This window comes from Apium graveolens, chromosome 9 (genome assembly GCF_009905375.1).
Source record: "Apium graveolens cultivar Ventura chromosome 9, ASM990537v1, whole genome shotgun sequence".
In the NCBI taxonomy this organism is placed as follows: domain Eukaryota; kingdom Viridiplantae; phylum Streptophyta; class Magnoliopsida; order Apiales; family Apiaceae; genus Apium; species Apium graveolens.
Window position 1 is genome coordinate 96,950,655 of NC_133655.1, and position 144,179 is coordinate 97,094,833.

Here is a 144,179-nt window from a genome sequence, read left to right on the forward strand (position 1 = left end):
CGTCCCGCGTCTTCCTGATGATGTTGTAGCTGCTATAGCTGCAGAGGTAGATCTATTGTAGTTCAGACCATCTACTTTTGAGAATCAAATTATGTATAATTATAACTTGTGGCAGATAATGGCAATTAACTGTAAATTTATCAAGTAATCATTTTGGGTTGTAATAACTTTTAAATGGTGGATTCAAAGACTTGTACTTATTTCAATTTCATCTCTGAGACTATAACGGGTTGTGGTGTGTGTTAGTGTGGGGTCACAGTATAAGGTTATTATTATTAATTAAGTGAAGTGATATTGTGGAAAGAAAGACCGTGACGACCCGGATCCCCGACCCCGGATCTGGGGGTGTTACAGAAATGGTATCAGAGCTAAGCGTTATAAACCTCAGAGATGATGCGATGATATAATAATAAACTCACAAAGATAATAAGAACTCTTGCCAAGTTCATGGTCGGACTACTTAAAGTAGTACTGACAGTTAAAACCCTTACGGGAACCCTTATAAGTATCATGATAGTAACTTAGCTCGTTTAATGTGTAGGCGCTTGAGATAGGGGACCCTGAGATGTTCGAGCGCGAGCATGATGAGGCACTTCTAGATGTTGAGGATCAGGAGGAGCCTGAGATGGAGGAGGATGAGGAGGACCCCTCAGAGGAGTCAGAGACGGAGGTCATTGCTATTTCAGATGAGGAGGACCCCTCAGAGGAGTCAGAGACAGAGGTTATTGCTATTCCAGATGAGGAGGACCCGGATGAGGTCCCAGTAGCTGAGGAGCGTGTTGGACCTATGGTAGTGTATGCTGGTATTCCTTTACCCACACTCCCGGTGGTCAGAGCTCCTACCCCTCCACCACTATCCTGGATTCCCGATGATGACAGCTCAGAGACCCATACTTCCGAGCCTAGGCAGACCGAGGAGGCACCCTCAGCGGCTCCGGATTCACCACCTCTTGACCCTGCCCACAGGCAGTCTTCGTTAGCTCATGGATATGTTCAGGATGTATTGAGGACCCGAGTGGCTGTTGCCGAGGGCCAACTGGATGAGGCCAGGAGGGAGTTGGATGCAGAGAGGGCGGGTAGGCGTACCCGAGCTTATGAGACTAGGGCTTCTATACCCCGATCCTTGAGGAGGGAGCTTACGGGGATAGAGCTCACATCCCGAGCGAGGCTCAGATCGCTCCAGGGGGACAGGCATGGTAGGATCTCCAGGCGGCAGGCCGACTATATCTTCCGTCGTGCGATGGAAAGGGTATGGGAGCTGACCCGCTCCGGTGTGTGATTCAGGATTGATGATGGAATAGTCTAGTTGTCTAGTTAGCCGAGGCCTTAGTAAGAGCCAATTTTCCGGGATAGTTGACTTGTATATAGCATCCCTTTTTCTTACTAGACAGGTAGACTCTTGTGTATCACTTTTGGGACAGATGACTGTAGCACTGTTGTACTTTTGACCAGATTAAACTATGTATTTCTCGCATTATGTATATATTTGTTTCCTTTCAGTTTAGTTCCATAGTGACGGGATCACTGTTTTTATCATTATTATTACTGCACTTCGTATTAGAACTTTCTTAAAATAATAGAATTGCGATATACGTTCTCCCCATTATAAGTGCTGTGCAAGGCACAATGTTGTATATGATTGTGACCTAACGTTGAATTTTCCCAAAAAAAAAAAAAAAAAATTATTATCAGAATCATGCCGCCAAGAAAGATTGGAACTAGGGCGAACCCTGGATCTGAGGACCAGGGAAGCCATAACCAGGATGATAGGAACCAGGAGCACAATGAAGAGGAAGATGAGGATTATGTGGAACAGGATGACTCCCTGTATGAAGAGGAAGAGGAAACATATGATGTTGAGGGATTTGAGATAGAGGCTGAAGAAGGAGAAACCGAGGTTGAGCAACCAGTACCAAACCCAGGCATGGATCCCATGGGCCAGTTCATGCAACTCCTAAGGCAGAATTTGGAACGTCAACCCAACCCACCCCCTCAAGGAAGTAACAATGTTGTGGCAAACTCTTTCAGGGCTTTTAAGTCCCTTAAGCCCCCTGAGTTCCACGGATCACCGACCCAGTTGAGGCAAGGGCATGGTTAAAGGAAATGGAGAAATCTTTTGAGATTTTGAGTACCGAGGAGGCACAAAAGACTGTATTTGCTACCTACCTTCTGAAAGGAGAAGCTAACTACTGGTGGGAGGCCAAGAAAAATATGGAGACAGACGCTATTATAACCTGGGAGAGATTTAGTCAGTTGTTTCTGGGGAAGTATTTCCCGAGGTTTATGGAAAACCAGATGGAGCTCAAGTTCTTGGAGCTAAAGCAGAATAACTTGTCTATAGCAGAGTACGAAGCGAAATTTACTGAGTTATCAAGGTTTGTGCCAGAGTTTGTGAGCACCGAGGAAAAGAAAGCTAGGAGGTTTCAGCAGGGACTGAAACCGTGGATTCAGAATAGGGTGGCAATCCTTGAGCTTACGGACTATGCCACTCTGGTACAAAAGGCAACGATTGTAGAAGTTGGAAGTGAACAGATGCAGAAGGAAAGAGAGAAGAAAGGAATAAAGAGGAAAAGTATGAGCATGGGTGGAGGTTCCGCAGGAAGGAGCTTCCCAACTAGATTTAATCGAGGAGCAGTGTCCCTACCGGGAAAGAACACTGGGTTTAAGCGGCCAATGAGTGTGAGTGTGAGCCAGGGCGGCCAGAAGTCAAGAATGTCCTATTCCAACCAGTCTCGACCCCATTGCCAGCCTGTAACATATGTGGAAGGAATCACACTGGAGAGTGTAAAGGAAAGCCAGTAACCTGTTTTAAGTGCGGTCAGGAAGGCCACTACTCAAATAAATGCCCTTCATCAGCCCCTGCCGTCATTCCAACCACCAATTGTCATCTGTGTGGACGCCCGGGTCATTGGAAGAGGGAATGCCCAATGAACAAACCAGCAGCTTCGGGAGCAAGCAGGGCTGCTTCTAATAAGCCACCTACTGCGAGGACTTTCAACATGACAGTCCAGGATGCTATGAAAGATTCAGATGTGATAGCAGGTACCCTTTCTCTAAATTAGTCAGTGCAAATGTTTTATTTGATTCGGGAGCAACTAAATCTTTTATATCAAAGGACCTTGCGCGTAAGTTAAGACTTAAGGCTGAACCCTTGATAGAACCCTTACAAGTAGAAATAGCCAATCATGAAATTATTCTTGTTAACCAGATTCACCCCGCCTGTGAGATAGGCATAGGGGAGCAATCTTTCAGTGTTGATCTGATTCCTTTTAAATTAGGGGAGTTTGATGTGATTTTGGGAATGGACTGGCTATCTAGCAATGATGCTCAGATAGACTGTAAAGGGAAGAAAGTTAAGTTAAATATCCTCAGGAAGAAAGAAGTTATATTTAGAGGAAAGAGGCAGGCGCAGAAATTTTTGACCATGGCCCAGGCCAAAAGGATGCTACGAAAAGGAAGTGAGGCTTACCTAGCCTATGTGGTGGACACACAGAAGGAGGTGCCCAACTTACAATATATTCCAGTAGTCAACGAATTTGAAGATGTATTCCCACAAGACCTTCCGGGATTACCACCCGATAGAGTGATTGAATTTGCTATTGAGTTGGCCCCAGGGACGGCGCCAGTTTCAAAAGCACCTTACCGGTTAGCCCCGTTAGAAATGAAGGAATTAGCTATCCAATTGCAGGAACTCTTGGATAAGGGTATGATAAGACCCAGTGTGTCTCCGTGGGGAGCACCAGTTTTATTTGTTAAGAAGAAAGATGGGAGCATGAGGTTGTGCATCGACTATCGAGAGTTGAACAAGCTAACCATAAAGAACAGGTACCCATTGCCTAGAATAGACGATCTGTTTGACCAGCTAAAGGATGCTGTTTATTTTTCCAAAATCGACCTGAGAACTGGATATCACCAACTAAAGATTAAACCCGAAGATATTTCCAAGATAGCGTTCCGTACCAGGTATGGGCATTATGAGTTCTTGGTAATGTCATTTGGATTAACCAACGCCCTAGCGGCTTTCATGGATTTAATGAATAGAGTATTTAAGAAGTACTTGGACAAGTGTGTGATAGTTTTTATCGATGATATTTTGATCTACTCAAGGACTGAGGCAGAACATGCAGAGCATTTGAGGATAGCTCTAGGAATACTCAGAGAGGAGCAGTTATATGCTAAATTCTCGAAGTGTGAATTCTGGTGGAATGAAGTACAGTTTTTAGGACATGTGATCAATAAAGAAGGAGTATTGGTTGACCCCTCCAAGATAGAGGCGGTCTCAAATTGGGAAAGGCCAACCACACCCACAGAGGTAAGGAGTTTCATAGGATTGGCCGGCTACTATCGTAGATTTGTTCAGGACTTTGCGAAGATCGCAACCCCTTTGACACGACTTACTCGTAAGACAGAGAAGTTTGAATGGACGGAGAAATGCGAGAACAGTTTTCAGGAATTAAAGAAAAGGTTGATAATGGCTCCGGTATTGGCATTGTCGGACGGAAAAGGAGATTTTGTGATATATAGTGACGCGTCGCACAAAGGATTAGGATGTGTGCTTATGCAGCACGGTAAAGTTATTGCGTATGCGTCGAGACAACTGAAGGAATACGAGGTTAGATATCCTACTCATGATCTTGAGCTCGCGGCAATAGTATTTGCTTTAAAAATTTGGAGGCACTACTTGTATGGAGAGAAGTGCGAGATTTTCACAGACCATAAGAGCCTCAAGTACATATTTACGCAGAAAGAGCTCAACATGCGCCAAAGGAGATTGTTAGAACTAATCAAGGACTATGATTGTGAGATTCTCTATCATCCAGGGAAAGCCAATGTGGTGGCTGATGCCCTTAGTAGAAAGGAAAGACTCAGAATGATAACGACTTCGGAAGAGTTGATAAGGGATTTTGGGAGAATGGAAATAGAAGTAAAGGTAACCGGAACCGGAACTGAAAAGCTTTTTGAGATCTCAATGCAGCCAGAGTTATTGGAAAAGATCAGATTATGCCAGGAGAAAATAATGAATGAAGGCAGAGAGTCAATGACTGGAGAGGAGATCCATACCGAGAAAGATGATAAAGGGATAATGAGGTACTCCTACCGAATTTGGGTTCCGAATGTTCAAGAACTTAAAGATGAGATTTTGGATGAAAGCCATAGTTCAAGGTATTCCATTCACCCGGGAAGTACCAAGATGTATAGGGATTTGAAGGAATATTACTGGTGGCTCAACATGAAGAGGGATGTAGCAGAATGGGTAAACAAGTGTTTGACTTGCCAAAGAGTAAAGGCAGAGCACCAGAGACCCAGTGGACTTTTGCGACCCCTGGAGATTCCCGAATGGAAATGGGAACAGATAGCGATGGATTTTGTTGTAGGCTTGCCAAGGAAGAAAGCCAATCACGACGCCATTTGGGTAATTATAGACCGACTGACAAAGTCAGCTCATTTTATTCCTATCAATGAGAGATACACAGTCGATAGACTGGTGGACATTTACCTTAAGGAAATAGTGACGCGACATGGAGTCCCAGCGTCCATTGTCTCAGACCGAGACCCCAGGTTCAACTCCAGATTTTGGAGGAGCTTTCAGGAATGTGCGGGGACCAAGTTAAATATGAGTACCGCGTACCATCCCCAGACGGATGGACAGAGTGAAAGGACCATCCAAACACTAGAGGATATGTTGAGAGTCTGTGCAATAGACCTTAAAGGAAGTTGGGATGATCACTTGCCGTTGATCGAGTTTTCTTATAACAATAGCTTTCATGCTAGCATCGGAATGCCGCCTTATGAGGCCCTGTACGGAAGAAGGTGTTGATCTCCCTTATACTGGGATGAAGTAGGAGAGCGGAAGATGCTCGGACCCGAAGTGGTCCAAAGGACCAAAGATATAGTGGATCTTATCAGAGGGCGACTTGTAGCAGCCCAAGACAGACAGAAGAAATATGCAGACCTAGCCCGAAAGGACAAGGAATATGAAGTAGGGGACTTAGTACTGTTGAAAGTATCCCCTTGGAAGGGATTAATGAGGTTCGGAAAGAAAGGAAAACTAAGCCGAAGATACATTGGACCTTTTGAGATATTAAGACGGATTGGAAAGTTAGCTTACGAGCTAGCCCTACCCCCTAATTTGCAACAAGTTCATAATGTGTTCCATGTGTCAATGCTAAGGAGGTATCATCGGGATGCCAGACACATAGTGGAGTACGAGCAGGTGGATATGCAGCCAGATCTAACTTACGTGGAGAAGCCAGTAAAGATTATGGATAAGGAGCAGGTGCTTCGGAACAAAGTGATCAAGCTAGTCAGAGTACTATGGCAGAATCATAACGTGGAAGAATCAACTTGGGAACTAGAGAGCACAATGCTAGAAAAGTACCCCCATTTGTTTTCTGTTTGATTCCGGGACGGAATCCTTTTAAGGAGGGGAGACTGTAATAACCCCAAAATTTTCAACTTTTTGTAACCCTTGTGAATAGTGTTTTAGCTGAATGAGAAAACTTTTCACGCCACACTATGTAGGGGTTCTGTTATGGATATTCTGGGATATTATTAGTACTCTATGTAGTATATAAGTGTATGTAAAGATCGTCAGAATCCAATTCCGAACACTTTGGTTTTTCCCGGAAATCCACTAGATACGGAGAGAATTGAGTATAAGGTAACAGGATAAAAAGGATTTAAATTAAAGGATTATAATAGAGGATCATAAAAAGGAATATAATGTATTGAGAAAGGTTAAGGGAACCTAAGTAATAAGATCCCGGGTATGATCCTTCAAACGATAAACGAGAACGAAAGTTAAGCGAACCGTATAACAGATCAGCGGTCATTAGGCAAACGATTAGGAAGTTAATCAAAGGGATTAGTGGGAATGATGTCATTCAACCAATAGAAAGGGGACAAGGAGGGAAAGATGACATCACCACATGACACAAGCATGACATGGGAAGGAAGGAGGTGTGGTGGCTTTGTAACCACACAAATTCAAGGGCAAGAAGGTAATTGACTAAATCAAACACAAAAACAAATCAACCAAGCCAAGAAAATTCATTCTTGATCAAAATCAAAAAGAAACCAAGGCCTTGTTCATCTTTGCTCTCGGCTTTTCACTATTCAAAAGGCAAGAAAAATTCAAAAATCAAAGATCCAAGCTTCCTAAATTGGTGAGTAAATTCCTTAATCATCTTCATGCTTAGTTAGGGCTATATCATGAGTTTAAGCTATTAATTCCTTCTCAATCTTCTTCATTTAATCAAAGAATAAGACTATGAATAGTGTTTTCAAGTTTTTAACTTGAAGTTTTTCTTGTTTTCCTTGAAGATCCAAGCATTCCTAAGACTTCTCAAAGCTTCTTAAGGCTTCCTAGCTCCTCCCACCACTTCAAGGAAGGTATACCATCTCCAAACCCTAGATTCATATATATTATAAGATGATTTTGATTAGTAGGGTGCTATTGTAGCTTGTTGTTGTGATTTAGAGTTTGGGATTTGAAATGGTAGTGAAATGGAATGGTAAATGTTGTGGTTTTGATTAAAAGAACTTAAGTATGATTAAAGTTAAGCTTAGGCATAAGTATGAATGATTAAATTGAATTGGTTGGGGTTGTTATGATGTGATAAGGATGGCTGTTGGTTGTATGTTAGATTTGAGGTTGATTTGGGATGGTTTTGAATGGTTTAAAATATTGGAAATCGCGTAAACATAGCCGTCGTAACGTTCGATTTTCTTTAGACTGTTTTTGTGCATAACATTAGGACCCGAGAACCCCCTTCTAGATTATGACCATTTTCATGTCTAGATAGCTCATGTTACGAGCTTCGTTTTGATATGTAGTTCGTTCGATTCCGATGCACGGTTTAGGAGAAACGACCGTTTCAAGTAACGGCGTTTCGCGAACGAAACTTTTCCCCTCGCCTTACTTTGAAACATAGGTTAAAGACCAAAAAGGGTTAATTAATGTATGAAACATTTATGGTAACTGTGTTAGGCAGTTGGTAAGACACTCGCGAAGGAATCGCTTTAAAACTCGTTATGGATATATATATATATATATATATATTTATATATATATATATGGTTATAGTTTTCCAAACTATTAATCGAATAAGGTTTATTCGATAACTTTAACTTTATTTTATTATTGAATATTATTTCGAATATTCATCCGAGGACTTATGACTCCTTTATTTTATGAATATTACTTATAATATTCATTCGAGGTATTATGACTCCGCTTATTACTGAAATATATTCTTTATTTTATTAAAGAATAAGGTGTCAATAATCAAACTTATTTTCGATTATTCAAATAAAGATAATACTTTCATATAAGTGTATCTTTGGTTATTTAATACTCGTTTCAAGTATAAGTTTTAATACTTCTACTTCAATTATTTTTATAAAGATAATTCTTTGTGGGAATATTATTTAAATAATAATATTCAGATATTTTCTAATATATCGGGACTGATTTATTTCATTAAATCAGTTTTACTCCAAACACTCTTTAAAGTGTTTTCGAGTCTTCAAAATGATTTTTAAAAGTTAGAGCGGATCCCAAAACTCATTTTTATATTTAAGATCTTCCTTTTAAGGGGATCTAAATACTCGCTCAAAACCTGAGGGATCCGGCTCTATGGTGTATTTTATATTCGCAACAAGGTTGCTGTTTTGATAAATGAATTGATTACTTGCCCAATGTTCGGGAAGTAAGCCCATCTAATTGAGTCGGCATAAGCGACAGGCCGGGGTACGGTCTATCAAAGTGTAAGTGGCTGGGTGGCAGTCCATCAACGCGTAAGAGGCCGGGTGGCGGTCCAGCACAAGGTCCTTATGTGGCCAGGGTGATGACCGGTGGGGGATTCATCCATCTACTAGTAGAAAAGGTTACTTATTGGTATCTTTGCCTGATCAGCAAGATATCTGGTTTATGCCAAAATTCTTTTCCTTTCTAAAATTCATTGGATGCTTCAAACTCTGTCATACTTTACATAACAGAGGTTCCAGGAAATGTTTAAGAGATATATATGTAGATATATATATCGGGACTAAATAAAGTATCTCGTAACTTTATTTCATTCAATAATATTTCAAAGATTGAATCTATTCAAGTCTTAACTTGTGGTCTCATCTATGGGATGTTTTTTTTAAAAAACTTATAATACTTTGAACGGTGGTAGTTCAAGTAGCTTTATAAATGATATAAGTGTAGTGAAGTATTGGTAACTTCATTCCGTGTTTTTACTTATATCTAGTAAGTAATTATCTTACTCAAGATAAAGATTCTAGTAAGTATCCATTTAGATACTTATATTATTGTTATCACTATATATTATCTTGCGAGCTGTAAGGCTCACTCTTGCTTTATTTCTTCATCACACAACAACAGTTAGGAGAGATGGCCAGACTCCAGCAGACCTAGCGCAAGCGCGTGGGAAGCGTCCCGCGTCTTCCCGATGATGTTGTAGCTGCTATAGCTGCAGAGGTAGATCTATTGTAGTTCAGACCATCTACTTTTGATAATCAAATTATGTATAATTATAACTTGTGGCAGATAATGGCAATTAACTGTAAATTTATCAAGTAATCATTTTGGGTTGTAATAACTTTTAAATGGTGGATTCAAAGACTTGTACTTATTTCAATTTCATCTCTGAGACTATAACGGGTTGTGGTGTGTGTTAGTGTGGGGTCACAGCATAAGGTTATTATTATTAATTAAGTGAAGTGATATTGTGGAAAGAAAGACCGTGACGACCCGGATCCCCGACCCCGGATCTGGCGGTGTTACAAATAATGACTGTGGAATTAGCAAATCAAGAACGTATATCTGTTAATCAAGTTTGTAGGGATTGTGAGATTGAGATCTCTGGTAGTAAATTTTGTGTAGATTTGATACCAGTTAAGTTAGGAGAATTTGACGTTATATTAGGGATGGATTGGTTATCTAAGCATGATGCCCAGATAGATTGTCGAAATAAGAAGGTAATGGTGAAGACGCCAAATGAAAGGATAGTAACGTTCAAGGGACAGAAGCAAGTAAAGAAGTTCTTAACAATGATTCAAGCTAAGAAGTTATTATGGCAATGATGCGAGCATTTTGTAGCATATGTGATTGACTTAACTCAGGAACCAGTAAAACTTGAAGACATTCCAGTAGTGAATGAATTTCCAGATGTGTTTCCCGACGAATTGCCAGGACTTCCTCCAGATAGAGAAATTGAATTTGTGATCGACTTAGCACCTGGAACAGAACCAGTATCCAAGGCCCCGTATAGAATGGCGCCCGTTGAGATGAAAGAGTTAGCAAAGTAATTGCAAGAGCTGTTAGAGAAAGGAGTAATCAGACCCAGTGTGTCCCCGTGGGGAGCACCGGTATTATTTGTCAAGAAGAAAGATGGAAGCATGAGACTGTGCATTGACTATAGGGAGCTCAATAAGCTTACAATCAAGAACAAGTATCCATTACCTAGAATCGACGATTTGTTTGACCAATTGAAGGGAGCCAAGTATTTCTCCAAAATTGATTTAAGATCGGGATATCATCAATTGAAGATCAAGCCAGAAGATATACCAAAGACAGCTTTCCGAACAAGGTACGGACATTATGAATTTTTAGTAATGTCTTTTGGATTGACCAATGCCCCGACAACATTTATGGAGCTGATGAACAAAATTTTCAAGGAATATTTGGGCAAGTTCGTTATTGTATTTATAGATGATATTTTGATCTATTCAAAGACGGAAGAGGATCATGCGGAACATTTAAGGATAGCTTTGGAGATTTTAAGGAAAAAGAAGTTTTATGCTAAATTCTCGAAGTGTGAGTTTTGGCTACATGAAGTTCAGTTCTTAAGACACATAGTTAGTAATGAAGGGATCAAAGTGGACCCGGCAAATATCGAGGCAATTACGAATTGGGAGAGACCGAGAACACCCACCGAGGTAAGAAGTTTCTTGGGATTGGCAGGATATTATCGACGATTCGTCCAGAATTTCTCAAGAATTGCAACACCATTGACAAAGCTTACACGGAAGAATGAAAAGTTTATATGGAACGACAAGTGCGAAGAAAGTTTTCAGGAGTTGAAGCGACGATTAATCACGGCACCTGTTTTGTCACTTCCAGACGATCAAGGGAATTTCGTAATTTATAGCGATGCTTCTCACAAAGGATTAGGATGTGTTCTAATGCAGCACGATAAGGTGATTGCGTATGCGTCAAGGCAATTGAAACCACACGAACAGAAGTATCCTACTCATGATTTGGAGCTAGCAGCCATAGTGTTTGCTTTGAAGATCTTGAGACATTACCTTTATGGAGAAAAGTGTGAGATTTATATGGATCACAAAAGTTTGAAGTATATATTCACCCAGAAGGAACTTAAAATGAGGCAAAGGAGATGGTTAGAATTGATCAAAGATTATGATTGCTCGATTAATTATCATCCCGGTAAAGCGAACGTTGTAGCCGACGCATTAAATCGGAAGGAAAGATTAAATAAGTTATCAGTATCTGAAGAGATATATAAGGAATTTCAGAAATTGGAATTGGAGATTAGAATTTGTAAGCTTGAGGAAGCGAAAGTGTATAGTATGACTTTCCAGCCGGAGTTATTGGAGAAAATAAAAAAATGCCAGGAAGATGTAATGGACCAAGATATAAATCGTTTGGTAGGTGAAGAGTTATGCACGCAAAAGGATGATCAAGGTATTTTGAGGTTTTCATCTAGAATTTGGATTCCACCAGTGACGGAGCTGAAAAATGAAATTTTACAAGAGGCACATAGTTCAAGATATTCCATCCATCCACGGAGTACCAAAATGTACAGAGATTTAAAGAAGAATTATTGGTGGCCAGACATGAAGAGGGAAATTTCGGAATGGGTTAGCAAATGTTATACCTGTCAGAGAGTTAAAGCAGAGCATCAGAGACCAAGTAGATTGTTACAGCCATTGGAGATTCCAGAGTGGAAGTGGGAACATATTGCCATGGATTTTATAGTTGGATTACCAAGGACAAGGGCTAATCATGATGCCATTTGGGTTATAGTGGATAGACTTACCAAGTCAGCTCATTTTCTGCCTATAAATGAAAGATTTTCGCTCGACAAGTTAGTCCATATGTACCTGAAGGAGATCGTAGTTCGTCATGGAGATCTTGTGTCTATCGTATCTGATCGAGATCCAAGATTTAACTCGAGATTTTGGTAGAGTTTTTAAGAATGTTTTGGAACAAGACTGAATATGAGTACGACCTATCACCCCCTAACGGACGACCAAAGTGAAAGAACGATCCAGACAATCGAGGACATGTTACGCGTTTGTGCTATTGATTTCAAAGGAAATTGGGACAAGAATTTACCCCTGGTAGAGTTTGCTTATACCAACAGTTATCACGCCAGTATTGGTATGCCACCCTATGAAGCCCTTTATGGACGCAAATGCAGATCTCCAGTATATTGGGATGAAGTAAGAGAACGCAAGATACTTGGACCTGAACTGGTACAGCAGACAAAGGAAGTTGCTGAAATTATCCAGAAGAGATTGATAGCCGCACAAGATCGTCAGAGCAAATACGCAGACCAGTCAAGGAAAGACATGGAATTTGAAGAAGGAAGCTTGGTATTACTAAAAGTATCACCGTGGAAAGGACTAACAAGATTTAGGAAGAAAGGGAAGTTAAGTCCAAGATATGTCGGACCTTTTGAGATCCTAAAGCGTGTTAGCAAAGTAGCTTACGAGTTGGCGTTACCTCCGCACATGGAGCACATTCATAATGTTTTTCACATATCAATGCTTAAGAAGTACAATCCAGACTCCAGGCATGTAATAGAATATGAGCCAATAGAGCTTCAGGCGGATTTGTCATATGTAGAAAGTCCGATATAGATTCTAGAGGAGAGAGAAAAAGTATTAAGAAATAAAGTGGTAAAGTTAGTAAGAGTTTTGTGGAGAAACCCAAAGGTTGAAGAGTCAACCTGGGAGTTAGAAAGTGATATGAGAGAAAAGTACCCTCATTTATTTTCTTAAGAGATTCTGAGGACAGAAGCCTTTTAAGGGGGGAAGGATGTAATATCCCGGATATATCGTGTAATTATTTTGCTATTAAATAATTATTATATGTGTCCAGTATCTATTCTATGAATTAATTGTTAAGTGTTATCTGTATTTGGATATTCAAAAATAATATTAATTAGGTATTTTAATTTTTATATGTCCAAAATAAAATATAGATAATTGTCATATCTACCTAATTATTTTTATGTTGATTTATGAATTTATAAGAATCATATGAAATTTATAAAATCTTTTTCCAAGTATTTAAAATCTATTTTATAAAAACGGGAACCAACCGACGTCACCCGTTGTTACGTTTTTGGAACCCGAAACTCTTCCGAGAACTCCTTCCTAACCTAATTGTAATATTCTGAGCATTTTCCATGTTTTGACTTTTTCGATCCGGCGTACGGTTTGTCCTGCGCGGGTCCCTGCGCAACATTTTCGATACAATATTCATTTCGGTAAATCAATAAAACTCGTATTTTCGATAAACGGGAGCTTTTTATTAAACTATCACAATTATCACTTCGTAATACGTGTAACCAGGCGCTGAGACCAAGACCGCAGTACAAATTGTACTGATTTGGATAATTATCCCGAAAACCGATACCGTTTGGATCAGTTTTTATAAATAAACATACCGTTTTATATCCGAAATGATCCAACGGGATACTAATTTTCCGTAAATATAAATAGCCTTTACCCGTATTTTATTTCGTATCAAAATCATTCGAGACAGATAATTATATAATTTTCAGAGAAAAACCCTAATTTCATAAACTGTTCTAAGAATCAAACAAGCTTTTGAAGGTGTTATTGAATTCCGTTTGGAAGGCTCGAGTACCCAATCTGAATGTCTTGAAGAGCTCTACCAGATTCTGTAATCTATACACCTGCAGAAATCAAGGTTATTTTTCTAAAATTTTATTTATTTTCGAATTATTTTGATTAAAAATATGAATTTTTGTTCGGATGATTGTTTGTATGATTTGATGATTGCATGTTATAGAGCATGTTTTCCTGATGATTTTGATATATTATACGTCTGATTTGGAGTTCAATAACATGTTCAAATTTGAGTTCGATTTTCGAATTTTAAAATTAGGGTTTATAACCCGTATGAATGTTCTTAATTGAAATTTGGGAGTTTCTTATTCTGGAATAGATTGATGTTGTGATATAGTGGGTTGTGTTCTCTGTGAAATTTGAAATCCAGTCGTATAAGTTTCATGAATCAACGAGGTCTGTAGAGAAGGGAGTTGTGTTTTGAATATTTCCGAAGTTCGCCGGAAACTGGCAAACTTCACGGCCAAATTCCGGCCAACTCAGGGATGATTAGAACGATTTGTTGGCATGGTTGTGTTCCTGGTAAAGTATAGATGTGATCTGGAGGTGTTGGTGGGGCGAGGACGCCGGGAACGTGTTCTCTGGCCACCCCTGCATTTTCCGGCGACGGGGATGTAAAAATTGTAGTTTGGTCCCTGTACTTTTGGGGACGATACAGTTAGGTCCCTGAAGTTTCCAGACTTTGCAAATTTAGGATTCCTGTTTTAAAAATATTTAAAAATCATATTTCCTATTTATTTTTATTATAAAAATTCATTTTTAATTTCTGAAAATTCTAAAAATTATTATTTTAATCCCAAAAATTATTTTTAATTCAAAAATAAATCTGAATTAATTAGTAAATTAATTTCAGTTAATTTTTAATTGATTAATTGGTTAATTAATTCGGAAATTAATTGATTTAATTAATTATTAATTGATTTTAATCAATAATTTAATTAGATTTAATTATTTAAAAATTCCGAAAAATAGTTTCGAGCTCTAAAATATTATTCTAAATTATTTCCAAGGCTCGATAATTATTATAAAATTGTTTCGAGACCAGAATTGGCTAACCGAACCCTGTTTATTAACCCGAAATTGATCCAACGACCCGTTTTTATTCCGAAAAATATTTTAAAAAAATCATTTTAAATACCAGAAAGCCTATTTATGACACGAAACTTCTTTATAAATGATATGTCATTGATTATGTGACGTATTATGTGTTATATGTGATTTGTTGGTTGACTGTCGGTCTCTATATTCGATGTGTACTTGTTTATTGCATAACTTTCAATCCGTTAATCGGATTTGGGTGAAATGAAGGGTAGATAGAAGTATGTGTTGAATAGAATCGTATGAGTTGATTATTGATAGATGCTTATGATATGTGAGCAGAAGAGGCAAAACGTAGGAAACGGAAACAGGTAGTTGAAGAGTAAGGCGGTCGATATTGGAAGCGAGTACAGTGTAGTAAGCTAACACCAGGCAAGTGTTCTGAACTTTCTCGAGATATTGTAGTGATTGATAGTCCTATTCTAAATTGCCAGTGCTTTGAAGCACTAAAACCCAAACTCTGATTCCAGTTATTGCTCTTGAGCCGTAAACCCTATTCTTTCTAAGCCATTGATTATTGCATACCCAAATACGAACCTCCAGTATATGATATTACTCCACAAATACCTACAAACTAAATACCGAACACTGAATCGAATTACCCACACACTTAAACCATTGTATCCTATGCTTTGAAAGACAAAATCCTTGAAACCTTGAAACACTGATTCCTTTGTTATCCAATTCTTTCATTACCCAACAGCTAAGCTTTGAAAATGCCATATTGATCCTCATGAACACTGAAACCATTTCATTATGAAACATCCAATGTTGTTAATGATCCTGTTTATTGTTTATTATTGCTTATTCTATTATTATGTTAGAATTGGATTGTTTTTATAAAATTGTGGACCAGATTCGTGGTCAGACCATATAATGGTCAAGTTAGGCCAATGTGTGCCTTGGATCCAGTAGTTAGAGCAGTGCTGTATGCTTTGCTCGGGGTTAGTGCGTGACTGATCAGCAGCCTAACCTTGGTTTTTAAAATAAAAGTATAAGGTCCAATTCTAAATCATAATTCATTGTTCACTTGATATCTTAACCATTTTTGTAACGACTGGGAACTTTACGTTTATATTATATCATGATTATAATAAAATATGTGAATTAATGTGTCATTTATGTGTGATTATCTGATAAACCATAACTGTTACGTGATACGTGTATTCCATGTCATTTCTGTATTTTAAGGTATTTTTCAGATATTTTATTATGCATTTATAGGTTTTATTTCAAACGTTTTATGACCCGAGGGTTATTCTGTGATGTTATTGCCAGAATTAGATTGCCAGAACGATTTGGAATTGAAACCCTGTGAAAAACGAACCAAACGGTTCCGTTTTTGGCCTGAAAATGACTCGCCGGAATCTTAGCCGGTGCCAGATTCTGGGAAAAATCCGGTGGTGTTCTTGGCAACCCGGATTGTGACCCGTTTGACACGTTCAGATTACCCGGTTTTGATCTGTTTTTGTCAGAAACCAATTTCTGACAACTGTTTCTGAAATTTTGATTTTTATTTTATTTTTATTAATTTTAAAAATCAGTTTTATTTATTTTGTAAATTGATTAATTAATTAATTATTTAATTAATTAATTTATATTATAAATAATTCTGAATTATTTTCTAAAAATCAGATTGAATTATTTTCTTAATTATTTATTATTTATTTATTACTTATTAATTATTTAAAAGTGATTAATTATTTTGATAATTAATCAAATAATTTTCAGTAAATCATAATAAATTCATTTTTAATTTCAAAAATTATAGAAAAATTATTTTTAATTCTGATATTCTTAAATAATGATTTAAAAATTATTTTTGGGTTTTAGAAATTAGTAATAATTATTTATAATGATTAATAAATGGAATTTTCAGTATTTAATTAATAATAATTCAACCGTTAGTCCGTTTTGCGTGAAACGAAAGCCTGTTAACTCAGAAAAATGAATCCTTTTCATTAAAAATAATATCAAAGCTTAATTTCTTTTAGAAGTTAGTTGATTTTGTGACTTGTTTGATTATCTGTCAAGTTACGTGCCGAGACGAGTCCGAAAAATTCCGGAAAAATGGGAAACGAGTCAGATAACGATCAGTTAAGCGATCAGCGAGTCGATTTTCATTTTAAAAATTATTTTAACCATAAAAATGATTATGTGCTTATGTGCTTCTGTGTATTACGTGATTAATCGAGTCTTACTTGCTTATATGTAATATATGAGTCAGTCATAAGCGCATGGATAGATGTTAGGATCAGTTTGAAGTTGATTCAAGATGCAAATGAAGTACGACGTGACTTAACCAGTCTGTTTTGCCAACAGAAGCTAAGCCAGCCAGACCAGCTGAGTCGGTAATAGTCCAAGGTGATAGACATAAGTGATTCAATTGCAGTAAGTCGCGCAGAAGGCAAGTTTTTCCTTTATTCTACTTTCAGAATAGTGATATTGATTCAAATATTTATCACATTTACATTCTCTTGATTATTGTTCTTGATCACTAATATACAATCCCTATTCCTTTGTTTATATTTCATTTCAATTCTTTATTTCTCCGTTTCTTTGGATTCTTGATTCATAATCTGTTGGTAACACATGGAGATCGATATATTCTAGTGTTTGGAATATATCAAAGCATACCGATTATCCCGGTTGCTAAGCGATGGACTGGATAATGATATTTTGGGATTGAGTGTGTCTTAATCCTGAGGACCGGGATGACTGGTGCATCGACGTGGGCCGTAGTGCCTGGGTACCCGACTGGATCTATATACTGGGATATGGATCTGCATTATATTCTGACTGATCAGCAGAATATATATGCGAACTTGTGTCCAGTTTAGTTTATTTGTACTCGCCAGTAATGGCCTTCTTTCTATTCTCGTGAGGTTATATCTTGGCAGATATACCTGGGATGGCGGATTCATTTAAAATGCTTTAACACTGTTTATATGTTGTGGACTTGTTGAGCAACTTTTGGCTCACCCCTTTTGTTGTTATTCACCTTATTATTTTCAGTTAAGAAGGAATATGAAACCAATCAGGACTCGAGTGGTAAAGAAGCGAGTCAAGCCTCGGGATCCTCTTATACCCAAGGTGTTGATCCCAATCCAGGAAGAAAGCTTTGAGTTACCCGAGCAGGTGGAGTGTTGATAGATAGTAGGTGTGTGTGTTTGAATAAAAGTTGAACTTAGCTTAAAATGAATTAGACAATGGTTTATAATAAAGAGAGTTTGTGAGACTTTGAATGTTGGTTTGTAATAAAAGTAGTTAGTGGTTTTTGTTTTCATACTTTAACCTAAAAAGATCCTGGTTAGTGTTAAAGGGGTTTAATTTCATTTCTTTATTAATTGTTAATCAAATTGTACAAGTTTGGTGATTAGCTAGTAACCCCCAGACTTATACCCAGGGTCTGGAGGGCGTTACAGGTTTGGCATCAGAGCTGTAGGTTTGGTCCCTGAAAACAAGAACATTAGGATTAAGATAGGATAAGGAGATCACATAAGATAGGGATAGTCAAATTAGGATGAATAGTGTTAGGATTTAGGTCAGCTTAGAATAGGGAAATAATCTTAGGATTGTTAATGACCTTTTCTTTTCTTTGGTATATTATCAGATGGCATCTTCTGGTTATTCTGCATCTTCCGAGAGGACAGTCACTGGGCCAGTAGCACCAGCCATACCTCCAGTATCTGAGCATATGTTTCCTCCTCTACCACCTCCACCACCATTGCCACAGGAGCCGGTTCCACCAGTACAGGGGATAATGCATGATCCCATAGAGATGTTTGATCCATTTGAGTTCTTTGAGCCGATGGTTCCTTTACCTATTGAGCACCGGTTTATACTAGGTATTGAGCAGGAGTTACCACCACCACCATTGTTACCTCCTATACCAGTGCATGCCCCAGAGCCGGACATAGTTCAGATGATTCCAGTAGAGGGGATGGGAGAGCATGATGTGGATCTACAGTTAGGTTTACCCCAGTAGGGTGCAGGCATTCCGAGGGTTCCTTCTCAGCAGTTAGTAGGTCAGGTTGCTCAGCCGCATATGGTACCATACCATGAGTATAGAGTTATGAGGGATGATGTGGAGTATTGGCGGGCACAGTGTCGGGAGATTATGCATCTGTTTGATCAGAGGGACAGAGGACCGTTAGCGGCCCTACAGCCGGATTATTATATGAGACAGCGATTACAGTCAGTATTGATGAGTGCTACTTGGGAGCTGGATGATTTGACTCATGATGGACCTCCTTCTTTTGCAGAGTTCTACAGGGTTTTTCGCTTGGCACAGACTTTGGTCCAGGCACTTAGAGAGGAGCTTAGGCGTATTCTGCCTGGGTTCTGATAGGGTTTGAGACGGTGACTCCAGAGTGCATGTGTATATAGAGGTAGCATAGTATAACCTAGTGAGTAGTGAGTATGTGTGTATCAGTAGTTTAACTTGTAGTAGTAGTTTAACTTGTAGCGATAGTGTGACTTGTAGCCGTAGTGATGACCAGTAGCCCGAGACTTTTTGTATCAAGCATTTACACCTGAAGCTGGTGTCACATATATATAAGATGAACTTTTTCAAATTTTTTTTTATTTAAATTTCAGTCTTTACAGTTTTATAGCATTTACTTTCACTTTACAGTTTTTCATATTAAAAAAAATATATTTTATTTAACTGTTCACATTTCCAGTCTGTACACTCAGCAACTGTTTTCTTTAAATAAACCATGTTATGAATACATGATAAATTGTTTTCCATACATATTGTCGATTGTTTATTAAACTGTTAAATAAATATCACCTGTTTTATTATCAGAAGAAGATGGCACCAAAAAGAAAGACTAGGGTTGAGACCTCTAACAGCAATTCTGAAAATCAGACTAATGAGACCATGAACCAAATGTTCCATATGATGCAACAACAGATGGTAATGATGCAGCAGCAGATGCAGCAGCAGCAGATGCAGCATCAGCAACAGCAGATACAACAACAAATGTTATAACAGCCACCTCGTCCTGAGCTTCAATTACCACCAGTATTACCTGTTGTTACTTTTAAGCAGTTTCAGTCAGTTAAACCTCCAGAGTTTGAAGGGACTACTGATCCTATTAAAGCTACTACCTGGTTAAAAGAAGTAGAGAAAGCGTTCGCACTAGTGAAGGTAGGTGAGGACCAGAAGACTGATTTTGCTAGTTACTTGTTGAAAGGAGAGGCGAATTATTGGTGGGAATCTAAAAAGGCCTTAGAGGGTGAAGAAGTTATTGCATGGGATAGGTTTAAAGAGTTGTTTTTAGAAAAGCATTTTCCTCGCTATGTGAAGAATCAAATGCAGATTAAGTTTCTAGAACTGAAGCAGGGAAATATGTCCGTGGCAGAATATGAAGCCAAATTTACTGAGTTGGCTAGGTTTGTTCCAGAACAGGTTGACACTGAAGAAAAACTAGTTCAAAGGTTTCAAGAAGGATTACGACCATGGATTCGTGGCCAAGTTGCAGTTTTCAAATTAACGACGTATACCGCCGTAGCTCAGAAAGCTTTGATTATAGAAGGGGAAAGTGAAAGATCTCAGCAAGACAAGGGACAGGGAAGTTTCCTAGATCGCTCCAGCAGAAAGCCGGGATTCCAAGCCCGGGCAAATTTGAATTTTAAAAGGATAGGACAAGGTTCACAGAAGGCAGGTAATCGTTTCCAAACCTCCAATCAGCAGGGAATGGTCAGAGTTCCAGTGCCGTACTGCAAGACATGTAATCGAAAGCATACTGGTGTATGTATCAAAAGGGATGTAATGTGTTATCGGTGTAAGCAGAAAGGGCATTATTCTAACGAATGTCCGACAGGTAGAACAGCAGAGATGACTTGTTTCCAGTGTGGAAAGAAAGGGCATATCGCCAGAAATTGCAAAGGATCAGCTATGGCAGCCAGTGTTCCGAGAATGTTAGCATTACCTCCGCCGCCGCCTAATCAACCCAAAGCAAGAACTTTTAACATGACCATGAAAGAAGCGGTGCAGAGTCCGAGTGTTATTTCAGGTACACTTTTGGTGAATTCTGTAATTTCAAAAGTATTAATTGATTCTGGAGCTACTCGTTTATTTGTTTCTGAAGAATTTCTTGGTAAGTTACATTGTGAAATCGAATGGTTGGGCGAAACGTTAATTATAAAATTAGCGAATGACGACCAAGTTCCGGTAGATCGAGTATGTACTGCGTGTGATATAGAAATAGTCGGACATCATTTTTCGGTAGATTAAATTCCTTTTAAGCTAGGAGAATTCGATATTATCTTGGGAATGGATTGGTTAGCATGTCATAACGCTCAGATAGATTGCGCGAATAAGAGAGTCAAATTGCGAACTGCGGAGAATGCAACAGTAATATTCAAAGGCAAAAAACAGCAGAAGAAATTTCTTACTGTGATGCAGACTAAACGATTGCTTCAACAAGGATGTGAGGCATACATAGCTTACGTGTTAGATACTGAAAGAGGAAGTCCTAGAATAGAAGACATTCCAATTGTGTGCGAGTTTCCAGATGTCTTTCCAGACGAGCTTCCAGGGTTACCACCAGATCGAGAAATTGAGTTCACAATTGATCTAGCACCAGGTACAGAACCAGTTTCGAAAGCTCCATATCGGATGGCTCCAGTCGAAATGAAGGAATTGTCAATGTAACTGCAAGATCTTCTAGACCGAGGCATCATACGACCTAGTGTATCCCCATGGGGTATACCAGTGTTATTTGTGAAGAAGAAGGAAGGCAGCATGCGATTATGCATTGACTATAGGGAATTGAATAAACTCACTATCAAGAACAAGTATCCCTTACCGAGAATCGACGATTTGTTCGATCAGCTAAAAGGAGCAGCATGGTTTTAAAAGATAGATTTGCGATCAGGCTATCATCAATTGAAGATTAAAGCTGAAGATATTCCAAAGACTGCGTTTCGTACAAGATATGGGCATTACGAGTTTTTGGTAATGGCATTCGGTCTGACAAACACGCCAGCAACATTCATGGATTTGATGAACAGAGTATTCAAGAAATATTTGGATAAATTCGTGATTGTATTCATTGATGACATCTTGATTTACTCCAAGTCAGAAGAAGAGCATGCAGAACACTTGAGAATAACTTTGGAAATTCTGAGGAAAGAGCAACTATACGCAAAATTTTCGAAATGTGAATTCTGGTTAAGAGAAGTACAATTTCTAGGGCATATTATCAGTAGAGAAGGCATCCAAGTCGATCCAGCGAAGATTGAAGCTGTGTTAAATTGGGAATGACCAAGGACGCCGACAGAAGTTCGAAGTTTCTTGGGATTGGCAGGATATTATCGAAGGTTTGTCAAAGATTTTGCGAAAATAGCAACGCCGCTGACCAAGTTAACTCGAAAAAGTGAAAAGTTTGAATGGAGTGATAAGTGTGAAGAAAGTTTTCAAGAGCTGAAAAATCGGTTAGTAACCGCACCAGTACTTGTATTGCCAGACGAGCTAGGAAATTTCGTCATTTTCAGTGACGCTTCGTATCGCGGGTTAGGATGTGTACTGATGCAGCACGGTAACGTCATTGCATATGCTTCGAGACAACTTAAACCTCATGAACAAAAATATCCCACTCATGATCTGGAATTGGCAGCGATCGTATTTGCGTTAAAGCTTTGGAGACATTATCTCTACGGTGAAAAATGTGAAATTTACACAGATCATAAAAGTCTAAAGTATATCTTTACGCAAAAGGAGCTGAACATGCGACAACGTCGATGGCTGGAATTGATAAAGGATTACGAAGTCACGATTAGTTATCATCCAGGAAAAGCAAATGTGGAAGCAGATGCGCTGAGCAGGAAAGAAAGATTGAATCGGTTAACTTCGCGTGAAGACTTAATCAAGGAATTCAACAAATTGGAAATTGAGATTCGTATTCCCAATGAATCTGCAGAAGCTATCTACACTATGACTTTCCAACCGGAATTGTTAGAAAAGATTCGCTGTTGTCAAAATGAAGTGATGAGTCAAGATGATGACCTGACGGGAGAAGAAATCACAACTCAGAAAGATAATGAAGGAATTTTACGCTTTGCGTCGAGAATCTGGATCCCTAACGTAGTAGAATTAAAAGAAGAAATAATGCGAAATGCGCACAATTCGAAGTATTCCATTCATCCAGGAAGTACAAAAATATATCGTGATCTGAAAGAAAACTTCTGGTGGCCGAACATGAAGAAGGAAATAGTTGAATGGATAAGTAAGTGCTACACATGCCAGCGAGTTAAAGCGGAACATCAATGTCCGAGTGGATTATTGCAACCATTAGACATTCCAGAATGGAAATGGGAACATCTAGCGATGGATTTTGTGGTAGGACTACCAAGGACAAAGGCAAATCATGATGCGATATGGGTAATCATTGACAGACTTACGAAGTCGGCACATTTTCTACCAATCAATGAAAGATTTTCACTCGACAAGCTAGTGCACATATATCTCAAAGAAATTGTGATGCGACATGGAGTTCCAGTATCTATCGTGTCTGATCGAGATCCTCGTTTCAACTCAAGATTTTGGAGACAATTTCAAGAATGTCTTGGAACTAAATTGAACATGAGTACCGCTTATCATCCGCAAACCGACGGGCAAAGTGAAAGAACTATCCAAACGATTGAAGACATGCTACGAGTTTGTGCGATCGATTTTGAAGGCAGTTGGGATGAACATCTACCCCTAGTGGAATTTTCTTATAATAACAGTTATCACGCCAGCATTGGAATGCCACCGTATGAAGCATTGTACGGGAGAAAATGCAGATCACCAGTATATTGGGATGAAGTTGGAGAACGCAAAATTTTGGGTCCAGAACTAATTCAACAGATGAAAGAAAAGATTGAACTCATTCGAAAACGACTCGATGCAGCGCAAAACAGGCAACGCAAATATGCAGATCAAGCCAGGAAAGATATAGACTATCAGGAAGGAGAAAACGTACTACTCAAAATATCGCCATGGAAAGGATTAACCAGATTTAGCAATAAGGGTAAATTGAAACCACGTTACGTTGGACCGTTTGAAATTTTGAAGAAGGTGGGAAAAGTTGCATACGAATTAGCTTTACCGCCTCATATGCAGCATATTCACAATGTGTTTCACGTGTCCATGCTTAAGCGATATAATCCTGATTCTAGGCATGTAATCGAGTATGAGCCGATAGAAATCCAACCTGATTTGTCTTTTATAGAACAGCCGGTAAGAATTTTAGATCGGCGAGAGAAAGTGTTGAGAAATAAGTATGTATATTTAGTGCGAGTGTTGTGGAGAAATCCTATGGTTGAAGAATCAACCTGGGAACTCGAAAGTGAAATATTAGAAAAATACCCTCATTTGTTTTCATAAAGGTTCTGAGGACAGAATCCTTTTAAGGGGGGGAAGATGTAACGACTGGGAACTTTACGTTTATATTATATCATGATTATAATAAAATATGTGAATTAATGTGTCATTTATGTGTGATTATCTGATAAACCATAACTGTTATGTGATACGTGTATTCCATGTCATTTCTGTATTTTAAGGTATTTTTGAGATATTTTATTATGCATTTATAGGTTTTATTTCAAACGTTTTATGACCTGAGGGTTATTCTGTGATGTTATTGCCAGAATTAGATTGCCAGAACGATTTGGAATTGAAACCCTGTGAAAAACGAACCAAACGGTTCCGTTTTTGGCCTGAAAATGACTCGCCGGAATCTTGGCCGGTGCCGGATTCTGGGAAAAATCTGGTGGTGTTCTTGGCAACCCGGATTGTGACCCGTTTGACCCGTTCAGATTACCCGTTCAGATTACCCGGTTTTGATCTGTTTTTATCAGAAACCAATTTCTGACAACTGTTTCTGAAATTTTGGTTTTTATTTTATTTTTATTAATTTTAAAAATCAGTTTTATTTATTTTGTAAATTGATTAATTAATTATTTAATTAATTAATTTATATTATAAATAATTCTGAATTATTTTCTAAAAATCAGATTGAATTATTTTCTTAATTATTTATTATTTATTTATTACTTATTAATTATTTAAAAGTGATTAATTATGTTGATAATTAATCAAATAATTTTCAGTAAATCATAATAAATTCATTTTTAATTTCAAAAATTATAAAAAAATTATTTTTAATTCTGATTTTCTTAAATAATGATTTAAAAATTATTTTTGGGTTTTAAAAATTAGTAATAATTATTTATAATGATTAATAAATGGAATTTTCAGTATTTAATTAATAATAATTCAACCGTTAGTCCGTTTTGCGTGAAACGAAAGCCTGTTAACTCTGAAAAATGAATCCTTTTCATTAAAAATAATATCAAAGCTTAATTTCTTTTAGAAGTTAGTTGATTTTGTGACTTCTTTGATTATCAGTCAAGTTACGTGCCGAGACGAGTCCGAAAAATTCCGGAAAAATGGGAAACGAGTCAGATAACGATCAGTTGAGCGATCAGCGAGTCGATTTTGGTTTTAAAAATTATTTTAACCATAAAAATGATTATGTGCTTATGTGCTTATGTGTATTACGTGATTAATCGAGTCTTACTTGTTTATATGTAATACATGAGTCAGTCATAAGCGCATGGATAGATGTTAGGATCAGTTTAAGTCGATTCAAGATGCAAATGAAGTACGATGTGACTTAACTAGTCTATTTTGCCAACAGAAGCTAAGCCAGCCAGGCCAGTTGAGTCGGTAATAGTCCAAGGTGATAGACATAAGTGATTCAATTGCAGTAAGTCGCGCAGAAGGCAAGTTTTTCCTCTATTCTACTTTCAGAATAGTGATATTGATTCAAATATTTATCACATTTACATTCTCTTGATTATTGTTCTTGATCACTAATATATAATCCCTATTCCTTTGTTCATATTTCATTTCAATTCTTGATTTCTCCGTTTTTTTGGATTCTTGATTCATAATCTGTTGGTAACACATGGAGATTGATAAATTCTAGTGTTTGGAATATATCAAAGCATACCGATTGTCCCGGTTGCTAAGCGATGGAGTGGATAATGATATTTTGGGATTGAGTGTGTCTTAATCCTGAGGACCGGGATGACTGGTGCCTCGACGTGGGCCGTAGTGCCTGGGTACCCGACTGGATCTATATACTGAGATATGGATCTGCATTATATTATGACTGATCAGCAGAATATAGATGCGAACTTGTGTCCAGTTTAGTTTATTTGTACTCGCCAGTAATGGCCTTCTTTCTATTCTCGTGAGGTTATATCTTGGCAGATATACCTGGGATGGCGGATTCATTTAAAATGCTTTAATACTGTTTATATGTTGTGGACTTGTTGAGCAACTTTTGGCTCACCCCTTTTGTTGTTATTCACCTTATTGTTTTCAGTTAAGAAGGAATATGAAACCAATCAGGACTCGAGTGGTAAAGAAGCGAGTCAAGCCTCGGGATCCTCTTATACCCAAGGTGTTGATCCCAATCCAGGAAGAAAGCTTTGAGTTGCCCGAGCAGGTGGAGTGTTGATAGATAGTAGGTGTGTGTGTTTGAATAAAAGTTGAACTTAGCTTAAAATAAATTAGACAATGGTTTGTAATAAAGAGAGTTTGTGAGACTTTGAATGTTGGTTTGTAATAAAAGTAGTTAGTGGTTTTTGTTTTCATACTTTAACCTAAAAAGATCCTGGTTAGTGTTAAAGGGGTTTAATTTCATTTCTTTATTAATTGTTAATCAAATTGTACTAGTTTGGTGATTAGCTAGTAACCCCCAGACTTATACCCCGGGTCTGGAGGGCGTTACAATTTTCACCTGATGATCATTATTCTCAGTTTTGTCATTGTGACTTGCTGAGCTAGTTAGCTCATTTGTGCAATGTTGTTTACGTTCTTTTCCAGTTAAGAAGGAACAGGTTGGTAACGAGGATCCCCAGTCCAGCGCGAGAGCTAGGGGTTCAGGTTGATCGAGCTGAGCTAGTAGACTTCTTTTGGGATAATATAAGTTTGTAATAATGTTTAATACTCAGTTCTGAGTTTGGATAGTTGGGGTTTGAACAGTTTGTAATATAAGTGTGTGTTCGGCTTGTATGCATACTTTAACTTGTTGCGATCCATGGTAGTTGTTAAGTAGGGTCACTGCATATTATTATTATCTTTATTATTGTTATAAGGAGGTTATAATTAAGGTGTGTGTGTGGACCCCAAACTTCTGACCCGGGTTTGGAGGGCGCCACAGGTTGGGTTTTCCCACTTAATTAAATGAGTTATGGAAAATTTGATGCTCATAACCGAACCGGTGAAGGAAGTTCAGTATGAAAAATCATAAGTGGAGATGAAGGTATGGTGGTTTAACTGCAACAATTTTTAAGAAATGATGCTTTAAAACCAAAGGAATTCTTTTACAAGATAATGAGAGTGTTGGTTGAGACCATGTGTGGGTTATCAGAAATTGAACAAGTTAACTAATAAGAACAAGTGAATATTGTCAAGGATAGATGAATTTTTTTTAATGAGAGAGCTTGAATTGAAACATGAACTAGAAGAATTTTAGATTAATTTGTAATTGTACTCAGTAGTGATATTCTGTTATAATCAGAAGATATGAGAAAAGGTATGGTATAATAAGAATTGTTCGCCATAATCTTAAGTTGAACTAAAAATATGGGTTTACTGGTTAGTATTATATGTGATGGTGAAATGGTGAGTTAGAAGGTGGCAGTTGATTGGTACACTTGTGGATTGATTGTTGGTTATTTGATTGATGGTTGATGTCGGCTTGAGTCCGAAAGTTAATCAATAATATAAAGGAGATGCTGCCTAAATTTTCAAAAATTACCCTACTCTTAAAGATAGAAACTATACTTCCGTGTGTTATTAATATTCCTGTTGATACTCCAAATAATTATGATCACAGTTCTTGAAAGAGGTTGTTACAACCAATCCGACTATATAGAATTAGACTTTTGGACTTTGATTTCATTTAGCTAGTCTTCACTTGGTGTAATTGATCAATTAAGTGAGTTAATTGGTTAATTTTACCAATTAATGGTCAGTTAGATGGAAATCGATTCCAATTAGATTAAGTCAAATTTTGATGTGACTTTTATTCCGAAATCAAAGCAATGAGGAATTTGGAGAAGGTAAGGACACCACTAGAATTCAGAAATTGCTGCAAGTGTGTGAGGCTTTACTTGGATAATTATGCCCTTTATAATGGACAAGAGAAATAAAAAGTTATTTGTATGGACAAGTAAGAAGAATGTTTTCAAGAACTAAAGATTTAAGATAGAGCAAAGAGAAGGAAGGTGGAATAAAGAAGAGATTAATAACTACGCCAATATGGGTTTTATTAGACAATCAAAGAGATTTTATCATCTGCAATAAAGTTTTATTAAGGGACGTCTTGTTTCCAAATTATTTTGATAATCATATAATAAATGATTTATCAAGTATTTCTGTTTTGGATAAAATGTGAGATGCAGTTTTAGTTCAGTTTCTGATTGGTATTGATACTTAGGTTGTTGTTAGATATCAAAAATGGAATTAATATAGATGATTGATGTTTACTTCAGTATGGGATGTTGTGAGCATCAAAGTTCGTATTGATATCTAATTTGATATGACATCAAACTGAGTACTAATATCAAGAGTTCGGTTTTGAATGAGCTATGAGAATGAAGAACGGAAATAAGAAAGGAAGTGGAATCAAAAAGATGATAAAGAAACTTTATAAGATGTCAGGATATAGGTAAAATATGGATATTATGTGGGATAAAAGTAAGGTAAAAAATTTAGGAAACATTTGTAAATTGAGATAGGGAATGCATCCCAGGAGTACGATTAAGTACCGAAGGCTAAAAGAAAATATCTAGTGACCAGACATAAAGAGAAAATGGGGGGAAACATGTAAATAAATTTTATACCTACCCAAGAATTAAGGAGGGACATTAAAGACTAGATGGATACATTTCTCCAGAAAATCTCGTAGTGAAGTCACCTGAGAACCAAAGGTAAGGAAAGCGTTAATTGCATCGTTATTGATGGGTTATCCAAACCTAATCATTCTCTTTTATTAATAAACAGATTGTCCAATAAGTGGGTTAGTTGCTGCTTGAAGAAATGGTGGTACGTCATCAGATCTAGAAATTGATTGTAAATGATCGATATTATTTGATTTGAGATTTGACAGGAGTATACAGAATACGATGAATATGTTGAACCAGAATAGTATATACCACTCCTAGATGAACGGGCATTAAGTAAGGTGGAACTAAAAGATAGGAATTTGGCTAAATATCGATTACTTCAGAGATTCAAATGTGATACAAGACATAGATGTCAAAGAAAACTTTCTAATAATATGACATAAAGAAAGAATAAGTATTATATATGACTAGACGTCAAGAAAGAGCATTGGAGTCAGTTCGTATGAGAACTCCCTAAATCTAAAATAAATGATAATATGGGTCAGAATATGCAGGTGATGCCTCCAGATTAGTATATTTTCTTCTAAGCAGTAAGAGAATTTCACTCGGCAAATCTACTCGATTGCGATTCAAGGAAATTAAGGTATGATGATACGGTTGTGCGCCAATCGTATCCAGTCGAGAATTTCTCGTTAACTCTTAATTCTAAAGTAATTTTGAGAATGTTAAAAATCGAATACGCCCTGGTTTCAATATATCATTCACAGATGGACAAGAAGATTAAGGGGGTGATTAAAGAGCCTCGAATGTGATTGGGAGTGATTACGAACTAGGTTAATCTAATAGAGAAACATGTGGGAATGAGGTTCAATAACCAGTAACTATTGAAAACGTTCATGAGCACGAATTACTAGAATTAGAAAGAAAAGAGAATTAATAGGCATTATGCTGGTCCTTTTGAAACAGCAAAATAGGCAAGATAAGTGTAAGTGAGTTGGCTTCACTGCCACACGTATAGCTGGTTCATAGGGTGTTTATATGTGTATATTCAGGAAAAGTAATTAAGCTCCATTATATATAAAATGGAGACTTGAGTTGAGTTATAAGAGCAACTAATAGAATATGATGTCAGCAAGAGGCTGTTAAGTAATGAGTGATGCTGCGAGTAAAAGTTTATGAAAAGTTGTAAGGTTGAGGGATCAACCTGAGAAAAATAGAAGTGAGATACTGGAATATATCATTATCTGATCCTTAGTGTGATTCTGAGGACAGAAACCTTTAAGGGGGGAAGGATGTAATATACGGGACATAGCGTGTATATATTTCTATTGATAAATGATTATTATGTGATTATTATGTGATTTTTGGTGAATTATTTGATGATTGGTGTTGATATGTGGATATTTATATATGGTAAAGTCTAGGTATGTTAATTTAATTATGTCCAGAATAAAATATAGATAATTAAGGTATTTTTCTGGTAATTTTTGGAGTATTATATGATTTTATATTGATTTATGAATTTATTAATTATTTTCTGAATAATTACAAAATTATTTTACAAAGCCGGGAATCGTCCAACCTCAACCGTTTTTATGTTTTTACAACTCGAAACTCTTCCGAAAACTCCTTCCTAACCTAATCTGGTAATTTCGGACATTTTCCATGTTTTGACTTTTTCGATCCGGATTATGGTTTGACCCGTGCGCGGCCCGACACAATATTTTCGATACAACAACCTCTTCGATAACATTATCTTCGTACAAATCGTTTTATAAAAGTCCGGTTTTGATAATTATCCAAAATAGGATAATGCTTATCCAAAACAGGATAATGCTTATCCAAAATAGGATAATATTTATCCAAAATAGGAGAATGTTTATCCAAAACGTTATACGATCAGATTGTTTTTATAGTTACTTAGCGGCTAAGAAACGTATTTATCGATCCAAAACGTACTAATATTCCGTAAATATAAATAGCCCTTTTCTTATTTCATTTCACTCGTACAATCATAATCAAACAGTACAAACCAGTAAAACACAGAGAAAATCCTAATAAAGTACCGCGTTCCTGAAAATCAATCGCATAAACGAAGGCGTTATCGAACTCCGATTCAGGCGTGCAATATATCAAATCGAAGCTCTCGAAAAACTCTTTCTGAATCAACCATCCATTCTAGTGCAGAAATCAAGGTATTTTTCTTATTTAATTATTTTATTTCGAATTATTTATGGATTAAATTAGGAATTTTTGTTCTTGATGTTTTTGATATGATTTGATGGCATAATCATGTAGATCTTTTCTTCCTGGTCATTTTGGTATAATATATGTCAAATTTGGAGTTCAATAACATGTCCAAATTGTTGTTTGATTCTCGGATTCATAAATTACAGTTTATGTTGTTGAATAATTTCAATTGAAATTTGGGACTTTTAAATCCGTTGATTCTGGGTTGAAACAAGTTATATCAATGTTTAGATCATGGAAAAAGGAACTCGTTGGTATCACTGGTTTGAACATATGTGTCCTGTAAGGCCTTGATCGGAAAATCGAAGTTCGCCGGCGGCGAGACTTCGATTGGATTTTCCGATCAACACAACTGATGTTTACTGATTCTGATAACACAGAAACGTTCCTGGCATCAGGTAGAGTAGAAGCTATAACCTGGGCTTGTTCTGGGTCATTTTATGAGTTGCCGGAAAGCTTGAAAGATGGCGGAGGTCGTCGTTCATTGCTTCCCTACCGTCGTCGTTCATGGCTTCCCTACAGTTTAGTCCTCAATCTTTTCCCTTTTTTCAAAATAGTCCCCGTATTTTCAAAATCTTAAAAAAATAAGATTTATGTTTTATATATTTTCAAAATTAATATTTTTGTTTATTTAATTTTCAAAAATTAGTTTTTAATTGATTTTAAATTCGAAATTAAATCTTATTTATTTAATTAATTAATTTTAAGTGATAGTTAATTATTTACAAATCAATTAATTTAATTATTAATTGATTTAATTAGTTATTAATTAATTTTAATTGATTAATTAATTCTTTTGATTTAAAAGTACTGAAAAAGTTTCGAGTTTTAAAATATTATTTAAAATTATTTTCAAGGCTCGATAATTATTATAAAATTATTTTAAAGTCAAATTCAGGTGTTCGAATCTTATTATTTAATTATAAAATGATTCGGAGTCTCGTTTTAATTCCGAAAAATGTTCAAAAATTTGTATTAAATACCTGGAAAATCATTTTGACCCCGAATCTTTTTTGAAAAATTATTTTGATCGAAGATCTTGTGTGCTAAGTCCTACGTGCTATCTGATTGATGTGTTATATGCCTATGTGCTTATTGTTTGACTGTTTTAGTCATAACTTTCAATCCGTAAATCGGATTTGGGTAAAACGAAGGGTAGATAACAGCTTAGGACATCTATGTGACAATTAGAATGATATGAGATTGAGTATTGATAGATACTTGTGATGACTAGCAGAGTAAATGAGGCATAGAAAAAGAAAGTCAGTGATCCGTAAATAGAATTAAAGCATAGAAAGAGATGGCGAGTGATTGATGAATAGAAGCAAGGCATGGAAAAAAGAAGGAAAGTGATGGAAAAGTAAAACTGTTCGAAGAGTACAAGTAAAGATGGAAATCATCTGTGATAAGGCAAGTACTTTTGAATTTTTCTTCGAGATATATTACAAATATTCCTGAACTTCTCATAACATGTTGCTAGTATTCAAATAAATCTTTTTTATATTGCAAGCACTTTAAACTATTCAACCTTAAACCCTGATCATATCATTGAACTTGATCTGTGAGCTTTATTTCTTGTAAACTACCAACGGTTGATTTCCCAGATATTAAACCATACAAATACAATACTACTCAACAAATACATACACACCATAAACTAAGTATTTCAACAGAATTTCTTGAGCATACAGAAACTGATACACCCTGGAATACCCTGTCACATCAAAGATCAATACCCTGTATTATCATTTGATAGGGATAAATAAGTCCTGATTTTATAATTAATGGGCTGCTAGGCCCAATAATAAGATGTATAATATTCAGACCAGAAAGGTTAAGCCTGATGGACCAGATCAGGCCTAGTGGAATAAAAAAGGCCCAAAAGCCCTGATTATTAATTAATTACGAAATTAATTAATAAGGGAAAAATCAGCTATTGAGAAGAGTCCCGATAAGGATATAAATCCTTATAGATTAGCCTCAAGGGGACCTAAAAGGATAAGGAATCAGCTTCCTACTTCCTAGGACTCCTAAGTCTATCCTAATTCAGAGGCTTGTCCACCAAGTCTCCTATACCAAGTCCAATTCAAGGACTCCCATATCTATATAAGGGGCCTCACCCCACAAACAAGAACTACGTTTTTTGACTTGATCCTTGGCAATCAGCAAGGTACGTAGGCATCTTGTTAAGGCAGATTGAGTCACGAAACACAAGAGCAGTCAAATCGAGCCTTGGAGCTCACGTTCCTTAGTATTAAATACAGCAATTATATATAGTAGTTTTAATCCATAACATTTGGCGCCGTCTGTGGGAAAAACGCAACAACAACCATGGCGAGAACACGGAGAACAACCAGCACTCTGGAGGAGGGAACACCATCAGGGACAACCCAGGTGATTTCATCAACCGTGGAGGTTCCTCCCCATTCAACTTATGCATCTACTCAGGGGGAAGCCCAGACAGGGGCAACTCATCCTCAGCCACAAGGGACAACTCCCCCGATTATTCAAGGTACGAATCCTCAAGTTCAACAAATACATATACCTGTGAATTCTCGACCCGTCGGGTATGAATATTCAACTATTGTTACTACTAACCCCCCTTATGGGATGCCCCTTCACCCTGAGGTTGGAGGAAGTGGATATGCTGGGCGAAGCGAAGCACGAGGGCGGTCGCCCCCCTATATACGAGGTTTGGATCCTATCCCTGAGGATCGGGAATTTTCTGGTCCATACACTGAGAGAGACTCTGAATCTTCGGATGATGAAGTGGCCCCGAGAAGGAGGCGTCCTGGAAAAGAGCCAATGGCCGATGGAAGGCAACGCCCCCAAAGCACCCCAGGGGCGAATCCCCAAGAAGTGCAGGAAAAGATCAGGGCTCATGAGGCTGAAATCCAAAGGCTGAGACGTGATTTGGAGGCTCACCAAGCCACCAGATCCCACATACCTCCTAGGGGGAGAAATCCTCCTCCTATCATAGACCTGGATGGTCCGGTAAGAAGAAGGGCTGCTGTCCCAAGAACTGATCCAAGCAATCTCCTTCCCCTTGGAGATCCTGATGATCCAACTCCACCCTTCACAGAAGAGATAATGAATGCCCATATCTCGAGAAAATTCAAGATGCCCACTATCAAAGCCTATGATGGCACGGGAGACCCCGCTAATCATGTTAGGACATTCTCTAATGCACTGCTGCTGCAACCCGTGAATGATGCTATAAAATGTCGGGCCTTCCCTCAAACCCTGTCGGGTATGGCTCAAAGATGGTACAGTCGCCTACCCCCAAATTCTATTGGATCATTCAGAGAACTAAGTCAGGCTTTTATTAAGCAATTCATCAGTGGAACAGTCCATGAGAAAAGTTCAGCATCTCTTATGAGTCTTGTGCAAGGAGCTAAGGAATCCTTAAGAGATTACCTGAATCGTTTTACAAAGGAGGCTTTAAAAGTCCCAGATCTTGATGATAAGGTAGCCATGATAGCATTGCAACAAGGAACTAGGGATGAGTTTTTTAAGATGTCTTTGGCCAAACGACCCCCTGAGAGCATGTTGCAGCTCCAAGAGAGGGCAGGGAAGTATATCAAGGTTGAAGAAAGTATGAGGAAGACCGTAGTAAGTAATGAGCCCACTGGAGGCAAGAAACGAAAAACTGATTTGGAGTATATCGCTAAGGACAAATATCCTAGAACCGAACAAAACCCTGATTCAACCCCCAAGAAGGGAGGACCTGGGCAAAAGTTCACTGAATACGCTAAGCTGAATGCTCCCAGAAGTCAGATTTTGATGGAGATTGAGAAAGACAGAGATATTCGCTGGCCTAAGCCCTTGAAGGCTGATCCCGCCAAGCTAGATAGGGGCAAGTATTGCAGGTTTCACAAAGATGTTGGCCATGACACCGATGAGTGTAGGCAATTGAAAGATGAAATTGAGTTTTTGATTCGAAAAGGAAGATTGAATAAGTATACTGGAGATGGAGGGGACAGAAATAATAATGGAAGGAAGAACTTTGAAGATCGTAGGAGGGACCAAGATGATCAGGGGCGGAATCCCCAACCTAGAGGACCAGTTATAAACACCATTTATGGAGGGCCGAGACCTCAAGGGCCTGTGATAAACACGATCTTTGGAGGTCCAACTGCTGCTGGATTGTCCAAAAATTCCAGAAAGGCATATACTAGAGAGGTTATGCATATTGTTGGAGAAGCCCCGAAGAGGGCCAGGACAGAAGTAACATTGGCTTTTGATGATTCCGACCTAGAGGGTGTGAAGTTTCCCCATGACGACCCGCTGGTCATAACACCAATAATAGGAAATAGCCCGGTTAAGAGGGTCCTTGTGGATAATGGTGCTTCTGTGGATATCTTGCTCCACGACACCTTTCTAAGGATGGGGTATAACGACTCCCAGTTAACACCAACCGACATGCCGATATATGGATTTGCTGGAGTAGAATGTCCTGTGGAAGGGATAATCAAGTTGCCAACCACCATAGGTACGGAGCCAAGGCAAGCAACGCAGATGCTGGATTTCGTAGTGGTAAAGGCTAGTTCAACTTATAATGCTATCATGGGGAGAACAGGGATACATGCCTTCAAAGCAGTCCCCTCTTCCTACCATTCAGTCATGAAGTTTCCCACCCGAAACGGGATTGGAGAAGAGAGAGGAGATCAAAAAATGGCTAGAAGCTGTTATGTGGCCTCTTTGAGGGCAGATGGAGTCGGGGGGCAGGTTCTCCCTATTGAAGATATGGATGTTCGAGAAAATGATGAGAATAGAGGAAGGCCAGCAGAAGAATTGGTTTCGGTTCCTTTAGATCCCAAGAATCCTGAGAGGATGACTTTCATTGGAGCCACATTAGAGGAGCCCCTTAGAGGGAAGTTAGTGAAATTTTTGCAAGAAAATAGTGATGTGTTTGCATGGTCAGCAGCTGATATGCCAGGCATAGACCCGGAGTTAATTACTCACAAGCTAAACGTGGATCCAAGTCGGAAGACAGTGAAACAAAAGAAAAGAAATTTTGCCCCGGAAAGACAAGAGGCTATAAAGCAGGAAGTGGAAAAGCTCTTAGAGGCTGGTTTCATTGAGGAGATTCAATTTCCGGAGTGGTTAGCAAACCCTGTAATGGTGAAGAAGGCTAATGGAAAGTGGAGGATGTGTATAGACTTCACCGATCTGAATGATGCATGCCCCATAGACTGTTTTCCGCTGCCTAGAATTGATACTTTGATTGATGCCACCGCTGGACATGAGATGCTGAGTTTCATGGATGGGTTTAGCGGATACAACCAGATCAAAATGCATAAGGATGACATTCCAAAGGTATCATTTATCACTGACTTTGGTGTTTATTGTTATCTTGTTATGGCGTTTGGTCTCAAGAATGCAGGAGCCACCTATCAAAGGTTGGTGAATAAAATTTTTAAGGATCTTATTGGGAAGACTATGGAAGTCTATGTTGATGACATGCTAGTCAAGATCTAGTAAAGACTGATCATATAACCCATTTGAGGGAAGCTTTTGAGGTCCTGAGGTACCACAAGATGATGTTGAATCCCACGAAGTGTGCTTTCGGAGTAGGATCTGGAAAATTCTTGGGATTGATGGTCTCAAAGAGGGGAATTGAGGCTAACCCCGATAAAATAAAGGCAATCCTGGACATGGAACCCCCAAAAACTGTCAAGGATGTTCAGAAACTCACAGGAAGGGTTGCTGCGCTAGGACGATTCATCTCCAAGTCAGGAGACAAGTGCTTGTCATTCTTCAAGTCATTAAAGAACATTAAAGACTTTGTATGGAGTGAGGAAAATCAGAAGGCATTTGAAGAATTAAAGAAGTATATGGGCCAGGCCCCGTTGTTGGCCAAGCCAGTTCTGGGTGAAGTTTTATTCTTGTACTTGGCTGTTTCAGAAAGCGCCTTGAGCGCGGTGTTGGTTAAGGAGGAACTAAAAGTCCAGAAACCCGTATACTATGTCAGCAAAATTTTGCATGGTGCTGAGTTGAATTATTCAGCCATTGAGAAATTCGCTTTAGCCTTGGTAATGGCTTCAAGAAAGCTGCGTCCTTATTTTCAAGCTCACCAAATTGAAGTGCTAACAAATCAGCCACTGAGAAATATCATTCACAGTCCCAAGGCAAGTGGGAGACTGATTAAGTGGGCAATAGAATTGGGAGAGTTCGATCTCAAGTATAAGCCACGTATGGCCATAAAAGCCCAGGCACTAGCTGACTTCGTGGTGGAATGTACCATACCCAACCAAGAAGTCGGGGGGTAGGAAGATACCACACCTCAAGACAAGGGAGTCGACAATGGGGACAAGGAGAAAGAATATTGGGTTCTCTATTTTGATGGAGCATCAAAAACAAATTCCAGTGGAGCAGGGTTGGTTTTGCAAAGCCCTGATGGATTCTTAATTGAGTATGCCATGAAGCTAGACTTCCCAACCACAAACAATGAGGCAGAGTATGAAGCCCTGATTGCTGGCCTTGGTCTAGCTGGGACACTTAGAGTCAAAAACTTAAAGGTCCGTGGAGACTCGAAGTTGATCATATCCCAGGTAAAGGGAGAATTTGAAGCAAGGGATGATACGATGGCAAAGTATGTTCGCCTAGTAAGGGCTGTGATGACCCAATTTAATGAATGCCATGTTGAACACATTCCAAGGGAAGAAAATGCTAAAGCAGATGCGCTATCAAAGTTTGCTTCATCTGAGATTGAAGAAAGTTCAGGAAGTGTGTACTTCCGTGTTTTGAAGACACGAAGCATAGATATTAAGCTTGTGGCTCCCGTAGGCTTGGGGACATCATGGATTGATCCCATCAAGGCTTACATTCAGACCGGTTGGTTGCCAAGCGATACAAATGAGGCACGGAAGTTAACTGTTCGAGCACTAAGGTACTCTTTGATAGATGGGATTCTATATAAAAGATCTTTCGTGGTTCCTTACTTGAGGTGTCTCAGGCCCGATGAGGCACGCTTGGCTCTTGAAGAAGTGCATGAAGGTATTTGTGGACAACACTTGGGGGCAGGGCCTTGGCTCATAAGATAACTCGTTTAGGCTTTTATTGGCCAGAAATGATGGCTGATGCCAAAGAATATGTAAAGAAGTGTGACCGCTGTCAGAAGCATGCACCAATTGTTAGACAACCCCCTGAGATGCTGACCTCTATCAACTCGCCTATTCCCTTTGCCATGTGGGGGATGGATATTCTAGGGCTTTTTCCTATGGCCACAGCACAAAGGAAGTTTCTGATTGTAGCCATTGATTATTTCACCAAGTGGATCGAAGCCAAACCTTTGGCCAAAATCACAACTAAGCAGGTTGCACAATTCCTGTGGGAAAACATTATGTGCCGATATGGAATTCCCCGTATCCTCGTCACTGACAATGGAACGCAATTCAACAATGAGGAATTCAAGAAGTATTGTGAAGAAAATGAAATTGAGTTACGATTCACCTCTGTGGCTCACCCGCAAGCCAATGGGCAAGCGGAAGTAGCAAATCGGATAATCCTGGATGGACTAAAGAAGAGGATCGAAAAGTCGAGAAATAATTGGGTAGATGAGATACTTCCCATATTATGGGCTTATAGGACTACCTGTAGAGTCACGACAGATGCAACTCCTTTCATGTTGGCATATGGGGCGGAAGCAGTAGTTCCTGTGGAGATATCACATTCCTCTCCAAGGATTCAGGCTTTCGATGAGAAAGAAAATGAGGAAGGGCAGAGATTAGCCCTGGATTTAATTGATGAAGTGCGAGATAAAGCACATGCAAAGATAGTAGAATATCAGAAAAAAGCTTCATTCTACTACAACTTAAGGGTTAAAGAAAGGTTTTTTAAACAAGGCGATCTAGTCTTGAGGAAGATAGAAGCATCTGGTGTAGGACAAAAAGGGAAGCTTGCCCCAAATTGGGAAGGGCCGTACAGAGTCAAGAGTGTTCAAGGTAGAGGAACCTACAAGCTCGAGACTATGGATGGTTTTGAAGTCCCGAGGACCTGGCACGCACAAAACCTGAAGGTTTACTACGTGTAAGATAGGCGAAGTACGATTCTCACTTGTCATTGTGACAAGTAGGCTTAAAAGCACCTGGAAGCTTTGCTTGCATAGGATTTTATATTCCAGTAGAATTTACATTGTCTAGTTATTATTGATTAGGGTCGAACCCATGCTATGTAAGGTTTTGAAAAACCAGACTTCAAACTGAAGAAATCGAAATTATTTCAACCTATGGATGTTTGAGTTGTGATAACACTGGTGTGGCCAATTAGTTCAAGCTTGAATGCATATTAAAGTATCAGAAAGATAAAGGAGAAAAATGCGAATAAGGAAAGAAGCATATAAAATAACCCCGGAGGGTAATAAGATCTGATACAAACAAAAGTCCAGACATAAATTAAGGATCAAATTACAGAATAGAAAAACTACTCCTCCATGTGGGAGCCTTCATTCTCTTTCTCCTTATCAGCGCCTTCAGCGTCCTTCGCAGGAGAAGCGTGAGGAGAAGCAGTGTTAGGATCCAAGATGCGATCATCTGGCTGAGGGGAGTTAAAGAGGGCATCTATGCTGTCCTCCGACTCAGCCTGCTCAGGACTTATAAAGTCCTTAGGGTCGACTAAGCCCGGGTACTTCTCAGAAACCGCCTTCACGGCCGCGTCCCATCCCTGAGTAAACTGTAGGGAATAAAGACCCTCATCATGAATCTCCATGAGATTCTTAAACTTGTCAGAATCCATGTAGTCATCGATGAGCTTATCCTTATCGCTCCTAAGTTTCACCAGCTCGGAATGAGCCTGAGCCAGCTCCTCTTTCTTCGTGTCCAGCTTCTTCTCCAGGACCTTGGCTCTCTCCTCCCATTTCTTCATCTCTTTCTCAAACCCATCTGAGTTACCCTTCCAGGACCTAGCCTGATGGAGGGCCGCCTGGAAGTAGGTATTACTCTGCAAAGAAATATGTATGAGTTAGCACAAGTTCATTGGAATACAAGAAAGTTGGGATTCAAAGAAGGAGAGAAAGAAAATTACCGCAGCTTGGGCTTGAGAACCCAGAAGCTCAATAGTCTCAATATCACTCCCCGTAACAATGTCAGTAAAGTCATGGGGAGTGACGGAGTGATAAGACCAATCTTTAGCGTGTTTGGTGGATCCAACCACCGTATCGCTCCTCCTGAAGCCCCAGTTAGGCCTGAAGGAATGTGCCTTAAGTGGAGGATCCACATCATCCCCCAGCTCGACCACCGGGACGTGGGGCTTAAGAAAAGAAGGACCGTCAGGTTTGCTCCTAGGGTCCCTGTTTAGCTTGGCCCTTTTCTGACGGCCTGACTCCCCCTCCTTAGGCCTGTTAACATTATTGATGGCCTCGCAAGCTGAAAGGAAAAGTAGAAGGAACATTAAAATCCAAAAAAAAAAGAAAAAAAGAAAAAGTGCGATTAAAGAGAAGGAAAAATAATTACGCAGGTATAAATTTACCCTTATCACTGGCCTGGGAGAGACCAACTTTCTTCAAGGAAAACTCCTCTAAAAGGGTCCAGGTATCCGTTTTCCCATCATCTGAAATTAAGGCCTGGTAGGCCACCTCCTCCTCATCAGTCAATCTGATACTACCAGGACTACCATCTGATACCTTGCAAAATGGCCTACGGAAGAGTGTGGCCCAATCACCCCCAGCCCAGGTCAGCCTCACAAACTCATCCCTCCATTTAGGGTTGTTCTCGACTATAGAGTTACTATCAAAGATATGGGGAACTTTGGGTCGTTGGCGAATTAAAACCCATCTCGGTTGACTCATGGAGCTATTATAGAATTGGAAAACTTTCCTAAAGACAGCTACGGAAAGAGGGAAGTTATTCCTGAGACAAAGGACCATAAAACAGATAATATTCCTCCAGGCGTTGGGAGGGAGTTGATAAGGGTTGATTTGTACATCGGCTAATAAACGAGGAATAAATTCGTGGAATGGGAACCTAAGACCTGCGGTCAGGGCTCCTCGATAAATGAACAGGGTATCCCCCTCCCAATTACAAGTCCTATCCCCAGGGGCGGCTGGAGTGATCCTAAGGTGGGGTGGAAGTCTGTACAGGGTGTTCATAGACTCTATTCTACCATCTAACTCATGAAAAGTGTTACCATGATTATACGAATCTAACTCAGATAGAGAAGGATATTCATCACCTCTCGAGTTAATCATGTCAATGAGAGAAGTATATGGAGATTGAATTTGAATGTTTGTACCTCTCTTAGAGACATTCATCTTCTGCAAACGAGCCAAGTCGCGGTCCGCCATTGATATACTTCGTTTAAAAGCTTGAAACCCAGAAATACTTGAGAATGGTGGAGCTACGGTGGCTGTGTGCTCGCCGGAAATCGCCTACTCAAAGGGAGAACTCTAGAGAAGTTTGTAGAAGAAAATGAGAAATGAGAAGTGAAGTGAGGATTCTCACTTCACACTACACTTATATAGGCGAAAAGCTCGGAATACGAGGCGTTTCTAGGCCCATTTAGCCAGGCCCAACCTAAAAGCCCGTCTACTAGAAATATCAGGAATAATCTAGAAGCTCATATGGAAAATGAATGGTCAAAAATCGACCAGAGTTTTAAACTGGATCGATCGGAGTCCTGATCGATACAAAAGAGAATCCTGGTCGATATATTATTCGAACAGAAGGGAAGAAATCCCCTAAGATCGATCAGAGTCCTGATCGATACAAAAGAGAATCCTGGTCGATATATTATTCGAACAGAAGGGAAGAAATCCCCTAAGATCGATCAGAGTCCTGATCGATACAAAAGAGAATCCTGGTCGATATATTATTCGAACAGAAGGGAAGAAATCTCCTAAGATCGATCAGAGTCCTGATCGATACGAAAGAGAATCCTGGTTGATATATTATTCGAACAGAAGGGAAGAAATCCCCTAAGATCGATCAGAGTCCTGATCGATACCAAAGAGAATCCTGGTCGATATATTATTCGAACAGGAGGGAAGAAATCCCCTAAGATCGATCAGAGTCCTGATCGACACAGAAGAAAATCCTGATCGATATTCCATTTGATCAGAATGATAGAAAATCACTTAATTCGATCAGAGTCCTGATCGAAATCGATCAGGAATCCTGATCGATTAAGCACGTGTAACAGTCGACTAGGGTGTCACTTTGAAGATCAATTTGATCAGAGCCCTGATCGAAATCGATCAGGAATCCTGTCGACCAGAGTGTAAGATCCTGAGTTAATTCGATCAGGATCCTGATCGGAATCGAGCAGGAATTCTGATCGATTTGGCTGAATCCTGATCAATTTCTTCTGCATCCTAATCAATTTTGTATGCATTTTAAACCAGAAAAATTAGGATAAATCCCAGAAATTAAGGGAAAAATCCAGAAAATTAGGATAAATCCCAGAAATTAAGGGAAAAATCCAGAAAATTAGGATAAATCCCAGAAATTAAGGGAAAAATCCAGAAAAATTAGGATAAATCCCAGAAATTAAGGGAAAAATCCAGAAAATTAGGATAAATCCCAGAAATTAAGGGAAAAATCCAGAAAATTAGGATAAATCCCAGAAATTAAGGGAAAAATCCAGAAAAATTAGGATAAATCCCAAAAATTAGGGAAAATTCCAGAAAATTAGGGAAAAATTCCTGGAAATTAAGATAATTTCTGAATAAAAGGAAGATTCGTTGTAAATGTGTAGGTCGCTCCACACTTTACGCAAAAACGAAACCCTGTAAGGGAACGAATAGATTTAACTTCTGCGAAACCTAATCAATGTTTCCCAAAAGTTGGGGGGCAAATGATAGGGATAAATAAGTCCTGATTTTATAATTAATGGGCTGCTAGGCCCAATAATAAGATGTATAATATTCAGACCAGAAAGGTTAAGCCTGATGGACCAGATCAGGCCTAGTGGAATAAAAAAGGCCCAAAAGCCCTGATTATTAATTAATTACGAAATTAATTAATAAGGGAAAAATCAGCTATTGAGAAGAGTCCCGATAAGGATATAAATCCTTATAGATTAGCCTCAAGGGGACCTAAAAGGATAAGGAATCAGCTTCCTACTTCCTAGGACTCCTAAGTCTATCCTAATTCAGAGGCTTGTCCACCAAGTCTCCTATACCAAGTCCAATTCAAGGACTCCCATATCTATATAAGGGGCCTCACCCCACAAACAAGAACTACGTTTTTTGACTTGATCCTTGGCAATCAGCAAGGTACGTAGGCATCTTGTTAAGGCAGATTGAGTCACGAAACACAAGAGCAGTCAAATCGAGCCTTGGAGCTCACGTTCCTTAGTATTAAATACAGCAATTATATATAGTAGTTTTAATCCATAACATCATTGAACCGTTGTTCTTCAGATACTTGATTCTTCATCAGGCTTGAAGTCGTTCTTCATATTTACACCTTGATACACCCTGGTGATACCTGTGAAATGTTTTATGCTCTGAGATAAATGATTTATCAATGTTAATCATGATTCTTTTTTTATTGAATTGCAATGGTTATCATATTGAATTATTTTAGATTTGGATGGTTTTATAAAATGGACTGGATTCGTGGTCAGATCAGATTCGTGGTCATATTAGGCCAATGCGTGCCTTGAATCCAGTATATAGAGCAAAGCCGGGAGCCTTGCTCGGGGCTAATGCGTGACTGATCAGCAGCCTAACCTTGGTTTTTAAAAATGAAAAGAGAATATATGATTCTATTCATTGCTTATCCAAAAGCTTGATTATTCTGAATCATTTCAACTGATCATTGTTGCACCTCAGTTATTGCTATTATGACTTGCTGAGCTAATTATCTCACTCTTGCAAATATGTTTATGTTATTTTACAATTAAAAAAGAAAATTGTTGGTAACGAGGGTTCCCAGTCTAGTGTGCAAGCTAGGATTCCAGGATACGATGGAACAAGTTAGCAGGAGCTTTATAATGTAGATGAGTTATGTAAGATTGTAAGAATGATATCATTATCAGTTGTAAGCAGAACTAGTTGGGATTTGGTACGATGTAATATAAGTTAAGGTTGTGGCTTGTTTTCATACTTTAACCTGTTGCAATCCATGGTTATGGTAAGTAGGGTCTTTACATATATTACTTTTATAAGCAGATATATATTGAGTGTGTGTGTGTGTTGTGAATCCCAAACTTATGACCCGGGTTTGGAGGGCGTCACAATAGATGCTCAGCTTAAAGCTTTAACGATGATGGTGGATTCTTTGGCTAATTATGGAGTTAATCAGATCAGTAGTGGTTTTGAGCTTTGTGCTGGTGCGTATGAGACAGAGCAGTGTGCTATTTCTAGTGAATCAGTGTTGGGAACCACGGACTTAGGGTGTTACTATGTTTTACGATAAAGATTACGAAAAGAGGATTACCTTGTTAATGGTTGATTCCACGCTCTTCTATTGTATTCCCAAATTCCCTTGAGTGAAGTGTGGCCTCCGTCTTCTCAAGTTATCCTCTCTTCTTGCTCCTTGGTGGCTACAATATGTTTTCACACAATCTCAAGCAAGAAGAGAATAAAAATATATATAGGCTACAATAGGGACCATGGATAATTAGGTTGGGCCTTCTAATTACAACTTGAGCCTAGCCCAATGTAATTAAATATTAATTCAATCCACTAAAGAATTAATATTTGCACTACCTTTCCTAATATCGTAATTTAATTAATTCGGTTCCAATATTATTTGCTTATTAAATTCCCCATGTTTAAAATATCATATGTCCATTAATTAAATAAATTACTGATAATTTATTTAATTAATATCTTTTATCCTTGATCATCCACTCAACCTTTATTTAATTATGCCAGAATAAATTTCACCTGCAGGGTTTCACATAATTAAATCTTTTTGAGCTTTTAAGGGGATATCATTAACCCGAATATTATCAGGACATGGATTCCTTCAATAAATAATATCCACCATGTATATAATTCCATCACCCAAAATATAATGATATAATTCAAAAGAATTATTTCATATATAAATCAAAGCATGTAAATAATATACACGTGTCAATTACTATTTCCGGATTAACAACCTAAGCATTAATAATAACATAGAATATTAGTTCTCCTTCTTAATCAGTATTAAGGGAACAATTCTAAATTTGATCCTGTTCAATATACACAAAGTATACTAGTATTATTTATTAGTCAATATAAACTAATCTAATAATACTACAACCATACCAGTGGATTGTCCAACACCACCTATGCTGTGAACCTTATTATATTATATAACCGTATTTAACAATCTAATATTCTGTATCCCATTTGATACTAGATTGTTCACAATATATAATATTAGACAACATGTAAACATTCAAATGATTCTCAAATAAACTGGCCAAAAATAAATGTACATACTTCAAATAAATATTTTCAGTATACACTATCAATCTCCCACTTATACTCAAAATATTCTATGTGTACATCAGTGTTTATTTAATCCACTATTACATAAAAATCTATGTGTCTATACATCTAGACTCCTATCGCTTCCACATGCTTGTCAAAAACCTTGGTTGGCAAGCTCTTCTTGAAAGGATCTGCTCGGTTGTCTTCTGATGATATGTAAGCCACAACTATATCCCCTCACTTTACGATTCCTCGTATGAGATGATACTTACGTTCAATATGTTTAGCTGCTTTGTGGTCTTGCGGTTCCTTTGAATTTGCCACAGCACCAGTGTTATCACAATACACCGTCAAGCTCCTAGGCAAATTAGGTACCACATCTAAGTCCAAAAGGAAGTTCCTGAACCATACAGCCTCCTTGGCAGCCTCAGAGGCCGCCACGTACTCGGCCTCCATGGTGGAGTCTGCAATGCATTTCTGCTTTACACTCCTCCATATAACGGCTCCACCTCCCAAAGTAAAAACATATCCCGAGGTTGATTTCCTCTTATCCCTATCTGATTGTAAATCTGAATCAGTATATCCCAAAGGAAATAGATCTGAGGCCTTGTAAATTAACATATACTCCTTAGTCCTTCTCAGGTACTTGAGTATAGTTTTTACTGCACTCCAATGTTCCTGACCTGGGTTCGACTGATATCTACTAACCATGCCTACAGCAAAGCAGATGTCAGGCCTCGTACATAACATAGCATACATTAAGCTTCCACATGCTGAAGCATAAGGAACTGCTTCCATGCTCTCTATATCCTTAGGTGTCGAAGGACACTGCTTCTTAGATAGAGCAACTCCATGCTTAAAAGGTAGAAAACCTTTCTTGGAGTTCTGCAGGTTAAAACGAGCTAATACTTCATCAATGTAGGGCTCTTGAGATAAAGCCAACATCCTTTTCTTGCGATCCCTTATAACTTTGATCCCAAGGATGTATGCCGCTTCACCTAAGTCCTTCATGTCAAATTGTTTGAACAACCATGCCTTTACTGATGACAACATCTCAACATTGTTTCCAATGAGTAAAATATCATCTACATATAGTACTAGAAAAACCACCGCATTACCTTCACTTCTCTTATACATGCACGATTCGCTTGGACTTTGATCAAATCCATATGACTGGACTGCCTGATCAAAACGAATATTCCAGTCTCTAGAAGCTTGTTTAAGTCCATAAATAGACCTCTTAAGCTTACATACCAGATGCTCTTGGCCTTCCTTAATGAATCCTTTTGGTTGCTGCATATAGATGGTTTCTTCAAGACTTCCATTAAGAAAAGCTGTCTTGACATCCATTTGCCAAATCTCATAATCGAGATGAGCTGCTATAGATAAAAGAATACGGATTGACTTAAGCATGACTACCGGTGAAAAGGTTTCCTCATAATCGATACCTTCTTTCTGAGTATACCCTTTCGCAACAAGTCTTGCTTTCCAGACTTTCACCTTTTTATCTAATCCCCTCTTTTTCTTGTAGATCCACTTACATCCAATAGGTTTTATACCTTTGGGTGGTTCCACGAGCTCCTAGACCTGATTAGAATACATTGATTGTATCTCAAATTCCATCGCCTTTTGCCAAAGATCTGCATCTTTGTCTTGTGCTACCTCTTCGTATGTACGGGGATCATCATCATGTTCACCAGAGACCAAGTCTGAAGACTCACCTAAAAACATGAATCTATCAGGCTGTTGAACAACCCTCCCACTACGACGAGGTATTGGTGCGGTATTAGTGACAGGTTGTACATTATGTTGTGGTTGTTCAACTTGTACTACAACTTCATGGGTATTATTTGTCCCTCCCACTAGTTCCTCTAAAACGACACTACTCATGGGTTTGTGATTCATTATATATTCCTCCTCTAAGAATCTTGCATTGGTGCTAACAATGACATCCCGATTCTTCGGACTATAAAATAAATATCCTTTCGTTCCCATGGGGTAGCCTATAAACAACCTTACTTCTGTACGAGATTCTAACTTAGTTGCGTTCTTGTTCAGCACATGTGCTGGACAACCCCATATTCGAATATGTCTTAGACTCGGTTTATCCCCGGTCCACAATTCTAAGGGGGTTTTAGGAACCGACTTCGAAGATACTAAGTTCAGAAGATAAGCTGTTGTCTCTAAGGCATGTCCCCAAAACGACTTGGGTAAATCCGAATAACTCATCATCGATCTAACACTCTCTAAAAGAGTCCGGTTCCTTCTCTCTGCTACACCGTTCTGCTGGGGTGTGCCTGGTGCAGTTAACTGGAATTCTATCCCATTTTCTGATAAATATTCCCTAAATTCTCCAAGCAAGTATTTGCCTCCACGATCTGATCGTAGTGACTTGATACTTTTATTAAGTCGCTTCTCCGTTTTAGCTTTGTACTCTTTGAACTTATCAAAGCACTCAGACTTACGGTGCAACAAATAAATGTACCCATATCTAGAATAATCATCAATAAAAGTGATGAAATATTCATAACCACCTCTTGCTTGGATATTCATGGGTCCACATAAATCAGAGTGAACCAATTCTAACAGTTGTTTGGCTCTATTCCCTTTTGCCTTGAAAGGCCTATTAGTCATTTTACCTTCCAAGCAGGATTCACAAACTGGAAATGGCTCCACTGCCAATGAGCTTAAAGGCCCGTCTACTACCAGTCTTTGAATCCTCCTCAAGTTAATATGACCTAATCTCAAGTGCCAAAGATATGTTTGGTTCAAACTAGAAGGTTCATTTCTTTTAGTAGAGTTAGAAGATGTGTTGTTCAATTCCCTAAATTGCAGTTGCAGTGCAGGTTGACTAGGATTAATTATATACAAATTGTCTTGTAATGTACCAGAACATATAATTCGTTTATTCATCATAATAGAAACATTACGATCCAAACAAACATTATAACCATCCAAAGCAAGTTTTGAAACCGAAATTAAATTCCTTCTAAAAGAAGGTACATAAGGACAATTGTTCAAAACCAAAATCCTATCAGAACCAAAAGATAAATGAATAACTCCTACTGCAACTACTGCTACTTTCGTAGCATCTCCCATGAACACATATATCTCACCATCTCTAAGCATTCTGGATAGTTGGAACCCCTGCATAGAATTACAAACATGATCTGTGGCTCCTGTATCTACACACCAAGTGCTCGTAGATATAGCCGCTATAAATGTTTCTGTAACTAGAGAAAGAGACATACCAGTATTGTTTGTCTTCTTAGGAAGAGGACAATCCTGTTTCCAGTGACCTGACTGTTTGCATCTAAAGCACTTTCCCTTAGGCTTTTTCACACCACCCTGAACTCCCACTGCCTTCACAGCTTTCTGTGTCTGAGCCTTTTTCTTCTTCTTAATACCTTTCGGCTTAGAGGAAGAACCTTTCTCAGCCACATTCACTTGAACACTCTGCCGAAATAATCCTTCAGGTGCCTGAAGTTCTGTCAGCAGTTCCGCGAGACTATACTGCCTCTTGTTCATGTTGTAATTCAAGCGGAACTGCTCAAAACTCTTGGACAAGCTCATAAGGATAATGTCAATCTGGGTCTCCCCGTCAAGTTCAGCACCAAGGATCTCTATCTCATTCAGATACGACATCATCTTGAGAACATGATCCCTTATAGGTGTGCCTTCAGCCATCTGAGTGTTCATTAAAGCCTTCATGGCTACTTGCCTAGCAGCCCTATTCTGATCTCCAAAAAGTTCCTTGAGATTAAAGAGCATATCCGAAGCAGTGGCCATAGACTGATGCTGATGCTGCAAAACACCCGACATTGCTGCCAGAATGTAACATCGCGACATCTCATCAGCCTTAATCCACCGTTTATAATACTCTTTCTCATCTTCAGGAGCATCAGCAGTAGGCTGTTCAGGTTTGGGTTCATAAGTGCAAAATTTGTACTCCTCAGCAGTCAACACAATGTCCAAATTTCGTTTCCATTCAATATAGTTAGGTCCGGTTAGTTTGTTATCCTTAGGTATGGTGAATAGTGGATTAAAGCCCATTTTATCCTGACAATCATGCATAAAAACATCACATAAATAAGGGTGCATTAATTATTAAGATCTAAATTATTAAAATTTAATGCACTAACATCTAAACACCATAAGCTTCTGGTACGCCATGATGTGTGACATGTATACCACCTAATTTTGTTTAAATGTTACTTCGGTCCTATTACTAAACAATATGCCACGTTGGGGTGGACTATATTATTTTTCATAGCTAAGTGTATACCATCATCAAATCTTAAATTATTCGAAATCTATGGAACTTGGTACGCCACGATGGGTGGCGTGTATACCTTCCAATATTCGTAATTTTGCCTTGAATAGAATACTTCAATTCAATATTCATCAATGGTTTAATTTCCAGGTAGTGGAGGAGTCACATCGGTCTCGCTTAAAACCCACAGCCTTACAAGTTCGATGAATCCGTTTTTGACAAAATCGCCCCAAATCAGAAATAAAGAAAATCCGTATTTATTCCTTTCAAAATTTATTAATTTAAGAAGTTTGTTCTAGTAATTTCTATAACATTCTAGACATCACAAATTACATGCCACGATGGGTGACGTATATATAATTTAATATTCGTCTTTATGTTAAATTACCTATAACCAATAATGGAGACCATGAGATTTAATTTCATATTAATTCCCTCTCCCACTTAGAATTTTTTTTTATTAAAATTGAGGAATTTTAAAATTAAATGGGGCACTATGTTGTTATAATTATGTCTAATCATGCATTCAAAATACACACATAATTTTAGCAACATATAACATTTAATTAAAGCAATAAATAAATTTTATGTCCATATCGTCCTAATTAAGTTAAACATGCAATTTTAAAAGAATTACACACATAATTAACGACACACATAATCAATAAATTAAAGCAATAATTAAAATTTAATGGAAAAAATTAAAATAAATTTTCCACTATTATGGCCCTTGAAAAAAAAAATCCAGCTCTCAAGAAAAATCTGCCCCAAGCGCGCCCCGACGCCCCCAGCAGCCCCAGCAGGCCCAGCTGCCGCAGCAGCCCCAGCAGCCCCAGCAGTCCCAGCAGTCCCCGCTGCCGCAGCGGCCGTAGCGCGCGCCTGTTGCTTTTCTGTGAGTTTTGTTTTGATTTTGTTCGATCCAAACATCAACAGCAGCCCCTTGTAATCGCACATCGGAACAAAAAACTACCGGAATTGATTTCCGATCGCACATAACTATTATAAAATACCCGGAACAATTACAAAAAAAAATAGATCTAATACAAAACTAATTTTGTAAAATCTATTCTAACACGATCAACCCTTGTGTATATTACAACCACGATTAAACCACGTGGAAACCAAAACAAAAATTAACCACGATTAAACCACGTGGGATCCAAACACATAATTAAAATATACATGGCCATAATAGTGGATTAACAACCTGCATCAAAACCAATACAAGAAAAATACTATATACACACATATATAATTACGACATGGACATTATATCATAAAACGTAGAACCCATTACCAGGCTTTGATACCAATTGTTGGGAACCACGGACTTAGGGTGTTACTACGTTTTACGATAAAGATTACGAAAAGAGGATTACCTTGTTAATGGTTGATTCCACGATCTTCTATTGTATTCCCAAATTCCCTTGAGCGAAGTGTGGCCTCCGTCTTCTCAAGTTATCCTCTCTTCTTGCTCCTTGGTGGCTACAATATGTTTTCACACAATCCCAAGCAGGAAGAGAATAAGAATATATATAGGCTACAATAGGGACCATGGATAATTAGGTTGGGCCTTCTAATTACATCTTGAGCCTAGCCCAATGTAATTAAATATTAATTCAATCCACTAAAGAATTAATATTTGCACTACCTTTCCTAATACCGTAATTTAATTAATTCGGTTCCAATATTATTTGCTTATTAAATTCCCCATGTTTAAAATATCATATGACCATTAATTAAATAAATTACTGATAATTTATTTAATTAATATATTTTATCCTTGATCATCCACTCAACCTTTATTTAATTATGCCAGAATAAATTCCACCTGCAGGGTTTCACATAATTAAATCTTTTTGAGCTTTCAAGGGGACATCATTAACCCGAATATTATCAGGACATGGATTCCTTCAATAAATAATATCCACCATGTATATAATTCCATCACCCAAAATATAATAATATAATTCAAAAGAATTATTTCATATATAAATCAAAGCATGTAAATAATATACACGTGTCAATTACTATTTCCGGATTAACAACCTAAGCATTAATAATAACATAGAATCTTAGTTCTCCTTCTTAATCAGTATTAAGGGAACAATTCTAAATTTGATCCTATTCAATATACACAAAGTATACTACTATTATTTATTAGTCAATATAAACTAATCTAAATAATACTACAGCCATACCAGTGGATTGTCCAACACACCTGTGCTGTGAACCTTATTATATTATATAACCGTATTTAACAATCTAATATTCTGTATCCCATTTGATACTAGATTGTTCACAATATATAATATTAGACAACATGTAAACATTCAAATGATTCTCAAATAAACTGGCCAGAAATAAATGTACATACTTCAAATAAATATTTTCAGTATACACTAACAATCAGCACAGTTCATGAGCAACTTTCAGAGGTCGCAACAACCAGATCCAGCCACCTATCATCCCAACAACCGCAATCATCCTAACTTCAGCTGGTGTAACACTCATAATGTGGTGCAGTAGCCTTATCAGCGGTATGCAGCAAAGTAATTCAACCCTCCTGTTTTTTAACAACCATAATATGCACCAATACAACAACTCCAACTTCAACAATCTAATGAAAAGTCTGAATTGGAGGAGTTGAGGCTCATGTTCAAGAGCCAAGCGGTTTTATTAAGACCTTGGAGAATTAAATTGGACAGATTGCCAATGCCTTGTTGAATCGACAACCTGGAACACTCCCTAGTGACACAGAAGTTCCAGGAAAGAAGGAAGCAAAAGAACATGTAAAGGCAATTATATTGAGGTCTAGGAAGGTTGTAAGCCCCGAAAAATCTCAATTTCCAGAATCTAAAGTTGTGGCTAAAGAAGATGTGCAGAAGGAAGCAAAAGTGGAATCAAGGAAGAAAATTGTGGAACACACTCCTCTTGAGGGTAATACAGGGGAGAAATAGGCCTATCCTCCACCTTCTTTCCTAAGAGGCTGTAGACACAAAAGTTGGATAAGCAGTTTGCTAATATTTTGGAGGTGTTCAAGAAACTTCATATTAACATACCTTTCGCTGAAGCTCTTAAATAGATGCCTAGCTATGCAAAGTTTATGAAAGGTATTCTCTCTTGGAAAGTGAAGCTCGATGACTTAGAGACTGCTACTTTCATGAGGAATACAGTGTTGTACTGCAATAGACGTTGCCTCCATAGCTTAAAGATCTTGGAAGCTTCACTATTCCTTGCACCATCGAAAACTTGTCGTTCGACAAGTGTTTATATGATTTGGGAGCTAGCATCAATATGATGCCTTTGTCTGTCTTCAAGAAGTTGGATTTACCTGATCCAAAGCCTACATATATGTCCTTGTAGTTGGCCGATCGTTCTATTATATATCCACGAGGCATTGTGGATGATGTCCTGGTCAAGGTGGACAAACTCATCTTTCCTGCTGACTTTGTAATTCTTGATTTTGAGGAGGATAAAATGATTCCCATAATTTTGGGAAGACCATCCTTGGCTACTGGCCGAACCTTAATTGATGTGGAGAAGGGTGAGCTCACTATGCGAGTACTGGATCAGGATGTGACTTTTAATGTGTTCAATGGCATGAAATTCCTTACTGATAATGAGGAGTGCTTAAAAGTGGAATTGGTCGATTCTATGGTTACTTCAAAACTTGATCAAATACTAAGGTCTGATGCATTAGAGAAGGCCTTGATGGGGAATTAAGATAGTGAAGATAATGATGGTGATGAGCAGTTGTAGTATTTGAATGCTTCTCCTTAGAAGCGAAGGCTGGATATGCCTTTTGAATCTCTTGGAATGTCAGAGCTCAAAAATGCTGAGGGGCGTCTCAAGCCATCTATTGAGGAAACTCCTACACTCGATCTTAAACATTTGCCTGAACACTTAAGGTAAGCTTTTTTAGGTGATGCATCTATTTTTCCTGTTATTATTGCATCTGACCATTCAGGTAGTGATGAGGAAAAGCTCTTGAGAATTCTGAGAGAGTTCAAACGGGCAATTGGATGGACTATAGCAGATATCAAGGGAATCAATCCTTCTTATTGCATGCATAAAATTCTGTTAGAGGAAGGAAGCAAGACAACTGTTGAGCAATAGAGAAGGCTAAATCCGATCATGAAGGAGGTCGTAAAGAAGGAAATTCTCAAATGGCTAGATGCATGGATCATCTATCCTATTTCTGATAGTTCTTGGGTGAGCCCAGTTCAGTGTGTGCCGAAGAAAGGCGACATCACCTTGGTCGCTAATGAAAAGAATGAGTTTATTCCTACTCGAACAGTCACGGGGTGGAGAGTTTGCATGGATTACAGGAAGCTGAACAAGGCCACGAGGAAGGATCACTTCCCTCTTCCTTTTATTGATCAGATGCTTGACAGGTTGGCTGGGCATGAATACTATAGTCTTCTGGATGGTTATTCAGGTTATAATCAGATTTGCATCGCTCCAGAAGATCAGGAAAAGACTACCTTCACGTGTCTGTTTGGTACTTTTGCACTTGCCACATTTCAGAGATGCATTATGGCTATCTTCTCTGACATGATTGGTAAGAACGTGGAGGTGTTCATGGATGTTTTTTCTGTGTTCGGGGATTCTTTTGTCGAGTGCTTGCAAAATTTTGGCGCAGTTCTTAAAAGGTGTGTTGAGACCAATCTGGTTCTCAACTGGGAGAAATGTCACATTATGGTGCAACAGGGCATCATTATTGGGCACAAGGTCTCTAGTAAATGTCTTGAGGTGGACAAAGCCAAGGTGGGGTCATTGAAAACCTTGCTCCACCAATTTTTGCCAAGGTGTAAGAACCCAAATTTTTGAAATTGGTAAAAGACCTTTATGAATAGTAACCTTGCGGTTTAATAAAAACTTTTTGCGATCATACCATATACAAGTTTTTAATTTAAAATTCCGAGTTGATATTGTGATTGTACATACCAAATAAGTGTATGTAAATGCTATTAGTTTCAAAGAAAAACGAACTTTGAAAAATGACCGTATCTATAAACCATCAAGGATTACGAGAATCACAATATAATTACAAATTTAAAATCCAACAAATTCAAATCCAAGTACGATACTTCAAAATATAAAGAACGTATAAGAAAGGATTTACACTGCGAACCGTTTACGAGAATTTATTACGAAAACAAATAAGCGACTGAGTAAACGCGTAAATGAATAAATAAGCGTATCAAACCAAGCAAACTATACAAGCTAACTAGAGTAATAAACTAACCATGGTCAAGTAACCAAATAGTAACCTAGCTAGATAGGAAATGATAAACTAAAGGCTAGTAATAGTAAACCTAAAGTCTAAACTAAGTAGAATATCTTGCAAACCTAGGATGCTAGCCAAGTATTCATGGATTTAGTAGTACTAGGATATATACTAAATCATATCTCACAAATATTCCAAGAGATGCATTTCCAAGAAGCAACAAAAATCTTTCTCTCTCTCTTCAAAATACAATGCTGATTTCAAGAACACCATGGAAAGAAAAATTCATATCTCATGTTCTACTCATTCAAAAATCATAAAATTTTACCTAAAGCTTCCTTATATCATGTACAAGGGACGCTCAAAATTTCATGTCCATTAGATAAGTATAGCATAGTCAAATCCTTGCTCAAAATTGGTGGTGAATAGGAACTCCGAAAATCTCTTTTTATTTTCTTGATTTTCATGGCATGATTTAGGATCCTTATGCATAAACAATACCTCCCAAGGTTAAACTATAAAGAATAGGACCTCCCAAGCTACTAAGAAAGGTATAAATCTTCATCCAAACTTTGTTTAAGTTTTAAGTTTTAAGAAATGTAAGGATCTTGGATATGAGTATGGTTTTGATGATTGATTTGATATTATCTTGATGTTTAGTTAATTAGTTTTAAGGTTTATGATTGTTGCCTCAAGAACATGATGTTCTTGAGAGGAGTTGGTGTTGAGATGATGATTTGATGGTTGTTGATGGGGGTATAATGATTTAAGATGTAAACGAAACTCGGATCGTAATCATAACCTCATTAAAATGAACAAAATTCAACTTACATTTCTACAGAAGTTCCTGAATGTATAAACTGTAGTTTCTTGAAAAGTGAGAATTATTATTATATACAATTTTATGAGGATCGTTTAGTCTCTTGAATCGCTTGATTTCAATTTACGGATCAAAAGTTATGACCGTATTAGTAAAAGTGATTTACTCGACAAAAACTCCCACAAATTACGAACTTTGTAAATATAAATGTTTGAATTAAAAATATTTAAAAATTATGAAATTTTAAAAGAGAGTAATAAATAGAGTTTATTAACTTCCATAAAAATTTCAAGTAAAAATATTGATTTTTTCAATTTTATAAAAATATCGGAGCCGAGGTCGCGCGGAGTACGAACCTCAAAATTAACCCCCTGTTAGAAAACTGCCACTTCGGGATTTTTACCCCTGTTACCAGAAAAAATTTCAAATTTTGTGTTCTAAATGTCTAGATTGTGCACGCGAAAACGGTGCGTCAATTAAGTTAACGGTTTGAGAGATATCGACGTGTTAGTGAAAACGGTTTGAATAGTAAAACCCCGTAGTTGACCGAACTTTTGAAATGCTTTTCACCTAATTAAATTCATTTTATCAAAATGAAACTTTTATGATAAATATTAAAAGCACTCAAGAAGCTCCTCGAGGTGGTTTCGTATTGAAATATTAATTTTACGATTTAATAAAAATGTTAGAGTGCGAGTAACGTAATAGTAACATTCGGTAAAGTCAACTCTAGAAGACTACTTTGACCGTCCGTTTCGACCAAGGATTGATACTTATTTCGAGTCGGTCGAATATTGAAAGATATGAATTATTATACTTATTAGAAATATAATTCGGTGATGGGATTAGGATTACTGATTAAGATTATGATATTTGATGATTACAAAACCCGGAACGAGAGGAAGTCTAGAAAACGTATCATGGACAAACCCTACCTCTTTAAAACTGTTGTGTTGTGTTTGTTTTTCAAATAATTGTGATATATACATGATGCTTTATTGATATTTTACTAATTTTGATATATTATATCATACGATATATTAATGATTTTGGTATATGAAGATTACCGAATTTCAATCGATAACGCTAGAGAGTAGTGTTGTATATATGAAGAGTATATTTTAGACCGAGGATCGGTCAGTATAATTTGATGAAAACTCAGAAGTATTCCGGAGATGTTTTATTTAAAATTGTTAACGCTATAGTAGAGCGTAATGTATAAGTTGGAAGACCGAGAGTTGGTCAGTTTATATAAAGTATAAACCCGGGAATCATCCTGGAGACATTTTGGACGACTAAAAGTCCGCATTTGTTTTATTCCAAGTGACTCGATTTCCACTTGCGAAGTATTATAGACCTCGAATTTTTTTAAAATGATTTCCAAAGATCGTATTCCCTCAACTATATTTAACTACTCGAATAACGAATATTATTTCAGATATTCATTTATATAGGAGAATTATTCTCTAATAATTATTTATTTCAAATTCGATTAATTATATTATTAAAGATTACTTTAATTATTTAAACATAAAATAGTTGGGGAATATTATTTCAAATGTTTCTTTAAAAATAATCATTTGAGGTCTAATTATTTAATAATTATTATTTATTTATTAATTTATTTATTAAATGATTTAGTATGATTTAAAAAACATAAAACCTACTCAAAAATACTCCTGGATTTCAGAAAATCATTTGAATACTTTCAGATCGTCGATTAATTTATCTCGACTTATTTTAAACATTTCAACATAGTTTCAAAAGAAACTCCCCCTTATGTATTTATCTGTTGACAACTGTCAACTCATATTATCTTGGTACTTCCTCCAAAAATTCTCGGAAGTACATATATACATACAAATCAAAGTGTACCAATCAACAAGCAATGTGCTTGGGGAACAATATAAGTTACAGATATATGATGGGATTCTTACAAGGACAAGGAGAGGTAGACTCTAGTACTTCGTGGACTGGGGAGACAACCAATTTACTACCATATGAGAAGGTATCTTATATACCGATGAACATGTGGAGTATGCGTACCTGAGAGGGATGAACGCAAAATCGTGTCTTTAGAGGGATAGTCATGAAGTGTGTACCTGAGAGGGATGAACACAGAAAAGGCCCGAATGAGGCCAGGGTGATAACCGCTAAAAAAGGGAATTGTCCTTCTATTAATATAAAAGGTTACTATTTCCATAGTACGACTGATCATCGTATGCGGTGGCTCCAACGAATGTCCTAAATTCTTCCAATTGGAATTGAGATGCAATACCGTAACCCAAGCCTAGGCGCTGGGTTTACCATTAAGGTATTTACAGACTAATAAGTCAGTCAAAAACATTATTTTAAAAAGAGGTGTACAACACCAAGAGATTGATTCTCCTAAGAACATAATACTATCGAGAGCTTTTAAAAGATATTTTGATGTATATATAAAATATCTGATTTGATTTAAAGAGAAAAAGGTGTATATCACCAAGTTTCCAAATCATCCTATTATACTATGGAGTATTATTTTAACAGTTATTTTCCAACTGTTTTGTATATTATTGCTGAGCATTATTTCTCACTCTTGCTTTCTTTTAAATGTCACAACACAACATATTACTAGTATGCCGGCGTGGGACTTAGTCACTTGAAATCATGGGGAGAATCCCTTACAGCTTTATCTCAGGTGGACCAGAGTATTCAGATAGGTATAAGATGTTAGTATTAATTATTGTAACTTCATGTAAAGGTTATAAATAATTGTTTAAGATCCTGTAAAGTATATTTGAGTTATAATAAAAGAAGATTACATTTTGTACATCGTTTCTAAGGCTATAACTTGTGTGTGTGTGCGTGATATTGGGGTTTGTTGGATTATTAAATTAATAAAGGTTACACATGAGTGAAGGATTGCATGACGATCCAGATTCCTGACCCCAGATTTTGGGGCGTTACACAAGGGGATTCGCAGTTTTCTTGGTCATGCGGGTTTTTATCGCCGGTTCATCAAAGACTTCTCTAAAATCTCTAAACCATTGTGCAATTTATTAGAGAAAAATGTCCCTTTCAAGTTTGATAATGAGTGTCAAGCTTCTTTTGAGTGCTTAAAGAAGAGCTTTATCACGACACCTGTCATAACTGCACCATATTAGAATGAGCCTTTTGAAATGATGTGCGATACAAGTGACTATGCAGTTGGAGCAGTTCTTGGGGAAAGGAAGAACAATATATTTCATGTGGTCTACTATGCTAGTAAAACCCTCAATGGTGCTCAACTGAACTATACTACTACTGAAAAAGAGCTATTGGCTATTGTCTAAGATTTTGAGAAGTTTCGTTCTTATTTGCTTGGGACGAAGGTGACAGTGTTCACTGATCACACTGTTATTCGCTCTCTTGTCTTAAAGAAGGACTTGAAGCCTAGACTAATTGTAACACCCCCAGATCCAGGGTCAGGGATCCGGGTCGTCACGGTCTTTCTTTCCACAATATCACTTCATTTAATTAATAATAATTAACCTCATGCTATGACCCCACACTAACACACACCACAACCCGTTATAGTCTCAGAGATGAAATTAAAATAAGTACAAGTCCTTGAATCCACAATTTAAAAGTTATTACAACCCAAAATGATTACTTGATAAGTTTACAGTTAATTTCCATTATCTGCCACAAGTTATAATTATACAATATTTGGTTCCCAAAAGTAGAAGGTTTGATCTACAGATAGATCTACCTCTGCAGCTATAGCAGCTATGTTCTCAACGGGAAGGCGCGGGGCGCTTCCCACACTCTTGCGCTGGGTCTGCTTGAGTCTGGCCATCTTGCCTAACTATTGTTGTGTGATGAAGAAATAAAGCAAGAGTGAGCATTACAGCTCGCAAGATAATATATAGTGTAAACAATAATGCAAGTATCTAAATGGATAACTTACTAGAATCCTTTATCAAGTGTAAGATAATTACTTACTGGATATAAGCAAAAACAAGGGATGAAGTTACCAAATACTTCACTATACTTATATCATTTATAAAGCTACTTGAACTACCACTGTTCAAAGTATAATGAGCTTTCAACAGTTCATCACATAGATGAGACTACGAGACAAGATTTGAATAGATTAAATCTTTGCAGTATTATTGAAGGAAATGAAGCTATGATATACTTCATTAAGTTCCGATATATATATCCACATATATACCTTCTTTATACAGTTCCTGGAAACCTCTGTCATGTAAGGTATGAACAGAGTTTGTAACATCCAATAAATTTTTGGAAGGAAAAAGAATTGTGGCATAAACCCGATATCTTGTTGATCAGGCAAAGATACCAATAAGTAACCTTTTCTACTAGTAGATGGATGAATTCCCCACTGGTCATCACCCTGGTCGCAATAGGACCTTATGCTGGACTGCCACTCAGCCACTTACGCATTTGATGGACTCCCACTGAGCCACTTTCACTATCATGGACGCCCACTGAGCCCATGTTGCTTATGCCGACTCGATAGATGGACTTACTTCCCGAACGTTGGGTAAGTAATCAATTCATTTACCAAAACCGCAACCTTGTTGCGAATATAAAATACACCATAGAGCCGGATCCCTCCGGTTTTGAGCGAGTATTTAAATCCCCTTTAAAAAGGAAGATCTTAAATATATAAAAATGAGTTTTGGGATCCGCTCTAACTTTTAAAAATCATTTTAAGGACTCGAAAACACTTTAAAGAGTGTTTGGAGTAATGTTGATTTAATAAAGTAAATCAGTCCCAATATATTAGAAAATATCTGAATATTAATATTTAAATAATATTCCCATAAAGAATAATCTTTATACAAATCATTGAGGTAGAAGTTGTAAAACTTATACTTGAAATGAGTATTAAATAACCAAAGATATACTTATACGAAAGTAATATCTTTATTTGAATAATCAAAGATAAGTTTGATTATCGACACCTTATTCTTTAATAAAATAAAGAATATATCTCAGAAAATAATCGGAGTCATAGGTCCTCATATGAATATTCAAATAATATTCAATTAAATAATATAAGCGGAGTCATCTGTCCTCGAATGAATATTCAAGTAATATTCATTAAATAATATAAAGTGAGTCATAAGTCCTCATATGAATATTCAAATTATATTCAATAAATAATATAAAGTGAGTCATAAGTCCTCGAATTAATATTCAAGTAATATTCATTAAATAATATAAAGTTATCGAATAAACCTTATTTGATTAATAGTTTTTAAAAAAAACCATATCAATATATATATATATATATAAATATATATATCATATACTCGGGAACATCTACTCCCGGTTTTAGAAAAGGGTTCACCTTTGGGTCCCCTATACTCAGGGTATACGCAACTACTGCTTATCTCTAGCATAGGTATTATGCAACTAATAAGCATTTGAACCAACATATATATAAATCAAGAATACGAAACAGGCATGCATATATACCATATCACATGCTACAATATATCGCAAGAATTTGCTAATAACAAATATGCATTTATCACAAGATCATGCATATACACATATACATCACAACAACAGTTATACGGGTTGAAAACTTGCCTGAGCGACTGGGGGTTACAAATGGCTCGGGATGAGTCTGGTAACCTATAAACAACATGTAAGTTGGAATTAAACCAAATTCACTTGTAAATCTATACTTTAACCAAATTAGACTCTAACGCTCGCTTCGCGCTTACTGATTCTCTTAAGTCGCTCGAGTACCCTCGGCTCCACCATTTTTAATAAATTAACCATTATGAGTTTTAAGGTTATTCTTTCGCGAGTACCTTACCAACTGCCTAATCCACTTAACATAATTGTTTCATACTCCAATTAGTCCTTTAAGGTCTTTAACCTATGTTTCAAAGTAAGGCGAGGGGTAATGGTTCGTTCGTGAAATGTCGTTACTTAAAACAGCCGTTTCTCCTAAACCGTACATCGGAATCAAACGAACCACATATCAAAACGAAGCTCGTAACATGAACTATCTAAAAATAGCAATGGTCAAAACCTAGCAGGGAGTTCTCGGGTGCTAATGTTATGAACAAAAGCAGTCTAAAGTAAATCGGACATTACGACGGCTATGTTTACGCGATTTCCCAAATTTATACCATTCCAAATCAACCACCAATCAACCCCAATTCACAACCCAATCAAAACTCCATCCATACTACATCATAACAGCCCCAACAACTCAATATTAACAATTTTTACTTATTCATAAACTTGAATTTAAAACTATACTAAGTCCTTTACTAATCAACAAGATTCAACATTCAATTCACTACAACTCCAACCCAAACTCTAAACCTACAAGAATCAAGCTACTCTTTTACCATAATAATCAAAATCATCCTAATATACAATGTAAAGCTAGGGTTTGGAGATGTTATACCTTCCTTGAAGTGATTGGAGTAGCTAGGAAGCCTTAAGAAGCCTTGAGATGTCTTAGGGATGCTTGGATCTTAAAGGAAAAACAGGAAAAATCAAGTTAAAAATCTTGAAATCACTATTCATTATCTTCTTCATTGATTTCTTGGAGAAGATTGTGAATGATTTGGAGGCTTAAATTTATAGGATAGCTATAGCTATGCATAAGGAGTACTAGATAATTATCTTACCAATTAAGGAAGCTTGGAACTTGATTTTTGAAATTCTTCTTCTTGAAATGAAGAAAAGCCGAGAGCTCCTTGGTTGAAGAAAGAAATGATTTTGTGTTTTGCTTTGATTTGTTTTGGTTGGTTGATTTTTTGATTTGTTTTGTTTTGATTTCTTACCTTTTTACCATGGTAATTATTGTGTGGTTCACAATCATCCAACAATTCCTTCCCTTATGTCATGCTTATGTCATCATGTGATGTCACCCTCCCTCCTTTGTCCTCTTCTCATTGGTTGGATGATATCATCCCCTCTAATCTCTTTGATTAGCTTCTAATTACTTGGCTAATGACCACTGATCTGTTATACGGTTCGCTTAACTTTCGTTTTCGTTTATCGTTTGAGGGATCATACCCGGGATCTTGTTACTTAGGTTCCCTTAACCTTTCCCAATACATTATATTCCTTTTTATGATCCTATATTAAAATCCTTGAATTTAAATCCTTTTTATCCTGTTACCTTATACTCAATTCTTTCGATATCTGGTGGATTTTCGGGAAAAATCAAAAGGTTCAAATTTGGATTCTGACGATCTTTACATACACTTATATATCATATAGAGTACCAATAAAATCTCAGAATATCCATAAAAGAAACCCTACATAGTGTGGCATGAAAATTTTTCTTGTTCAGAAATATCAGCAAAAACACTATTCATAAGGGTTACAAAAAGTTCAAAATTTTGGGGTTATTACAGTCTCCCCTCCTTAAAAGGATTCCGTCCCGGAATCAAATAGAAAACAAATGGGGGTACTTTTCTAGCATTGCGCTCTCTAGTTCCCAAGTTGATTCTTCCACATTATGATTCTGCCATAGCACTCTGACTAGCTTGATCACTTTGTTCCGAAGCACCTGCTCCTTCTTATCTATAATACTTACTGGTTTCTCCACGTAAGTCAGATCTGGTTGCCTATCTACATGCTCGTACTCCACTATGTGTTTGGCATCCCGATGATACTTCCTTAGCATTGACACATGGAACACATTATGAACTTGTTGTAGGTTCGGGGGTAAGGCTAGCTCGTAAGCCAACTTCCCAATCCGTCTTAGTATCTCGAAAGGTCCAATGTATATTGGGCTTAGTTTTCCTTTCTTTTCGAATCTCATTAACCCCTTCCAAGGGGATACTTTTAGTAGTACTAAGTCCCCTACTCCATACTCCTTGTCCTCTCGGGCTAGGTCTGCATATTTCTTCTGTCTGTCTTGGGCTGCTACCAGCCGCCCTTCGATAAGATCCACTATGTCTTTGGTCCTTTGGACCACTTCGGGTCCGAGCATCTTCCGTTCCCCTACTTCATCCCAGTATAAGGGAGATCGACACCTTCTTCCGTACAGGGCCTCATAAGGCGGCATTCCGATGCTAGCATGAAAGCTATTGTTATAAGAAAACTCGATCAACGGCACGTGATCATCTCAACTTCCTTTAAAGTCTATTGCACAAACTCTCAACATATCCTCTAGTGTCTGGATGGTCCTTTCACTCTGCCCATCCGTTTGGGGATGGTACGCGGTACTCATATTTAACTTGGTCCCCGCACATTCTTGAAAGCTCCTCCAAAATCTGGAGTTGAACCTGGGGTCTCGGTCTGGGACAATGGACGCTGGGACTCCATGTCGCGCCACTATTTCCTTAAGGTAAATGTCCACAGTCTATCGACTGTGTATCTCTCATTGATAGGAATGAAATGAGCTGACTTTGTCAGTCGGTCTGTGATCACCCATATGGCATCATGGTTGGCTTTTGTCCTTGGTAAACCGACAACAAAATCCATGGCTATCTGTTCCCATTTCCATTCAGGAATCTCCAGGGGTCGTAAAAGTCTACTGGGTCTCTGCCTTTACTCTTTGGCAAGTCAAACATTTGCTTACCCATTCTGCCACGTCCCTCTTCATGTTGGGCCACCAGTAATATTCCTTCAAATCCCTATACATCTTGGTGCTTCCCGGGTGAATGGAATACCTTGAACTATGGCTTTCATCCAAAATCTCATCTTTAAGCTCTTGAACGTTCGGAACCCAAATCCGGTAGGAGTACCTCATTATCCCTTTATCATCTTTCTCAGTATGGATCTCTTCTCCAGTCATTGACTCTCTGCCTTCATTCATTATTTTCTCTTGGCACAATCTGATCTTTTCCAATAACTCTGGCTGCATTGAGATCTCAAAAAGCTTTTCAGTTCCGGTTCCGGTTACCTTTACATCTATTTCCATTCTTTCAAAATCCCTGATTAATTCCTCCGAAGTCATTATCATTCCGAGCCTTTCCTTCCTACTGAGGGCGTCAGCCACCACATTGGCTTTCCCCAGATGATAGAGAATCTCACAATCATAGTCCTTGATTAGCTCTAACCATCTCCTCTGGTGCATGTTGAGCTCTTTCTGCGTGAATATGTACTTGAGGCTCTTATGGTCTGTGAAAATCTCGCACTTCTCTCCATACAAGTAGTGCCTCCAAATTTTTAGGGCAAAAACTATTGCCGCGAGCTCAAGGTCACGAGTAGGATATCTAATCTCGTATTCCTTTAGTTGTCTCGACGCATACACAATCACTTTACCGTGCTGCATAAGCACACACCCTAATCCTTTGTGCGACGCGTCACTGTATATCACAAAATCTCCTTTTCCGTCTGGCAATGCCAACACCGGGGCCGTTACCAACCTTTTCTTTAATTCCTGAAAATTGTTCTCGCATTTCTCCGTCCATTCAAACTTCTCTGTCTTACGAGTAAGTCGTGTCAAAGTGGCTGCGATCTTCGCAAAGTCCTGTACAAATCTACGATAGTAGCCGGCCAATCCTATGAAACTCCTTACCTCTGTGGGTGTGGTTGGCCTTTCCAAATTTGAGACCGCCTCTATCTTGGAGGGGTCAACCAATACTCCTTCTTTATTGATCACATGTCCTAAAAACTGTACTTCATTCCGCCAGAATTCACACTTCGAGAATTTGGCATATAACTGCTCCTCTCTGAGTATTCCTAGAGCTATCCTCAAATGCTCTGCATGATCTGCCTCAGTCCTTGAGTAGATTAAAATATCATCGATAAAAACTATCACACACTTGTACAAGTACTTCTTAAATACTCTGTTCATTAAATCCATGAAAGCTGCTGGGGCGTTGGTTAATCCAAAGGACATTACCAAGAACTCATAGTGCCCATACCTGGTACGGAACGCGGTCTTGGAAATATCTTCGGGTTTAATCTTTAGTTGGTGATATCCAGTTCTCAGGTCAATCTTGGAAAAATAAACAGCATCCTTTAGCTGGTCGAACAGATCTTCTATTCTAGGTAGCGTGTACCTGTTCTTTATGGTTAGCTTGTTCAACTCTCGATAGTCGATGCACAGCCTCATGCTCCCATCCTTTTTCTTAACAAATAACACCGGTGCTCCCCACGGAGACACATTGGGTCTGATCATACCCTTATCCAAGAGTTCCTGCAATTGGGTAGCTAATTCCTTCATTTCTAATGGGGCTAACCGGTAAGGTGCCTTTGAAACTGGCACCGTCCCTGGAGCCAACTCAATAGCAAATTCAATCACTCTATCGGGTGGTAATCCCGGAAGGTCTTGTGGGAATACGTCTTCAAATTCGTTGACTACCGGAATATCTTGTAAGTTGGGCACCTCCTTCTGTGTGTCCACCACAGAGGCTAGGTAAGCCTCATTTCCTTTTCGTAGCATCCTTCTGGCCTGGGCCATAGTCAAAAATTTCCGCGTCTGCCTCTTTCCTCTAAATATAACTTCTTTCTTTCCTGGGATATTTAACTTAACCTTCTTCCCCTTACAGTCTATTTGAGCATCATTGCTAGATAGCCAGTCCATTCCCAAAATTACATCAAACTTCCCTAATTTAAAAGGAATCAGATGAACACTAAAAGATTGCTCCCCTATGCCTAACTCACAGGCGGGGTGAATCTGGTTAACAGGAATAATTTCATGATTGGCTATTTCTACTTGCAAGGGTTCTACCAAGGGTTCAGCCTTAAGTCTTAACTTACGCGTAAGGTCCTTTGATATAAAAGATTTAGTTGCTCCCGAATCAAATAAAATGTTTGTACTGACTGAATTTAGAGAAAGGGTACCTGCTATCACATCTGAGTCTTTCATAGCATCCTGAACTGTCATGTTGAAAGTCCTCGCAGTAGGTGGCTTATTGGAGGCAGCCCTGCTGGCTCCTGAAGCTGCTGGTTTGTTCATTGGGCATTCCCTCTTCCAATGACCCGGGCGGCCACACTGATGACAAGTGGTGGTTGGAATGACGGCAGGGGTTAATGAAGGGCACTTAGTTGAATAGTGACCTTCTCGACCGCACTTAAAGCAGGTTACTGGCTTTCCTTTACACTCCCCAGTGTGCATCCTTCCACAAGTGTTACAGGCTGGCAATGGGGGTCGAGACTGGTTGGAATAGGACATTCTTGACTTCTGGCCGCTCTGGCTCACATTCACGCTCATTGGCCGCTTAAACCCAGTGTTCTTTCCCGGTAGGGACACTGCTCCTCGATTAAATCTAGTTGGGAAGCTCCTTCCTGCGGAACCCCCACCCATGCTCATACTTTTCCTCTTTATTCCCTTTTTCTCTCTTTCCTTCTGCATCTGTTCACTTCCGGCTTCTACAATTGTTGCCTTTTGCACCAGAGTGGCATAATCCGTAAGCTCAAGGATTGCCACCCTATTTTGAATCCACGGTTTCAGTCCCTGCTGAAACCTCCTAGCTTTCTTTTCCTCGGTGCTTACAAATTTCGGCACAAACCTTGATAACTCAGTAAATTTCGCTTCGTACTCTGCTACAGATAAGTTATTCTGCTTTAGCTCCAAGAACTTGAGCTCCATCTGGTTTTCCATAAACCTCGGGAAAAATTTTCCCAGAAACAACTGACTGAACCTCTCCCAGGTTATGATAGCATTTGTCTCCATGTTTTTCTTGGCCTCTCACCAGTAGTTGGCCTCTCCTTTCAGAAGGTAGGTAGCAAATACAGTCTTCTGTGCCTCATCGTTACTCAAAATATCAAAGGATTTCTCCATTTCCTTTAACCATGACCTTGCCTTAACTGGGTCGGCTGATCCGTGGAACTCAGGGGGCTTAAGGGACTTAAAAGCCCTGAAAGAGTTTGCCACAGCATTGTTATTTCCTTGAGAGGGTGGGTTGGGTTGATGTTCCAAGTTCTGCCTTAGTAGTTGCATGAACTGGCCCATGGGATCCATGCCTGGGTTTGGTATTGGTTGCTCAACCTCAGTTTCTCCTTCCTCAGCCTCTATCTCAAATCCCTCAACATCATATGTTTCCTCTTCCTCTTCATACAGGGAGTCATCCTGTTCCACATAATCCTCATCTTCCTCTTCACTGTGTTCCTGGTTCCTATCGTCCTGGTTATGGCTTCCCTGGTCCTCAGATCCAGGGTCCGCCCTAGTTCCAATCTTTCTTAGCGGCATGATACTGATAAAAAAAATATTTATTGGGAAATTCAATGTTAGGTCACAATCATACACAACATTGTGCCTTGCATAGCTCTATAATGGGGAGAATGTATCTCGCAATTCTATTATATTATGACAGTTCTAATAAGAAGTGCAGTAATAATAATGATAAAAACAGTGATCTCGTCACTAAGTGTAATAACCCCAATTTTTGAGAAATTTTGAAACCCTTATGAATAGTGTTTTTGCTGAACGAGAAAACTTTTCATGCCACACTATGTAGGGGTTCTGATATGGATATTCTGAGATTTTATTAGTACTTTATATGGGATATAAGTGTATGTAAAGATCGTCAGAATCCAATCCCGAACACTTTGATTTTTCCCGGAAATCCACTAGATACGGAGAGAATTGAGTATAAGGTAACAGGATAAAAAGGATTTAAATTAAAGGATTATAAGAGAGGATCATAAAAGGAATACAATGTATTGAGAAAGGTTAAGGGAACCTAAGTAATAAGATCCCGGGTATGATCCTTCAAACGATAAATGAAAACGAAAGTTAAGTGAACCGTATAACAGATCAGCGGTCATTAGGCAAAAAATTAGGAAGTTAAGCAAAGGGATTAGAGGAAGTGATGTCACCCAACCAATGAGAAGAGGACAAGGAAGGGAGGATGACATAGCAATGTGATGTAAGCATGACATAGGGAAGGAGGAGATGTGGTGGAATATTAACCACACAAAACCAAGGGCAACTAGGTAATTCACTAAAGCAAACAACAAAAATCAACCAACCAAGCAAATCATTTCATTTTCATCAAACAAAACACAAAATTCTCTCTTCTTCTTCCTCATGCTCTCGGGTGGTTTCTTAAGAAATGGGAAGTCCAAGCTCCTCCACTTGTTATTTTCCAAGGTAATTATCCTAGCTCCTCCTAGTTAAGTTACATACTTCCTATAAGTTTAAGCTTCTAATTCCAAGCCAATCGTTTTCTATAAATCATCAAAGAAGATGGTGAATAGTGTTTTCAAGAACTAAAATTTGTGTTCTTGAAGTTTTGTTTAGATTAAGCTTGGTTAAGGGCTTTAAAGGTGATTCCAAGCCATCCTCTTGATTCTCCACTCTCCAAGGAAGGTATAAACTACAAACCCTAGCTTTAGTTTTGAGTATTTAGGAATGGTTATGAGTAGTATAGTATATGTGAAGCATGAAACTTGTTTGTTTAAGAGTTTGGGTCGGAATGGAGGTGATTGATTTGTTGAAATCTTAAGATTTGGTTAAAGAATGTAGTATAGTTTAAATTCAAGTTTTAGGAGTAAGTAAATGGATTATAATGAGTTGGTTTGGGGCTGTTGTAATGTATTGTGGATGGAGTTTGGATTGGGTTATGAATTGGGGTTGGATTGTGGTTGTTTTGAGTTGGTTTAAATTTGGGAAATCGCGTAAACATAGCCGTCGTAATGTCCGATTTACCGTAGACTGTTTTTGTTCTTAACATCAGAACCCTTGAACTCACTGCTAGATTATTACCACTGCCATGTTTAGATAGCTCATGTTACGAGCTTCGTTTTGATATGTAGTTCGTTCAATTCCGATGCACGGTTTAGGAGAAACGACCGTTTCAAGTAACGGCGTTTCGCGAACGAAAACTTTTTCCCTCGCCTTACTTTGAAACATAGATTAAAGACCAAAAAGGGTTAATTAATGTATGAAACATTTATGGTAAGTGTGTTAGGCAGTTGGTAAGACACTCGCGAAGGAATCGCTTTAAAACTCGTAAAGGTTAAATTATTAAAAATGGTGGAGCCGAGGGTACCCGAGTGACTTAAGCAAATCAGTGAGCGCAAAACAAGCGTTAGAGTCTAAGTTAGTTAAAGTATAGATTTACAAGTGATTTTGGTTTAATTCCAACTTACTTGTTGTTATAGGTTATCAGACTCGTCCCGAGCCTTTCTCACCCCCAAGTCGCTCAGGCAAGTATTCTATCCGTTATACTGTTGTTGTGATGAATATAGGTATATGCATTATCTTGCGATAGATGCATGTTGGTTAATTAGCAAATGTTGCGATATATTGAAGCATGCTGATATGGTATATATATGCATGCCTGTTTCGTATTCTTGATTTATATATCTGTTGGTTCAAATGCTTATTCGTTGCATAATACCCATGCTAGAGATAAGCGGTATTTGCGTATACCCTTAGTATAGGGACCCAAAGGTGAAAACATTTTCTAAAACCGGGAGTCGAGGATCCCGAGTAGATTTTATATATATATATATATATATATATATTTATATATATATATGGTTATAGTTTTCAAAACTATTAATCGAATAAGGTTTATTCGATAACTTTATTTTATTAATGAATATTATCTTGAATATTCATTCGAGGGCTTATGACTCCTTTTATTTTATTAATTGAATATTATTTGAATATTCATTTGAGGATGTATGACTCCTTTATTTTATTTAGTGAATATTATTTATAATATTCATTCGAGGTATTATGACTCCGATTATTGCTGAAATATATTCTTTATTTTATTAAAGAATAAGGTGTTAATAATCAAACTTATTTTCGATTATTCAAATAAAGATAATACTTTCATATAAGTATATCTTTGGTTATTTAATACTCGTTTCAAGTATAAATTTTAATACTTCTACTTCAATTATTTTTATAATGACTATTCTTCATGGGAATATTATTTAATTAATAATATTCAGATATTTTCTAATATTCTGGGGACTGATTTACTTCATTAAATCAGCCTTACTCCAAACACTCTTTAAAGTGTTTTCGAGTCTTCAAAATGGTTTTTAAAAGTCAGAGCGGATCCCAAAACTCATTTTTATATTTAAGATCTTCCTTTTTAAAGGGGATTTAAATACCCGCTCAAAACCTGGGAAATCCGGCTCTGTGGTGTATTTTATATTCGCAACAAGGTTGCAGATTTGGTAAATGAATTGATTACTTGCCCAAAGTTCGGGAAGTAAGCCCCTCTCATTGAGTCGGCATAAGCGACAGGCCGAGGTACGGTCTATTATTGTGTAAGTGGCTCAGTGGGAGTCCATCAAATGCATAGGTGGCTGAGTGGCAGTCCAGCATAGGTCTTAATTATGACCAGGGTGATGACCAGTGGGGAATTCGTCCATCTACTAGTAGAAAAGGTTACTTATTGGTATCTTTGCCTGATCAGCGAGATATCGGGTTTATGCCAAAATTCGTTTCCTTTCCAAAATACATTGGATGTTTCAAACTCTGTTCATACTTTACATAACAGAGGTTCCAGGAAATGTTTAAGAGATATATATATGTGGATATATATATATCGGGACTAAATAAAGTATCTCGTAACTTTATTTCATTCAATAATATTTCAAAGATTGAATCTATTTAAATCTTGTCTTGTAGTCTCATCTATGTGATGAACTTTTGAAACTGATTATAACTTGAACGGTGGTAGTTCAAGTAGTATTTGGAAAAGATATAAGTATATTGGAGTACCTTATAACTTCATCTTTTAAACTTATATCTAGTTAATAATTGTCTTATGAATGACAAAGATTTTAGAAAAACGTTGAGACAAGGTTAGATATATGAGATCACCTTGCAACGATATTTTTTTATACAGTTATACACTGGAACTTTGTGTATATTATGCATGGAAGAGGACTTCCAATATTTTGAAAAGTATATATGTATATATACTGAATATTTTGCGACTTCATCGCATTAAGATATCAACTTGGTTCATTTCTTTTGACCAAGACTTTCATGAGTACTATGAGAAGGCTCATATATTGTAAATTATTATACATATTATTTTGGTGGGCTTGCTGCTCACCCTTGCTTTATCTCTTCATCACACAACAACAGTTAGGAAAGATGGCCAGACTCCAGCAGACCCAGCGCAAGCGCGTGGGAAGCGTCCCGCGTCTTCCCGATGATGTTGTAGCTGCTATAGCTGCAGAGGTAGATCCATGGTAGATCAGACCATCTACTTTTGAGAATCAAATTATGTATAATTATAACTTGTGGCAGATAATGGCAATTAACTGTAAATTTATCAAGTAATCATCTTGGGTTGTAATAACTGTTAAATGGTGGATTCAAAGACTTGTATTTATTTTAATTTCATCTCTGAGACTATAACGGGTTGTGGTGTGTGTTAGTATGGGGTCACAGCATGAGGTTATTTATTATTAATTAAGTGAAGTGATATTGTGGAAAGAAAGACCGTGACAACCCGGATCCCCGACCCCGGATCTGGGGGTGTTACAGAAATGGTATCAGAGCTAAGCGTTATAAACCTCAGAGATGATGGGACGTTAAGATAATAAGTTAACTAAGATAATAAGAACTCTTGCCAAGTTCATAGTCGGGCTACCTAACGTAGCACTGACAGTTAAAACCCTTATGGGAACCCTTATAAATATCGTGATAGAAGCGTAGTTCGTTATCGTAGATGGTAGCGGGACTCCGAACCCTGAGGTTGAGGAGCAACAGCGCGATGATGTTTTATTACTAACCGGAGATCAGATTGTGGATCCAATAGAGCGTCCTAATGCAGGACCAGATGATGCTGATATTGAAGATGTAGCGGTTGAGGAGGTTGTCCTAGAAGGGATAGTTGTTGAGGAGGATCCCAAGGAGGATCCTGACAGGATTGGATAAAGGACCACTGATGAATTGATGACCATGGTTTGGTCGACTACCAGAGGAAGGATTGGCCGGTCACTACCGGAGGTTCGTTCAAGTTGTAAAGATAGTAGCCCCTTTAACGCGGCTTACTCGTAAGACTGAGAAGTTCGAATGGACAGAGAAATGCGAGAACAGCTTTCAAGAACTGAAGCAGCGGTTGGTGATGGCCCTTATGCTGGCATTGCCGGATGGAAAAGGAGATTTTGTGAAGTGTAGTGACGCTTCGTACAAGGGCTTAGGGTGCATGCTTATGCAGCACGGTAAGGTAATCGCGTACATGTCAAGACAATTAAGGTAATATGAAATTCGATATCCCCGCTCATGAGCTTAGGCTCATGGCAATAGTTTTACCCTAAAGATTGGAGGCACTACTTGTATGGAGAGAAGTGCGAGAATTACCTAAGCCATAAGTGCTCTAGTACATTTTCACGTAGAAAGAGCTCAACATATGCCAGAGGAGGCAGTTAGAGATAATCAAGAATAATGATTGGGAGATTCTTTATCATTAGAGGAAAGCCAATATGGTGGCTGATGCCCTTAGTAAAAAAGGAGAGACTCAAGATGATAATGACTTTGGGAGGGTTGATAAGAGATTTTGAAAAAAAAAATGGAAATAGATATGAAGGTAACCGGAGCCGGTACCGAAAAGTTGTTTGAGATTGCAATACAGCCCGAATTATTGGAAAGGAACAGATTGTGCCAGAAAAAGTGATGAATGAAGGCAGAGAGCCAACAAATAGATATGAGATTAATACCGAGAGAGATGATAAGGGAATAATGAGGTATTCCTATAGAATTTGGGTTCCAAATGTTTAAGAGCTTAAAGATGAAATCTTAGATGAAAGCTAGTTTGAGGAATAAGAGTTAGAGCAAACCCTGAATGTGATAGTCAGGGAGGACGCCATCAAGATAGAAGGAACCCATAACATAATGAAGTGGAAAATGAGGATTTTAACGTACAAGATAACCCCAAGTATGGGAGAAGGATGAAACATTCCATACTAAGGAAATGGAAAGTCGAGTAAGGAAAGGAGACCCGAGACGGTACTCCAATATGGCAATTCATGGACCTGTCTAAAGAGAACTTAGACTATTATCCCCAACCACCACCCTGAGGGGACAATGCGGCAGGAAATTCTTTCATGACCTTTAAAGCGTTAAGCTCTCAGAGTTCCAAGGAACAAGTTGACCTAGTCGAGGCAAGAGCCTGGCTAAAGGAAATATAGGAATCATTTGAGATTCTAAATGATTGACGAACCACAAAGGACTGTTTTTGTCACTTACCCTCCTAAGAGAGAGGCCACCCGCTGGTGAAAGACCAAGAAAGGTACGGAGCCAGAGGTTATGATAAACTGATTAAAGTTCAGCCAATTGTTTTCGGGAAAGTAATTCCCAAGGTTATGGAGAGAGTGTAAAAGCTTTAGAGCCAGAACAAAGGCAGACGAGTATGATGAATTGTGAATTTAAGTTGTAAAAGTTGTCAAGATTCGTTCTAAGGACACGAATCCGGAATGACGGGATGTTTGAAATCAATGCTTATGTTGTGTTGGTTCATGAAATAAGGATAAGAGAAAGGGAAATAAAAAGGGACTGAAGTGGAAAGGGATATAAAGGCAAAAGAGTTTGAGGTATGATAAGGGAGTCGGGTATGAGGAAACCCTAAAGACTCATAGCAATAGAAATAGAAAAGTATGTAATCGTCAGGATGAGGGTGATATACCATGAGTTAAATTGATGGTTGAAGGTATAAGAGATACATATATTGTACCCCCTTTAAGTTGGGAGGGTTCGAGGAAACTTTGAGATAGTTCGAAGGATAAATAATGAGACGCGGATAGACTGAGGAGACAAGAAAGTAAGAAATTAAGAAAATTGGATGAAGGAAGTGACCTTCAAGAATGTGAAGTGTAAGACCGGTGGCTTGATACCCAGGAAGGGAGACGCCAGGTATGAAAGATATCCCAACATTGAGGTGACTGTTGAGATAAACAACAAAAGTAAATAAGGAATTATTAAGAAGAAGTTCACGTTGAACACGACCAATATCTTCCAGAACATCCTTGTTATCGTTACCAAATTAGGCAAGACAAGCGGATAACCGTTGTTATCTTTTGGAGGCCATATGGATTGACCTCAATTTGAATAAGGATGCTAAAGTTAGGTATAGACTATCGAGGTGGAAATGATTGAACAAGATACCCTTATCAGGGATATATGACTTTATTTATCCATGGAAGGATGCTTGTACCTTTTTAAAGGTGTAATTAAGGAAAGAACATTGGTAACTTAAAATGAATCCTAGGGGAATGCATACAGGTTAGCATTTCATCCTTAATAGGGATAGTATGAGTTTTGACAGTATGAATTGGAAAGGATTAAGGTAATAATAACCTTTAAGAATCAGTGGAGAAATTTTTCAGAGGCATATAGACAATGGTTCTAGTAATAGTAAATGGTATTTTAATATGCCCTGTATCTAGGGAATACAGGAGGAACGATTGAAGGATAACCTTAGAGGTTTTACAAGGAGAAAGGTAATATTCAAAATTCTCAAGAATAAAAATGTTGATAAAGGAAATATGACGTAATTATATTGATGCCAAGTGAGGCACGTGTTAAACCACGAGAAGGTATGGATCGAACCAGTAATGGTCGAAATTGTTCAGGGCAATTAGGACTTAAGATAGAAGATGCTCTAAGTATAATTGAGAGTCAGTCATGACAGTGATTAACCTCTAAAGACTGAGGCAATAACTTATGGAAAAATGGTGATTTTTTTTTTACTCATCAGATTTTAAGGAAAACATCTTCACATAAGCTGTGATTGAAATGAGGTAGAAAATTATTTGGAGGTGGTTAAAATGACATTGACTATAAGGAAATTGTACTATCAGGAAAGGCCAAAGAGGTGGCCGACACTTTAAAGGTAAGTGGATAATTATAGGCGCGTGTGCCAAAAGAATACAGTGATGATGGTTAAAAAAAAAATGTGTGAAGGTTGAATTATGGTTTGGAAGATTGACATTCCTTCTGATGACTGTGCAATACCCAACCGTAATAGTAGTTGGTAAAGGTTTAATTCGTGTAATCGCCATGAACGGGCTATCTATCTTAGAAGGTCCTATCTTGAGATAAGCCAGGACCATGTTTCAAAAAGGACTAGACGAACCTTTGAGTAAGTCTTCTATTTAAGGCATATGATTTAGAATGGTATTAACCTGCTATCGTTGCTTTGAGCGAAACTCTTCTGCAATTTTATCTGCTTCATGTCATGTATGTATGTCAGAATCAGGAGTGTACTCCATGAATCAAGAATGGTGGTTATGTTAACTCCTTAGAAGAATTAGATACGACATATATGGACTCCGTATGGTTAGATATTAAGATTTCATGGAAAATGAATGACTACAGTAGGTCAGTGGTGGACCATAGTAAGGCAGCAATGATTCTGCGAGTAATGAGCTGGTTACAACCGTGAGAGTTGTATTGGAATGGGTGTTGAGATTGAGTACCACTAATCGGGTAGTGGTAGTGTATAAGTTATCATTGATAGACTAATTAGGTAGCGTATCTACCTATTGAATATTTATTCTTTCTTATCAATAAAGAGCCGTATTATTATACGAGGAAGGTTGCGATGCAAGCATAGAATTCTAGTAACGATGATGTCTAAAATGAGATCCCAGGTTCGATTTTCGATGTCGAGGGAGTTTCAAAGGTAATTGTGTATAAGCTCGAGGAAGGGCATGGGTCCATAGAATGATGGACGGGTTAGCGAAAATATTTAGGCACGTGAAATACGATACTATAATACTTGATGCTGATATAAATACGTCTATGTTTTGTTCTCCTATGACAAACCTCTATAATTCAGAGGTAGGTTCCAAGCCAGATATTTTGTGGCAGTATATATATATATATATATTTTTTTTTATATATATACAATTCTCTTCAGTTCATTCTTTTCTCTTCTTTTCATTTCATGTAATCTGAGAAGAACAACCCTTCCAGAAGGGGAGGTATTGCCGAATGACTATCTATCTGTGTGATAGAAGCCTAGTAGGATACCATCTATTGTTTAATTGCTTGTCAAGTACTAAAGGCTGGCCACCTTCTGTACTAACTATGCGATATAACGAGTGTTCATGATCTTAGTGATCTCTCAACAAATTCCTTTACTTCTATTTGATTGATCAAATTTTGGAAAATAGAAATAACTGAAAAAGGAGTAATAAAGTGGTGGTAGTATGCAGAATAGGAACACATTCGTGATACTAAGGTTGACGTGGTTATTAAAAGGTTATAGAACGCTAACGAGCAAAAGTATAACCAGTATAATATTAGGAACGGAAGGTAGTAGCGATTACGAACTGGAAAAGAATGGGTATTGAGAAGCAAGAGCTCTAATGATTGGAAGCTATGATGAGAGTCTGTGTAATAGACTTGAAAGAATTTGGAATGATCACTTAATTCGGATTGAGTTATCTTACGACAATAGATAATATGTCATTATCGAGATGTCGCCTTATGAGATCCTTGAGGGAAGATAATGTCGATCTCCCTTATGTTAGGATGAAGTTGTAGAGCGCAAGATGCTCGGACCCGCAGTAGTCCAAAGGACCAGGGATATAATAGATCTAATCAGAGGACGGCTGGTAGTAACCCAAGATGGACATAAGAGGTATGTTGATTTGACACGAAAGGATAAAGAGTATGAAATAGGGGACCTATAATGTTATAGGTATCCCTTAGAAAGGATTGATGAGGTTCGGAAAGGAAGGAAAGCTAAGTCTACAATTTGTTGGACCCTTGGATATAGCCCTAACCCCGAACATGTAGCAGGTCGTAACGTGTTTCACGTATCAATGTTAAGGAAGTGAAATTCAGATGCCAGATAAATAGAGGCATATGAGTCATAGATATGTAACCCGACGTAGCCTATATGGAGCAACCAGGAAGGGTTATCAAACTATTCAGAGTTTGATGGAAGAACCACAATGTGGGAAAATTTACTTGAGAGTTAGAAAATGTAATGCTAAGAAAGTATCCCCATTTGTTTTCTATCTGATTCCGGGACGGAATCCTTTTAAGGAGGGGAGACTGTAATAACCCCAATTTTTGAGAAATTTTGAAACCCTTATGAATAGTGTTTTTGCTGAACGAGAAAACTTTTCATGCCACACTATGTAGGGGTTCTGATATGGATATTCTGAGATTTTATTAGTACTTTATATGGGATATAAGTGTATGTAAAGATCGTCAGAATCCAATCCCGAACACTTTGATTTTTCCCGGAAATCCACTAGATACGGAGAGAATTGAGTATAAGGTAACAGGATAAAAAGGATTTAAATTAAAGGATTATAAGAGAGGATCATAAAAGGAATACAATGTATTGAGAAAGGTTAAGGGAACCTAAGTAATAAGATCCCGGGTATGATCCTTCAAACGATAAATGAAAACGAAAGTTAAGTGAACCGTATAACAGATCAGCGGTCATTAGGCAAAAAATTAGGAAGTTAAGCAAAGGGATTAGAGGAAGTGATGTCACCCAACCAATGAGAAGAGGACAAGGAAGGGAGGATGACATAGCAATGTGATGTAAGCATGACATAGGGAAGGAGGAGATGTGGTGGAATATTAACCACACAAAACCAAGGGCAACTAGGTAATTCACTAAAGCAAACAACAAAAATCAACCAACCAAGCAAATCATTTCATTTTCATCAAACAAAACACAAAATTCTCTCTTCTTCTTCCTCATGCTCTCGGGTGGTTTCTTAAGAAATGGGAAGTCCAAGCTCCTCCACTTGTTATTTTCCAAGGTAATTATCCTAGCTCCTCCTAGTTAAGTTACATACTTCCTATAAGTTTAAGCTTCTAATTCCAAGCCAATCTTTTTCTATAAATCATCAAAGAAGATGGTGAATAGTGTTTTCAAGAACTAAAATTTGTGTTCTTGAAGTTTTGTTTAGATTAAGCTTGGTTAAGGGCTTTAAAGGTGATTCCAAGCCATCCTCTTGATTCTCCACTCTCCAAGGAAGGTATAAACTACAAACCCTAGCTTTAGTTTTGAGTATTTAGGAATGGTTATGAGTAGTATAGTATATGTGAAGCATGAAACTTGTTTGTTTAAGAGTTTGGGTCGGAATGGAGGTGATTGATTTGTTGAAATCTTAAGATTTGGTTAAAGAATGTAGTATAGTTTAAATTCAAGTTTTAGGAGTAAGTAAATGGATTATAATGAGTTGGTTTGGGGCTGTTGTAATGTATTGTGGATGGAGTTTGGATTGGGTTATGAATTGGGGTTGGATTGTGGTTGTTTTGAGTTGGTTTAAATTTGGGAAATCGCGTAAACATAGCCGTCGTAATGTCCGATTTACCGTAGACTGTTTTTGTTCTTAACATCAGAACCCTTGAACTCACTGCTAGATTATTACCACTGCCATGTTTAGATAGCTCATGTTACGAGCTTCGTTTTGATATGTAGTTCGTTCGATTCCGATGCACGGTTTAGGAGAAACGACCGTTTCAAGTAACGGCGTTTCGCGAACGAAAACTTTTTCCCTCGCCTTACTTTGAAACATAGATTAAAGACCAAAAAGGGTTAATTAATGTATGAAACATTTATGGTAAGTGTGTTAGGCAGTTGGTAAGACACTCGCGAAGGAATCGCTTTAAAACTCGTAAAGGTTAAATTATTAAAAATGGTGGAGCCGAGGGTACCCGAGTGACTTAAGCAAATCAGTGAGCGCAAAACAAGCGTTAGAGTCTAAGTTAGTTAAAGTATAGATTTACAAGTCATTTTGGTTTAATTCCAACTTACTTGTTGTTATAGGTTATCAGACTCGTCCCGAGCCTTTCTCACCCCCAAGTCGCTCAGGCAAGTATTCTATCCGTTATACTGTTGTTGTGATGAATATAGGTATATGCATTATCTTGCGATAGATGCATGTTGGTTAATTAGCAAATGTTGCGATATATTGAAGCATGCTGATATGGTATATATATGCATGCCTGTTTCGTATTCTTGATTTATATATCTGTTGGTTCAAATGCTTATTCGTTGCATAATACCCATGCTAGAGATAAGCGGTATTTGCGTATACCCTTAGTATAGGGACCCAAAGGTGAAAACATTTTCTAAAACCGGGAGTCGAGGATCCCGAGTAGATTTTATATATATATATATATATATATATATATTTATATATATATATGGTTATAGTTTTCAAAACTATTAATCGAATAAGGTTTATTCGATAACTTTATTTTATTAATGAATATTATCTTGAATATTCATTCGAGGGCTTATGACTCCTTTTATTTTATTAATTGAATATTATTTGAATATTCATTTGAGGATGTATGACTCCTTTATTTTATTTAGTGAATATTATTTATAATATTCATTCGAGGTATTATGACTCCGATTATTGCTGAAATATATTCTTTATTTTATTAAAGAATAAGGTGTTAATAATCAAACTTATTTTCGATTATTCAAATAAAGATAATACTTTCATATAAGTATATCTTTGGTTATTTAATACTCGTTTCAAGTATAAATTTTAATACTTCTACTTCAATTATTTTTATAATGACTATTCTTCATGGGAATATTATTTAATTAATAATATTCAGATATTTTCTAATATTCTGGGGACTGATTTACTTCATTAAATCAGCCTTACTCCAAACACTCTTTAAAGTGTTTTCGAGTCTTCAAAATGGTTTTTAAAAGTCAGAGCGGATCCCAAAACTCATTTTTATATTTAAGATCTTCCTTTTTAAAGGGGATTTAAATACCCGCTCAAAACCTGGGAAATCCGGCTCTGTGGTGTATTTTATATTCGCAACAAGGTTGCAGATTTGGTAAATGAATTGATTACTTGCCCAAAGTTCGGGAAGTAAGCCCCTCTCATTGAGTCGGCATAAGCGACAGGCCGAGGTACGGTCTATTATTGTGTAAGTGGCTCAGTGGGAGTCCATCAAATGCATAGGTGGCTGAGTGGCAGTCCAGCATAGGTCTTAATTATGACCAGGGTGATGACCAGTGGGGAATTCGTCCATCTACTAGTAGAAAAGGTTACTTATTGGTATCTTTGCCTGATCAGCGAGATATCGGGTTTATGCCAAAATTCGTTTCCTTTCCAAAATACATTGGATGTTTCAAACTCTGTTCATACTTTACATAACAGAGGTTCCAGGAAATGTTTAAGAGATATATATATGTGGATATATATATATCGGGACTAAATAAAGTATCTCGTAACTTTATTTCATTCAATAATATTTCAAAGATTGAATCTATTTAAATCTTGTCTTGTAGTCTCATCTATGTGATGAACTTTTGAAACTGATTATAACTTGAACGGTGGTAGTTCAAGTAGTATTTGGAAAAGATATAAGTATATTGGAGTACCTTATAACTTCATCTTTTAAACTTATATCTAGTTAATAATTGTCTTATGAATGACAAAGATTTTAGAAAAACGTTGAGACAAGGTTAGATATATGAGATCACCTTGCAACGATATTTTTTTATACAGTTATACACTGGAACTTTGTGTATATTATGCATGGAAGAGGACTTCCAATATTTTGAAAAGTATATATGTATATATACTGAATATTTTGCGACTTCATCGCATTAAGATATCAACTTGGTTCATTTCTTTTGACCAAGACTTTCATGAGTACTATGAGAAGGCTCATATATTGTAAATCATTATACATATTTTTGGTGGGCTTGCTGCTCACCCTTGCTTTATCTCTTCATCACACAACAACAGTTAGGAAAGATGGCCAGACTCCAGCAGACCCAGCGCAAGCGCGTGGGAAGCGTCCCGCGTCTTCCCGATGATGTTGTAGCTGCTATAGCTGCAGAGGTAGATCCATGGTAGATCAGACCATCTACTTTTGAGAATCAAATTATGTATAATTATAACTTGTGGCAGATAATGGCAATTAACTGTAAATTTATCAAGTAATCATCTTGGGTTGTAATAACTGTTAAATGGTGGATTCAAAGACTTGTATTTATTTTAATTTCATCTCTGAGACTATAACGGGTTGTGGTGTGTGTTAGTATGGGGTCACAGCATGAGGTTATTTATTATTAATTAAGTGAAGTGATATTGTGGAAAGAAAGACCGTGACAACCCGGATCCCCGACCCCGGATCTGGGGGTGTTACACTAAGGAACTGAACCGAAAGGAAACAAATATATACATAATGCGAGAAATACATAGTTTGATCTGGTCAAAAGTACAACAGTGCTACATCCATCTGTCCCAAAAGTGATACACAAGAGTCTATCTGTCTAGTCAGAAAAAGGGATGCTATATACAAGTCAACTATCCCGGAAAATTGGCTCTTACTAAGGCCTCGACTAACTAGACAACTAGACTATCCCATCGTCAGTCCTAAATCACACACCGGAGCGGGTCAGCTCCCATACCCTTTCCATCGCACGATGGAAGATATAGTCGGCCTGCCACCTGGAGATCCTACCATGCCTGTCCCCCTGGAGCGATCTGAGTCTCGCTCGGGACGTAAGCTCTATCCCCGTCAGCTCCCTCCTCAAGGATCGGGGTATAGCAACCCTAGTCTCATAAGCTCGGGTATGCCTACCCGCCCTCTCCGCATCCAACTCCCTCCTGGCCTCATCCAGCCGGGCCTCAGCAACAGCCACTCGGGTCCTCAGTACATCCTGAACATAGCAGTGGGCTAACAAAGACTGCCTATGGGCAGGGTCGAGAGGTGGTGAATCCGGAGCCGCTGGGGGTGCCTCCTCGGTCTGCCTAGGCTCGGGAGTATCAGTCTCAGAGCTGTCATCATAAGTGCTCCAGGATGGTAGTGGAGGGGTAGGAGCTCTGACCACAGGGAGTGAGGGTAAAGGGGTACCAGTGTACACTACCATAGCTCCGACACGCTCCTCAGCTACTGGGACCTCATCCGGGTCCTCCTCATCTGAAATATCAATGACCTCTATCTCTGACTCCTCTGAGGGGTCCTCCTCATCCTCCTCCATCTCAGGCTCCTCCTGATCCTCGACATCTAGCAGTGCCTTATCATGCTCACGCTCGAACATCTCAGGGTCCTCTATCTCATTTGCCTACACATTAAACGAGCTAAGTTACTATCATGATACTTATAAGGGTTCCCGTAAGGGTTTTAACTGTCAGCGCTACTTTAAGTAGTCCGACCATGAACTTGGCAAGAGTTCTTATTATCTTTGTGAGTTTATTATTATATCGTCGCATCATCTCTGAGGTTTATAACGCTTGGCTCTGATACCATTTCTGTAACACCCCCAGATCCGGGGTTAGGGATCCGGGTCGTCACGGTCTTTCTTTCCACAATATCACTTCACTTAATTAATAATAATTAACCTTATGCTATGACCCCACACTAACACATACCACAACCCGTTATAGTCTCAGAGATGAAATTGAAATAAGTACAAGTCGTTGAATCCATAATTTAAAAGTTATTACAACCCAAAATGATTACTTGATAAGTTTACAGTTAATTGCCATTATCTGCCACAAGTTATAATTATACAATATTTGTTTCCCAAAAGTAGAAGGTCTGATCTATAGATAGATCTACCTCTGCAGCTATAGCAGCTATGATCTCAACGGGAAGGCGCGGGGCGCTTCCCACGCTCTTGCGCTGGGTCTGCTTGAGTCTGGCCATCTTTCCTAACTGTTGTTGTGTGATGAAGAAATAAAGCAAGAGTGAGCATTATAGCTCACAAGATAATATATAGTGTAAACAATGATGCAAGTATCTAAATGGATAACTTACTAGAATCCTTTATCAACTGTAAGATAATTACTTACTGGATATAAGCAAAAACAAGGGATGAAGTTACCAAATACTTCACTATACTTATATCATTTATAAAGCTACTTGAACTACCACTTTTCAAAGTATAATGAGCTTTCAATAGTTCATCACATAGATGAGACTACGAGACAAGATTTGAATAGATTAAATCTTTGCAGTATTATTGAAGGAAATGAAGCCATGATATACTTCATTAAGTTCCGATATATATATCCACATATATACCTTTTTTATACAGTTCCTGGAAACCTCTGTCATGTAAGGTATGAACAGAGTTTGTAACATCCAATAAATTTTTGGAAGGAAAAAGAATTGTGGCATAAACCCGATATCTTGTTGATCAGGCAAAGATACCAATAAGTAACCTTTTCTACTAGTAGATGGACGAATTCCCCACTGGTCATCACCCTGGTCGCAATAGGACCTTATGCTGGACTGCCACTCAGCCACTTACGCATTTGATGGACTCCCACTGAGCCACTTACACTATCATGGACGCCCACTGAGCCCATGTTGCTTATGCCGACTCGATAGATGGACTTACTTCTTGAGCGTTGGGTAAGTAATCAATTCATTTACCAAAACTGCAACCTTATTGCGAATATAAAATACACCACAGAGCCGGATCCCTCCGATTTTGAGCGAGTATTTAAATCCCCTTTAAAAAGGAAGATCTTAAATATATAAAAATGAGTTTTGGGATCCGCTCTAACTTTTAAAAATCATTTTAAAGACTCGAAAACACTTTAAAGAGTATTTGGAGTAATGCTGATTTAATAAAGTAAATCAGTCCCAATATATTAGAAAATATCTAAATATTAATATTTAAATAATATTCCCATAAAGAATAATCTTTATACAAATAATTGAGTATTAAATAACCAAAGATATACTTATACGAAAGTACTATCTTTATTTGAATAATCAAAGATAAGTTTAATTATCGATACCTTATTCTTTAATAAAATAAAGAATATATCTCAGAAAATAATCGGAGTCATAGGTCCTCATATGAATATTCAAATAATATTCAATTAAATAATATAAGCGGAGTCATCTGTCCTCGAATGAATATTCAAGTAATATTCATTAAATAATATAAAGTGAGTCATAAGTCCTCATATGAATATTCAAATAATATTCAATAAATAATATAAAGTGAGTCATAAGTCCTCGAATGAATATTCAAGTAATATTCATTAAATAATATAAAGTTATCGAATAAACCTTATTCGATTAATAGTTTTTTTAAAAAAACCATATCAATATATATATATATAAATATATATATATATATATCATATACTCGGGAACATCTACTCCCGGTTTTAGAAAAGGGTTCACCTTTGGGTCCCCTATACTCAGGGTATATGCAACTACTGCTTATCTCTAGCATAGGTATTATGCAACTAATAAGCATTTGAACCAACAGATATATAAATCCAGAATACGAAATAGGCATGCATATATACCATATCACATGCTACAATATATCGCAAGAATTTTCTAATAACAAATATGCATTTATCACAAGATCATGCATATACACATATACATCACAACAACAGTTATACGGGTAGAAAACTTGCCTGAGCGACTGGGGATTACAAATGGCTCGGGACGAGTCTGGTAACCTATAAACAACATGTAAGTTTGAATTAAACCAAAGTCAATTGTAAATCTATACTTTAACCAAATTAGACTCTAACGCTCGCTTCGCGCTTACTGATTCTCTTAAGTCGCTCCAGTACCCTCGGCTCCACCATTTTTAATAAATTAACCATTACGAGTTTTAAGGCGATTCTTTCGCGAGTACCTTACCAACTGCCTAATCCACTTAACATAATTGTTTCATACTCCAATTAGTCCTTTAAGGTCTTTAACCTATGTTTCAAAGTAAGGCGAGGGGTAATGGTTCGTTCGCGAAACGTCGTTACTTAAAACAGCCGTTTCTCCTAAACCGTACATCAGAATCAAACGAACCACATATCAAAACGAAGCTCGTAACATGAACTATCTAAACATGGCAATGGTCAAAACCTAGCAGGGAGTTCTTGGGTCCTAATTTTATGAACAAAAGCAGTCTAAAGTAAATCGGACATTACGACGGCTATATTTACGCGATTTCCCAAATTTATACCATTCCAAATCAACCACCAATCAACCCCAATTCACAACCCAATAAAAACTCCATCCATACTACATCATAACAGCCCCAACAACTCAACATTAACAAGTTTTACTTATTCTTAAACTTGAATTTAAAACTATACTTAAGTCCTTTACTAATCAACAAGATTCAACATTCAATTCACTACAACTCCAACCCAAACTCTAAACCTACAAGCATCAGGCTACTCTTTTACCATAACAATCCAAATCATCCTGATATACAAAGTAAAGCTAGGGTTTGGAGATGTTATACCTTCCTTGAAGTGATTGGAGTAGCTAGGAAGCCTTAAGAAGCCTTGAGATGTCTTAGGGATGCTTGGATCTTAAAGGAAAACAAGAAAAATCAAGTTAAAAATCTTGAAATCACTATTCATTATCTTCTTCATTGATTTCTTGGAGAATATTGTGAATGATTTGGAGGCTTGAACTTATAGGATAGCTATAGCTATGCATAAGGAGTACTAGATAATTATCTTACCAATTAAGGAAGCTTGGAACTTGATTTTTCAAATTCTTCTTCTTGAAATGAAGAAAAGCCGAGAGCTCCTTGGTTGAAGAAAGAAATGATTTTGTGTTTTGCTTTGATTTGTTTTGGTTGGTTGATTTTTTGATTTGTTTTGTTTTGATTTCTTACCTTTTTACCATGGTAATTATTATGTGGTTCACAATCATCCAACAATTCCTTCCCTTGTGTCATGCTTATGTCATCATGTGATTTCACCCTCCCTCCTTTGTCCTCTTCTCATTGGTTGGATGATATCATCCCCTCTAATCTCTTTGATTAGCTTCTAATTACTTGGCTAATGACCGCTGATCTGTTATACGGTTCGCTTAACTTTCGTTTTCATTTATCGTTTGAGGGATCATACCCGGGATCTTATTACTTAGGTTCCCTTAACCTTTCTCAATACATTATATTCCTTTTTATGATCCTCTATTAAAATCCTTGAATTTAAATCCTTTTTATCCTGTTACCTTATACTCAATTCTTTCGATATCTGGTGGATTTTCGGGAAAAATGAAAAGGTTTAAATTTGGATTCTGACGATCTTTACATACACTTATATATCATACAGAGTACCAATAAAATCTCAGAATATCCATAAAAGAAACCCTACATGGTGTGGCATGAAAAGTTTTCTTGTTCAGAAATATCCGCAAAAACACTATTCATAAGGGTTACAAAAAGTTCAATATTTTGGGGTTATTACACTAATTCGATGGGTTCTTTTACTTCAGGAGTTTGAGTTGGAAATCAAGGATATGAAAGGTACTGAGAATCAAGTTACAGATCATCTCTCTTGGTTAGAAGATCCAAGTACAGCTTCACATGATAAGATATTGATAAATGAGTCTTTTCCCGATGAGCAGTTATTTGGGGTGCAAGAAGAAGAACCGTGGTTCGTAGACATTGTGAACTTTCTTGTGAGCAACATTATGCCCCCGAACTTATCTTCTGCTCAAAAGAAGAAGTTTCTTCATGAAGTAAAGTAGTACATGTGGGATGAGCCATTTTTATTTCGGCAAGGAGCTGACCAAATCATCAGGAAATGTATTCCGTACAGCAAGACAGAGAATATCTTGCGAGAATGTCATTTGTCTGTTTATGGAGGCCACTATGGTGGAGAAAAGATAGTAGCTCGTATCCTTCAAGCAGGATTCTTCTGGCCTACATTGTTCAAGGATGCGCATCAGTTCATTTTGAAGTGTGATCGCTGTCAGCGTGTTGGTAATATGTCAAAAAATAATGAGATGCATCTTAATGTGCTTCTCGAGGTTGAGGTCTTCGATATTTGGGGAATTGAATTTATGGGGCCATTTGTCTCATCTTGTAATAATCAGTATATCTTGTTGGTGGTTGATTATGTCTCGAAATGGGTGAAAGTTAAAGCTTTGCCGACGAATGATGCGAAGGAAGTGCTTAATTTTCTTCACAAGCAGATATTCACAATATTTGGAACTCCAAGAGTCATAATCTATGACAAGGGATCGCATTTCTGCAATCGTAAGTTCACTTCTGTGATGCAAAGATATAATGTGAATCATCTTATTACTACATCATACCATCCTCAGACTAATGGTCAAGCTGAGGTATCCAACAGAGAGATCAAGCATATTCTGGAGAAAGTTGTATGTCCATCGAGAAAGGATTGGTCTTTGAAGCTGGATGAAGCTGTTTGGGCGTATCGAACAACATTCAAGACTCCGCTAGGCATGTCACCGTTTCAGCTAATTTATGGTAAAGGATGTCATTTGCTTATGGAGTTAGAGCACAAGGGATATTGGGCTTTGAAGAAATTGAACCTTGATATGGATGCAACTGGTAAGAAAAGGATGCTTCAATTGAATGAACTTGATGAGTTTTAACTTCAAGCGTATGAAAACAACAAAATATATAAGGAGAAAGTCAAGAGGTGGCACGATAGGGGTCTAGTGCTCAAATCATTTATGTCAGGGAAAGAAGTTATTTTGTTTAACTCTCGTCTCCTTCTTTTTCCTGTAAAATTGATGTCGAGATGGTCAGGGTCGTTTGTTATGAAAACTGTGTTTCCACATGAAGCGGTGGAGATTTTTGAGAATGATCCAGGCCAAGCATTCAAGGTGAATGGACAACGTTTGAAGCATTACTATGGAAATACGGTAAACTGTGAGGTGGTTAGTACCGTTCTATTGTCCACTTGATCTCAGAATTCTACATCAATCTTGCGGCGTAAACCAAGCGCTTCTTGGGAGGCAACCCAAGCTTATGTAATTAGTAGAAGATAGAAGGAAGAAAAATCATAAAAAATACAAAAAAATCATAAAATTGAAAAAAAAACAGGGCATTTTTTTACAGAACCACGCTGCCTGGGCGGGCGGCCGCGCTGAGAGAAAAGAAGCACGGCGCACCCACGCTGGAAATCGGGGCGGCCATGCTGGTTTAGCAGATATACGGCGCGCCTACGCTGCTTGGCGGGGCAGCCACGCTGAAGCTGGGGAACCGAAAAAAAAAAGAAAATCAGAAAATCAAAACAAAGACAGGGGGACACACGCAACTACTATACAAACACTTATACCTGATTTTTAGCCTTATTACACCACATTAGCCCTACTATCCCACAATTATATCCCACTTCTAATTCCCATTGCTAATTCTTAATCCCTATATATATACATACACTTATACACATCCATATCCATCATACTTTTACTCTCAAAACCCTCAATCTCTCTATACACATCTCTTTTCTCAATTTAATTTATCAAATCTAATGGAACCCAAGAGAGCACACACTCAAGTTAGCAGCAGAACTAACCCCACCACTATTGATTCTTTGAGTGTTAGGGGTATGAGGCCTCGATTTGTTACTCGCAGATAGCGAAGGAGAGAGGTTTTCTACCATCAGGTAAGGATGGTAAGCTTTTGGAGATGATTCAGGAGATGGGTTAGGTTTCTTTTTGTGAGGCACCTGCAGCTGTTCCTATGATTATCGTTCATGAATTCTATGCGAATGCGAGGGAAGATAAGAATGGGTACTTGATGGTTCGTGGTTTGACTGTGGACTATACTCCGGAGGCTATTCGGAGGGTGATCAACCAGCCCGAGAGAGAGTCGGCTCAGGAGGATTGGGTGACTAAGATCGGGGAGGATTTTGACTTGGACTTGATTGTTGCTACGCTGTGTGTCCCAAACATTCACTGGAAGTTCAAGAGGGGTTCGAACGAGTATGCCACTTTCCCTGCCTCATGCATGATCAGGTTCACTCATGCATGAAATTCTTTTATTTGTGCGAACATCATGCCTTCTTCACATGCGCACGATGTTATTGTAGATCGTGCAAAGTTGTTGTGGGGGATTTTTCAGGAGGATTATGTGGATCTCGGTTCCATTATTTATCAAGGTATTCCGAGGTTTCTGCGTGGGAGCACTATGGGGTCTATTCTGTATGCTTCGATTGTGACGAAGCTTTGTGTGGAGGTGGGAGTTCATTAGCCCACAACGAGCAGCTTCAGTTATGGAGTGCCCTAATTGATAGTTTGATGATCGCAGTGATGCAGGAGTGGTTTGGTGGGAAGGCTGATGAGAAATGACTAGGTTACACTTATGATCATTTGCGGGGTGGCCAGCCAGCTGATCAGACATATGCTAGTGGTTCTTTTCAGGCACACAGAGCGGCATAGGAATATTAGATGGGTGAGGCATATTCTTCGCAGCAACAGCAGCAGGAGGAGGTAGAGGACAGTGCTGGTTTGGATTCAACATAATATAGGCGCTTGACGAGGCGGATGTATGCGATGTATGACATCCATAGCAGGTTTGCACAGGATCTTACCCAGGCATTGGGAACATCTTTTAGAGCCACAAGGGTTGACATCCAGTGGCCAGTTTTTGGAGAGGATTATGTGTACCCGCCTCCTAACACTCCACCCGCGGAGGGTGATGACCATCCTGATTCCGAGTAGGTATGCCTTGATTCCTTACTATTACCTTTACTGAAGACAGTGAAAATTTTAAGTTTGGGGGTGGTAGTTAAGGAATATTTATGTGTGAGTCCCTATAGTTGCTTATGCATGATAGTTTAGTTCATATAGTGTGCATATTTGTCATGTAGTTATTTGTTTTTGTTTTGTTTATTTGTTATCATGTTAGTTTTTGCATATAGTTGCATTTGCATTATATCATGATCCCTTAAGGTGGCTTATCCGATTAATTTATGATATTGATTTAAGTGTAATGATGTTGTATAGAGGAATGTTAAGTCCTAATGAATTGATTTGCATGCTAGAAATAAGAAATTTTTCACTAAGTCTTATAGGTTGTTTGTGTGCTAGATCATGATCACGGCTTGTTTGTTTGTCGAGGTTTAATCACTTGTTTATGTCTAGAATATATGATATTCTCTTAGTAAAGAAATAACATGGATTTTAAAAATTGGACGAAAAAACAATAGATTTCATTGCTAGTTGTGGCTAGGCGTCGAATGGCTAGTAGACAGCTCATATTTATATGAGTAGTCTAGGGTTGAGCGAGATGGAGCGAAACACACTCGTTTAGAAATTGTTGAAAAAAATATATAGAAAAAAAGAAAAAATATATGTTATGCATAATTGATCACGAGTGGGCTCTTTAATACTCGAGTTATTAAGTTCTAGGGGACTTTGTGCCTAGTGACCTAAGGCTTTTCTAGTCTGGGATCCACTAACCTAACGATCGTTACATGGGTATTAATTGTATAAGTCTTTTGTGGACCTCACTCATTGCACGATCAAATAAGCATATTTATGTTTGTTATGTGTTATCAATAAAAGCATGAATTTGTGTATACTCCGATAAAATTGAAGTGTTGTCAATCATTTTGAGTTTATCGTTTATTCTGTTGATAACCTTGTGATTGTCTTGATGAGTGGTGAGTTATGATTATTGATCTAATTTCGAGAGTATATCTGTTAAGCAATTACACACACGCACGTTTCTGGCTTTTGAGTTGATTTATGGGATTTGATTGAACTTTATGTGAATAATTGCATTCATTGAGATGTTGCTCATTTGTTGATTTAGTTATTCTGAGGGGATCATTGCATTCATGATAGTTGCATTCATGCGTTTTTATTTTTCGTTCTTTGCTTCTGTTTATGCTTGAGGACAAGCATCGATTCAAGTTTGGGGGTGTGTTAAGTGGCATTTATGTCCACTTAGAACGCTTCGTAAAGGCTCAAATTGGTGTTTTGTACTCAAGTTGTTTGCGTAGTTGATGTGTTTTTATAGTGTTTTGTATTTCAGGGCATAATCAGGAAGAAGGGTTGGATCTTGCATGCTTTATGCTTGGAAGAGTGTTAGGATGGAGCCTCGGTCAAATGCGTAAAAGGAACCAGCATTGAAGGCAAGAAAATAAGAAAAATAAAGTTTTTTCAGAAGCTCAGGACGGTCGCGCTACACTTGGGAGCGGTCGCGCCATACTCAAAGTGGCCGCGCCGTATCCCAGGACAGCCACGATTTTCAAGAATCCTGCTTCTAGTAGAATAATGATCTGCTGAACTTCTGGTCAATTTGGGTTGCTATATAAAGACCTTTTAAAGACATTTTTCATAACAGAGACTAAGGAGATGGCAAGAAGAAGGCCTAATAGCACAAGTTCAACGAAGGAGAAGAAGAACTTGTTTTACTTATGATTCTTTGCTTAAGTTGTAATCTTGGATGCTCGTTTTCTTTATTGTTGAACCTAATACTCTTGATTACGTACTTTGATTATTTATTCATTTATAAAGACTTAGTTTTATATACCATGCTTTCATCGGAACCCACGGTGATGATGAGTTCGGTTATGAACTAATCGTTATCGTGGGATTTTAACGGATTTACTTATGGATTTCAATAGTTAATTTGTTTCAATATCTTAGTGTGTGGTGATTGTATGATATCCTGATATTGGTTGTGCTTATCATCTTATGAGCGTCGTGAACTTATAAGATAGTACATTAGTCTCTATTGAAGCGACATTGAATTTAGAGATTTAGAACTTGCCATACTAGCATAGGTTCATGTACATATTATGCATGATTTGTAGGTAATTTTAATCATCTTACCTGCCTTATGTAATCACGATAAATAACTTGCACATTAAACTATTATGTTGTCAAATTCTATAGATATATAGGATCTTAGTATAATTGGTGTCTATTCAGTTTCTATCTCTTTTGTGGATGTCTGGTAGTAGGGTATTCGTAAAATGAAAGTTGGCATTAACTACTTTCGTGTTATCTGATTAATTGTCATCACCATTGCATGCTAAGGTTAAAAATAATGACTTTGAATGAAGTAGTAATGAAGTTAGAATCCCATGTTGTCTCATATAGTTAATTCAATCTCCTCAATTCTCTTAGTTAATGCTATTTAGTATAATCTCTTAGTTTATTCAAAACCCAAATTGTTATTTGTCTTAGCATTGAACGATAGCCATACAATTGTTGCATAAGTGCATAAATTGAATTTAACCTAAACCAGTCTTTGTGGGAACGAACTAGAAAGAATTCTACATTACTTGCGAACGCGTATACTTGCGTGTAAATTTAGCGCGTGCTTTCATCCTAACAAAGTAACACGCTCCCTCAAGCTGGTCAAATAAATCATCAATCCTAGGTAGAGGATACTTATTCTTGATGGTCAACTTATTTAACTCCCGATATCGATACATAATCTCATATTTTCGTTCTCTTTCTCTATAATCAACCATGCCTCTTTTTAGCATCAAAATATTCGAAAACTCCCTTCCTCCTTCTAACTAGTGCCCTTCAATGCATTTACACAAAACACATCAAAAATACCAAATACTTGAGTCCAAAACACCAACTTAAGCCAAAAATGAAGCGTTCCAAGTGGATATAAATTCCACTTATCAATGACCACATTTGAAACACTGAACATCCTTTTTTCACACTCCACCATGCCTTTTACCACATTGTTTGCACTCCATTATTGGTGACCTGATCGACTTGAATTGGTTAAATATGGCTGAGGTGTTACTAGGTTTGCTCTGAGAAAAACTTTGTCTTCTAAGTCCCTTATCTTTATTCCTTCCAAACTTTTTCTGAAACTTTAGACTAGATCCCCTTTGATTTTGTTTTTCTTCCATGACACCAAATTTTCGTTTCTTACTTCCCTTTTCTTTGGCGGTTAATTTCTGGGAGGGTTTGAAATTAACAGTACAGTTTACTCCTTGATGTTGCTGCTGCAACAGAAGTTGCTGCTGCTGAATCTGTTGGATTAACTGCCGATGTTGTTGCTACTGCTGGAGCAACAAATATAGGATTTCATTTATAACTGGACCCTCAACACAACTAATGTTATTTTCTTCAGACTGGGTAGCTTTCTTGGGTGGCATTTTCCTGAAATATAGCAGTGGATTTAATAAAAATATAACAAGAATGTATGATTGAAATATCACCGTTTAAACGGTGCACCTGTATCAGAAAAATGCTTCCCAATCAAAATACCCATTTTATTATTATCAGGGTCCATTTATAAAAGATATCTACATTAACGGCACTAGCAATAATAGCAACAATGACAACAGTAGAATCAACAACAGTGCAGAAAAACTGAGATATGAAAACACTAAACACCGTAGCATGGCTCTTCAATACAACAACAACTAATTAACTTCCCACGACTACCAAATATAACAGCTAAACTTATCCGATATACAACAAAACTGGACTGGCTATACTAGCCACCAATTATAAAGAGCAAACTAGAGAGCCGAGTCAAACTTAAGGAACTCTGGACTCTACTAGGCACACTAGTCCGAGCTTTAACCAACCATTCTTCCAAAGGTTGTTTCCTATCACCTCCAAGTGACTTTCTAACCACCGAATTAACCTTTCTATGGATGCAATATTCCCCATTGAATCCTGAATCCTCTCTGTTATCTTTATTTATGAAATAGCAACCTGATATAGAGCCTTTATTCCTCCTCGCAGTCAACTTTTATTTACCTTCTATAACCAGGACTATCTAACTGCAGAGGTTACTGAAGAGATTCATTGTCATGGAATATCAAATGGAATCTCGAAATCAAGGAATCAATTATAGAGGAAGGAAAGGTGAAGAAGATATATATATGACAGAGAGCAACCATACAAGTACATAAGATGGCCAGTCTTAGTACTGTATAGTTTATAACATATAATTTGGTGGCGTCCCACCCGACCGTTTGTCACATAGACAAATAGTCAAATCATATGCATTGTTTCCCCCAATCGACTGATAGAATCACCGAGGAAAGAAACAATGTTTAAATACAAAATTTACAAGTAGGGAGGAGAATCTGGATCATGATTAATCAACACAACCTTGAGTTGCTTACTTCAAGTTTTGACTTTCTTACGAGAAAACAAGTAACTTATTAGATGGTAAACAATTACTATGGGAACAAAATGCATCTCAAGAAATGTGTGTAAGGGTTCAAGATATAAACAACAGTACTGATTCACATACACTACAAGACTTGGTTGTCATAGCAGCCGCTGACTACTATCATGCTATCTGAACTCACTGAGATCATACACTCGGTCCAGTAACATCACTTGACATTAAAGATATGATATTTATGAATAACATTGGTGTCTCTTCAGCCGACACATCAATGGTCCGCTCAAAAGCTGAACTCTCATGATCAGACTCGTTTTCTCGAGAGGGAGAACGAGAAACCTCTATAGGACATTACCAATAATACATATATATGAAGAAAACATACTAAAAGCTAGCGCAGTTCCAGCCAATCCTCAATAGATGCCAGGGTTACGCCTTCTAAACCCTCGATGGAAATCTTAGACTCGCTCCTCTATATGAGTTATTGACTCACATCTTTATATAAACTTTTCTACACTATTTTGACTCTACTCTTAACCTAAATCAGACTCAAACCTGTAGCGCTGATACCAACTGTGACGGCCTCAAAGCCGGGCTCAGGAGTTGATGTCACCAATAACAATAACAACAAACAAAATATAATCCAACTCAATATTAATATATAACCACGACCCCTTTATCAAGATCTTTTTCAGGTTTAAGTATGACTTGGGTTACATAACTATTACAACCAAACCTATTTAACAAGTCTGGCACAACTAGCTACTCTGACCTGAATATGACGAAAGAGTCTCTTAGGCATCTGCAATACATATATACAAAACATTCTGCAAGGGTGAGCAATCAATTGCTCAGCAGTACCACTATATGAATAATAAATAAAATAATTTATGATAAAACAGCTATAGGAACAAAATTTATAACTCGTTTACAAGTAAAACAGGTATAACTGGATATAAACAACTAGCATGCTCGGCAAAACAATAACATCAATCGTGTGTTGTGTGTAAATACCAGAGTCTAATTTTAGCATGCTATTTTCATTTATAACTCAACTGTATAAATCACTTGTTCCGTTACAGGAATCACAAAACCAAATCAGATACGTATTGGACATGTTAAGACAACTAATCAGGATATCAACACCAGACGGCTCCATCTTCCATCCTATATACCTGTTCTGAAACTCAAAGACTGGCTAGGTCTCTGACCTGCTGGACTAATCGGTTAAGTAGTGTGCGCAACCGAGTTAGCCGCTTACGCAACCTCAATAGGCCACTCTGGCCACTATGTATCCAGTATCTGATCATTTTTTTATCCATTTTTCAAATCACTTGTAGCAATATCAGTTCAAAACCGTTCGTTTTATAGCACACATAAAAATTTGTTCACAAAATCATTTTCATTTAAAGATAGGTACCTTTTCGAAGTTACTTTTCCCCAAAACAGATTTTAAACAAATAATTATAACTACAGGGGATACATAACTTAAAATGTTTATGTTCCTGTTCAAAAATAAAATAGTAGTTTATTCATATACACTGAACCATAAAAAAATGGTCAGGGGTACTTGCCTTGCTGAGCTTTACAACTATTACTGATTGACTTTAGACCGACTTGGACACTCGGCTTTATCGTCTAACTATTAGACTATCCTGGATTCAAATTTAACACTCAGGTCCTTCGATTGGAACCTTGTTGAGCTTGTCGACTGACCACTAGGCTATCTTTAGTTTGACATCAACTCTCGGGTCTTCCGACTAGAACCTATATAGTCGAAATACCCTATGTTAGACGATCAGTTATGCTTGACATATCCTCGCTATCAGTTCTACCCGAACGATATCATATCCCGACTCGTAATTATACATATTATTGCAATACACATCACAATCAGGTCCACGTACTCAAAACTTGGTTCGGTATTTATTTTCAGAAAACACATATACCCATCACTTCAGAAAAATAGGTTTGTCACCTACGTTATAAAATATTTTATCCTGACACGCAAGTAGGTTTCGTAAAATACTTATTATTATATAAGTATATACTTTCAACTAGTAATACCGTTAATCACAGGATATGTTCCCTTATTTTTGAATTTAATTTCCCAAAAATCGGGAAGCATCTCCTTTGTTTATCGGCCTACCCGTTAAAACATAATCGACATCTCAATCACAACCAATCAAAGCAATCCAATTTAAATTCGCATCCCAATCAACGTTACGACTTTTAAAAATAATAACTATTTTAGATATATTTGAGATGTCATGTCTAATATGATTTGTGTTTAGTTTTCAGAACTTAACAACAGGACAAATCAGGATTTACTGAAATCAGGACTTACTGGAAGTCAGAACTTAATATCAGAACTTAAGGTCATATCAGAACTACGTGCGGGAAGACTTTCATAAGGAAGGAAGCTGATTTACAGGAGAAGATCGAGACTAAAATAAAAGAAGATATGCATGGAAAGAGTTAGAGGACAAGAAGACTTGTAGAAGATATCTGATTGATATATTTTAGGAGACATAATTATATTCTATATCAATTAGAAGTTATCTTGTAACTGTGTACTATATAAACATAGCTTAGGGTTTACACTATATGTGTTATAATTATCGAGAAGATTATACATTGTAACCTAGAAGCTCTTAGTGATATTTGTTCATCACTGAGAGAGAACAGCAGTTCATATTGTAACAGAGTTTATTGAATATACTTGATCTTTGTTACATACTTGTGTTAAATCGATTTGATTGTATAAATATTGTATTCAACCCCCTTCTACAGTGTTGTGTGACCTATCAATTGGTATCAGAGCTTCTCTGTTAACACACATACAGTAAAGATCCAAACAATCATGTCTGAAGAAGCACGAACTTTAACCAAGCCCACCAAAACTCAAGAAACTCAAAACACCCAAACCCACATTCGATATGAGAAAGGGTTCCCATACTGAGACCTTCTGAGTATCCCATATGGAAAGTGAAGATGGCTATGTTTCTGGAAGCTACAGATCCAGAATACCTTGATAGGATTAATAAAGGACCATATAAGCCTACAAAGCTCTCTGTTGCAGTTGCTGATCAACCAGCAAAGTCCATACCAAAGGAGAAAGCTGATACAAAGTTTAAGACATCTCATCTATTGCCAAGGATGCAAGGGTAAGGCATTTGCTGCATAGTGCCGTTGATAATGTCATGTCAAACAGGGTAATTAATTGCAAGACTGCGAAGGAGATATGGGATGCTTTGGAGACAAGATGCCAGGGAACTGATGTAATCAAAAAGAACAGGAGGACTATACTCACTCAAGAGTATGACCACTTTGACTCAAAAGCTGATGAGTCATTAACTGATTTATATGACAGGTTTTCCAAACTCTTGAATGATCTGTCACTGGTGGACAAGGAATATGATCTTGAAGATTCAAATCTAAAATTCCTTTTAGCTCTTCCTGAAAATTGGGATTTGAAGTCTACTACCATAAGAGACAACTATGACCTTACTGAAACTACTCTTGATAAAATTTATGGTATGCTTAAGACTCATGAACTTGAGATGGATCAAAGGAGCAAGAGGCATGGAAGAAAGTCAAGGACAGTTGCTCTTAAAGGTGAGGAGGAATTTCCTAAAGTGGTTACCTCAAAAAGGGCAAAGGAAAGGCTCTCATCATAAAGTTTGATTCAGAGTCATCATATTCTGATTATGATGATTCAGAAGCTGAAAGTTTACCTGAAATAGATGTTGATGCAGAGATGATGCAACTATATGCTCTTATGGTGAAAGGTATCAAAAAGATAGCCTACAGGAAATTCAGAAAGGGTAAGAAGTTTTCCAGGAAAGGTGGAAGTTCTGATAAGAAAGGGTTCAGAAAGTCTGAAGGCAAAGGAGGAAAGTCTGATAGAGGAGATAACTCAAATGTCAAATGCTACAACTGTGGTGAAAGAGGCCACATATCTCCTGACTGCAAGAAAGGAAAAAGTGACAAAGTCAAGGCACTTGTCACAAAGAAGAAAAGCTGGACAGACACTTCAGATTCTGAAAAAGAGGTGAACTATGCCTTGATGGCAAATGCTGATAGCAGTCCTGAAACTGCTGAATTAAAGGTACCTCGAACAACTTATGCTTTCCATATTGATGATATTACTGAGTTGAGATTATATCTTAAAACCATGTTTTTTTAGTTATAGAGATCAGAATTTAACATGTGAAAGATTAACATCTGAAAATCTTGCTTTTAAAAATAGGAATGACTATTTAGAAAATGAGTTAGTTTTTCTTCATCAAACTAAAAAAGAAAGAGATGATGCTTTGTATGTTAGAGATAAAGTGTTAAAATTGAATGAATCTCTAAAAGCTGACTTAGAAAAGGAAAAAGAGATTATCAGAACTTGGACTAACTCTGGAAGAACAACTAAGAATTTACTAAGTAGTGGAAACTGGAAAGAGGGCTTAGGTTATGGAGATGATAAAAGTGAGAAAGGAACTGTGCAAATTGAGCCAATTTTTGTTAAAAAGACTGATAAGCCGAAGGTAAATCCTGTTAAGTTTGTAGCAAAAACTGTAAACTCTGATTCTGAAAAGATGAAAGAATCTAGGACAAAAATTAAAGAAAAGTTAACTTCTGAAAAACAGGATAAACCAGCTGAAGTAAACATAGGCCTAATGACAAAGAAGCAGCTTAAACATAAGCTGAAAGAGATTAGAAATATGAACAAGGTAAAAGAAACTAGGAAAAAAAGGAATGGAAAGATAGGTGTGAATAAAAGAAATAATTACATGCCTATTCCTAATGTTCCTAGAAAGAAATGTTATAACTGTGGAAACTCTAACCATCTTGCTTCTTTTTGCAGGAAAAATAAGGATATAAACTCCATACCTCCTAAATCAGGAGTTAAGAGTCAGTCTGTTAGGTTTAAGCCACAAAATCCTTGTTTTCATTGCGGTAGTTTATGGAATTCCATTTATACTTGTAAGGAATATTATAGTTTGTATTATGATTATTATCAAATAAAACCTTCTTTGAAGAAAGTTAGTATTATTCCTTCTAGTGTAAAGTCTGATGCAAAGTCTGATATAAATTCTGATAAACAACATGTTAGCATAAACTCTGAAATTAAATCCGCTGCAAATACTAACAAACTTAAAGAGGCCAAAGGATCCAAGCAAGTCTGGGTCCTTAAAACTAACCAATAGTGGTCTTTGTGAATGCAGGGCAACAGGAAAAATATCATAGTACTGGACAGTGGATGTTCAGGAGATATGACTGGAAATAAAGCCCTGCTATCAGTCTTTGTGGAGAAAGCTGGCCCAGGAGTTTCTTATGGAGATGGAAACATGGGAAAAACTCTGGGATATGGCAATATCAATCTTGGGAATGTCATCATTGAATCAGTAGCTCTTGTCTCAGGACTTAAACACAATCTGCTAAGTGTGAGTCAAATCTGTGACAGAGGTTATCATGTGGATTTCTTTGAAGAACACTGTGAAGTTGTAAGCAATTCTATAGGCAAAGTAGTTCTGAAAGGTTACAGGCATGTTAACATATATGAAGCCAGACTTTCAATAAGTTCTGATGGTTCTGCAATCTGTCTGTTGAGTAGAGCGTCAATTGAAGAAAGTTGGAATTGGCACAAAAGACTCTCTCATTTAAATTTTAACAACATAATTGAGCTAGTAAAGAACGATCTTGTGAGAGGACTTCCAAAATCAGTATTTGCTGCTGATGGCCTTTGTGATTCATGTCAAAAGGCAAAACAAAGAAAATCTTCATTCAAGATCAAAACTGAATCCTCAATTATTGAGCCTTATCACCTACTCCATGTTGATCTATTTGGTTCAGTCAATGTCATGTCTGTTGCAAAGAAGAAATATGCTATGGTTATAGTGGATGAGTTCATAAGATATACTTGGGTGTATTTCTTGCACAAGAAGAATGAAACTGCATCTACTCTAACTAATCATGTCAGACAGCTGGATAAATTGGTCAAAGATTCTGTCAAAATTATAAGAAGTGATAATGGCACTGAGTTCAAGAATATAATCATGGAAGAGTTCTACAAAGAGCATGGAATTAAGCAGGAATTTTTGCACCTGGAACTCCACAACAAAATGGAATTGTAGAAAGAAAGAACATGACTCTCATTGAAGCAGCACAAACTATGCTTAATGAAGTAAAGCTGCCAACCTACTTTTAGGCTGAAGCTGTGCAGACTGCTTGTTTTTCACAGAATGCTACACTAATAAACAAGCATGGAAAAATACCATATGAGATGGTGAATAAAAAGAAGCCAAATCTGAAATACTTCCATGTATTTGGTTGCAAGTGTTTTGTTCTTAAAACTCATCCTGAACAGCTGTCAAAATTTGATCTAAAAGCTGATGAAGGAAATTTTGTTGGATATCCACTTTCCACAAAAGCCTTCAGAGTCTACAATTTAAGAACAAGGGTTGTCATGGAATCTATCAATGTATCTTTTGGTGATAAGAAGATTACTGGACTTGAAGATTTCAATGATCATGATCAACTGAGATTTGAAAATGAAGATTTAAATTCTGATTCTGTAAATTCTGATGACTTAAATCCTGATCATGTAAGTTCTGACGGTTTAAGTTCTAATGTCATTGAAACTGTGGTAACTACTCCAAGGGAAAATGCACATGTCCAGGAGGAGCAAGCTGAAGATCCTACCACAACTCAAGACTCTCAAGAAGCATTAGAACCTATCACTGGCTCTTCAAGTTCTGATTCATCAAGTTTTGATGAGCCAAATTCTGATAATTCTGGAAACTCTGATTCTTCAAATCCTGAAGAATCCAACTCAAATTCTGAAGTCTCATAGAGCATAACTATAGGGAGAGAATCAGAAAATGCTGATGGAGACAGCATGGATCATGGGGGAGGATCAAGTTCTAAAAATCAACTTCCATCTGCAAGGAAGTTGACCAAATCACATACACCTGACTTAATAATTGGTGATCCTGAAGCAGGTGTCAGAACTAGAACAACAACATCAAATGAATGTCTCTTTCATTCTTTTCTTTCTCAGACTGAACCAAAGAAAGTGGAAGAAGCTCTTCAAGATGCTAATTGGGTGCAAGCAATGCAGGAAGAGTTTAATGAATTTGAAAAAATAAAGTCTGGACCCTAGTGCCAAGACCAAAGAACAAATCAATTGTTGGCACAAAATGGGTGTTTAGAAACAAAACTGACAGTGATAGCATAATTACAAGAAAAAAAGCAAGGTTGGTTGCTCAAGGTTACTCTCAACAGGAGGGTATTGTTTATGATGAAATATTTACACCAGTTGCTAGATTGGAAGCCATAAGAATCTTTTTGGATTATGCTGCTCACAAAAAGTTTAAAGTCTTTCAAATGGATGTGAAAAGTGCTTTTGTCAATAGAGAATTAGAAGAAGAGGTATATGTTGAACAACCTCCAGGATTTGTAGATCCAAAATTTCCTAATCATGTCTACAGACTTGATAAAGCACTTTATGGCCTTAAGCAAGCTCCAAGAGCATGGTATGAATCTTTAGGTCATTTTCTTCTGGAAAGTGGATTTCACAGAGGTACAATTGATAAAACACTGTTCTATCTCAATCATGGAAAGGACTTACTTTTGGTATAGATATATGTTGATGTTATCATATTTGGTTCTACAAATGCCAAACTCTGTGAAAGGTTTGCAAAGCTAATGTAGTCAAGATATCAAATAAATATGATGGGAGAACTTAGTTATTTTCTGGGACTTCAAGTCAAGCAAAATGAAGAAGGTTCTTTAATCAATCAATCCAAGTACACCAGAAATTTACTGAAGAAATTTGTAATACAAGACAGTTCAACTGCATCCACTCCCATGGCCACTGCAACCAAGTTAGATAAAGATACTGGTTCATCAGTAGATATTACTAACTACAGAGGTATGATTGGCTCTTTACTCTATTTAACTGCAAGTAGACCTGATATCATGTATGCTACCTGTCTTTGTACAAGATTTTAGGCTGATCCAAGAGAACCTCATCTAATAGCTATGAAAAGAATTTTCAAGTACCTCAAGGGTACAACTGATCTAGGATTGTGATATCCTAGAGAATTAGATTTTAAGCTAATAGGTTACTCAGATGCAGATTTTGCAGGTTGCAAAATAGACAGGAAAAGCACTAGTGGAAGCTGCCAATTTCTTAGAGGCAGATTGGTTTCTTGGTTTAGCAAGAAACAGAAATCAATTTCCATATCAACTGTAGAAGCTGAATATATTGCTGCAGGAAGTTGTTGTGCTCAGATTCTATGGATGAAGAATCAGTTACTGGACTATGTGTTAAAATTTTCTAAAATACCTATTTACTGTGATAATCAAAGTGCTATTGCTATGATAGGTAATCTAGTTTAACACTCAGTGACAAAGTATATCAGCATTAGGTACCATTTCATAAGGGAACATGTGATGGAAGGTACAGTGGAATTGCATTTTGTTCCAACAGATCAACAACTAGCAGATATCTTCACAAAACCACTATGTGAAGCTACTTTTACAAGACTGGTAAATGAACTTGGAATGGTTTCAGGTTTTTTTCTCTAAATCTGCTTAGTTTTTGTTCACATGCATCAGACTTTATGATCATTGTTTACAGATTGTCTTATCTTCATGTAATCTGTGCTTAAATTGTAATACATTAAATACTGATTGTTATCTGATGTGGATCTATATACTCTGATAATGTCTTGAATGTTCTGTGACTATTCAATCCAATAAGGATAATTGTGCTAGATACTGACCTAGTAGTCTTTAACATACTGGAAACCCCATGTTTGAATTAGTTGTTTATGTTGAAATTCATTAACACAAGCAAATTCTGATGTTGAGCTTAGTCAAATTTACTTTATGTATCTTATTACTAAATCACAAACTAGATTCTTGCTTCTTATCAGTCAAATTTTGATGTCAGTAAATCTTAAGGATGAACCACATGCTTGATAAGCCTCACTTATCTATAGAAAAGAAAAGAAAATTGAAGTCAAGTACTCCTTTGAGATCTAGAGTAAATATGTGGAAGGGAAGACCCAAGTGCATTGTTGGTATTAAGTAATATGCATTAGAAAAGCAAAAAACAAATTCTTGGTGACTTTTCACATTCTCTGATTACTGGAGCAATACTCTGATAATAGCATAAATTCTGATAGCAGTTGTGACTCACTTACAGTGAGAAGCCACTATAAAAAGGAATTTCAAAAGATGCATAAAATGAGCAAAAATAATTAAGGTGGATTCTTGCATCAATTCATTATATAGTAGACTTCATTATTAATGACAGATTTTAAGCACCTTTCTTAGTTATGCCTTATTTCTAAGATGTACTAAAGTTTATCAGACTTTAATCTTTATCTAATATTTTGCTAATGCACACACTATCACTTCATATGAATGATGAAATTACTGTGGTGATTAAGTTGTTTTTGACAAACAGTTAAGTGTCATTTGCATAAATTCCGAGGACAAGTTCTGATGGAAGTTCTGATGATTATACTCTGAAGAAACAAGTCAGTATTTGTATGAAGAATCACAGATACAAACATTCACTTTTTGAGTACAGAAGCCATGTTCTGATGACCGTTAAAATCTGATAATAGTCAAGTTCTGATATTAAATCATGATGCAAACTCTGATGCTTGCGTGGCATTATTTATTTACTTGACTTATTTGTGGTAAATACTGTAATGGTCATATTTTATCAGAATATAATTAGGTGAGATAAAAATAGTCATAATCATTTAGTAAGTGGGAAGCGTGTTTTCCTTGAAACACTGCATGTGCACATTTATTACTGCTTAATACCCGTGCCCACTAATAATTTTTTGACTAATGATATGCTGCCAGGTGTCTAAAGTATGTTCTGCTTCAATCATAACAGTTGTCAAAAAGAGAGTATTTATATGGGAGTTAAAAGATTTTATAATCTTTTACCTACTTTTCTTTCTCTAATCTCTCTTATTCTCTCTCTTTCTAATATTCTCTGAAGCTTTTTCTTACAGGACTTTTATCAAACACCTTGTGCACACTCTATTTTCTCACTTATTTTTCACAAGAATGGCACCCAAAGACATCATTTTCAATAGAGCTAAGTTTGTTCCTAATAACTACTTGGATATACTGAGCAAGGATGAAGCTCCATCAGAACTTTACTTCATCCAAGACTTTTTGTCTAGAAGTGAAATAGGCTATGCACTGACCCAACCTGAAGCAATTTCGGGGACTCAGGTGCTGGAGTTCTGAGGTCAGGAGTTTATGATGTTGATGGTGCTAATGGGTCCCCAAGCATTATATTTACAACAAGGGAGGATGCCCATGTGGTGACTTTGGCCACAGTTCGACAAGCCCTCCATCTCAGAAAACTGCACTTTTTCCACAGTTGAGGAGCCAGCTCTTCAATAGCTAATGGCCAATTTGGGCTATGAAAAGACTCTGGAAAAGCTTGGACAACTAAAGAGACCCCACATCAGGAGGGAGTGGAGTTTCTTCTTTGACTGCATCACAAGAACTTTTGCAAACAAATGTTCAAACTTTGATGCAATTCCTATCCTCAGTCAGCAAATTGGGTATGCTCTGATTACTCAATCTCATTTTGATTATGCTACTGCTGTACTAGGATTCATAGGGGATAGGATGATAGAAGATAGAAATACTGTATATTTTGCTAGATTCTGTCAACTTATTTATAGCTTATGTAACTCTGATGCACCCCAACTAGCAAGTGAGTTGATTTCACCATTTAAACTTGCTAAGAGAGCATTTACTGACTTATTATCTACTGATAATAAGAAAATTGTTTTGAGACCCCTCCAAATTCCACAATCAGTCAAACAGTTTTTAGTAAACTCTGACCCAGCCACATACACTGCTCAATATCCTGATGTCCAACCAACCCAACCTCCATCAGCACCTCCAACCACTACACAACCAACCACCTCTCAACCTCAACTAACCAAATTTACCATCAAAACATACTTCCAACTAACTCAATCCTCACAACAACAACCATCAGCACCTACCATCAGACCTTCATCTTCCAGGCCTAAGAGGGCAAAGTCTGTTCCTCAACCTCCACCAAAGAGAAGGAAGATGATTCTAAGGGATGAGTTAGATGATGAAGAAGCACAGGTTCATGCATAAAAAGGCACATGACTAAGCCTCCATCAGAGAATATTGAAGAAGCTGAGGAAGGGGATCATGAATCTCTAATCTCACAGCCAATTATACTTGAAGCTTTGCCATCTCCAACTCAAGCTCAAGACACTGCTTAAGATACTGTGCTCAAACCTCTTGTCTCTCCTATTCATGAAAAAGCTACAGATAATGGTGAAGAACAAGCTGCAAGTTCTGAAATAGATATTCACAATTTGAATATACCAACTGTTCTTTATCTGGAAGCTCTAACACCAGCAGCTCAGCCATCTACAGTTAATTCTCCAATTTCACAGGCTGAGATTCCATCAAAACTTATTCTGGAGATAACTTATGATGCTCAAAATTTAGATGAAGTTGTTCCAGAATCTCCAGTTGCCTCACATACTCTTGTACTATCAGAGGATAATGAGTCTTCTTCTAATTCTAAAGATAGTGTTTCAGTACATACTCCAGCTCATATTCTTGGAAAGGAGGCATTGATCCAGAAATTTGATGAACGGGATGCACCTATTCCTTGGGAAGATACTCACCGAGGTGTGGAGTGGACCAAGAAGTGGAATGAAACTGATTTCATTCCAAGCTCTAAAGTACTGACAGACCATATTGGAAAAGCTGATGAGTTGCTCACAAATTCTGATTTCAAGACACAACTCAAAGTCACAACTCTGTCTACCAAAAATCTTCAAGGTCTACACTCTGCTACTCAAGAAAAAGTTGACAAACTTCTAGAAAAAGCTGAAAAGCTGGATATGGAGACAAAACTTGATAAAAAGAGGTTTATCAGACCTATTTCTGAGAAAGTTGAAGCGATTGAGAAAGTTCAGGAGAAGCAATAGGCTCAAATTACTGAGATCCTGCAAAATCAAGCCTCTCAAAAAGCTCAATTGGATTAAATCCAATCTTCAGTTGAACTTCTTATCTCTCTCCTACTACCTGATGATGCCAAAAAGTAGGAGAAGGTAGTTAAGTCCAAATGCACTCCTACTCAAATACTGAAGAAGAAGGATGACAAAGGTGATGACCAGGGAAACTCTGATAAGAGTAGAGGTCATGGTAAAGATCAAAGTCAAGGGCAGAGCAGTAAGTTTTCTTCTAGGAAACTAATCTCTGATGCAAGAAAATCTTCTACTCAAAAGAAGACAAGTTCTGAAGCTGCTCAAACTCAAAATCTGATAGAAAGTTCTCAAACTCAAAATCTGATATCAAGTTCTGATAAGCAAAGTCTGATGACAAAGCCTGATGTTCTGATACAAGGTGGAAGTCAAGACTCTCAGAAGTTTTTGCAAACTCTGAAGCTAAAAGGGAAGCAGACTACAGTCTACTACAAGGATACCAAGATTTAGACACTTGATGAAGAGATTGCTAGAAGATTATTTCTGAAGCATAATCCTGGAATGGATTTAGAAATTCTCAAGGAGGAAGAAGCTAGATTTAAAGCTGAAAAGACAAATCTAAAGCCAAAAGATTTTATTGCAAAGAAACCTCCAAGGCCTAAGGTAAAAGGCATTGTGATCAAGGAGAAATCAAATACTGAGGCATCAAAGCCCAAAACAAGATCACAGGTTGAGATTGATCCCAAAGACAAAGGGAAGGGAAAAGTTGATGAACAAACTAAGCCACTGAAGATGAAAATTCCTCAAATTCTGATGAACCCAGTGTGCAAAATGGTTCAAGTTACTGATGATACACTTACTAAAGATGAAGATGTTCAAACTCTGAAAAGAAGGAAGATTTTTGAAGAAGCAAAGACAACCTTTGACAGTGCTCAAGTTGTTCAGAGTGAAGAACTGCAAGCTATAACAGAAATAGCAAGTTCTGATAGAGTTATCAAGCCATCAACCTCTGACAGAGCTCAAGTTGATTTAGACAAGATGAAAGTAGCTGACAAAAAGAAACTTCTATGGAAAAATACAAACCATCAGATCCAAAGAAAAGCCAATTGCTGTCTGATTTCATGATTATTGGGTTAAATGCTAGAGAACCAAGAGAGGCTGGACTAGGTTCTGATGAAGCTAAAATCAAGATAGGAGTTGAAGTTGCTACTAGAGATCCATTTTTGCTAACTGACAAACCTCTTGAAGATGTTACACAAAAACACCTTGATAAGGTTATCTCTGTTCAAGTGGTACTGGATGCTCATGACTAGCACAATGTCAAGGAAAATCTGATTCTATTTCTTGAAGATGGAAGGACATATCAGATGTCAGAATCAGATGTGCTGAACAAATCTTTGAAAGAACTTCAATTCTTTTATTACCTTTTAGAGGTAAAGTCTGATATTACCAGGAGATGGTCAAATTTCATATTGAAGACCATAAGAGATAAAGCTAGAATTTATGGTTCAAGGGTTACATAATTCATTCCTAACATAGTTGAAGATGATGGAAGTGAAATTCCAATGAAGATGGATTCTGCTAAACTTGAAGTGATTCTGAAAGAGAAATGTCTATGCTACAATGAAGATTCTTTTCATCCAAGGGTAATAAGACTAGATGATGGTTTAGAAAGAAACCATATCTCTGCTCTTAGGACTGCAATCTACCATACTGGAAGTCAGGATGAAGAGATGAAATAAGTCAAGACTACACTATCTCAAGTCCTGAGAAATAAAGAAGAAAAGCTGATATCAAACTTTGTCAAGAATCACTTTGGATTCAGATTGACTCAGTGAGATTGGTAAAAGCTATATGGACTGTAAGTTGTAGTTAGTTATCTAGTTAAACTCTTATTGCATTTGTACTTTAAATGTTTTTGACATCATCAAATCTAATAACTTGTATATTTTGCATAATTTACAAGTTGGGGGAGATTGTTAGATATATTTGAGATGTCGTGTCTAATATGATTTGTGTTTAGTTTTCAGAACTTAACAACAGGAAAAATCAGGACTTATTGAAATCAGGACTTACTGGAAGTCAGAACTTAATATCAGAACTTAAGGTCATATCAGAACTTAAGTGCGGGAAGACTTTTAGTTAAGGAAGGAAGCTGATTTATAGGAGAAGATCGAGAATAAAACAAAAGAAGATATGCATGGAAAGAGTTGGAGGACTAGAAAACTTGTAGAAGATATCTGATTGATATATCTTAGGAGACAGAATTATATTCTATATCAATTAGAAGTTATCCTGTAACTGTGTACTATATAAACACAGCTTAGGGTTTACACTATATGTGTTATCATTATCGAGAAGATTATACATTGTAACCTAGCAGCTCTTAGTGATATTTGTTCATCACTGAGAGAGAACAACAGTTCATATTGGAACAGAGTTTATTGAATATACTTGATCTTTGTTACATACTTGTGTCAAATCGATTTGATTGTATAAACACTGTATTCAACCCCCTTCTACGGTGTTGTGTGACCTATCAAATAATTTATTTGTTTTATAAATTTAGGACTCAGAAATATCCATCACCGTCCACCGTCGACTCGCCGAGGCTCATCGTCGACGGCGGTAAAATTCGTCGGTGCCCGATAAATTTCGGGTTTCCATACGAATTTCACGAATTAAAATAATTTTTCGCACGGATAATTTATTTCATGAAATCAGTCAATTATTTCCTGCAAAAATTCAAGAGTTCCAAATTATAACACACCAATAACAATCGAAACCACAGGAGCACAGAAGCAACACAACCATAAAAAAATAGCTACCACCCACACACACCACGCGCCTCACGCGCAAAGACATACACACACACACGAAGCACACGCACACACACAATACATACACACCATCCACATATATACATATATACGGACCCACATATATAAAGGAAACAAAGTTAAGGCCGGATTAATCACCAGAAATAAATCGGAGAAACAGAGAACGAGGCGGCAACCAGAACGCCGGAAAATCGGCTGGAAAAATAGGGGAAGTGAGCGAAGTAAACGGGGCGAAAAGAGAACAGTAAAGGGGAAGGAGGGGAGTAGAACAGAGGAGAGAAATCAAGAGATTAAGAGAGTGTGAGCGAGAGTAAGAGATCGAGAGAGATGGAGGAGAGGAGAGATAGAGATGCTTTCTTTATAAAAAAAGGATTTTAATATGAAAATCTCCTGCTTTGCACACATAGCAATTGGAAGGAAGAAAATAGATACGTGTCCATTTAGTTGCAGGACACGTATATTACTTATCTGAATAACTCCATTATGTATCGTTTTAATTGGTTTAACGGTATAAGGTGCAAGTAATTATTTAACCGGAACAATTCCAAAATAATCTTAAAACTTTCTAAATATTCTGAAACTAGTAAAATAAAATTTTCACAATTTTTAGAGAATTTTTGAAATGCACGACATACTAGTAATTGTCGATTTAACGAACAAATGTACGGGTGAAATTAATCCGAAAAATTACCGAAATAATTTTAAAATTCTCGAAATATTCAAAACTTGAGAAAATATGAGTTTCATAATTTTTGAAGCATTCTGGGATTAAATACTGAATTTACACATAAATGCAATCAGAAAAGCATTTAGGGCTAAATAATTAATGAAATATTGATTTCTAAATTTTATAAAATCCCAAAAAAATTATTGAAATTGTAAAACCATAAAAACAATTTTAGAGACAATTCAAATATTTATGAAAATAAATCCTCAATAAAACCACTTTTAAAATTGAAAACAAAACAACATAGTTCAATAATTAATTATACAAATGATTCCTGTATACCAATAACCACATATAATTATTAATAAAATAACACACATCTAATAGAATCAATACACATATTTTATTTACTTAATTATTCAATAATTACACATTTAAATAGTACAAAAATATACGAGTCGTTATACTTTCTCTGCATTATCTCAAGTTTATAGGTTTTTAGAACTCAATATAAAACCTCCAAGATTCTTCTGCCTAGATCTCTTCCTTCTCTTATTACAAAAATTTTATGTTCTAAGTGGTCAGGAAGAGTGAGTAAAAACTTCAATTTGACCCCTTTAGCATCATATAACCTGTTATGTAACTGCAAATCATGTATCAGCTTATTGAATCTCTCAAATACTTCAGAATGCCTTATTTGGTTTAGCCATAAAACCCTTATATTGTGAGAGCAAGGTTTTTCTTTGGTTTGATCTTACCTCTTTGGTACCTTCATATAAGATCTCTATCTTTTCCCAGGTTTGCTTGGCTGACTCATAGTTAATAATGTTGTTGTACATAACATTATCAAGAGACTCAATAAAGATGAGTTGCAAGCCTATATCAAGTGAGACCATCTCTTTTTCTGGCTCTGTGTATGTAGATGGATTTTTTGGAGCATAATGAGCTGGAATAACATCTTCTTGAGGTGCTTCAGGTACCCTCATCATAGGAATGAAAGGTCCATGCTTTCAAATCTCAAGGTACAGTGGATGAGCCATCCTGATGAACAACATCATCTTTTTCTTCCACAGAGTGTATTTTCCTTTGTCAAAGATAGGTATCTTGATACTGATAAGCTTTTATGCACTCATACTTCCAAGATCTAATCTGTTTGCTTTCAGAGTTTGCTATGATACCACTTGTTAGGTATGAAATGCACACATATGGGGGTGAATGTGTGTTTCTTGATTTTTAGTTAAAAACTTTTTAAATTGTTTTCAAGAGATCAAGTTTAGTATTTATGATTGCTTGAACGTAACAGCTAAAGCTCTTTATAGTGATAATCTATTAATTATAAAAGACACAGAAAAATATTTATTAAAACTCACTTGATCTTTGTTTAAAATCAATTGGGATGTGCTAAAAATCTAAGTTCTTGATATTGAAGAACTTAGGTTCTACCTAAAAAATACAAGAAAATCTAGACTGTTTTACAACAACTAGAACAAAGGACCCGTGACATATATTTGACTTGTCGATATCTCCATATCTCTACATGTATTTGACTTGTCGATATATCTACATCTCTACATGTATTTGACTTGTGGACAGACAAATTGACTTTCTATAGAAAAATGACTTCTCTACACGCTTTGACAGTTCTCAATATACTTCTTGATATTCCTTGACTTGTGACTTCTCGACATTTGACTTATTTTTCAATCTATAACATTATTCTTCTCCAAGCTATGTATCTTCATTCCGAGGCATGAACATGCATGATCTTCTTCCAGAGATTTATTCCTTAGCTTGTTGGTTGTTCACTAAAAAATACTTTAGTCTAGTCTTTTTAGCATTTTTACAAACTCAAAGAACATATTTATAGATTACAAAAATTATTACAAGTCAAACAATTTCTTAGGATTGTCAACGTGAATTAGTCTTGTTATGATAAGGCATATCTTTCAAAACAATACATACATATATATATGCATACATATATGTATATATAAACCGGGGAGCTCAGAACAAACCACCTGAATTTTAATTATGTATTGTTTTTAGTTTCTAGTAATTTGCATTTATGTTCAAATATGAAGTAAAATAAAATAGAATTGAATTTGTATTCAACCCCATTTACAGATTCCATAGTTTGATTTTAGAGAATAACAATACGTAATTAGGTTAAAAGAATTTCAAATCGACATAAATGGATTGGGTATTATTAAATGAATATTTACTAATTATATGTATGCATACGACTTATGACATTATTTACATTACTAAACTGATAGTGTTAGTCAAAATAAAATATTAGCATCAACCATAAGTTATTAGCATTTTAGTTATTTAGATTTTTAAAATGAGGAATATTGTATAAACTAAAAACATTTTAACAAATTATTTAATTGATTCCAACTGACCAAACCAACTTAAAACGAAGTACGGTGGGTACAATTGGTTACTAATTTATTTTTTAAGAGTTAAAGTAAAAAAAATTAAACTGATTTAATTAAACCGTGTTGCAAAAATATTTATAACCCGAACTTGGCTCATAAACACCCTTAGCTCTAAGAGTTCACAAAAGAGAGCATATATATAACATAAACAATGTGTATCAATAGAATTTACTTGTTTTATAAATTATAATACATTTAAAAAATAAAATTGTATAATTATCATGAATGGTAATATTTATAACAAAAATTTATTATAATTTATAGAAATATATTTTTCAAATAAATTATATATTACATTGTTAGATATATTTGATAATGTCATGACTAATATGATTTATGTTTAGTTTCAGATCTTACTTAAACAGGATAAATCAGTACTTACTGGAAGTCAAGACTTATGGATATCAGTACTTATATTATCAGGAGATAATTATCAGAAGATGGATATCAGAACTCAAGTACTCAAGGACGTTCAGATAAGGACAGCAGATGATTAAAGGAAAGAAGATCAAGACAAACATAAGAAGAGATATGCATGAAGAAGGAATTCTATGAAGAATAGAATACTTGGAAGAAAAGATATCTGATCGATATATTTTAGGAAGCAGAATTATATTCCATATCAATTAGCGATTATCTTGTAACTGTGTAGTATATAAACACAGACATAGGGTTTACACTATAAGTGTTATCATATTCGAGAAGATTATTTATTGTAACCCTAGCAGCTCTCGTAATATTTTTCATCACTAAGAGGTAACGGTTCCATACTGTAACAGAGTTTATTGTTTCAATAAAGTTTGTTTTCTGTTACTTGAAATATTAAAAGTTCGATTTGATTGTATTTTACACTGTATTCATGAAAGGAATATGTCCTAAGTCCAATCATGTATTAGGATTTAGGAATAACTCTTTATGTAATCTGTTTTGATTTCATTTATTTTAATAAAAGACTTGTTTTGTTTTTATTACGGGCTCTATCTATTTAAGTGTTTAAATAAGATATACCATAGTTTAGAGTAAAGCTTTTTATGGATTATGATGAGATCATAATAGTGAGACCTAAAAGATGATAACTCTAAACTTAAATAGTTCATGATCATAGGATTACTAACTGGTAATTAATAATCCGCAAAGATCGGTACATACTATGCTTGCTTCATTATGAAGGATGTCTGTTCTCATAGACATTTGTGTGGTGACACTATAGCTAGTATGTAGGTGCTTATTATAGAATAAGTTCACTGAACATGACTCGCACAGCTGAACAGCTGATGGAGTTCACTCATGTGTCAGCAGTTGTTCACATAGTGATAGTTGTATAAGTATCATTAGACTTGAGGTCATCATAGTCATCTTGTGTATACTGAACTATGCTTTGGTTTAGTTCTTAGTCTCCAGGGACAATTATTAGGGCTCTACTGGGTATAGGAATTTGTACACGAAGATAGTGTATGATCAATATAGGATCTACCCCTTCCAGTGAAGGAAGCGAATGTTCAAGGCTGATCCACTTATGCTAGTTCAGGAATCTCTGGCCAGAGTGAATGAAATTAGAAAGGAGTTTCTAATTTGCATAGAACTACGCATAGTAAATGGTAAGCAAGTGATTGAATTAGATAGGCTTGACACGAGATCCATGCCTTGTATTTAATCGGGACATTGTAGGGTAGAAGGAGTTTATTGTACGGTAACTATTCACTGAATAGGTTCTTGGTATTCTAAGCAGTGAATTCATATTATCCGGATAGTCGCGATATGCTGAGAAGTATCCCTCACAATGTAGAATGAATGTGATTAATTAATTAATCATATTTAATAAATTAGAGAATTTATATAAATAATGATAAAATAGTTTTATTATTATTTATTTCTACTATCGGCTTAATATTGAACCTACAGGGTCACACCATAAAAAGAGAATGATTTAATGGTGGAGGAATTAATTAATAATGGCTGATAATTATTTATTTATGAAATAAATAATTAATTGGCAAATTTAATAATTAATTTAATGAGATTTAATTGATTATAAATTAATTAAGAAAAGTTCTTAATATTATTAATTAAAGGATTTAATTTTTGGAAATTAAATCAAGAGAGAGAATTATTTCTAAAGTGTTTAGAAAAAGGATTAATAATTAAAAGGTATTTTAATTATTAATGAGAATAATAAATGGGATAATAATAATAATATTTATGGGAAAATTTCAGCTGAAAATTTTTCCTATAAATATACTATTATAAACCCTATTTTAATTCGAACCCAAAAATCCAAAAGTTTTAGAAAACCAAATTCTCTCCACATCCTCCTCCTCCTTAACGTCGTTTTCTTGGTGGATACCGGTGGAGTGCTTCACGTTTGAGGAGCAGCTACTAAGGATCTCCGAACGTTGCTTTTGGATCGCATATTAAAGGTTAGTAATCGATCCCTACATTTTTACCACGATTTATATGCTTTTATTTGGATTTTGTATGTGTAAAAGTGTTTTACCATGCCCCCGCTGCAATTAAAATCCAACATTGGTATCAGAGCATAGGTTGTATGCATATAGATCTGTGGTAAAAATTTCAGAATTTTATGTGCTTGTATGAATTAATTATGATTTTTACAAGTTATATCATGGATTAATTTTGTCTGATGAGAAATCGTTTCTCAGAATAATTTTGAATGTTGATCTGGGTTCTACAAGTGTTGTATATCGTCTGGGTATTTTTTTCATAATTTTATGTTTTATAGATTTTTTATTATCAATTTTTGAAGTTCTTACAATTAAATTCGTAATTAAATAAGTAAATATTTGTATATATAGTATATATATATATATATGTTTGCATCTGCTGTTGCTATTACCTGTTGAATGCATGGAAGACACAGAAAAGAACAGGTACGGCAGAACAGTCAGGTACGGCGGCTCGCTAATCGAGGAAAGCTGTCGGCTGCTGCAGAAGAAAAAAAAAGGGGGTATCGCGCATTCCGGGAATGCGTTACACCCTGTGGCGCATTCACGGAATGCGTTACACCTTTTAATTGGTTAAAAGGGTTGTAATGCATCACCGGAATGCGTTACAGGGCTTGTAACGCGTTCCTGTAATGCGTTACAGCCCGACTGTCCAGATTAAAATTGATTTTCTGGGAGTTTTGTAACTCCGTTTTGGGCGTGCAATATACCGTTGGATTCCTTTTTCTGAGACGGATCTAATGGAGTGATAAATTTTAGTTTATATAAAAGTTTTGAACTGTTTATATTTCCGAAAGTGTTTTAAAGCTGTTTTTTAACTATTTTAACTGCTTTTAAATGCTGCATGTGATATATAGAGATGTATAATGCTTAGACCAATATGCTAGATGATGTAACATGCCTACCTTGATGTTTATTCATGTTGATATATGTGATATATGCTTAGTTTATCATGCGATGATAGATTTGGGTGAACTTAAATGAACATAAGGCGTTTGTTAGACAACCTAGTATAGTGAAATTGTTTCATAACCTTAAGAATAATATTATGAATACAATCATGAGATTCTTGTATTTATGAAACACGTAATTGAATATGAATTTTCGATATGAGAGAAATGATGATTCTGTCAACAACAGATTTCTATCTGCAAGAAAGGGTTATGAAGTGACGCCTCTTGACAATGCTCCATCCGATCTGGGAATCATCTGATTATTGATTATTGATTTGAAATATTTAATTTAAAAGGAAGAATCTCTTTATAATATGATTATGATTGTAACGTAATATAATCCCTCTAAAATTAAATAATATCAAGTAGTAATTGGCCAATGCCACAGCCGGGGTTGTGAAATGGAATGTAGGATCCCTATTACCACTAACATTATGAATGCTTAATTTTTCACGTAGGGGGTTGAATAAATTAGATAAACTAGTGGGAGCCACTTATGAATAAAGACCCGATTCATATACTGTTTTAAAATGAAATCGAATATTTGCTAAGTGTTGTTATGTGTTTATCATTTACAGATTTACTTTGTACGTTATGTCTTCTGCACTATCACTCAGGAGCATACTAGATGCTCACAAATTGACTGGTCCTAATTATGCTGACTGGCTTCGAAACTTGAGAATTGTTCTCAGGATTGAGAAGCTGGAATACGTGATTGACTCACCTAAGCCTACTGAACCTGCTAGTGATGCACATAATGATGAACATGTTGTGTATCGTAAGTGGATAGATGATGCAAATGTTGCTCAATGCATCATGCTAGCTTCCATGAACATTGAGCTACAGAAGCAACATGAGCATATGGATGCTCACACTATCCTAATGCATCTACAAGAGTTGTATGATGTGGCAGGGAGGACAGCTCGATATGAGATATCGAAGGAGTTGTTCGGTTGTAGGATGTCTGAGGGATCATCTGTGAATGACCATGTACTTAAGATGATCAATTTGATTGAACGTCTTGGATAAGTTGGTTTTGCCATGGATGGGGAGCTGTGCAAAGACTTGGTCTTGCAATCGCTTCCGAGTTCGTTCTCGCAGTTTGTTATGAACTTTCACATGAATAAGTTGGATGTCAGCCTGCCTGAGCTCCACAACATGTTGAAGACTGCGGAATCGAATTTTCCCGCTAAGAAGAGTTCTGTTCTTCTAATTGGTGAAGGTTCCAATCCTAAGAAAAGGAAGAGGAACTCTTCCAAGAAGAAGAAAGTAGGTGAGAAAATGCCGGTTCCACCAAAAGCTGAAGACCCCAAGAGCAAAATTGTTTGCTTTCACTGTAACAAGGCGGGGCACTGGAAGAGGAACTGCAAGGTTTACCTTGCAGAATTGAAGAAGAAGAAGGGTAGTGAGACTACCACTTCTGATTCAGGTATGTTCATGATAGAAGTGAATATGTCATTTCTACTTGGGTATTAGATACCGCCTGTGGTTCTCATATCTGCAATTTGTTGCAGGGACCAAGGAAAAGTGGGACTCTTGAGGAAGAGGAGGTGATTCTTGAGGAATAGGAGGACTCTTGAGGATGTGGGACTCTTGAGAAGTGGGACCAAGGAGACGTACGGAAAGTTTTCTCATTCAGCAAAACACTATTCATAAGGGTTTCAAAAATTTCCAAATATTGGGGTTATTACAAATACCCTAAAGTCTCTTTAGGATATCCCACAAAACTACATTTTACGGATCGATATTCCAGCTTATCTGGGTCAACTTTCTTGACATAAGCTGGACATCCCCAAATCTTAACGTGTTTAAGACTCGGTTTCCTTACTTTCCATATCTCATACGAAGTTTGAGGAACAGATTTTGGAAAGCACCTTATTCAGTTAATATGCTGAGGTTTCCAATGCATAACCCCATAGGAATACTGGAAGATTTGCATAGCTCATCATGGACCGAACTATGTCTAAAAAAGTTCAATTTCTCCTTTCCGATACCAATCTGGAGGAGTCCAGTGGGAGACTATACCATTTACTTAGAGATAATCTAGAAACACTCCATTAAAGTATTCACCACCTCGATCTGATCGAAGAGTTATAATACTATGTTTGGTTGTTTCTCCACTTCATACTTATATTCTTTGAACTTTTTAAAGGCCTCAGACTTGTGTTTCATCAAACACATATCCGAATCCAGATCTATCATCTATGAAAGTAATGAAGTATGAAAATCCACCCATGGCTTGCGTAGACATTGGTCCACATACAACTATGTGTACCATTCCTAGCAAATCTGCAGCCCTCTCTCCATGTCCACTAAATGGAGACTGCAGTGCCACTATGAAGTGAGATTTTCATCATCCCTTTTCTTTTATTAGTTTGTTCAATCTGAAGTAAATTATGTCACATTTATACAGACCATTATTTAAAGTATCACGTCCATAAAGAATATTATCTCTAAGAATAGAACATTCATTATTCTCAATAATAAATGAAAATCCAGCCAAGTCTAACATGGGAATAATATTCCTCACAATCGAGGGAACAAAATAACAATTATTTCAAACAATAGTCTTGCCCATAGGCCTATGTAAATGAAATGATTCTACATCCACAGCAGCAACTCTTGCTCCATTTCCATCAGTAGAATCACCTCATCTTCCTCAAGAGTCCCACTTCTCCTTGGTCCCTGCAACAAATTGCAGATATGAGAACCACAGGCGGTATCTAATACCCAAGTAGAAATGACATATTCACTTCTATCATGAACATACCTGAATCAGAAGCGATAGTCTCACTACCCTTCTTCTTCCATTCTGCGAGGTAAACCTTGCAGTTCCTCTTCCAGTGCCCCACCTTGTTACAGTGAAAGCAAACAACTTTGCTCTTGGGGTCTTCAGATTTTGGTAGAACCGGCATTTTTTCACCTACTTTCTTCTTCTTGGAAGGGTTCCTCTTCCTTTTCTTAGGATTGGAACCTTCACCAATTAGAAGAACAGAACTCTTCTTAGGGGGAAAATTCGATTTCGCAGTCTTCAACATGTTGTGGAGTTCAGGCAGGCTGACATCCAACTTATTCATGTGAAAGTTCACAACAAACTGCGAGAACGAACTCGGAAGCGATTGCAAGACCAAGTCTTGGCTCAACTCCCCATCCATGGCAAAACCAAGTTGTCCAAGACGTTCAATCAAATTGATCATCTTAAGTACATGGTCATTCACAGATGATCCCTCAGACATCCTACAACCGAACAACTCCTTCGATATCTCATATCGAGCTGTCCTCCCCGCCACATCATACAACTCTTGTAGATGCATGAGGATAGTGTGAGCATCCATATGCTCATGTTGCTTCTGTAGCTCAATGTTCATGGAAGCTAGCATGATGCATTGAGCAACATTTGCATCATTTATCCACCTACGATACACAACATGTTCATCATTATTTGCATCACTAGCAGGTTCAGTAGGCTTAGGTGAGTCAATCACGTATTCCAGCTTCTCAATCCTGAGAACAATTCTCAAGTTTCGAAGCCAGTCAGCATAATTGAGACCAGTCAATTTGTGAGCATCTAGTATGCTCCTGAGTGATAGTGCAGAAGACATAACGTACAAAGTAAATCTGTAAATGATAAACACATAACAACACTTAGCAAATATTCGATTTCATTTCAAAACACTATATGAATCGGGTCTTTATTCATAAGTGGCTCCCACTAGTTTTCCTAATTTATTCAACCCCCTACGTGAAAAATTAAGCATTCATAATGCTAGTGGGAATAGGGATCCTACATTCCATTACACAACCCCAGCTGTGGCACGAAACGCCATGTAATGTTCAATAGGCAGACAACTCTTGTCAATTACATCTAATGTTATTCCCTAATCAAACTTTATCCTCTTGAATAATTGAGTCACGGCTGTGGCACGACAAACTCAATATTCTAAGTCAAGTCTAACCCAACATTCCGTACAATTGAATCAGTCCCCAAAGGCCCACGGCTGTGGCACGTAACGACCTTTAGATTCTTATTCAATGTACACATCTCTATGTAATAGACAAGTATTTCTTATTTCAAAATCAAATCCCTCGGCTGTGGCACGAAACGACAATGATTCAAAAATAAGAACTACTTTCTACCATGTTGGAAGGCTATGACCGACACAAGCCCGTTGTGTCATTGGCCAATTACTACTTGATATTATTTAATTTTAGAGGGATTATATTACGTTACAATCATAATCATATTATAAAGAAATTCTTCCTTTTAGATTAAATATTTCAAATCAATAATCAATAATCAGATGATTCCCAGATCGGGTGGAGCATTATCAAGAGGCGTCACTTAATAACCCTTTCTTACAGATAGAAATCTGTTGTTGACAGAATCATCCTTTCTCTCATATAGAAAATTCATATTCAATTACGTGTTTCATAAACACAAGAATCTCATGATTGTATTCATAATATTATTATTAAGGTTATGAAACAATTTCACTATACTAGGTTGTCTAACGAACGCCTTATGTTCATTTAAGTTCACCTAAATCTATCATCGCAGGATAAACTAAGCATATATCACATATATCAACATGAATAAACATCAAGGTAGGCATGTTAAATCATTTAGCACATTATTCTAAGCATTATACATCTCTATGTATCACATGAAGTATTTAAAAGCAATTAAAATAGTCAAAAACAACTTTAAAACACTTCATCGAAATATAAACAGTTCAAAACTTTTATATAAACTAAAATTGATCACACCATTAGATCCGTCTCGAAAAAATGAATCCAACGGTATATTGCACGCCCAAAACGGAGTTACGAAACTCCCAGAAAATCAATTTTAAAATCAACAGAGGGCTGTAACGCATTTCAGGAACGCGTTACAAGCCCTGTAACGCATTCTGGTGATGTGTTACACCCCTTTTAAGCCATTAAAGGGTGTAACGCATTCCGTGAATGCGCCACAGGTGTGTAACGCATTCCCGGAATGCGTTACACCCCTATATTTTGTTTTTCGCCGCCTGACTTTCTCGATCAGCGTGCCTGTACCTGTCAGCCGTGCTGTCTCCTCTGCTTTGCTTCCGTGCCTCAGACAGCATAAACAGACAACACGGAAATACATATATGCAATTTATATATATATATATAAATATATGATTATTTAATTACGAATTTAATTGTAAGAAATTCAAAAATTCATAATAAAAAATATATACATCCTAAAATTATGAAAAAAATACCCAGACGATCTACAACACTTGTAGAACCCAGATCAACATTCAAAATTATTCTGTGAAACAATTTCTCATCAGGCAAAATTAATCCATAATATAACTTGTAAAAATCATAATTAATTCATACAAGCACATAAAATTTTGAAATTTTTACCACAGATCTATATGCATACGACCTATGCTCTGATAACATTGTTGGATTTTTAATGCAGCGGGGTCATGGTAAAACACTTTTACACATACAAAATCCAAATAAAAGCATATAAATCGTGAATAAAAATTCGAGGGATCGAATCTAACCTTTTAAAATAATTCGGAGACAACGATCAGAGATCCTTAGCAGTTGCTCCTCAAGTGTGAAGCACTCCACCGGTATCCACCAAGAAAAACGATGTTAAGGAGGAGGAAGGAGGTGGAGAGAATTGGGTTTTCCAAACTTTTTGGGTTTTGTGTTTGATGTGGGTTCGAATAAAATAGGGTCTATAATAGTGTATTTATAGGCAAAATTTTCGCAAAATTTTCAGCTGAAATTTTCCCATAAATAATATTATTATTATCCCATTTATTATTCTCATTAATAATTAAAACACCTTTTAATTATTAATCCTTTTTCTAAACACTTTAGAAATAATTCTCTCTCTTGATTTAATTTCCAAAAATTAAATCCTTAATTAATAATATTAAGAACTTTTCTTAATTAATTTATAATCAATTAAATCTCATTTAATCAATTATTAAATTTGCCAATTAATTATTTATTTCATAAATAAATAATTATTAGCCATTATTAATTAATTCCTCCACCATTAAATCATTCTCTTTTTGTGGTGTGACCCTGTAGGTTCAATATTAAGCCGGTAGTAGAAATAAATAATAATAAAACTATTTTATCATTATTTATATAAATTCTCTAATTTATTAAATATGATTAATTAATTAATCACATTTATTCTACATCGTGAGTGATGCTTCTCAACATATCGCGACTATCCGGATAATATGAATTCACTGCTTAGAATACCAAGAACCTGTCAGTGAATAGTTACCGTACAATAAACTCCTTCTACCCTACAATGTCCCGATTAAATACAAGGCATGGATCTCGTGTCAAGCCTATCTAATTCAATCACTTTGCTTACCATTTACTATGCGTAGTTCTATGCAAATTAGAAACTCCTTTCTAATTTCATTTACTCTGGCCAGAGATTCCTGAACTAGCATAAGTGGATCAGCCTTGAACATTCGCCTCCTTCACTGGAAGGGGTAGATCCTTTATTGATCATACACTATCTTCGTGTACAAATTCCTATACCCAGAAGAGCCCTAATAATTGTCCCTGCAGACTAAGAACTAAACCAAAGCATAGTTCAGTGTACACAAGATGACTATGATGACCTCAAGTCTAAGGATACTTGTACAACTATCACTAAGCGAACAACTGCTGACACGTGAGTGAACTCCATCAGTTGTTCAGCTGGGCGAGTCATGTTCAGTGAACTTATTCCATAATAAGCATCTACATACTAGCTATAATGTCACCACACAAATGTCTATAAGAACAGACATCCTTCATAATGAAGCAAGCATAGTATGTACCGATCTTTGCAGATTATTAATTACCAGTTAGTAATCCTATGATCAGGAACAATTTAAGTTTAGAGTTATCATCTTTTTAGGTCTCACTATTATGATCTCATCATAATCCATAAAAAGCTTTACTCTAAACTATGGTATATCTTATTTAAACACTTAAATAGATAAAGCCCGTAATAAAAACAAAACAAGTCTTTTATTAATATCAATGAAATCAAAACAGATTACATAAAAAGTTATTCCTAAATCCTAATACCTGATTGGACTTAGGATATATTCCTTTCAATCTCCCACTTGTACTAAAGCCAATCACGCTGGTATCTAATACCCATCTCATCTTTATGACGATCAAAGTGACTTTCAAAAAGTAGCTTTGTGAGTGGGTCTGCTATGTTGTTATGTGTGTCAACTATAATTCAATACAATACAAGAAATGTTACCGCGCTCCCACTAACCCTTTTGTAGACGCATGGTTCATCTTCGTTTTTGATAAAATCAAACTCTTTGATTGTCTCATCAAAACAAATGTTCCATCTTTCGAGAAGCCTGCTTTGAACCACATATGGTTCGCAGCAGCTTACACACTAGGTTTTCATTTCCCTTGGAAAGAAAACCATCTGGCCATCTGCCAGATTTCATAGTCGTAGTAAGCAGCAATCGCAAGCAAAATCCGAACTGATTTTAACAGGGCTACAGGTAAAAGGTTTCATCAAAGTCAATCCATTGCCTTTGTTTGAATCCTTTTGCCACAAGCCTGGCCTTAAAGGTCTCCACCTGGCCATCTGCTATAATCTATCTCTTGTATACCGTATACATAGATTCCATTCTGGATTTCATGGCACTATGCCATTTCTCTTAGTCAACACTACTCATAGCCTCATTATAGGTCACAGGGTCGTCATCATCAATGATCGACAACTCATTGTCATTCTTAATGACAAGGCCATATTACCTCTCAGGTTGGCGAGACACTCTCCCTGTTCTATGAATGGGCTGTTCCACAAAAGGTTGTTCAGTCAGAACAGGTGTTTCCACTTGATCCGTAGTAGTTTATGCTTCTTGAACTTCATCAAGTTCAATTTTGCTCCCACTGTTTCCTTCAAGGATAAACTCCTTTTCCAAGAAGGTAGCATGTCAGGAGACAAACACCCGATGATCGGTGCAAAAGTAATACCCTAAAGTCTCTTTAGGATATTCCACAAAACTATATTTTACGGATCGATATTCCAGCTTATCTGGGTCAACTTTCTTGACATAAGCTGGACATCCCCAAATCTTAACGTGTTTAAGACTCGGTTTCCTTACTTTCCATATCTCATACGAAGTTTGAGGAACAGATTTTGGAAAGCACCTTATTCAGTTAATATGCTGAGGTTTCCAATGTATAACCCCATAGGAATACTGGAAGATTTGCATAGCTCATCATGGACCGAACTATGTCTAACAAAGTTCAATTTCTCCTTTCAGATACCAATCTGGAGGAGTCCAGTGGGAGACTATACCATTTACTTAGAGATAATCTAGAAACACTCCATTAAAGTATTCACCACCTCGATCTGACCGAAGAGTTATAATACTATGTTTGGTTGTTTCTCCACTTCATACTTATATTCTTTGAACTTTTCAAAGGCCTCGGACTTGTGTTTCATCAAACACATATCCGAATCCAGATCTATCATCTATGAAAGTAATGAAGTATGAAAATCCACCCATGGCTTGCGTAGACATTGGTCCACATTCAACTATATGTACCATTCCTAGCAAATCTGCAGCCCTCTCTCCATGTCCACTAAATAGAGACTGCAGTGCCACTATGAAGTGAGATTTTCATCATCCCTTTTCTTTTATTAGTTTGTTCAATCTGAAGTAAATTATGTCACATTTATACAGACCATTATTTAAAGTATCACGTCCATAAAGAATATTATCTCTAAGAATAGAACATTCATTATTCTCAATAATAAATGAAAATCCAGCCAAGTCTAACATGGGAATAATATTCCTCACAATCGAGGGAACAAAATAACAATTATTTTAAACAATAGTCTTGCCCGTAGGCCTATGTAAATGAAATGATTCTACATCTACAGCAGCAACTCTTGCTCCATTTCCATCAGTAGAATCACCTCCTCTTCCTCAAGAGTCCCACTTCTCCTTGGTCCCTGCAACAAATTGCAGATATGAGAACCACAGGCGGTATCTAATACCCAAGTACAAATGACATATTCACTTCTATCATGAACATACCTGAATCAGAAGTGGTAGTCTCACTACCCTTCTTCTTCCATTCTGCAAGGTAAACCTTGCAGTTCCTCTTCCAGTGCCCCACCTTGTTACAGTGAAAGCAAATAACTTTGCTCTTGGGGTCTTCAGATTTTGGTAGAACCGGCATTTTTTCACCTACTTTCTTCTTCTTGGAAGGGTTCCTCTTCCTTTTCTTAGGATTGGAACCTTCACTAATTAGAAGAACAGAACTCTTCTTAGGGGGAAAATTCGATTCCGCAGTCTTCAACATGTTGTGGAGTTCAGGCAGGCTGACATCCAACTTATTCATGTGAAAGTTCACAACAAACTGCGAGAACGAACTCGGAAGCGATTGCAAGACCAAGTCTTGGCTCAACTCCCCATCCATGGCAAAACCAAGTTGTCCAAGATGTTCAATCAAATTGATCATCTTAAGTACATGGTCATTCACAGATGATCCCTCAGACATCCTACAATCGAACAGCTCCTTCGATATCTCATATCGAGCTGTCCTCCCCGCCACATCATACAACTCTTGTAGATGCATGAGGATAGTGTGAGCATCCATATGCTCATGTTGCTTCTGTAGCTCAATGTTCATGGAAGCTAGCATAATGCATTGAGCAACATTTGCATCATTTATCCACCTATGATACACAACATGTTCATCATTATGTGCATCACTAGCAGGTTCAGTAGGCTTAGGTGAGTCAATCACGTATTCCAGCTTCTCAATCCTGAGAACAATTCTCAAGTTTCGAAGCCAGTCAGCATAATTAGGACCAGTCAATTTGTGAGCATCTAGTATGCTCCTGAGTGATAGTGCAGAAGACATAACGTACAAAGTAAATCTGTAAATGATAAACACATAACAACACTTAGCAAATATTCGATTTCATTTCAAAACACTATATGAATCGGGTCTTTATTCATAAGTGGCTCCCACTAGTTTTCCTAATTTATTCAACCCCCTACGTGAAAAATTAAGCATTCATAATGCTAGTGGGAATAGGGATCCTACATTCCATTACACAACCCCGGCTGTGGCACGAAACGCCATGTAATGTTCAATAGGCAAACAACTCTTGTCAATTACATCTAATGTTATTCCCTAATCAAACTTTAGCCTCTTGAATAATTGAGTCACGGTTGTGGCACGACAAACTCAATATTCTAAATCAAGTCTAACCCAACATTCCGTACAATTGAATCAGTCCCTAAAGGCCCACGGCTGTGGCACGTAACGACCTTTAGATTCTTATTCAATGTACACATCTCTATGTAATAGACAAGTATTTCTTATTTCGAAATCAAAGCCCTCGTCTGTGGCACGAAACGACAATGATTCAAAAATAAGAACTACTTTCTACCATGTTGGAAGGCTATGACCGACACAAGCCCGTTGTGTCATTGGCCAATTACTACTTGATATTATTTAATTTTAGAGGGATTATATTACGTTACAATCATAATCATATTATAAAGAAATTCTTCCTTTTAGATTAAATATTTCAAATCAATAATCAATAATCAGATGATTCCCAGATCGGGTGGAGCATTGTCAAGAGGCGTCACTTAATAACCCTTTCTTACAGATAGAAATCTGTTGTTGACAGAATCATCCTTTCTCTCATATCGAAAATTCATATTCAATTACGTGTTTCATAAACACAAGAATCTCATAATTGTATTTATAATATTATTATTAAGGTTATGAAATAATTTCACTATACTAGGTTGTCTAACGAACGCCTTATGTTTATTTAAGTTCACCTAAATCTATCATCGCATGATAAACTAAGCATATATCACATATATCAACATGAATAAACATCAAGGTAGGCATGTTAAATCATCTAGCACATTATTCTAAGCATTATACATCTCTATGTATCACATGAAGCATTTAAAAGCAATTAAAACAGTCAAAAACAACTTTAAAACACTTCATGGAAATATAAACAGTTCAAAACTTTTATATAAACTAAAATTGATAACATCATTAGATCCGTCTCGAAAAAATGAATCCAACGGTATATTGCACGCCCAAAACGGAGTTAAGAAACTCCCAGAAAATCAATTTTAAAATCAACAGAGGGCTGTAACGCATTTCAGGAACGCGTTACAAGCCCTGTAACGCATTATGGTGATGCGTTACACCCCTTTTAAGCCATTAAAGGGTGTAACGCATTCCGTGAATGCGCCACAGGTGTGTAACGCATTCCCGGAATGCGTTACACCCTTATATTTTTTTTTTCGCCGCCTGACTTTCTCGATCAGCGTGCCTGTACCTGTCAGCCGTGCTGTCTCCTCTGCTTTGCTTCCGTGCCTCAGACAGCATAAACAGACAACACAGAAATACATATATGCAATTTATATATATATATATAAATATATGATTATTTAATTACGAATTTAATTATAAGAACTTCAAAAATTCATAATAAAAAATCTATACATCCTAAAATTATGAAAAAATACCCAGACGATCTACAACACTTGTAGAACCCAGATCAACATTCAAAATTATTCTGAGAAACAATTTCTCATCAGGCAAAATTAATCCATAATATAACTTGTAAAAATCATAATTAATTCATACAAGCACATAAAATTCTGAAATTTTTACCATAGATCTATATGCATACAACCTATGCTCTGATACCAATGTTGGATTTTAATTGCAGCGGGGGCATGGTAAAACACTTTTACACATACAAAATCCAAATAAAAGCATATAAATCGTGAATAAAAATTCAAGGGATCGAATCTAACCTTTTAAAATAATTCGGAGACAACGATCAGAGATCCTTAGCAGTTGCTCCTCAAGTGTGAAGCACTCCACCGGTATCCACCAAGAAAAACGATGTTAAGGAGGAGGAAGGAGGTGGAGAGAATTGGGTTTTCCAAACTTTTTGGGTTTTGTGTTTGATGTGGGTTCGAATAAAATAGGGTCTATAATAGTGTATTTATAGGCAAAATTTTCAGCTGAAATTTTCCCATAAATAATATTATTATTATCCCATTTATTATTCTCATTAATAATTAAAACACCTTTTAATTATTAATCCTTTTTCTAAACACTTTAGAAATAATTCTCTCTCTTGATTTAATTTCCAAAAATTAAATCCTTAATTAATAATATTAAGAACTTTTCTTAATTAATTTATAATCAATTTAATCTCATTTAATCAATTATTAAATTTGCCAATTAATTATTTATTTCATAAATAAATAATTATTAGCCATTATTAATTAATTCCTCCACCATTAAATCATTCTCTTTTTATCGTGTGACCCTGTAGGTTCAATATTAAGCCGGTAGTAGAAATAAATAATAATAAAACTATTTTATCATTATTTATATAAATTCTCTAATTTATTAAATATGATTAATTAATTAATCACATTTATTCTACATCGTGAGTGATGCTTCTCAACATATCGCGACTATCCGGATAATATGAATTCACTGCTTAGAATACCAAGAACCTGTCAGTGAATAGTTACCGTACAATAAACTCCTTCTACCCTACAATGTCCCGATTAAATACAAGGCATGGATCTCGTGTCAAGCCTATCTAATTCAATCACTTTGCTTACCATTTACTATGCGTAGTTCTATGCAAATTAGAAACTCCTTTCTAATTTCATTTACTCTGGCCAGAGATTCCTGAACTAGCATAAGTGGATCAGCCTTGAACATTCGCCTCCTTCACTGGAAGGGGTAGATCCTTTATTGATCATACACTATCTTCGTGTACAAATTCCTATACCCAGAATAGCCCTAATAATTGTCCCTGGAGACTAAGAACTAAACCAAAGCATAGTTCAGTGTACACAAGATGACTATGATGACCTCAAGTCTAAGGATACTTGTACAACTATCACTAAGCGAACAACTGCTGACACGTGAGTGAACTCCATCAGTTGTTCAGCTGGGCGAGTCATGTTCAGTGAACTTATTCCATAATAAGCACCTACATACTAGCTATAGTGTCACCACATAAATGTCTATGAGAACAGACATACTTCATAATGAAGCAAGCATAGTATGTACCGATCTCTGCGGATTATTAATTACCAGTTAGTAATCCTATGATCAGGAACAATTTAAGTTTAGAGTTATCATCTTTTTAGGTCTCACTATTATGATCTCATCATAATCCATAAAAAGCTTTACTCTAAACTATGGTATATCTTATTTAAACACTTAAATAGATAAAGCCCGTAATAAAAATAAAACATGTCTTTTATTAATATCAATGAAATCAAAACAGATTACATAAAGAGTTATTCCTAAATCCTAATTCCTGATTGGACTTAGGACATACTCCTTTCAAACACATCTTGTTGTACTTCATGACAGATGGTAGGGTTTATCATATAAGGCAAAATGCCATTCCATTGAAGTATTTTGAAGAATTGGAGCATGTACTATTCTTACTTCAAGTGGATGACAGATTGACAGGAAGTGCTGCAAACTATTTGAAGGATCAGATTCAGAGACAGAAAAGGCTTTATTCTGTTAAGTCTAACAGCACATATGTTCCAAAGTACAGAGATCACAAGGATGATATAGTTGAAATGAAGCCCAACACTACTAAAATTATAACTACATTTCTAGGTTACAGGGCTGTGGAATTCAATCTTGAGTCTGATAAAGCATATTTGATCAGACTGGATCAGGATATAAGAAAAGCAAAGATTAATGATCTCAGGGCTGCGATCTTTCAAATTGGTGAAGATACTGCAGAGCTTAAAGATGCTAAAAGGAGGATGATTGATGAACTTAGATATGCTGAGAGATGTTTGTTGAAGAACTATCTCAGAACAACTCCTGACATCAAAGAGATCAGAAAATGAAGCCAAGTCAAGATCTACAACTGCTTAAATTCTGTTATTTGTACAGACTGAAGTTGTTATCAGAAGTTAAAGATTGGTAAAGTTTTAAGGACTGTAAGTTGTAGTTATCTAGCCTAATTCTCATGCATTTGTACTTAATATTTTTGACATCATCAAATATCTGTTAAACTTGTATATTATGCTAATTTACAAGTTGGGGGAGATTGTTAGATATATTTGATAATGTCATGACTAATATAATTTATGTTTAGTTTTCAGATCTTACTTAAACAGGATAAATCAGTACTTACTGGAAGTCAGGACTTATGGATATTAGTACTTATATTATCAGGAGATAATTATCAGAAGATGGATATCAGAACTCAAGTACTGAAGGACGTTCAGATAAGGACAGCAGATGATTAAAGGAAAAAAGATCAAGACAAACATAAGAAGAGATATGCATGAAGAAGGAATTCTATGAAGAATAGAATACTTGGAAGAAAAGATATCTGATTGATATATTTTAGGTAGCAGAATTATATTCCATATCAATTAGCGATTATCTTGTAACTGTGTAGTATATAAACACAGACATAGGGTTTACACTATAAGTGTTATCATATTCGAGAAGATTATTTATTGTAACCCTAGCAGCTCTCGTGATATTTTTTCATCACTGAGAGGTAACAGTTCCATACTGTAACAGAGTTTATTGTTTCAATAAAGTTTGTTTTCCGTTACTTGAAATATTAAAAGTTCCATTTGATTGTATTTTACACTGTATTCACCCCCTCTACAGTGTGTGTGACCTAACAACATAATGAAATAGAATCATTTTTATAAGAATCTATATTAAAAGGAAAAAAAATATTATTATGTGGACGTAAAAAATACATATCATAAATTCTATAAAATTAAAGTTACAAAATATAAGTTTAGTAATATCGAAAAGATACAAAATAAAATTTCGCACGTTTGTTGATATGTAGCAATTATAGAACTGTAGAGAATATGTTATATAAATATGTTACATTTAATTTAACTTGAAAAATAAATATGTTCTTTAAAATATAAAATACAAGATGAAAAATATTATTCAGAAATTGTAAAAATACATAAGGAATATTGTTCTCTCAAAATAAAAAATTACAGAATGTTAGTAAATGACTTTTTTTGTAACAAAGCAATATAGAATATTTATATTGAATGAAAATGTGCGTTCAGTAAGAATTTAATAGGATTCTTATGTTTCATAAATGTACTAGTTCTACAAGATGCACGAGTATTCATTAATATTTTACAGATTGTATATTTTTTATTATTTATAATTATAACAAAATTTTCATATAAGTAATAAAATATTAAAGTTAATTAATATATGATTATAACCTTATTATGAAAATTAAATTTGTGAACTTGTTTAGTGTATAATTTATATATTCACTACCCCCGTCCTACTCATTTCTTTACATTTCTTTTTCACTGATCGACACACATCTTAAGGCGTGTATAAAGTATAGTTCCATAACTTATTTTTTAAATTTTCTTTTTTCTCAATAAAAATTTAAACATTAAATTTGTATTCAGAATATTGAAAAAAATAAGCTATACTATGTATGAGTCTTAAAATACGTGTCGAACCATCCCTCTCAAATGTAAAGATTGAGAATGACGGAGGGATTAATAATTTATGTTGGCAGGATTCGAACCTATAAACTTAGAATAATGTATATTATTTTAGTATTTAAATCTAACAGTCCTATTAATTTAATTAATAAAATATGACTGTCATGACTGATCATTTGATTAAGAGGATCTGACGGTCATGACTAGGGATAACCAAACCAACCTAAAAAGTTATACCAAATTATACCTTATTATGGTTATTATAGTTTAATATAGATATATATTTGTATAGATGTTATATTAATTATAAAAAGAATTTTTATAATATTTTATATTGTTTGTTTATATTTGAGTTATGTGTTCGAATCTGTATACAAGATTATACTACGATGGTAGATCATGACCAACATGTAACTTTTTTTAAAAGGATAAAATAATCTATATATGTATCTAATATATATATATATATATTGGGGCATTGGTGAGATATTTTATTACCTTCTAATTTTATGAGACATTATTCGATTTAAAATGACCAGTTTACCCAGTTAAGAAAGATTAAAGTTGTATGTATGACTTAATAATGCTATTTTGGATAACTCAACATAGAACGAGGACTTGCAAATAACCTATGTTCCACTTGAATCAGTAAATACTGAAGATTAGATATATACACATATGGTTCTGGGGATTCAGTGAAAAAAGTCGTCAACAGAAGCCTGGGTGAAGTTTATTAATATGTTCATGCATCAGAGTAATAAGGTTGAAGATATTCGAAGCTTTCTTAGGGTTAGTGTCAAGTTCTCAAGGGTTCAAGTGAAGTTGATTGAATATTATAGAATACTTAAAAATATTATAATACGAAGGCCTGAGAGCAGATCTAGTCGCTTGTCAACCAAACCAGACCATTGCACTAGGTGGCAGTGATCCGTGAAAGGAAAATGAGTATTATCTCTAGGAAGATTGTCAAGTGGGGATTAGTATCATAGTATAAATTCATATGAATTGTGTGACACCCCCAGATTCGAGGTCGGGAATCCGGGTCATCACGGTCTTTCTTTCCACAATATCACTTCACTTAATTATAATAAATAACCTTATGCTATGACCCCACACTAACACACACCACAACCCGTTATAGTCTCGGAGATGAAATTGAAATAAGTACAAGTCCTTGAATCCACAATTTAAAAGTTTTTACAACCCAAAATGATTACTTGATAAATTTATAGTTAATTGCCATTATCTGCCATAAGTTATAATTATACAATATTTGGTTCCCCAAAAGTAGAATGCCTGATCTACCAATAGATCTACCTCTGCAGCTATAGCAGCTACAACATCAACGGGAAGACGCGGGACGCTTCCCACGCGCTTGCGATGGGTCTGCTTGAGTCTGGCCATCTTTCCTAACTGTTGTTGTGTGATGAAAAAATGAAGCAAGAGTGAGCATTACAGCTCGCAAGATAATATATAGTGTAAACAATAATGCAAGTATCTAAATGGATAACTTACTAGAATCCTTTATCAAGTGTAAGGTAATTACTTACTGGATATAAACAAAAACAAGGGATGAAGTTACCAAATACTTCACTATACTTATATCATTTTTAGAAATCTACTTGAACAACTACTGTTCAAAGTATAATAAGTTTCAAAAGGTCATCCCATAGATGGGACCACAAATTAAAACTTGAATAGATTCAATCTTTGAAATATTTTTAAAGGAAATGAAGTTACGAGATACTTCATTCAATGGGAACACCATTATAACTGTTTGACTTTGTCAAAGCTTCGACAACCACCCATTCGTAGCCTTTCGATCGAAATGCTCTGGGTAGTGTTGCAGAATTGTCCAACTGGATGATGAACTCATTACGGGAGTTTGTCGCGCCAGGAAGACCACTTACGATGATCAGTCGCAGTAGTACAACCCCACCATTTTCTACATGTAGAGGAGAACCTGTCGGATTTACTTGTCAACCGAACACTGGACTCCTAAGGAATGGATCGTCTTAGTGGAACTTCCAGGCCATTTGGGCCAATATAATTAGGCTGGGCCGGCGCCACTCGACCACTTACGCCACTCCTAGTTGAGATGAAATTCATGACTCTGAAACGTAAAGCTCGTCCCCACTTTCCCCAAGTAGAAACTTGTTGATACGGCTCCACCAAGAAGTCATATCTAGTTGGAAAGGAAAACTCACCGATATTTCCCAGGCGATGCCTGTTAATGGATTAACTTGTTCCAAGAATTCTACTTCCCGAGTATTGGGTAAGTAATCAAAAACTCTTTTATCAAGACAGCAACCTTGTTGCGAATATAAACTACACCACAGAGCCGGATCCCTCAGGTTTTGAGCGAATATTTAAATCCCCTTTAAAAGGAAGATCTTAAATATAAAAATGAGTTTTGGGATCCGCCCTAACCTTTAAAAATCATTTTGAAGACTCGAAAACACTTTAAAGAGTGTTTGGAGTAATGCTGATTTAATGAAATAAATCAGTCCCAATATATTAGAAAATATCTGAATATTATTATTTAAATAATATTCCCATAAATAATAATCTTTATAAAAATAATTGAAGTAGAAGTTTTAAAACTTATACTTGCAATGAATATTAAATAACCAAAGATATACTTATACGAAAGTACTATCTTTATTCGAATAATCAAAAGTGAGTTTGATTATCGACACATTATTCTTTAATAAAATTAAGAATAATAATTAGTAAATAATCGGAATCATAAGTCCTCGAATGAATATTCAAAATAATATTCATTAATAAATTAAGCGGAGTCATATGTCCTCGAATAAATATTCAAAATAATATTCAATAATAAAATAAACGGGATCATAAGCCCTCGAATGAATATTCAAAATAATATTCATTAATAAAATAAACAGAGTCATATGTCCTCGAATGAATATTCAAAATAATATTCATTAATAAAATAAACGGGGTCATAAGCCCTCGAATGAATATTCAAAATAATATTCATTAATAAAATAAAGTTATCGAATAAACCTTATTCGATTCATAGTTTTGAAAACTATTCATATATATATATATAAATATATATATTATACTCGGGAGCCTCGACTCCCGATTTTAGAAAAAGTTCACCTTTGGGTCCCCTATACTAAAGGTATATGCAAATTACCACTTATCTCTAGCATAGGTATTATCAACTAAATCAACAGATATATGTGTCAAGAATACGAAACAGGCATGCATATATACCATATCACATGCTACAATATACCGCAAGATAATGCATATACAAATGTATACATCACAACAACAGTATAACGGGTAGAAAACTTGTCTGGGCGACTGGGGGTTACAAATGGCTTGGGACGAGTCTGGTAACTTATAAACAACATATAAGTTGGAATTAAACCAAAGTCACTTATAAATCTATACTTTAACCAATTTAGACTCTAATGCTCGCTTTGCGCTTAATGATTCTCTTAAGTCGCTCGAGTACCCTCGGCTCCACCATTTTTAATAAATTAACCATTACTAGTTTTAAGGCGATTCTTTCGCGAGTGTCTTACCAACTGCAACACACTTTACATAATTGTTTCATACTCCAATTAGTCCTTTTTGGTCTTTAACCTATGTTTCAAAGTAAGGCGAGGGGTAATGATTCGTTCGCGAAATGTCGTTACTTAAAACGGCCGTTTCTCCTAAACCGTACATCAGAATCAAACGAACTACATATCAAAACAAAGCTCGTAACATGAACTATCTAATCATGGAAATGGTCAAAACCTAGCAGTGAGTTCATGGGTCCTAATGTTAAGAAAAAAAACAGCCTAAAGTAAATTGGACATTACGACAGCTATGTTTACGCGATTACCCAAATTTAAACCACTCCAAATCAACCCACAATCAATCCACAATCACAACCCAATCAAAATTCCATCCATAACTCACCATAACAGCCCCAAAAACTCCATATTATCAATTTATACTATTCTTAAACTTGAATTTAAACTACATTTAAGTTCATTAATCAACAATCCAAGAACTACCACTCCAAAAACTTCACAAAATCAACTAATCTCTACATTTACAACTAGCAAGCCTCTCATGAATTATAACAACAAAACTAAACCTAATTACTCAAATAAAGTTAGGGTTTGGAGGGGTTATACCTTCCTTGGAGAGTGGAGAATCAAGTGAATAGCTTGGAATCACCCTTAAAGTCCTTATCCAAGCTTAATCTAAACAAAACTTCAAGAACAAAAAATTTAGTTCTTGAAAAACACTATTCACCATCTTCTTCCATGATTTTTAGGAAGAGATTGTGAATGATTTAGGAGCTCAAACTTATAGGATATCCATAACTATGCATAAGGAGTCTTAGATAATTACCTTGTAATTTAACAAAGCTTGGAACTAGGTTTTTGATTTTTCTTTCTTTGGAAAAGAAGAAAAGCCGAGAGCTTTGATGAAGGAGATGAAAAATTTTGTGGTTTTGGTGAAAATGAAATGTTTTTGGCTTGGTTGGTTGTTTTTTTGATTTCTTTTGTTTTGTTACCCTTTTTACCATGGTAATTTTTGTGTGGTTCTAATTCAACCAACAACACACTTTGTTTGGTCATGCTTATGTCACCATGTGATATCACCCTCCCTCCTTTGTCCTTCTCATTGGTTTGATGAGATCATCCCCACTAATCTCTTTGATTAGCTTTTAATTATTTGGCTAATGACCGCTGATATGTTATACAGTTCGCTTAACTTTCGTTTTCGTTTATCGTTTGAGGGATCATACCCGGGATCTTATTACTTAGGTTCCCTTACCCTTTCTCAATACATTATATTCCTTTTTATGATCCTCTATTAAAATCCTTGAATTTAAATCCTTTTTATCCTGTTACCTTATACTCAATTCTTTCGATGTCTGGTGGATTTTCGGGAAAAATCAAAAGGTTCAAATTTGGATTCTGACGATCTTTACATACACTTATATATCATATAGAGTACCAATAAAATCTCAGAATATCCATAAAAGAACCCCTACATAGTGTGGCATGAACAGTTTTCTTATTCAGCAATATCAGCAAAAATACTATTCATAAAGGTTACAAAAAATTCAAAATTTTGGGGTTATTACAGTCTCCCCTCCTTAAAAGGATTCCATCCCGGAATCAAATAGAAAACAAATGGGGGTACTTTTCTAGCATTGCGCTCTCTAGTTCCTAAGTTGATTCTTCCACATTATGATTCTGCCATAGCACTCTGACTAGCTTGATCACTTTGTTCTGAAGCACCTGCTCCTTCTTATCCATAATTTTTACTGGTTTCTCCACGTAAGTCAGATCTGGTTGCATGTCCACATGCTCGTACTCCACTATGTGTCTGGCATCCCGATGGTACTTCCTTAGCATTGACACATGGAACACATTATGAACTTGTTGTAGGTTCGGGGGTAAGGCTAGCTCGTAAGCCAACTTCCCAATCCGTCTTAGTATCTCAAAAGGTCCAATGTATCTTGGGCTTAGTTTTCCTTTCTTTCCAAATCTCATTAACCCCTTTCAAGGGGATACTTTTAGTAGTACTAAGTCCCCTACTCCATACTCCTTGTCCTTTCGGGCTAGGTATGCATATTTCTTCTGTCTGTCTTGGGCTGCTACCAGCCGTCCTCTGATGAGATCCACTATATCTTTGGTCCTTTGGACCACTTCGGGTCCGAGCATCTTCCGCTCTCTTACTTCATCCCAGTATAAGGGAGATCGACACCTTCTTCCATACAGGGCCTCATAAGGCGGCATTCCGATGCTAGCATGAAAGTTATTGTTATAAGAAAATTCGATCAACGGCAAGTGATCATCCCAACTTCCTTTAAAGTCTATTGCACAGACTCTCAACATATCCTCTAGTGTCTGGATGGTCCTTTCACTCTGCCCATCCGTCTGGGGATGGTAAGCGGTACTCATATTTAACTTGGTTCCCGCATATTCTTGAAAGCTCCTCCAAAATCTGGAGTTGAACCTGGGGTCTCGGTCTGAGACAATGGATGTTGGGACTCCATGTCGCGTCACTATTTCCTTAAGGTAAATGTCCACTAGTCTATCAACTGTGTATCTCTCATTGATAGGAATGAAATGAGCTGACTTTGTCAGTTGGTCTATAATCACCCATATGGCATCATGGTTGGCTTTCGTCCTTGGTAAACCGACAACAAAATCCATGGCTATCTGTTCCCATTTCCATTCGGGAATCTCCAGGGGTCGTAAGAGTCCACTGGGTCTCTGGTGCTCTGCCTTTACTCTTTGGCAAGTCAAACATTTGCTTACCCATTCTGCTACGTCCCTCTTCATGTTGGGCCACCAGTAATATTCCTTCAAATCCCTATACATCTTGGTGCTTCACGGGTGGATGGAATATCTTGAACTATGGCTTTCATCCAAAATCTCATCTTTAAGCTCTTGAACGTTCGGAACCCAAATCCGGTAGGAGTACCTCATTATCCCTTTATCATCTTTCTCAGTATGGATCTCTTCTCCAGTCATTGACTCTCTGCCTTCATTCATTATTTTCTCTTGGTACAATCTGATCTTTTCCAATAACTCTGGCTGCATTGAGATCTCAAACAGCTTTTCAGTTCTGGTTCCGGTTACCTTTACTTCTATTTCCATCCTCTCGAAATCCTTTATTAATTCTTCCGAAGTCATTATCATTCTGAGTCTTTCCTTTCTACTAAGGGCATCAGCCACCACATTGGCTTTCCCCGGATGATAGAGAATCTCACATCATAGTCCTTGATTAGCTCTAACCATCTCCTCTGGCACATGTTGAGTTCTTTCTGCGTAAATATGTACTTGAGGCTCTTATGGTCTGTGAAAATCTCACACTTCTCTCCATACAAGTAGTGCCTCCAAATTTTTAGGGCAAAAACTATTGCTACGAGCTCAAGGTCATGAGTAGGATATCTAATCTTGTATTCCTTCAGTTGTCTCGACGCATACGCAATCACTTTACTGTGCTGCATAAGCACACACCCTAATCCTTTGTGCGACGCGTCACTATATATCACAAAATCTCCTTTTCCGCCTGGCAATTCCAATACCGGGTTCGTTACCAACCTTTTCTTTAATTCCTGAAAACTGTTCTCGCATTTCTCCGTCCATTCAAACTTCTCTGTCTTACGAGTAAGTCGTGTCAAAGGGGCTGCAATCTTCGTAAAGTCCTGTACAAATCTACGATAGTAGCCGGCAAATCCTATGAAACTCCTTACCTCTGTGGGTGTGGTTGGCCTTTCCCAATTTGAGACCGCCTCTATCTTGGAGGGGTCGACCAATACTCCTTCTTTATTGATCACATGTCCTAAAAACTGTACTTCATTCCGCCAGAATTCACACTTCGAGAATTTGGCATATAACTGTTCCTCTCTGAGTATTCCTAGAGCTATCCTCAAATGCTCTGCATGCTCTGCCTCAGTCCTTGAGTAGATTAAAATATCATCGATAAAAACTATCACACACTTGTCCAAGTACTTCTTGAATACTCTGTTCATTAAGTCCATGAAAGCCGCTGGGGCATTGGCTAATCCAAAGGACATTACCAAGAACTCATAGTGCCCATACCTGGTATGGAACGCTGTCTTGGGAATATCTTCGGGTTTAATCTTTAGTTGGTGATATCCAGTTCTCAGGTCAATCTTGGAATAATAAACAGCATCCTTTAGCTGGTCGAACAGATCGTCTATTCTAGGTAGCTGGTACCTGTTCTTTATGGTTAGCTTGTTCAACTCTCGATAGTCGATGCACAGCCTCATGCTCCCATCCTTCTTCTTAACAAATAAAACTGGTGCTCCCCACGGAGACACACTGGGTCTTATCATACCCTTATCCAAAAGTTCCTGCAATTGGGTAGCTAATTCCTTCATTTCTAATGGGGCTAACCGGTAAGGTGCTTTTGAAACTGGCGCCGTCCCTGGGGCCAAATCAATAGCAAATTCAATCACTCTATCGGGTGGTAATCCCTGAAGGTCTTGTGGGAATACGTCTTCAAATTCGTTGACTACCGGAATATCTTGTAAGTTGGGCACCTCCTTCTGCTTGTCCACCACATAGGCTAGGTAAGCCTCATTTCCTTTTCGTAACATCCTTCTGGCCTGGGCCATAGTCAAAAATTTCTGCGTCTGCCTCTTTCCTCTAAATATGACTTCTTTCTTTCCTGGGATATTTAACTTAACTTTCTTCCCCTTACAGTCTATCTGAGCATCATTGCTAGATAGCCAGTCCATTCCCAAAATTACATCAAAATCCCCTAATTTAAAAGGAATCAGATCAACACTAAAAGATTGTTCCCCTATGCCTAACTCACAGGCGGGGTGAATCTGGTTAACAGGAATAATTTCATGATTGGCTATTTCTACTTGTAAGGGTTCTATCAAGGGTTCAGCCTTAAGTCTTAATTTACGCGCAAGGTCCTTTGATATAAAAGATTTAGTTGCTCCCGAATCAAATAAAACGTTTGCACTGACCGAATTTAGAGAAAGGGTACCTGTTATCACATCTGAGTCTTTCATAGCATCCTGGACTGTCATGTTGAAAGTCCTCGCAGTAGGTGGCTTATTGGAGGCAGCCCTGCTGGCTCCTGGAGCTGCTAGTTTATTCATTGGGCATTCCTTCTTCCAATGACTCGGGCGTCCACACTGATGGCAAGTGGTGGTTGGAATGACGACAGGGGCTGATGAAGGGCATTTGTGGGAATAGTGGCCCACTTGCCCACACTTAAAGCAGGTTAATGGCTTTCCCTTACATTCCCCAGAATGCATCCTTCCACAAGTGTTACAGGCTGGCAATGGGGGTTGAGACTGGTTGGAATAGGACATTCTTGACTTCTGGCCGCTCTGGCTCACATTCACACTCATTGGCCGCTTAAACCCAGTGTTCTTTCCCGGTAGGGACACTGCTCCTCGATTAAATCTAATTGGGAAGCTCCTTCCCGCGGAACCTCCACACATGCTCATACTTTTCCTCTTTATTCCCTTCTTCTCTCTTTCCTTCTGCATCTGTTCACTTCCGGCTTCTACAATTATTGCCTTTTGCACCAGAGTGGCATAATCAGTAAGTTCAAGGATTGCCACCCTATTCTGAATCCACGGTTTCAGTCCCTGCTGAAACCTCCTAGCTTTCTTTTCCTCCGTGCTCACAAATTCTGGCACAAACCTTGATAACTCAGTAAATTTCGCTTCGTACTCTGCTACAGATAAGTTATTCTGCTTTAGCTCCAAGAACTTGAGCTCCATCTGGTTTTCCATAAACCTCAGGAAATATTTTCCCAGAAACAACTGACTGAATCTCTCCCAGGTTATAATAGCATCTGTCTCCATGTTTTTCTTGGTCTCCCACCAGTAGTTAGCCTCTCCTTTCAGAAGGTAGGTAGCAAATACAGTCTTATGTGCCTCATCGATACTCAGAATCTCAAAAGATTTCTCCATTTCCTTTAACCATGCCCTTGCCTCAACTGGGTCGGCTGATCCGTGGAACTCGGGGGGCTTAAGGGACTTAAAAGCCCTGAAAGAGTTTGCCACAGAATTGTTATTTCCTTGAGGGGGTGGGTTGGGTTGACGTTCCAAGTTCTGCCTTAGTAGTTGCATGAACTGGCCCATGGGATCCATGCCTGGGTTTGGTACTGGTAGCTCAACCTCAGTTTTTCCTTCTCCAGCCTCTATCTCAAATCCCTCAACATCATATGTTTCCTCCTCCTCTTCATACAGGGAGTCATCCTGCTCAACATAATCCTCGTCTTCCTCTTCACTGTATTCCCGGTTCCTATCGTCCTGGTAATGGCTTCCCTGGTCCTCAGACCCAGGGTTCGCCCTAGTTCCAATCTTTCTTGGCGGCATGATACTGATAATAAAAAAATTATTGGGAAATTCAACATTAGGTCACAATCATACACAATATTGTGCCTTGCACAGCTCTATAATGGGGAGATTGTATCTCGCAATTCTATTATTTTATGACAGTTCTAATAAGAAGTGCAGTAATAATAATGATAAAAACAGTGATCTCGTCACTAAGGAACTGAAATGAAAGGAAACAAATATATAATAATGCGAGAAATACATAGTTTGATCTGGTCAAAAGTACAACAGTGCTACAGCCATCTGTCCCAAAAGTGATACACAAGAGTCTATCTGTCTAGTCAGAAAAAGGGATGTTATATACAAGTCAACTATCCCGGAAAATTGGCTCTTACTAAGGCCTCGACTAACTAGACAACTAGACTATCCCATCGTCAGTCCTGAATCACACACCGGAGCGGGTCAGCTCCCATACCCTTTCCATCGCACGACGGAAGATATAGTCGGCCTGCCGCCTGGAGATCCTACCATGCCTGTCCCCCTGGAGCGATCTGAGTCTCGCTCAGGACGTGAGTTATATCCCCATCAGCTCCCTCCTCAAGGATCGGGGTATAGCAGCCCTAGTCTTATAAGCTTGGGTACGCCTACCCGCCCTCTCCGCATCCAACTCCCTCCTGGCCTCATCCAGCCGGGCCTCAGCAACAGCCACTCGGGTCCTCAGTACATCCCGAACATAGCTGTAGGCTAACAAAGACTGCCTATGGGCAGGGTCGAGAGGTGGTGAATCCGGAGCCGCTGGGGGTGCCTCATCGGTCTGCCTAGGCTCGGGAGTATGGGTCTCTGAGCTGTCATCATATGGGCTCCAGGATAGTGGTGGAGGAGTAGGAGCTCTGACCACCGGGAGTGTGGGTAAAGGGGTACCAGTGTATACTACCATAGCTCCGACATGCTCCTCAGCCACTGGGACCTCATCCGGTTCCTCCTCATCTGAAATAGCAACAACCTCTGTCTCTGACTCCTTTGAGGGGTCCTCCTCATCCTCCTCCATCTCAAGCTCCTCCCGATCCTCGGCATCTAGCAGTGCCTCATCATGCTCATGCTCGAACATCTCAGGGTCCTCTATCTCATGTGCCTACACATTAAACGAGCTAAGTTACTATCATGATACTTATAAGGGTTCTCGTAAGGGCTTTAACTGTCAGCGCAACTTTAAGTAGTCCAACCATGAACTTGGCAAGAGTTCTTATTATCTTTATGAGTTTATTATTACATCGTCGTATCATCTCTGTGGTTTATAACGCTTAGCTCTGATACCATTTCTATGACACCCCCAGATCCGGGGTCGGGAATCCGGGTCGTCACGGTCTTTCTTTCCACAATATCACTTCACTTAAATATAATAAATAACCTTATGCTATGACCCCACACTAACACACACCACAACCCGTTATAGTCTCAGAGATGAAATTGAAATAAGTACAAGTCCTTGAATCCACAATTTAAAAGTTATTACAACCCAAAATGATTACTTGATAAATTTACAGTTAATTGTCATTATCTGCCACAAGTTATAATTATACAATATTTGGTTCCCCAAAAGTAGAATGCCTGATCTACCAATAGATCTACCTCTGCAGCTATAGCAGCTACAATATCAACGGGAAGACGCGGGACGCTTCCCACGCGCTTGCGCTGGGTCTGCTTGAGTCTGGCCATCTTTCCTAACTGTTGTTGTGTGATAAAGAAATGAAGCAAGAGTGAGCATTACAGATCGCAAGATAATATATAGTGTAAACAATAATGCAAGTATCTAAATGGATAACTTACTAGAATCCTTAATCAAGTGTAAGGTAATTACTTACTGGATATAAGCAAAAACAAGGGATGAAGTTACCAAATACTTCACTATACTTATATCATTTTTAGAAATCTACTTGAACTACTACTGTTCAAAGTATAATAAGTTTCAAAAGCTCATCCCATAGATGAGACCACAAGTTAAAACTTGAATAGATTCAATCTTTGAAATATTTTTAAAGGAAATGAAGTTACGAGATACTTCATTCAATGGGAACACCATTATAACTGTTTGACTTTGTCAAAGCTTCGGCAACCACCCATTCGTAGCCTTTCGATCGAAATGCTCTGGGTAGTGTTGCAGAATTGTCCAACTGGATGATGAACTCATTACGGGAGTTTGTCGCGCCAGGAAGACCACTTACGATGATCAGTCGCAGTAGTACAATCCCACCATTTTCTACATGTAGAGGAGAACCTGTCGGATTTACTTGTCAACCGAACATTGGACTCCTAAGGAATGGACTGTCTTAGCGGAACTTCCAGGCTATTTGGGCCAATATAATTAGGCTGGGCCGGCTCCACTCGACCACTTACGCCACTCCTAGTTCAGATGAAATCCATGACTCTGAAACATAAAGCTCGTCCCCACTTTCCCCAAGTAGAAACTTGTTGATACGGCTCCACCAAGAAGTCGTATATAGTTGGAAAGGAAAACTCACCGATATTTCCCAGGCGATGTCTGTTAATGGATTAACTTGTTCCAAGAATTCTACTTCCCGAGTATTGGGTAAGTAATCAAAAACTATTTTATCAAGACAGCAACCTTGTTGCGAATATAAACTACACCACAGAGCCGGATCCCTCAGGTTTTGAGCGAATATTTAAATCCACTTTAAAAGGTAGATCTTAAATATAAAAATGAGTTTTGGGATCTGCCCTAACCTTTAAAAATTATTTTGAAGACTCGAAAACACTTTAAAGAGTGTTTGGAGTAATGCTGATTTAATGAAATAAATCAGTCCCAATATATTAGAAAATATC